The sequence below is a fragment of the Brienomyrus brachyistius genome, chromosome 3 (genome assembly GCF_023856365.1).
Source record: "Brienomyrus brachyistius isolate T26 chromosome 3, BBRACH_0.4, whole genome shotgun sequence".
In the NCBI taxonomy this organism is placed as follows: domain Eukaryota; kingdom Metazoa; phylum Chordata; class Actinopteri; order Osteoglossiformes; family Mormyridae; genus Brienomyrus; species Brienomyrus brachyistius.
This window is the reverse complement of record NC_064535.1, coordinates 36,205,885-36,350,063: the sequence shown is the minus strand read 5'-3', so window position 1 is coordinate 36,350,063 and position 144,179 is coordinate 36,205,885. Positions and strand designations below refer to the sequence as shown.

General features: G+C 47.2%; 1 protein-coding gene and 1 long non-coding RNA gene across 12 annotated transcripts; one reads left to right on the top strand and one right to left on the bottom strand.

Moving 5' to 3' along the window:
* Positions 1-39,067: 39,067 nt before the first annotated feature.
* LOC125739387 (uncharacterized) lies at positions 39,068-50,639 on the top strand. The gene is made up of 3 exons (XR_007397128.1): positions 39,068-39,185; positions 39,311-39,438; positions 50,081-50,639. It is a non-coding gene; the product is annotated as an uncharacterized LOC125739387 (long non-coding RNA).
* A 26,241-nt stretch (positions 50,640-76,880) lies between these two features.
* On the bottom strand, positions 76,881-142,871 carry LOC125739164 (chemokine-like protein TAFA-5). 11 transcript variants are annotated; one of them, XR_007397081.1, is made up of 5 exons: positions 142,375-142,871; positions 102,661-102,810; positions 84,922-85,397; positions 84,638-84,686; positions 76,881-78,409 (listed from the first exon to the last, which is right to left on the bottom strand). XR_007397081.1 is itself a non-coding variant. In XM_049008989.1 (5 exons), exons 1-4 carry the CDS (start codon positions 142,484-142,486, stop codon positions 84,666-84,668), a joined length of 411 nt encoding a protein of 136 aa, XP_048864946.1. In that variant the 5' UTR covers positions 142,487-142,870; the 3' UTR covers positions 76,881-78,409; positions 84,638-84,665. The 11 variants fall into 11 exon arrangements, 6 of the variants coding, with proteins under 6 accessions (XP_048864946.1, XP_048864943.1, XP_048864944.1 ...); XM_049008989.1 differs by having other exon boundaries at positions 85,270-85,397; positions 142,375-142,870; XR_007397077.1 differs by having other exon boundaries at positions 79,676-85,397.
* Positions 142,872-144,179: the final 1,308 nt, after the last annotated feature.

Sequence of the window (144,179 nt, the reverse complement as noted above, 5' to 3'; positions counted from 1 at the left end):
CCAAGGTATAAAGCAAAAACCAAAACAAAACCGCAAACTCACAGGAACTAGAAACTGATAAACGAAACACTAGGGGACTAAATAAACAGGATTTGAACATGCGACTGAGGGGATTACAGGTAGCCATATGCTCAGCTCACTGAGCTAATGACTGACAACAGGGAGGACAGGATGGCTAGCGACACCTGCTGGCCAAATGGGGAGAAGACAGGAAAGACTCGGACAGTGGGTGCATTCCCTGTAACGTGCCTTACAGTGCCATGATCCTGTATTGGGTATGAGGTTATGGGGAAAGCGCGACGGACGCGGAGGGCCTGGATATATGACTGCTTTGGAGTCTTGGGGGGGGGAATGGGCCCAGTTATAGGAGGTGCTGGGGTAGTGGATGGGTAATGCTCCACGGATACCGAACCACATACCATGGGGTGACAAGCCTGTTCGCATCACCACCGCGGATTGGGCCCTGGTGCTGCCACGATCTGCTGTTAAGTACCCGACACACGAAAAACACACACTGGCCACAGTTTATAAATGCCTGCACGTCAGCAGCTTGGATTTTCTCTGAAACAAATATTCGAATAGCGTGGTCTTCTATGTATCTCCACTTGTGTTTAATAAGCTGCTCCCTCATTGATTTCATTGTGTAATTGTGTGCTAGAACTTCAAATTGTACTAAATCAAACAGAAGAAGGTGAAAGGTTCTCTATTTCGTAACGATATAGAGATTTGTGTGGTAAGGACCGAAAAACACAGTAGTTTAAGGGGGGAAACGATGGTAAAGTGTATTTGTAATACGCATTAATCATGTTTATGTATATTGTGGTTTTTCGCCGAAAGATCTCGAAGTTCTTTTGATAGGCAATTATATAAAGCCCTCCTGTCGATATCTGAACACATTAGTGTGCCCAGGTATCACCATGGCGACCGTCCCTGGCGCGCGCTCGCGGCGCGTGCGGCAGCCGGCTCCATCAGATTGTCTTACTCGTGTTATTTATGATTTCTCGTGAAGACAGTTAATTTAATGAGCAACTAATGGGAAATATAATTAGTCAGATGAAGAAGATTATTTCTGCATAATTAGCCGTATCTGTCTTCTTCGATTAAAATGATGTAAATTGGGAGTTTATCGTCCGGTTGTTGACGAGAGCGGACTTCTGGGTCCAAACCGTAATGAGATTTTGATCAGTTTACCGGGTCCGGATGAATCTGCGAAAACCTCAGCTGAGAACCGTCTTGTCCCCCAGCTGGGGTTTTGGTTCCAGCCCGACCGGAAACACCTCGCAGGAACTTGTGATTAAATGTCTTACGAATTTTTATTTTTTAATATGTTTCGTAATTTAGAACTGCGATAGCAGATTAGTTTATCATATTACGAACTGAAGATCGCTCATAATACAAAACAATAAAAGCCACGATTGACAGAAAACCTTACTTACACATTCAAGAAACAAATCAAGCTAATCATAGAACGGAAAACTGGGATTTCAGTGCTGAAACCTTAAAAAGTAGAATCCCTTCCATTCACCACCTCCCAAAATAGCTGCACTAAAAAACCCCGCTCCGCTTTAATAATGAAGGAAGAGATGAAAACCGCAAAACTTGTGCACACATTTTGCTTCTGTCCCTGGTTAATTATACCCTTAAATATCTTCAAAGACAATCTGCAGCCAAACGAGTCCACGCCTGGACCAACCTGTGAGGTGCTGATTACTTACACATGGTTAGTGTAGCGTCCTATAACTCATCAAGGGAGGGCGTTCCCCCGCCCCCCGCCCCGCTGTTCATCCATGACGAGATTTTTATAGCAGATTTTTAAAAATCTGTAATTGCGTAATTACTCGCTTTCAGGTTCGTAATTGCTGTCCGTGTGAAAGTGAATAAAGTTGAGAGGATAATGACTGTAGTACAAAGTGACTGGTTAACAATGAACTCGTTCTTTCCTTCTTATTCCGCATCCTTTGGGATGTGGAGCCATCTTCATCCATCGGGTCAGCTGCACATTCCTCCAGACTGTGTCCTTCTAAAATGCCAGTAGAAGCTTCTGACCGCTTTGGAAACTCAGGCAGGGGTGCTGTAAAAGTGGGCGGAGGGGTTTAGAACCATTCCACGGGCCCCTAAGAAAATTGGAACTTAATATGATTGGTCTGTGTCGTGGGTCCAATATGATATGCTGTCATGGGGCCCAAAATCTCAAGGTGTGACTCTGACTCAGGGATAGCAGTTGTGTGCCACCATTCAAACCGCACATTTTCCTGGGGCCTCTAAGGTTTGAGCCCCCCTGCTGGCCACAAACAGTCACTGCACTAAATATTAAATAAACACCCTCCATATTTAGGAGATGCTGAAGCAGCGTGTTCTGCGAACCAGCTAGCAGTAATCTACTAACTCTACTTGCTGGGTTTTCCTTTAGCTTTTGGAACATCTGGGAGGGGGTGATTTTTTGAGTGAGACACCAGAAATAACTAACCCCCCCCCCCCGTTCATGGATGCTGATTGGAAGCCTTATTCTGCAGCCCACAGCTGTGATGTTTCCCCATCAGCCCTAGAAAAGTCCCCATTATTGTCCAAACAGAAATGTAGACAGTGTGACTACCCTGGTTACCCTGGTTAATCCCAAACCTCCAGTAGCTTTGCCATGGCGCTTTACCACGAATAAGGAACAATCGCATTGCTGTCAGGGGAGTGGCTGCTCTGGGCCGAACTCCACAAAGGCCCAGAACATTCCAGACCTTTCTGGTGTGCGTTCGGACTCCGCCCCTCGTGAGGCCCCTGCATTCTCATTGGTGCCAGAGTGGGCATTTTTGCCAGTGCTGGTCGTTGTTTTTGGCTCACTGGGTTTCATGTGGTATAATCTTATTGGGGTTGTGCCAGTGTACAAAATTCACGGTTTGGTACAACCAAAGTTTTGCGTTCATGGTTCGGTGCAATTTTGGTGCAGTAGGGAAAACGGATTTATTGTTTATGATAAAAATTCCAAACATAATTAGAAGCAGCTGTAAACCACAGGCAATGTGCCTGTTGAGGCATGTGGATAACCTTAGAGATGTTTATTTGCACATCCATCCATCCATCCATCTATCCATCCATCCATCCTCTGAATGCTGTCAAACTACCAATAATAACTGACCAGCATTAGTCATACTTAGCTCACCACAGTCAAACTTACCATATTTCCATCTACTTTTGATTTGAGGTTCTGCCCATGTCAAAAAATGTATTCATCAGGTTTCATTGTGCGTTGCGTGCTGAGACTGGTGTAGATGAACGGTTTGTGACTGATATGTGTACAGTTTCGGCTCTGATCTTATACTTTTAGACGCCATACAGCACAGAGGGGCAGTGAGGTTCTTCTTCCTTCTCTTGGAATCTGGACACCATCTCGTCCCTCTTAAAATCCTCTATATTCAGTGTTTTGACAAAGTGAGTTTGTCAGTATTTATCCATACATTCATCCATCCATCTTCCCGCCGTTTATCTTGCTTACGGTTGTGGGCGGATCTGCAGGCTGCCCCAGGCTGGGGTACACCCTGGATGGCATGGTCTGTGTTACTGCCAGGGGCAATTAAATACTGTATGTAATTATGTGAGTGTCTGCATATGGAAATGGGGGTGTTATGACTGCCCCCCCGGGCTGTCTGATTATCCCTGCATGGATGGTGGTCTTTTGCTGCCCTTTGCATGTTTGTGGCTGGCGGGGGTACTGGTGTGTGTGTCTGTGCATGTGTGTGGGTGCGTGTGTGTGTGTGCACGGTTATGTATATAATTCATTGCGGGGACCATTTTTTTTTCAGCCCCGAACAGGGAAACTCAAATTTTATAAAAATCTGTGACTGCAATCAAGAAACTGAAAATGCTCAAAATCTGGTATTTTGTTTGGTCACTTATGGTTAAGGTTAGGGCTGGGTAGGGGGTAAGGTTGTCATTGCTGGGACCCTTAGAAATGAATAGTCCCCATAAAGGTATGAGTACAAACGTGTGTGTGTGTATGTGTGTGTGTGAGAGAGAGCGAGCGAGCGAGCGAGCGACACAGGACTGGTGGATTACCCGAGTCCTTGAGATGCTTGAGGACAAAGCAGTCAATACACACTGATTAATGGTAATGACATGCAAACCGGGCAGCTAATCTTAAAGCTCTTTTATCTCGAGAACAATTGACTTAAAATAGGGGGACAAAAGCAGAATCCTCTAGCAAACAGAAAGCCAGCTTTTTAAATTTTAATAAATGTGCATTGTGACGAGTCAACGTAGAGCGTCATTAAGCATTAATGCGGAATCACGGACGAAGCGGAGAGTGGACGCCCGTCGGCGGGGAGGCTCTCGTTTACTTACAGCGAGACGTTTGTGGAAACATTTGCATGAGTTAAAATGCGAAATGGAGATGCAGGGGGGTCTGGAGTGGGTTAGCAGTGTCTCCACTAGCCTGACATCACTACATGCTCCCTTTATGCTCTGAGTGTTGCACTTTCTGCCGTTTCTAATAGTCTTGTTGGGTTCACACTTTGTTTGGAAGCTGTTGTGTAGCTCTTGCGCCAGGCCTTCATTGGACGCTCAGCCTAGGTGCATTCAAGACTAGTCGGCTCTTTGACAGCAGGTATCCTTATAATGTGCTGCTTGTGCGTCGCTTGTATGTCTGCTAAATTAAAGTAAATGTGAATGGTCTGAAGCGGTCTGAGTGGCAGGCACTGCCACCGGCTAAGCTGAAAAGCCTGGGGAGGAAGCTAGAACAGGTGGGGTTCCTGACTTCCAGTTACATAAATGTAACCCGAGTGTTAGCGTGACGAATGGATGAATGGATGAATGAAGTGTTAGTGAACTGGTGTTTGGCCTCGAACACCCACAGACAATCTGTTCCCCACACGCGTACATTGCTCTTCTCTCACTTTCAGTGTCATCATTAACTGCTGTTATGTTCTGCTCTAGGTTACTACACAACTGGGAAGGTCACTTAGAAATATGAGCTTGTACATATTTTCTCTGGCAGTAGAGAACAGTACTTGGTAGTTTAATGGCATCCCTGATTGGGCAGCTTTAAGACGGGCTGTACCACACGCACATGTGTGTGCTGTTTTGGTCTCAAACTCGAAAAGCCTTTTGGTTGAATCTCATACTCTATAATCACATTGGTTTGAACAACATGTCACTTGTTGACCTAAGACCCAGCATCAACCCCTTGGTGGGGCCAGTGCTTATTCCAAAAGGGGACCCCCACCCCACACACACATTTTTCAAAATAACAATAGTGAAATTGTTCACCTCCGTGTAACCAGTGAACCTTGAGCCCCCTGCAGGTTGAGCGTGTAATGCAGACGCCCTTCATTGCCGAGGTCAGTGCTCCAATCTCGTGTACCTCTCATACCGTGTGCTTTAATGGCACTTCTGCTGTTAATACCCTTTCAGAGAGACACGGATTTGCACCTGGTCAGCACCCCTCCCCCTTGCCTCCCCACTTTGAGGTTAATTGTTTAATTAATTTAGGAATACAAAAGACATCTCGTTGACTTATTGAATCCTGAGCAGCGTACAAGTGCGATCGATGGGCCCGGAGGGTATTTGTGCAGCGATCGCTGGGGGGGATTTGACTGACTCCTTGTCGTGGCTGGATCAATGACAGCATTGCTGAACCAAGATAAGGCAGGTGGGGGGGGGGGCATGTTTTTCATGGATGTCTCATCTGAAGACGCCTTTGTTTTCACTGTGAAAGAACCCCCCCCCCGACACACATACCCCGGGCAGGAAGGGACAGTGCTGGGTGTCACGCACTCGCATCTCGACATGCCAGTGGGGTCGAGTGGCGGCGCTCTGAACCCTCGACAGGATTGCTTATCACAAGGCTGTCTAACCCACCGTTTTTCAGACCTGTATCAGATACCAGCAATGACAGACACTCTCTCATCATTTATGTGTGTTTTGGGAAGCAAAATTATCATTAATTGCAATGTCATGTATCAGAAAAAAAACTGCATGGATTCTGAAGAGCAATCATCTATAACCCTGAACATATCCCGGACCCTGCACCTCTCCCGGATCATGAACCTCACCCGGACCCTGCACCTCTCCCGGATCATGAACCTCTCCCGGACCCTGCACCTCTCCCGGATCATGAACCTCTCCCGGACCCTGCACCTCTCCCGGATCATGAACCTCACCCGGACCCTGCACCTCTCCCGGATCATGAACCTCTCCCGGACCCTGCACCTCTCCCGGATCATGAACCTCTCATGGACCCTGAACCTCTCACGGACCCTGCACCTCTCACGGACCCTGAACCTCTCACGGACCCTGCACCTCTCACGGACCCTGAACCTCTCCCGGATCATGCACCTCTCACGGACCCTGCACCTCTCACGGACCCTGCACCTTTCCCGGATCTTGAACCTCTCACGGACCCTGCACCTCTCACGGACCCTGCACCTCTCACGGACCCTGAATCTCTCACGGACCCTGAACCTGTCACGGACCCTGAACCTCTCACGGACTCTGCACCTCTCACGGACCCTGAACCTCTCACAGACCCTGAACCTCTCACGGACCCTGAACCTCTCCCGGATCCTGAACCTCTCACGGACCCTGAACCTCTCACGGACCCTGCACATGCACCCTTTCTGCCTCGGCTCCAGCCCTGGCTCCTCCCTCACTTGCCAGTTGACTCCATGCCATACGACGTCCCGGGGGTAGTGTTTCTGCTGCTCAATGCCATCGCATCATCAATGGCATGGAGCCCACCGCCACACCCCCAGGACCCTCGTGACCTGGACACACGCAGCCGGCGGGAGAATCCTCGGCTCAAATTAGGCGAACGTGGAACTGTCAGTGGAGGCGGCTCTACAGTAGGAGCTGAAAGGTCAGCAAGTGTGCAGTGCTGCTGTCCACTCGGCACGGGTGCGAGCGCAAAAGATTAATTATGTCCCGGAGAAAAGGCGATGCGGGCTGACGAGTCCTCGCACGGGGAGCAGTCCATCTGGCTGACCTCGCCCGGGGTGGGGGGGTGGGTGGGCTGCAGTCACCTGACCTTGATCCAAATGCAGCCCGTTTAGCTGAGAAGTCCGCCGAGACCGTACAAGAACACGGCGTTATTACAATGAAGCATCTGTGCAAAGAGAGAGCTGCATAACAAGGACATCGCGCTGCCGGTTCGCTCCATGAAAAGCCAGTTTATTATTTATTCCTCGATGGTGTGCTGACCCGCGCGGATCCAAATTACTCTGCAAAAACTCCACTCCGCGGAAGGGCAGAGAACGCTCCAGTTTGGTTAATGATATTCCCAGGATAAAGCCTGTCTAACAATAAAACCACAGAGTTCTCAAAAAACTGGGAAACACTAAATAACAATAATAATATTTATGAATACCATTTTCAAATATTGCAAAATGCAGTAATAAATTATATACTTTAGAAATTGTATATAATAAAGAAGTTATGTATTTCCTGATGGTTTTCCCTAACTGAGGATGTCATGAAGACAGGAATAAATGATTTCGGGTGTATTCACACCTTCTGCTGCACTGGGGGTGCAGCTCTGGTGTGTCTGTACCCCAAGAGGCCTGCTCTCTCTCCGGAGAGCCGTTTCATGCCTTTCCAAATGTCATGCCACAATGTGACGTCCACTGCGGGCCCGGGGGGGTTGGCCGCGGCCTGCCTTCCCCCAGCCCCCGGCGGCTGCCCAGCACAGATGGGGCACGCTCTCTTATTTATGCTCGGTGAAAACTTTGATCCTCCTCCAAGCGGCCCCCAGCCCCTTTGACGAGCCTTTATTCCTTTCTATCTCCCCCTCATTCTCTCCCCCTTTTCCTTGTCTGATTCTTCCTCATCTTTTATTTATTCCATCCATCCATCCTCTAGCTCCTCGCCCTGGTCAGCATCGCTGGATCCCATCCCAGGGGCTGAATCCTATCCCAGGTCACACAGAGCAGTAGGTTAGGGTACAACCTGGACGAGTCCATTGCAGTGAACACACAACCTATTGCTACCTGCAATTCAGATACAGTGATTCACCAAACTGCACATCTCTGGAATGCAGCAGGAAGTCAAAGTACTGGGATAAACCCACATGGCAGGGAGAACATGCAAACTCCACACCCAGAAGGGGGATTCGAACCTGTAACCTGGGAGCTGTGCAGGGACAGTGCCACCCACTGAGCCCCCCTGTCTATCTCTATGTCTGCCTGTCTCCTTATTTATTGGTTGATCATTTTGTTTTCATACATGCCTCATCCTGAGTGTGCATGCAGCAGGCATCGCTCGTAAGCAGAATGTGATTTATACAAAGCACCAATGGGCATAGTCACTGCAGAATTCCATCTCTCCGGAAAGCTGGAAGCACTCGAAATTGTAACATAGGTAACAACAATTATGAGCTGAAGAAGATTCCTAAAATCTGGGATCAGAGACATGGCCCCACCCGCCGTCCCCCTCCCCGGGGGTAGAAGTGGAGGTTTGACTGACAGCTTCCATTACTCGATCTGTGGGGGGATTGGGACGGGCGTAGAGGATGAAGCGCTGAGTTGTTTGTGACTCATCAATCTTACTTGTGCTCTTAAGGTCTGCCTGTGATTGAGATAGCCGGCGCTTCCCTGACACACAGCACCTGGCCCCGCCGCATAATCCCTCATCTTCCCCAGCTTGACATAGACAAAATTAATTGCTCGCCCACTGACACATCGGTACTTTTTTTATTGTCTCATTCCAGGAACTCCGTACGCTCCTGATGATACCGGTTCATAACCTCATTCCAAAGAGTGTCAGAAGAGGTTGTGCACTGTGCCTTTAAATTAACCCTATCTGCACAGGTGTGAAACCAGCGATCAGATGGAGTCATTCTCAAACTCCCCAGAAATCTTTGAGTGGTTTTTGAGAATAAATCTGGAGGTTGTCGTGTGGCTCAATGCATTAGGCTTCTGTGCTTATGACCGGAAGGTTGCCAGTTCAAAGCCCACACCAGGCACTGATTTCACCATTGGGCCCTTAACCCCCCAATTGCTCTAGGGACTATCTGACACTTGTCTAAAAAATCTACGTTGTTTTGCTTAAAAGTATCTGCTCAATCAGCAATCACAGTTGTGTAGGTTCACATCAAGGGGGGAGGGGGCAATGCACAAGGCAGAATTTGATGTTTGCACTTGGGGGCAAAAAAAAGACACGTCTTACTCGCCTTATGTGTTAACCTGCGTATCTGATGCACACGTAACCTATTACTTTGTCTGCCTATAGGGTATCAACAAACCGCTTATGCAAAGGTGCGAAGTGCCAGAGTTAGAATACAATTATATCCTCAACACTATGAACTCACTGAGCACTAATGGTAAGCAACTGCATTCGAACAACTAACCAAAACAAACAACTGCTAAATCCGTGCATAATCCCCTCTGTTAGGTAGCCAGGTAGAAAACTTACAGTAAAAGGCAATGCAGTGTTGCTGATCACTGCAATGCTTGTCTTGGCAACTAATTCCAATGTCAACTCAGGTGACTAGGGAGAGCTCAGCCACCGCCACCCCCCCCCCCCCCCCCCGCAAGCTGCAGTATCTTTCTCGAAGTCACATAACTTTTAAACACTGGCCGAACTGTTATCTCACAGAAGAGCGCCTCACGATGGAAATTTCGGTGATGACTCTCCTATAAGTTTGGCCGCCTGGTATTCGGGCAGAGGGCGTCCAGATGAAGTTACCAGTGTTGCTCCTGTCCTTCTGGCAGCAGGAAAATGTGTCCTTAACGCGTGATGGAATCGGGGGAGCAGGCGAAGCGGCCCGGCGGCGTCATCGCGTGTGGCGTTGCATGGGACGGATCGTTCCTGTCACCAGCATCCCCTTGTGACGGATCGGCCGGGGGTGGGGACCTCGTCCATTCCGGTCATGTCGCCGAGAGCGCAAAAATGAAACCATGACATTTTTATCCTGACTGCTGAGTTTGAAGCCTCTTGTATCTGCAGAGAGAGCGATGAGCCGGCCTTCATCCATTTGCTAAAGGGTACGGCCGTCTTAATTCCTCCGTACACACGGAACAGCGCTTAAACGGCTTTTGATCTCATTATGCGTAATATAATAAGGGTAATCAGAGTGACATATTCCTGCGGTTCGAGCGGCACTAAGGTAGGAAGAGCACAATGGCCCTCGCCCCATTTAACAGAAGCTCCTTCGTTAAGCATGTTTATCATTCACGTTGACCTGGGTTAAATGTCTCGTGGATTATATTTAAAGCCAAAGGCCTTGGCAGGTAATTAACAACAATTCATTAGGGCTGACATGGCCCTATAGGGGGAGAGGGAGCAGGGAGGCAGAGATTTCACGGAGATTAGCCAGTAATTAATCGGTCGCACGTGGCGCCTCTTGGCTCTGCTGGCTAACGGCCCCGTCTAAGCGCTGCGGCTGCTGGTTACGCTGCTTTCAGGCGTATCACCGGCGTGACCATGGCTGGTTTTTATGTTTTCGTGCTGTTTTCCCACAATATCACTTAGAAGGCTATGCGGGCCCTTCGTCTCGGAAGCTGTCAAAGCTTTTGCTCGATTTCCTTCTACGTCGCCTGGATACGAAGCGCTGATGGCGATTTTGAATTTATCGTACTGTTTCTTTGTGTAGTTTTCTCTCTCCCTCATGCCGATTAGAGAGCAGAAACCAGACAGGAATTGCTGCCTGTTGCTTCTCTACCCCTCTACTCCCCTGTGTGTGTTTGCTGAGTGGAAATCAGCCGGCCTGCCTTGCTTCTCTACTGCTCTGCACCTGCAATTCCTACTTGAGGTACGTGTTCTCTCGCTCGTAATGGAGGCCTGTCCGTTGAGAATGCCCAAGCAGATGCCAGCCCTGCCCTCTCTGTCGGAACGTCACCCTGCCTCAGTTGGTGATTTTGATAAAGTGCATTGCTGTAAATGTAACCCGCGATCTCTGGCGAACTCGTCAACATGCCCTCCCTGCTGCTGTGTTTGCTGATGGCCTCATACCACAGCAGGATCGCTTAATCTGATGGCCCCGAGTCTAAACACATCTAACCACTGATTCTCTGTCTTGTCTGAAGCTGTAATGCCCTATTTATATCGATCATTCAGCCTTTGAGAGAGAGGTACCATGCTTGAATGTCGTTTGAAGGAAGAGCTCTCCTAACGGTGGAAATGACTCTGGGACAAGATGGACTGATGGGCAGGTCTACGTGGGCTGTAAGGAGGCAGTGTGTGGCTCAGGGCACAGTGCTAGACCTGTGATTGGATAGCTGCTGGTTCAAATCTTTAATTGCCATTGGGCCCCTCATCAAAGCCATCTAAGAAAAGTATGGCGTTTTGGATAGAAGTGTCTGCTAGATAAATAAAATGTAAAACGATTTGGTTCTGCTTTCTGTTCAAATATGAGCACAAAGCAAACTAAGAAAATACAGCAACTGGTTCATGAAGCATCATTTTGATTCAGCACAAGTGAACATCTCACCAGGGCTCTGGTGAGAAAACATGCCTACATTTGAATGCATTGCTGCCATCTCTCCTGGACTGGTCCCTTCTCGCAGAATAGTGACCCCTTCTCAGTCAGTGTGGGACACAAGCTTGCTCTATGACTAACGGTATGCAGTGCAGACACATGAACATGCGGAACACAGAACTTTCTCCATTTTGGCAGAAACTAAACATTGTGTGTGTCGCAGTTAAATCAGCGACCGAAACCTCTTTTGGTCCTCGTCGTTTTACATGTAAAGCCGAGGGTGTTGGTGACTTCAGGCATGTTTAATTGTATGATGTATGAGTGCCGGAATTACAGCCTTAGTTTCAGTTCTGAGCTGCGTTCACCGAGCCGCAGATGGTGCTCTGGAATGCGGTGGCTGGCAAATGCTTCTGTTACAGCAAAGATGGCAGGAGCTTCCGTAGGAAGAGTGTGATCATAATTGATTACTCAGTTGAGGAAGAAAGCGAACTGCCCCCCCTCCCGCCAATGCCCCAGCTGTATGAAATTAAATGAAAAATTGTTGAGTGAGTCACACAGATTATCAGTAAAGGTCAGCCTGTTGCTGAAGGTCTGTATATATCTGACAGGCCTTTTAGACGCCGAATAAAGTGAGAAAATGAGGGCGAGGGAATTTATTCTTTAATTTTTTTCCATTGTCATTTGCCGTGACACTGAGTCGACGCTACTGGTCCTTTCTGAGGCTAACGTCTTCATTACGGTCTGGGGGGTAAATGGAAAGTGACAGGTCAATGCAGGGATGTTAAATGTGAGCTAGGAGGCCCATGGATCAGCTTGGCCGAAGGTGTCGCTCAGCCCCGTCTGAAGTAACGTCTTTGGACCTGTAATGCCTGCGTCACTGGGGAAAAGCTGGGGCGGGGGGGGGGGGGGGGTGGTTGGGCAGGATGGCACCACATGAAATACTGCCAAACAAAATACTAGTAGATGAAATACCACCAAACAAAAGATCGGACGTGTGACCTCAGACTGTGTTTGTATGAGGTTTGGGGGACCAGTCTTCCAGACTGTGTGGGACATCTTGAATAAAAGTTTTGAAGCACATGTGCCACTCAAAGGCACTGTGGTCTGTCAGTGTTCCGGACCTCACAACCACGGCAAACGCTTTGGAATGCTGCTCTCTGGCCGCGGCGTTAATCCTTTTTGCTTGGAGGTTGGTTAGCACATGAGCATGTAATGGAAAGCAAAACACAGCGTCAGCACTTACACCGTAAATTAGAGCAGCTGCGCTCCTGTTACCTTCCCTGGGAAAATCAGGCTGTTAATAATTGATCGTAATCCTTAGGACGGGGACAATCGTGTGATATTTAAATCTCTGTCTTTATTCATTCAAATAGAGGTCAGTCTACCCAGCTGCGTCCCACCTCTGATTACATGGCGCCTCAGACCTTGTCGTAATTTAAGTGGGACGAATCGTAAATTGAGGGGGAGGGCACTTTGCTGTGGAACGGGCGTTGAACCGGACATGAAAAGCGTACAATCTCATGCCTGAATATTTGTCCATAAAGGGAAAAGCTAACAGATGCATTCAATCATTATACTACTTGACTTTTATGGGATTTTTCTTGTTAAAGTCAGAGGGTGACATTCCATCTGAGATGCTGTCCTAGTGACCATCTTCCCTGTGTGGTTAGTTTTTTTAAGTGACATACTATATAGGAAAATTCGAATAGTAAGTGTGGATACTGGTGGGTCTGATACGGAATCGTTTGACTCCGTGTGTGAACACGGATTTGCCCATTTTAAGGACATAATGAGCACCGTGTATTCATGTAGGATATTCTAAATATCAGACACATTCAACTTTCAGTCTATCCCTAGAAATAAAATATATGAAAACTTAATAGAAATATAGTTTTAAAAGCACACAGCGATGACCTCACAGGCGGCCCGCTACTCTGTAATGTATCCAGGGGTCATGTGACTTAGCATCGACGGCTGGATGCATAAACGTGGGAGCTGCCCACCTGGGGGACAGGGGGGGGTCAGGCCTGTCCAAACCTTGACAGTCCTTTTGAGCAAAAACTATACATACAGTAGATGATGGTGACCCCCCCCCCCCCCCCCCGACCCATAACAGCCTGTCTGAAGACCAGTCGTGTCAGACCTAATTAACGTGGGCTATGCTAATTTGATTCTGTACCACCTGACAGATATTCAATTTTAATTCTGCACTGTGTGCAGCGTAACATTTTTCCTCCTATGTAAACACAGGAGCTAATCAATTCTCATATAGCATGTGCCGTGGGTGCAGGAATGCACCCTCCTCTCAGGGCCTCTTCATAAATGGGACGAAATGCTGTTGACAGTTGAAGCATCGGCTGCAGAAACAGCAATGGAGAGGTCAGGACACAGACATCCCGTGCGAGTACTCAGTCTTCACGTGTCGTTAGAGATACTATTGTTAATTAAAAAGTACCCGAACAAGCGAAGCAGTCTTTATATAGTCACACATGCCTGCTTGTATCAAGCGTTATGATGCTCTCGGCCGCCCAGTTTAATTGAAGTGTTACTGTTAAAAACGTCCTTGTTTGGGTCCTCGTTTACACTGGCTGCCAGGCAGTGTATATTTGTGACTTCAGTACAGCTCCTTGGCAAAGCCCCCAGGGGACAGGATTCCGGGGACAGTCCACCGTGCTGCCCTTCCAGTAAGTTCGACCCCCCCCCCAGTTCACCTTTCACCTTTGTGTCATTCTGTGGTACCAAGGTTCCACGTTGTACTTAAATGAAATGCATTGGTATTTTTTAAATAATATACTAAAATTCCGTGGTTCAGAGCTGGTATATCTGCTTTTAGTGTCCCACACAAGGCCAATGTCAAATAACTGCCCTGACGCAGATGCAGGCTTGTATGCACGCATATAGACCTGCTCAAATTAACATGACACGGTTTTTAATGAGGAGGGAGATCAAAGCTGCCTTTCCAGAAGGTTCCGTGATGCCTTCTCCGTGCGTTCAGTCTCCTGTGCACAGTAAACAGTCCCATCCTCCCATCAAATAGGAAAATTAACAATGCAGATGAAAAATGAGGTCACCCCCCCCACCAGCAGACACGGTGCCGCGATTCCCCATTTAAAGCGTAGAAGCAGGACCCCAGATTCCGCTTACGATTAATCAGCCGTTCAGAAGATTTTTATGACGCTGTAGCGGACGCTATGTTGGGCTGACCTGAGACACCCATGCTAGAGAAGTGTGTGCGCCATCGTGCGCTTAGATAAACCCGCAGCAAAGTCGCATGACAGTCGCTTCTAATCAGTGCCCCCACGGCCGAGTTCCAATTCAGAACTCAGCGTGTGGCTGAGTCACCCCTGCAGCCAAGGTGCATAAAAACGATTACGTCGCGGTGATCAATCTCCGTCAGTTGACGAGTTATAATTAAGCTGACACCTAGTACTGGGTTTAGACAAACCCGACAACGCATCTGTCAACGCGAGAGTTCAGTGGAGAGGGACCCTGGGCTGTTTCGCTTCGTAATGCGGATGCATGTAAGGCTCTTCTGTAATTTAGCTAATTACAACCCCTGCCCTTGGAATGCGGCCAGAAGACTACAGACTGAAAGGCTTCCCACGGCTGTGTGGTGACGGACGGAAAGGATAGATGATTCGCAGTTTGAGAAATGTTGTCGTAGCTAGTAGCTCGTCTCCAGTGCCGTGTTGAGTGCGGATAGAGGCCTAAGCAGCTTCTCGTCGTGCTTTTATCGCCTTGATCCTTGGTCCCTCCCTTCCAGATGTTCCTGCAGCAGCCCGTACCAAACCTCACTGTCTGCCCCAGAGATCTGCGGCTCCCCTGAACGATGGAGCTGAAGAAATACTTTTAAAAATCTGCTTTCCATGTACAGGAGCCCCTAAATCCCACTGATCAGTCTGCATGTGCTGATAGGCTATGCACTAATAGCTACGACGCAGAAGCATATGGCTACGTCATAGCCGAACGTATTTTCTTCTCGCAAACCTATATTCCCTCCTTTAAAAAAAAAAATTTTTTTTTAAATCACACACCCCGAGGACACAGGTGAATTTGTTATGTTTGATATCGTCAGCTGAGATTTTTCGGAGCCCAGCGAACTGAGAGAAAACGACGTTTAATTACTAGCGAGCAGTCACGCAGTTCCGCTAATTACACTCCCCCGAGTTCAGTCATCATACCTAATTAATGTCTGCGTTGGTGAAAGCTCGCCGCTGTACTGCGGCGCCCCCTGTTCCACCCTTCAGGAATATTGACAGCGTTCACATATTTACTCCCAAAGAATTGTTTATTTCTTTCTTTTCTCTGCCCTGAAAACCCACTACCATGTAGCTCACAGCAGGGGACACGAGGTCAGGTGATCAGATTAATCTCTCTCACGTTCCCTTTTCCAGTGACACAAAAGAGCGATTTCTGCCTTCATATGTTTGGAGGTTGTCGTTTGGTCATTGTTGGTAGCAATTATGTTTGTCTGTTATGATCTTGTAAGGTACGGACGAACAGACACAGGGAAAGTTTTAGCTCTGTATGACGCTTTAGGGATTACTGCAGAGCATTGAATTCTTCTGTATTTAAAAGGTCACCTTCTGGATTGGGTCGCCGTTTAACATATCAAGATCTTTAGAATAAAATAAAATGAGTCCAGGCAACACAATGTATAGTATATAAATAAAGTTTACAAACAGACAGCGGAAAAAATAATGATAAAAGTTAAAAATAAACAAAAAGGGAAACGATCGGAGTCTGAAAGCAGAATTACATTATTGCAGCGCGTTCATAAGATTTATTGCTTTAGGAATGAATGATTCTTTATACACCGCTTTATTTATGAGAACTGTTCTTTCACCTTCTTCAGAACTTTGTTCATGTTTATCAAGCAACAGGAACGGTCACCCAACCCGGAGCTGGGCAGGAGGCCCAAACAAAGTTAGTTTGCCAGAAAGCTCAGGTATGAATACCAAGGCTGCTTCAAAGGTGGGCCTGCTGATGTGAGCGTTTTTTCAGGGAAGGGGGGGATCGATCGGCGTTCCGCTGGGATTCTACGTCGCCCCGCAATAGACTGGACTATTTGTTGATTGAATGTCCTCGTCGGGCCTGGTCTGCTTAAAGGTCACCTGTCGTTAGATGGGACACCGTCCTTTAAATACTAAAAGGCTTTCATTGCGTGTCACACCAACAACGATGTGTTGGTCAGTCAGACACAGCACTGAGTGAATTCAGTCCTGCGATCATCACAGGTATGAATGTAGAATAAAGTAATACAATAAAATAAAAATACTTGGCATGATTTGACGCTGTCACATGGAAGGGGGCAGGTTTGGGCTCATCATTGGTGGGAACCAAATCAGCCAGATTTCAGGCTTGGGGAGCATAGATAGATCACTGATGCACAAGCTGACTTATAGATGTTTCTTTGCGGGCTGAGGTTTCCACATGAGCCGGCTACAAAGGTGACGGTGAAGTGAGACTTAAACCGTAAAGGTAAAATGGTCCGGAAGCTGTTTGTCAGACAGCTTGTGTTCAGAGAGGGCTACCAGAACGTATGAATCGAGTACTTGCTTCATGTACGTGACCCATTTCAGCTCCAGCTGGCTAGCTGCGAAAACAAGGACCTGTATGGACCAGGAGATCCTGAAGGAACTGGAAATCCCCAACAATCCACCCTTCCCTGGTACTTTGCCCACTCACACTGTACAGCGTTACTCTCTGCAAAATGCTGCTTAAAACAAAGGTGAAACTCATCTCATTTCTGTTTTTTTTTTTTTTATTTAATGCCGGCTACAGTCTTGGTGTCATTTGCTTGTTATGTCTTTGTGAAGTATATGATTTAATGCAGTGGCAGTAGAGGATCGGAGGGGTAAATTACATTATGATCTGTACGTTTGGGGCTCCATGCCTTCTGTCGGCCTGTCAATCTGTTTGCCCTGCCATGGCACCGCGCTATGAGCAGCCAATAGCGTGCCCCACTAGTGAGCAGCCAATAGCGTGCCCTATGAGTGGAGGACATGGCTTCTTTCGCTACCTCAGCACCCATCGATCATCTTGAGGAGTCGGAGATGGATGGGGTGTCACCCATCTGTCAGGACCTGCCCTACCCACCCCCGGCGATGTGAGGAGGTCGACTCGATTTAGCGGCGTGCTCGTAATTACCGCCAGGACGGAATCGGCCTCATCAGGCCGCTGTTCCCTAATGAGCCGTCCGCCATGAAGAGGGTCTATGCAAATGATGGGGAAGGAGTGAGTTGAGATTTAATGCGGCCCTCGATCTAATTAACGCTAATTAAGCTGCCCCGTTTGAACAGCGATCCATGAGTGAAGTGAAGGCGCGTCCTCACTCAGTCAAGTCAGGTGACACTAGCGGGCATCTCCCATCTGGACTGAGGCTCTCTGCTTTTCCATAATTTGATAACGATAACTTCGGGTATGCAAATCCACGTTGAGGTGAATTAAATTGTCTACATGTGGTAATGAGTCGAAGCGGGATGAGAGGGGCGCCATGGAATTGCGACGTTGGCCACCAAGCGATCTTTTATGCTGTAATTATAGCTCTAGATTATGGGTTTGCGTGCTTTGCGTGGTGGGATCCCGTCCGATGAGGATATCATGCATCAAGCGACTCGCGGGTGCTGGTCCACGCACGGTGGCTCATTAAACAGCAGTAAACCACCGGCGTGGGAGGGAAGTTACAAAAAACCTCTCAGATACAAAGGGAGTGGATCAAGGAAGGGAGAAAACAAGGGCAGTTCAGTAAATGGTCGGAGAGAAACCGATGAAGATTGACACAGGAGGGGGGTCTGGAAAGTTCATACACCCTCGGATGGCACGGAGAGATCCGTTAGCAGAAGACCACCAACCACCTTTGCACACTCACAGAAGTCCTCTGCCTCTATGCTGAGGTACACAAATCATGCAAGATTTGCACTCGTAAAATTTTTATGAAAGCTGTAAAAAATTATGCTCAAGTGAAACAGCGATGGCGTAAACTGCAGCTCGAGGACAGCGTTAGCATGGGGGTCACGTTCCCTGCTTTGTCTCCTTCATTTGATCTCTCATCCTTTCTTTCCGCTCTTTCGCTCCTCTTCTCTTCCTTGTGCCGAGTTCATTTCCCACCCGCGTCGTATCGGCAGAGTTTCCTCAGACTCTGTCAGGTTGATCGGAAACGTCCACGACGTTCCTTAGATGCTCGATGTCGGCGTGGGCTGGATGGCCGCGGTCTGAGCCCCAGATGTCGAGGTTCTCGGGATTCTTCTTCACGGGCCTCCAAATAAGGGATTTTTATTTTAACAATGACAGTGATGGAAAAAAAACTCCCATTGTTGGCGAGGGGGGAGAGATTACATGACTGAATTACAATATAACCCAATTGGAAATTTAAGATGAGACACAAACCTTCTGGAAATGAGATCTCTGAAAGTCATGGACATCGTGAGAATTCAGTCCCAGCTCGTAATGGTCTTCAATCGGAACATCTAAATGAACCATTTACTTTCATGGCTTTTAATCTTTAATACTTATCACACTTTCTGGCACAAATGAAATGTGATCTGTCTGGTTATACCTGTGCCGGAGAAAGTAACATTTTCTATTACCTCAGCTGGGCACAGGCAATCTTAATAACTTCTTGGTTAATTTCGGTTTAAATTGGCCGAATGGCAAGGCATTACAATAGATGCCTTCAAAGCCGAGTTTCCTGCTCTGGGTTTTATTTCAGACTGGCACCACTTAGCTCTGTCAGGCCCCCTTGCCTCGTGCAGGATAAAGGTCAAGTAATCAGGCATCTGGAAGGACAGCTCATTTGTCATCGCCTGATAAATGCTTCAGTGGCTAATCTTGTGCGCGGGATGATACCGCCACCCAGAGAAAAGGTTAAAAGATTCAAAATGCTGGATGTAACCACAACAGGGGCATAATGATCCCACAGAGCAGAAAATTACATTTTTATTCAATTGTTTGGAAGGATATTTGTGGTTTTTCGGGGGGTCTAATTGCCGATGCTTTTTGCCGCTCACCTTGCTAAATGACACTGTGCCAGGGCCCCGAAATCAACCCGTACGAGAAACCACGACGTGCTGCGACACGCCCCCCCTCAGCACGACACCTTCCCCCTGGGCGCGACACGGCCCCCCTCGGCGCGGTGGCTCCAACAGGCCTCTGTAAATCTTCCCGGTCCCAAACAGGACTCTGGAACGTCCTGGAAGGTCGTTGGGTGACTGTCGCACCTGGAGCTGCAGGTGTGCGATCCAGTGAAGGCCTCACACTCTGGGGGGTGCGCCCCCCCCCCGAGACAGCGGTATCCCTTTGGGCTTCCTGACCCCCCAAAACACATCCTGGCCAGTTCTTTCCATGCTTCTGCCGTTTTCTTCCTCATCCAACTCATCAGCATTAATTAATCAGCCTCGTCATAAATGGTAACGTAACACTATTTCCAGGTGGCGCAGTGGCTCAGACCCATTGGGTTGGGGGCTGGAGTCCCCCCTCTGCATGTTTTCTCCATGTTGCGTGGGGTTTCTCTCGGCTCTCCGGTTCCCTCCGTGGGCTTTCAGGCTTACTAGGTGTTCTAGGTTGCGCAAATGATTGTGTGCGCGTGTGTGTGTGTGTGTGTGTGTGTGTGCCCTGTGATGGACTGGCATCTTGTCTAGGGCATACCCCAACCTCATGCCCTGGGATAGGATACAGCCCCCCCCCCCCCCCCCCTACTGAGCAGGGCACTGAGACTGAGCTGGAGAAACAGTTCAAAAGTACATAGGTGATGTTACATGTTATGCATTTATTCTTTTGTTTGACTGCATTCCTTCTTCTTTATGGTCCTGACGGTGTGATATGCCATCTCTTTTTTGTAATAAAAACAATAATGTTAATTTCCCATCTGAAGAGTCCCTGATTAAAATTTCATCCAATCAGCTGCTTGGCTCAGCAGTCTCTGCCTCCCAGGCTGCCCACACGCGGAGCAGAGCCGGGCTGCCACTTCCGGGGTCATGACCCCGATCATCGCGACGCAGCAGGTACTCGTGCTGCAGGCTCTGCATGAACGCGTTTCCGGAAGCTCTGCCATCCATATATCCGGAGCGGAGAAGCTGTTTTAGACTGGCTATTAAAAGAGAAGGTGAGTGTTGAGGGTACAGAACAAGTAGTCAGACATCATCGGAGGGGGTTTGAGGGCACGGTAAAGCCCCCCCCCCCCAGGACCTGCATCGCGTCCTGCATAAGCACTAACCTCGATTGTCTGTTCCTATTGTGTCGCGCTGCCTCACAGCCCAGGCTCCTGTCATTCACCCCCCTCCCCACTGTCGTTTCATTTCACACCCCCTCCAGTCGCCCCCTGCGGGCTGCTGACGGCGAGCGGGATTGACAGGGGCGCGGTGGGGACGCTGACGTCCGTGGCGGCATACCGCGTTCCTGGCTTGCGTCCCGACCGCTGCGCTGCCGATAAACCCGCTGCGTCCGGCCGTTTAAGAAAAAGCTCTGCCTCCTTTCATTAGGGGCCTGGGAGCCGGGTTTTGCTCGGCATTTGGTGTCAGGAGATGGATGGGGATGGGGGGGTCTCGAGGGACAAGGAGCCGTCGAAAGTGCAAATGAGTGCTGTGTCACGTACGGGTGGACGGGGCCCGAGGAAGAGGGGAGGAACCCAACAGTAATAAACTGAAACTCCTTCAGAATTGTGTGTTATACGTGGAAAGTACATTTAATATAAGCTGCGTGTCCAGTACAAGCCAGGAAGGAGGTCTCGCCGTGTTTGTCATGGTGCCAAGTCAGAATTTGGCTTATTATTCCTTGTATAGCCGTGGACTCGGTTGTTGGACTTCACTTCCTACTTATAATGGCTCCAGAGCTGCTTCCCAGCAAAGCCGATACTCGCCCCGCGCTAATTAAACCTCTCTTTAAGCATGCTGGTCAGGTAGAGGGGGTCCAGCCGTCTCAGTCCGCTGAAGATGAACAGTAATCGGGTCACGCCGATCGCAGGGCACATCCCGGGCGGGCACCTCTGCTCCTCAGCGCCGAAGATTCCAGAGGTGAGGAACAGACGGAGGTCTCTGATTTAAGGAGAGAAGGGCTGTGAGAGGCGGGAATGGGCCCAATCAGACCCCAAGATGGGTTACGTTTGGGTTATGTTCTGTCATTTGGAAAATAACAGCGTGTGCGATATACAGAAGACGGCCCTTCTCTTCAGCTCATTGGCGTGTCTGTGCCCCCCCTAAACTTCAGCCATGCTCAGTAGTCTTATGTGGGGGGGGGGGGGGCTGTCCTCCCACACGCTCACACACACACCTAAAGCGCTTTCAGAAGAATGGGGAGATACTGGAGCTCAGCAAAGTGTGAAATGAGTGCAGTGATTGGAGCAGGCGGGATGTTCTAGTACATTCCAAAGGCTGTCATCAGCTAATAAGGATGGCCAGGTACCGGTGAGACTTCTGTTCTCACACTGATCTCGCTATAGGTTTTATATATTAATGTCATTGTGTTTTTACATTGTAGAATTTTTTTTTGTGGAATACCCTGGTAAGATCAAAACAATATGAAATACAATACAATTTCAAATGGTGGGGGTTAGGTGTTTGTCATCAGAAGGTCCTTGGTTCCAATCCCGTTGGATCGTTGAAATTAATAACCCCCAGCCACCCCAGTGTACCTCTTCACGTACGAATGGCACATAAATCATCATTTTATTTTTTCAAATCATTACGTTATTAGATCATAGACTTTTGTATTGTTTTTGTATACCATGGGGAGAGAAAACCACTATGAGATGCAGAGGACGGATGACTATAATGTGCCTCACGCATCAGCAGTTTCATCTGGAGAGGGAGCTGTTCAGAGCTGCCGGCGCGGGGCTGGGGTTCCTCTGTCCGCCGCTGCTCGCTCTCTGCTGCGGCTCCTTATTTGTATCTGTCGTCTAAAAGCACCGTCCTGCTCTAAAAGTCCGTCGGTCGTTAGCGATTTCCCTCGTCAGTGACGGTCAGCTCATTAGGCGAAGGGGTGTCGACTTAGCAAGCCAATTTCACTTTGTCTCGGACGGCGTGGTGGTGCAGCTCGGCTGCCACTCCACATCGACAGCACTGCACCGAGTCACCGCCTTTTGCTGATATGAAAACCATCTTGTCCTGGGACCACTGCCTTTTCACAAATTTAAACGGGTATAATAAGCCTGTACATTAAACATTTGACATTAAATCAAAAGCTGTGAGCGAATCGGAATGGCGTTCTTCCTGAAGGGCATGACCACGTTACTCGGCGACGCTTCCTGCAGAGCGTAGATTAAATCCATGGAAGACGGGAGGTCTTTGATGTGTGAAGTAAATAAAGCTGACTTTAAAAGCACTACCCCAAGGCCTAATTGGTAGTACCTCAGCACTGATATTTTTTCATTTTCGGATTTTTAAATTCTATAATTCATCGTGGAAGTAATCTGTCATGAAATGGACCCCCATCCTCCCGCCGAAATTTCAAACGCAAAGCTCTAATGATTTCAATTATGAGCATATTTCTCTGCCACGCTTGGCATGCTTGTGTCAAGAAACAGTTTGATATCCTGAAGGTTTGCACCCAGAAAGCGCCATTAGACACCTGGAAATTTACTGTGAGGTGGGGGGCAGAAGAGATGGAGTAAAACAAGGTGAACTCACTGACAGCAGTGGTACATCCAATAGGGGCAGAGCAGGGTGGCTCCGCTCCCCTGAGTGCTCCCCCCCTGCTTATAGTGATCACGGTTTAGTGATCAACCGCTTACGTGAATCAAAAAGCTTGGGACAGGATCATTCCTGTCCAAATACTGTTTAAAAAATGTTCTTATAGTCTTATAGTCCATTTACAGCGTTCATTTGTGATCTTTTTATACATGACATCGTATGGAAAAAATTTAAACTATGCTTTAATCTATGATTTTTTTTTTTTGCTTTACTTTACTTAACTTTACTTTGATCGTCCTACTTTTCCTTGCAGTAACTTGTCTGCTTCTGGCTATAACTACCTGAGGCTGAAGCTGCGTACACAGAAAATATTACGGGAAAAAGAGAGTAATTTTCTCTCAATTACAGACTCAAAGATTATGATAAACCTGCAAAAACGAGCCACCAAGAGCTATATTTTAGCTATAAAAGCTATATTTTATGTACAATGTTCTGGTCTCTGTGGTGGCGAATGAAAACAATGAGAGATATAAAGAAATAATCAGTTATAATCATCTGCTTATAGTGATCAGTTTCACCCAGACAGACCTGATCAAAATAAGTGGATTCCACTGTATATACACAGTGCATATGCGTGTGTGTGTGTGTGTATGTATATATATATATGTATATAAATATAGAAATCATTGTAGCCCGATTTAGAAAACACATTCATATTTCATCTTAAGATGCTCCTTCAGAGCCTCAGTCACTGATTGAGAGAGAACATTTTTACTGAAATGTGACATCTATATGTATTTTTTTTTTGCAGCTGTTGGCTTTTTCCAAAGGGTCCGGCTCTCTTACATTAGCGAACCAAAGCCAGGTGAACGCTGTGATTAGCGAGCAGCTAGCCAGGGAATGCAGCCCTTGTGATTTCCCCCGCTCTGATTCACTGCGTCCCTTTGTTCCATACTGAGAATGGGAAATTTTCGCTTCTGAGATATTCTTATGTGGTGTTCACTGTTTGCTCTCAGTAAAATCGCAGACTCCCCTTTTGAATTCATAGTGTTTAAAAAAAACTGCTCCAGAAAACATTTTCAAAGACAAGACTCCAGTGTCTCCAACCGAGCCGAAGGGGGCCAAGAATAGTGTGTGAGAAACAGTCTGAACAGAAAATTTACACTTAAAAAATCAAATTTAAAAGGGTAACATGAAAGCCGTACCCCCCACTGCCCCAAAGCGGGGAGTGTCCTTATCGCTGTCCGCTCCGGCTGAAACTAAACCATCGCTGAAGGTTCCGGTTGTCAAAAAAAGTTCATGCGTTCAGAAAGCGGCTTTCAACTAAATGAGCAAGCCAAGCGATGCTGCCATCCATTTATCGCTACTTAATTAGCGAGCTTTCTAAACGAATGTTTATCGTTTTGTGGGCCCGACGTTGGCTTCATGAGGGGTGAAACAGCCCAGCTTCTAACCTGGCATAAAACGGATGATAAATCTGAAGCAGCCCCTGTGCATTATTCACATCATGCTGAATTAGTTTAGACTCATTTGATTCCCTTTTTTAATTATTCGTTGTTGTCTTGTTTAGGGGGGTTTGGCACGTAGAGGCTTGTGGTCATGCTTGCATGAAAAGGGTACTTTGTGTTTAGAGACAGTGATTAAAGGCCAGCGTGGGCCTTGTGTCCTTGTGTCCTTGTGCTCTACAGCGCAGTCTTTTAAGTTTCAAGTTAAAGCCGCCTTTCTGCAATTCCCCGATACAGGCCTGCATGTTTATAAGGGCCTTCGAAGCGCGTGACGGTGTTTTTACGCCTCTTCTTCTCGATCGTGCTGCGGATGGGAAATGCGTGAGGCGTACGTACGTCCTGCCGTCTTACGTCTCCGCCGTTTTACCGGAGTGATTTGTCTGAAGGTCCCTTATCGTGAACCTTAGTCACCTGCCCAGGACTTTGGACGCCACGATGAGGCAGATGGTGGTTCGGCTAAGACTAAGGCTAGCCACTCCGCCCCCAGACCCCCACATTGTCAGCAGCCAAAAGCACATTCCGGTGGTTGTTAATGGGATGCGAATGGGCGAGGAGGCATGGCGACCAGCACGGTTGCCTCTACCAGATGAGTCTATGCCGAGGTTGGCGGCCATCACAGCAAGGGATGCTGCCACATCTTATGTAGCCCAAATGGCACCGTTGCCAGGGGAAGGGACGACCCCCCAGGGTTTTTCTTCAGTTGACGCTTGTTCTTCATCATTTACAGTGAGGCGCATTCATCTCCCTCCCTCTCCACTCAATATATACATTTTTCCCGACTACGGCAAATGACAGCAACGATAGGTTCAACAGCAAGTCAGATCGACCTTAGCTGGAGACCCATAATTCTCAGTGTTGGCCTGAAGGAGGACAGTTAATCTCCGCTCGGCTCCAGCTGGGGTCCCGTTTCAGCATCTCTCCAAGATGCTGTGGGGGGGGGGGGGGGGGGGTTCATTGGGATGCCACCCTTCACTGAATCTAGATAGTCCAGCCGAGTATCTTCTCAAGATGGAGCCGTCTGGTTTAACACTTCAGCAAACAGTCAGTGTGAAGTGTCATCGTGGGTGAAGGCCACTAAAGGTGCAGAGGAGATCGCTTGTGTTATTTTTACAGGTATTAATTCCAGTCACCGCGTCCACCAACACCATGGATCATCTCTGCTCGAGAATTCTTTAGCCAGTTCTTCCAATTTCCTACATAAATGGGCTTCATGATGTACACTAGGGGGCAGTAGAGACTAAAAGCAGTGGAAAGCACAGTCGTATTTCCAAAAATATTATATGACCATATTTAAAAAAATACTATTATTGTTTTGCTGGCAGTCCCAAAAAAGCACTGATTCAATTATGTAATTATTGTGAGACATAATTTTTGTTTGAATTTAGAAATTTGTGCGAATGTGTCAGATCCTCTTCTGCGGAAAAAACTCAGCCTCTGGATGTTTATGCAAGAAAATCTTATATAACAGATAGTAAACAAAGAAAATATTACACTTCTAGACAGACCCCAAGAGGCACCAAAGAACCATTTGTAATATTTTTTAAATAAGGAAATCTGAAAAATAAAATGTAAATGTATCGTCCCTGAAGGTCGTCTTATATTATTATATTTTGATCAGTTATGCGTTTTGACGGCTGTTTTTGTCTACCTTCTGTTTTTACATTCCCAGTATGATTTTTCTGTGCCTCCGAAGCTGTCCTTCCCGTCCCAGTGCACTCTGGATATTGGTAAACCTCTAGGTTATCCCAGAAAGCAGAAAACTGAATTGCGGCAAAACCGTCTGTGTGGAGAAGTCCACAGCAGGCTAATTCAGAGCAAGAGAGCCGCTCCACATCTGAAGCAGCAGGACGGTTCCTGGGCTCACAGCGGTCCTCGGATTCTTACGGTTAGGCTGCATCAACGGGCTCTTTTCATGTTTACGGCATGTGTGTATACGCACACTGAGGAACCCGAAGCCATTGCGAGGGCCGATTCAGCCCTGGAATCACATTCCTGCCTCTCACCTCCCTGCTCTCCTTAAGTCAAAGAGAGCTCCGTCTGTTCCTCACCTCTTACTCTTCATCTTCAGTGGACTGAGATGGCTGGACCCCTCTACCTGACCAGCCTGCTCAGTCAGCTGGATTCGGCTCTGGTACCACCATGTAAAGTTGTATAAATCTAGGGGTGGATCTCTCTGCTGAGTTTAGTTCCTTCTCTTCATCTTTCATGTGTAGCAAAGACTACTGGACTACTGACCAGAGAACATCAACTGTGGTTTGGCACAATGTTTGGCTGTGCAGTACTGACCTTAGAACATCAGCTCTGATTGTACTCATTTGTTAATAATGTTTAATTTCATCACCAGTATAATCATCTGATGTAAATGTAACATGGCACCAAGGAGCCTGATATAAGGAGTGAGGAAATATCTGTCTTTGATGTGTAATCCGAACGTTCTTACATTTAACAATGTTGTGTAGCATGTGAGATGTATGACACTAAATCCCACCGTCTTCATTAACTTGTGCCGGTCAGTCTGTTAGTGACCATAGTTGCCATTCTAGTTGTGATGAATTTCTGTGCTTTAACCCCCCCCCCCCCCCCGCCCATAAACTCACTAACACACACACACAGACACACAGAAACATGCACCCCATGCAGCTCTCTGCAAAAGCTAATCTTAAGAATATAGAGAAGCAAAGCGTGGGCTGGGCGAAATCAGGCCGCATGGTGTGATCTCTTTCAGGTTCATCACCTGCTGTGTTCTTTAGAGCAAAACAACCCCCCCCCCCCCCCAATCTGACGGCACATCCTATCATGACGTGTTTTGATAGTGAAAGAATCATGTTTCTGATTCCACTGTATGTAAATAATGCCTTTCTTGGCAGAATCACACACTGCCTTTTCATTAATTGTGAAAATTGAAACATAATGGCGAGACAGTAAATATATTAGTCGGTGTTTCGCGGCTGTTCCGGTGGTTATGGAAGTACGAAACGCACCAAATTAAAATAGGCATCGGTTATTAATTGGATGATATAGCCATGAACAGCGGCTATAAAAAGCCGCAGTCTGAGCGAATATTTATGGAGCCCATTAAAGAAACAGGAGAAGGGCTATTTACCGCTAATGAGCATAAACACTATGGAAATAAAGGCTACACTGTGTTATTCTCCATGCCTGAGAGTGACAGGCCTATTAAAGGGCTTATGCGAGATGCGAGATGATCTTTGATGGGTGGGGTGTCCACAACCTTCACTAATGTCTTGGGTAATGACTTCCTTTTTGGCTGAGCCAAAAACCTAACTCCATGTCGATTGGTCCATCCAAGGGCATATAAATTTTGTGCTTTTTTTTTTAAATTATTGTTTTTTTAAACCATCATTCTTGCTCACAGAGACGCTTAATTTGTGCTCCAAGGGGGGGGGTGACAGGGGATCTGGATTGTGATCTCAGTACATTTTCTTAATGGGACATAATTGCACATATCGGGTCTTGCTATAGAAAGATTTTCATGCTTTTTAGTACTGAAGCTTTCAGCTAATCTAGTCCCGAAGAATTACAGGTGGAACCGTAATGCCCCCAGAAGATAGCTAGTGGTTACGTGTGTGTGGAGCAAAATTACAGGGAAGACCAAATTGGTGTTTACACCAAGCCTCAACTGACAGGAATGTACTGTACTCAAGCTCTTCATATACAAGCTTCCTGTGCTAACAATCAATCTTACTAAATTGTTGAATTTAGTAATTTGTTACTGATAATTAAAATGGAAATTTCAGTAGCAAGCGAAGTTGCACACTGTTTAATATCTCCAGTGGCACACACAGGTTAGAAATGGATGGCAGGTATGCAGCAGAAGACCTGGGGTGTGTCAGTACCAAGACGACAGAGCTCATACTCAGAGTCTTGGCAAGAGCGGTCTGGCTACCTTGCCTCCTAAGAATGAACGTGGGACACGATAAATCATGCGATTGGTCTCGTTCAGCAAGGATGCATCCGATATATTCTTCATATTTAGGGAGGGGCAGGAGCAACAACCAGGGATATTTACCGTCCTCTTTACTCCTGTTCTTACTATTGGAACTGCTCTTTGGCAATGGGAGGTGATGTAAAATAGATGAGGTAAGACACAAGTACGGCCAAGTACACATATTGAGAAACATCTCCTAGACTATAAGAGATTTTGTTAGAGGCTTTATAGCGGTGTTCTACCCCGAAAGTTCCACTAGATGTCCATATCTACATGCCCGTGGGTGTCACAAATGTAGATTATGACCCCCCCCCCCCCATTTTAATTACAACAGTAAATTGGAAAAACAAAATTACTCTGAGAAAATCAGTCGCTTTGATTTTTATTCTTCCATCTTTCAAATGATATTTGAGACCCAATTATCACTTTGGGGAATTTAGAGAAAGTTAGAGAAAAACTTTGGAAGTGCCTTAATCCCTGGAAGTCAAAAACAAACGAGAGTCATTAATCAATACATCCTCTCATAAGTTAGTGGAATGTTATGGCACCATTTGCATGTCACTTGGTAGCCACTGATATATTCTTGCCAGCATTCCTGAGCGTTTGTTAAAATGTGAGTGACTTGAGTGAAGCGGTAATCTGTTACAAACCTGAGCAACTGTGGGTGAGCTACAACAACAAAAAAAGGACTTTAATAAAACATCAGGCCCAGCGGAACAATTTCTTAAACTGCCAGAAGAGAACCGTGTTAAATCTCACGATGTTATTTTACTAGAGCGTAACAGTTTGAAAACAGTGAAATCTGGCAGTGCACATTGGCAAGGAGAACACCAGCCATCCAATAAAATAACACAACCCTAAAACAAATCTGTGCAAGTGGTCTGTCTGCTGGGAAATTTAAAAAAAATCCAAATAACAGGTTCCATAATGTCAGTGGCAGAAATTGGTACCAAAATACTGTGCTCTCCTCTGAAGTTCTGTACGTGTGTGTGCAACTGCAGGCTTTCCTACCACTGAACACAGCTGTGCACAGCAACTCAAGGACACCTGGTCTCTGCAGTAACACAGAGATTCCCGGTCTGTGCATTTGCACTGAGATATCTGGTCTCTGCAGGAACACAAAGATTCCTGGTCTCTACAGTAACCCAGTGGTACTGGGTCTGTACAGTTATACACAGATATACCATTGATCCAGAGTAACACAGAGATAGTGGGTCGCTATAGTAACCCAGACATGTCTGTTCCTTACTGTAACCTAGAGATATGGGGCCTTATAATTTCCCAGACACATCCGGCATGAAAAGTGTACAGAATGTAAGACTGGCTCTGCAAGGGGTGTGGTGGAGGTGTGGAGATAAGCGACAGACCCCCCCCCCCTCGCTGGATCCACGATACGCACCCCCCACACGCCTGTCTGGCCCGCCATGTCCTTATCGCTCGCAAGGACAATAACTTTCCCCCCGCAGTGATTAATCCTCACCAGCTGACTCTAATCACTGCTTAATTAATAGGAGAATTGGCGGCATCCAAAAACGCCGCCGTCATTAACCTGAGCCCTATTGGGTTTTATTATTTTTAAATTATTATTATTTCTCTGTGATGCACGCACACGCCACACAGTGACTCGTAAAATCACATGGCGCTCATTCAGACACAGTTATGATTTCGGAAATATCACTTAAAATGATCATTCCTGCTGACGGTAGCAGTACAGGTCCGAATGTGTCACCATGTGTGTTTAACTGGGACCTGCTTTATCTTCCGGATAAGTTAAGGTACTAAGCAAGGGCCTTTGAAAAATGCTGGCCACAGCCGGATTTGGCTGCTGCGGCCCTCTCTCTATCTCCAAGCCCTGCCCCTTCCTACCTGCCTGGCTCTTCTTCTCATGCACTTTTTATGCCCGATTAGCTTTGGGGTATCTTAGAGTTACACAAACTTTCAGTGTGAGGAACGTGAACAGTGCGACGAAGCAGAAGGTGTGAAAAATCGCTGTTTTGTCTCGAGTCGACAGCAAAGAAAGCATGCTAGCATTATCGTCGGTGTAAATCCCACCGCAGGCAAACTCGACACAAGAGGAGCCAGCAGTTATGCATCATATCGTAATATTTTGAAGACGGTTTAAGAAAGTCGAAACTTGATTTAAAAATATGCGGCGTGTTGGTGGGCATGACTATTTTAATAGGGGTTGGATATCCTTTGTTTATATATAATGTTATTTTTTATATATACATATTTTTATATATGTACACACACACATACACATTTATATGTCTGGGTGGTGCATACACATTAAAACATTTTAAACGCCTTTTCTGCTTACTCACAAGAAAAAAAATGCAAGGTGCAATGATTTCTCAGTTTTTATATCCTGCTCTGTCATGCAGTGAGACCACTGGAGTGGACACTTGATTTGTACTCATGAATAATCATGTCTTTTCAAGCTGCATTCATCACAGGAGCTGGGCATCGGGAGATTATTCGCCCCGATCAGCTGCTTCTTTTGAAATCAATCTCGTTGTGTCTCTGGCTACGTCGAAATCAGTCCCGCGCCTTTAAACAAAGTGCCAATAGCCGGCGCAGGCTTTGAGAGGCAGAACGTGTTTGTCGTGGGCGAGTCTGATCTGCGGGCTGAATGCCCAGTGGGGGTTTTGGCTCCAGTGGAAAGGGACAGCAGGCAGCTGGTGCCGGTGAAGGACAGCGGCGAGCTTATGGAGGGTCTTAGGCTTCGGGTCAGCCCTGATGGCAAGGGTTGTTTCGCGTTCTCGGCCCACGCTTCGTTGGTGCACAAGGACGCACACATCGTCACCAGCGTCGTGAAAACGTTCATTCTCTCGTCTCCCATCCAGTGGTCTTGGGGGCGATCGCTTCTTAGTGCCTAGGTTTACGTAGCTGTTTGTCAGATGGCCCTCGGGTTGAAAGCTACTATGCAACACGTGTGTTGAGGCCTCCTCACAAAGAAAAAAATATCCCCTATTTAGCGGGTATATTGTTTCCGGGGCACTACTCAACAAAATCACTTAGGGACCTCTCCTCCAGTGTAATGATTGTTTGTGGCCAACAGGGGGCAGCATACAAATGGATTATTTTAGCGGCGGTAAACACCACCGCTGCTATTCGGTCACGTAGGCGAGGGTTGTATGAATTTTAAGCGTCAGTCTCTGCACCTGCACTTCAGGAGTGTATCTATATGTCCAAGTTCATTTTCCAGTTTCCATTAAGGCTCTGAAATAAACTAGTTTGATATTTATTCCTAGATCATTGTAGTTAACTGTTCTTGATGCACACAGATACATACAATTACTATTCGAATTCCCTGGGTGCATAGTATGACTGTATTCATTTGTACGATTATGTTGAAGTGAGATTTTCAGACCAAAGAGTCTATAGCTGTTAAATTCCCTGTCCTTCCATTTTGTATACCCACTTGTCCTATGCAGGGTCACGAGGGTCCGGAGCCCATCCCGAAGGGCGCAGGCACAAGGCAGGCAACGACCCAGGATGGGGCGCCAGCCCATCACAGGCACATGCACACACCATTAACAATTAAATTCTAAAAGTAGAATTCATTCATGACATTTTTGTAAATAAGGCCTTCTTCGCTCTTCTGGTTTATGGTATATATTTTAATGTCACATTGAATCCTTTTGCTGGGTGATGAAACAAATGAATGGAAGTTTAAAATTTAAATCCACCCAAACTTCGTCGGTTTATGGTCGTGCGACTTGATCCCATAGATGGCGACCATCAGCCAAGGTGGCTTCTGAATTTGGCAGTGACTTGGTCTGGTTGGAGTCAATTAAAACAATCTCCTAACACCGTTGGAAGGAAACAGCAGAGGAGACGGAAAAGCTGAGTGCTTGATTTATATGGTATTAGGAAGCGGTAACAGAAACTCCATAACTTACACGGTTTGAACTAAATCCGTCTTCGTGTTCATTGGCTGCTGGTGGTTGATTTTGACGACTGATGCCTTTAATTGAAGATTGATAATGGAAGCAATACCGGATGGTGGGGGGGGAATATGAATTTAATAATGAATAATTACCAAATGTTATCCAATTATTTAAAACTTTTTTACTTTATTCTCTCCTTGCTTTTTTAAAAAAAAATCTGACAAATAGTTTTGTCAATTTTATGATAAATTATCATGAAAGTTCAATCACACTCGGACGCGTGACGTCGGTCTGGAATATTGAGCGCAAAATGAAAAAGCGTTTTGTGTTTTAACGGCGTCTCCATTTGAAAAGTGTTAACCTTCATTTGGGGGTCACCAAAACATCATCGGGGCAGTAGCTCTCGTCGTGCGTCGGGGCGTGATGAATGAGCTGTCAGACGAGCGAGCAGATGTTAGCGACGTGACCTCGCTGGCGACGTAGCACTAGCGGCGCTAAACGACAGGCCCCACCGCCGGCTGGAAATTGGGTGTCATCGTCCGTAAACTTTAGCATTTAGCGTTCTCCTGTTTGGCAGGTTGGCTTATGCATTTACAGCCTTATTTATTTTCTTATTGTTTACGTGTCTGAGCAGCCTGAGAGTTTATTTCTGAAATGTAATCTCTAATTAGGATCAGTCACTAATTTCACACTGACTTTTGAATTGTATATGATAATATTGCTTTATGTAACTTTCAATTTAAGGTAGCTGAGGAGACTCTGAACAGGAGTGATTGAGTCTGTGCTTTTCCCACAGCATAGCAGACCTCAGCTGTTATAAATTATCCCCTTTCTCAGCTGGTAACCGTGGTTTGACAGTACAGCACCTTCCTCTTGGCAGCGGGGCTGAACCTTGTCTGTCCTTAACTTTAAAAAACTCAAGAAACAGTCACTCTGTCCCTCGATTGCTGTTAGCTCTAATTTAGGGTCTGTTTTTCATCCATCCATTCAACTTCTAAGTGCTTATCCTGGTCAGCGTGATGCAGGAGCCTCTTCCAGGCATCAGGGGGCGCAGTGCTAGGTACACCCTGGATAGGAAGCCAGTCACTGTTCTTCACGCCACGTATTTATTCTTGTAACACTGGAAAGAATCCCAGCTATGCTGCCTTACCGTCAAACTATTTGCATCTGTGCCGAAATTATCTTGCCGGTGAGAGCTGACATCTTGGCATCCCATAACAAGCCATCAAACGCTATGTAAATAAATCCCCTAGATCGGTCGCATTTGTCTGGTTGATGGGTTATGATTTACAATGCGTTGAAATGGGCCTTTTTGAAGTAGGGAATGAGCCTTCGGTCATTATCATTGCAAGGCGTTGAGGTGATATGAAGCCGAAGAGGCTCAGATGGGCAGGATGCAAGGGACAAGAATGCACTCTTAGCAGAACATCATACCATTGTCATGATGTCATCAAAGACGTTAGACTTTCACTCAGACACATTAGTCACACTCGACACACACTTACCAATTAGTAACTTAAACGATGAGGCGAATGTCATGATGCATTCTAGTTTGTAGATTTTGGAGCGCTTGCTACGTCTTTGATCTCTGAATGAGTCCGCGGAGGAGTTACAGCCTTCTGAGAATAGCGTGAGAGAAGATGTTCATGAATGTCATCGAGGGTTGGCTTGACGTACTGTGCGGTCCGAGCATGTCATCAAAATGAGCCAAATTGGTGCACAAGCAAGAACACCCCGCCTTCCGGTAATTGTAAATCTGTTTTTCAGATTGCCGTAACGGGGCTTGGATCACTTTTTTCCCCTCCTCATATTTGCCCACTCTGGAGGGGCTAATTACTCACATCATAGGACTCCACCCCCAAGAGCATCGACTGTAGCGGCAGAGAGCGCTGCGCGGATCTGTGAGAGCTGTCAGGCGCTCGCTTAATTTCCCTCTACAGGAGGTGGGCTTGGTCAGGAAGCGTGCCACTGTTTGCGGATGGTGCGGTTCACTTGGTTCTCGTCATGGCCCTGCAGCCGTCAGCGTAGCACGGCGGTGTGATGAGGGGGAGGGCGACTCAAAGTGCCCAAAAAGCCGCCAGATGTCTGACTGGGGGAAGGCGGCAAATCCTGGGTCATCTCTGGTTCTCCTCACCCTGGACCACTAAGGTGGCACATAAGTGGGGCTCCCTGAATTTGAGCAGAACTCCACTGTAGAGAAATCAGGACTTTACAGCAACTGAACAGCAGAGACGTACTAGGTTTATGTAGCTGTAAGCAAAGACTAATTTCTTCATCGTGTTAAAACTATGATCGTTACGCAGAGCTAATTTATTTCATTTGATTGAGTTACTTGTATATTATTTATAGTTACTAACTTGTACTAAATTAAGTGAGATTTTAATTTGTCCCGTTTCCTCAGTCGATCTCAGGAAAATGCAGGAGTGGAGAAACCTTCTGTCTTGGTCCTCAGTGGAGCAGAACATCCGGCAAGGTCTGGGGTTTCGGCGACAGCAGGGATGCTTGACAGAGCATCCTATTAACCACAGATTAGCGGTCACTGACCTTTCTGCAGCTCCACGCCGGCCCGCCGCTCCACTGTCACTCAGAAAGCGCACGGGCCGTGAAGAGCGTGTCGTTCCTGTATGCCGGTCATTAGGAGCTCATGCTCGGTTACGGCTGGGGGGACAGCCGAGCCGCTGAGGAGGACGTCACAGCCGAGTGCGCAGTGTCGCCCGAGCAGAAAACTGGGGTGGTCAAGACTCCTCTATGTAGCTGTCATCTCACAAGCGAGTAGGTTTGCTCAAAACCGCCTTCTGTGATGCAGTTTTAATGGAAGCCCACCGAGATACATCTGTTAACGGCAGTTTTTGCCGATTTCTCATTTTTTGCCCTGTTAGTTCATGATTTAACGATGACAATAAGTCTCTTTTTAATGTCTGGTGGATGAAGTCGGAGGTAGAGACAGCTGGGGGTGCCTGGGGAGTGAACATCTACACCACCAGAGTCCTTCTCCTGAGAGGGGTGAGATCACACTCCCTGGTTCCCAGCTTTGTTTCCTGATCGTCACTAATGTGTTGACAACCAGAATATGAATTGAGCGTCTCTGACTGACACGGGATGCTGTACCTCCATCCTTCAACGTCGCTCAGGCCTATCGCAGCTCCGCACTAATTATCCGGTAATCGGAACGACACTGAAGCCAGACTTTGAACTAGACGTGTCTGGAAGAAACATGAACACATTCCATGCGTCACTTAACGTTCCTTTGATTTGGGGAGTTGAACTGTATTATTCTCTCCTATCAAGGCCAGAGATTGATCAGCTGTCAGTGAGCCGTTTCGGCCTTGACAGAGTGATGGCACTTTCCCGGGGCTTGTCATTAAGACGTACCTGCGGTTGGAGGCCTTCTATTTGGGTCACAGACCTTCAAACCGCAACGTCTTCTGGCTCTCGTTTATTGAACAGATTGCGTGGGGATTTTGACAGAGCGCCTATTTGGCAGTACAGATTAGGCAATTAACCTTGATGTCACTGTAATTATTAAGACACTTCAGTGAAAATGAATAAATTTCCCTAAAGGTGGTGGAGACAAGATCACCCCTAATCCACATTGTCCACCGCAGAAGCCGATAGCTCGAATCGGAGAGGGCGGGACAAGGATTCATACTAGACTAGGGATATGTCAGTGTTTACTAGGGACCCTGGTTTCATTGTCAATTTCATACCTTTTGTCAAAGTTGTGCCTTTTGAAACACACAGCACAGCCCTGTAGTCATTTTATAATCAGGGATGGCTGATAAAGCATTACAAATTTACAGGGGACGAAACCTTAGTATTATCACGGTGTGACCAGTCTGCTGGACGTGAAGGTAGTAATGTACCCTCCAAGAAAATGGTACATGTAGTGTGAGGTAAACAGCACGTGTCCTGGGCCACTGAGATTTGCTGAGGAGTCACTGGTTCTTCTTACCTCACCCTCCTCAGATCATCTTCCGACGACATGCAGCCTTGGAGCTACCTGGCCGCTCCTGTTGATCCGGGAAGCCGACCATCCAGACCGAATGCGACACTCCCAGCTTCCCGAGCCCCGCATTCCATCACTCGCTTTTTTGTGAGCTTCACAACAACGTTCACACATAATTCTGAAGTCTTGGATGAAAACATGCAAGGACAGGAGTGGATTAACCAGCTAATCAACGCTAAAGTTCACCGAGTTTATGGGGCAGAGTGAGTGGGGGCATTAAAACTTACCAAGGTGGGGGGGGTTAGGTGTTGCCAACCAATGAATATGTCTTAATAAGCTATACATTTACCTGCCTTGCGTGTAACCCCTCCCACCTGGGCCATCTCCTGCACCGCCCCCGGTCAGAGACACCAGGACCAATGAGTACGGTCCTCATCAGGCCTCCTCTGCTTAATTCAAGTAAACATACTCATTTAGCGACGGAGACTAAGAGTGTTTGTGTCGGCCATCGCGCGATAACGGGGACGGCTGTTTTTCCCGCGTGTTCATTATCAGACCGCTGCTGGGGAGGAGGGAAGCTTGTCTCGTAATTGCACATAGTTTCAATTAGTATGCAAATTTCAAACGGTGACTGTTTTCCACAAAGTATTTCTCTTGTGGCATCACCATTAAGCCAAGCCTTTTTATTATGAATTTAAGAGACATAGACGCACGATATGATGTAGTGGTGCAAGAGTGTTAATTAAATTTAGTGTCCCCCCATTGGGGCTGATTAAATCCTTTTAGGTGTTCACGCTTGTGCTGGTCTTCAGTGCAACTCAACTGTTATAATGCCCTCTGTTCCTCTTACCCCCCCCCCCCCAAACGTCTCAGACTGTGAGGGTACAGACTGTTATGTTGGTCCTTCTTTGGGCCCGCCGTTCACGCCTGTTAATAACCATCTCCGTGTGGCCTTGCTTTGCTACCCGGGATTTAAATGTAAATAATTCCAGACGGCTCCCTTAGCCTGGATATCAATTTAGCCCGACAGGCCGCAAATGAAATTACAATAAGCTGAAATATCATTATATCGACTTCATTAAAATATTTTCGAGGGTGCAGTGCAGGGCCTGTAAATGAAAGCTAGCTGCATGGTATTGACACTGATTAAGGGGAATGTGCTGCGGTGGTATTAGGGTGAGCGGCTGTGGCGACAGACTCTGGGTCCGGACTGTCTGCCTTGGCGGAGGAGGTGGGGGGGTGGGGTAGGAGGACAGATGGGGAGCGGCAGACCTACTGGCGTCGTCGCAAAGTGTCTTTGCAGATTTACTCATGGTTTGCGTGTCGGCCTCTTTCCCAGGAAGAGCCCATCTGCCAGGGCTCTCCGTCGCTCCCGTTTATCTCCCACGCTCCCTTATTCGTTGCATGTAGCAGGTAGATGCTCTCGGAGCGAATGGAAAGGGCGAGGAGAGGAACGTGTTCCGTGGCGAGAGACGCGTTGAGTCTACTGGTCAGTCGCTTGGTAGATGTCCTCATCCGGAGTGGTTCACCATTTTTACATTAACCCATTGTGTAAGTAGCTACTAAATGGCCATGTCTAACCCCTTGTTAAATTAACGTGACGCTGCATCTTGCGGTCATTAGGAGCCTTCGGATCGTGTGACTATCCCAATACTTCTGGTGAAAATCCCAGCATCGCCTTTCTTGTGTGACATCATTCACACACATCATTCACAATTCATCTCGAATTGTGACACTTTGATACCATCATTCAGTTACGGATCAGATGTGACAAAACCAAGCGGCTTCTCCATTAGTAACCGGCACTGGAATTTTTACAAACCAGGTTCAGACACCACCAAGCTGTAATTAGTGCTGAGAAAATACGGTCGCCAACCAAATTGGAATAACTGAAAAACCGTATTACAAACATGAGCTTTTCGTGAGTGTATGGAGGGGCAGATTAACTTATCTGGGGGCCCTAGGCTAACATCCCACCCCGAGTACATGTGCGTCAAGAGGGAGAGGGGGGTGGTAGACAGGGCGGGGTAGTGCTGTAAACAGGGTCCTGGGAGACCATCTTAGACCGCAAGGGTGGGAGTCTTGGGCCAAACCATCATGCCAGACGGGTGGGAGGGGAGGAGGAGCGACGCTGGATGGGGATCAGACTAATGCAGTGTATAGGGGGCGCTCTGCAGTGATTCATCATTCATTATAATCTTCCAGTGGAGCAGGCCGGCGGGTGGCTCTGATTTTCTATGCATGATTTGTAGTGGCACTCGTCGTGAGATAATAAAGGCCTCGTTAACAGCGGGAGTTTGTTCATTAAACACAATGGGCACTTCTGAAGCTTGCGAGAGGGAAAAAGAAATACAGGAGCTGATGATAGGAAGATGTGGCCACCTTTAATCCTCTCCATCGCCGTCCCGGCGGGGCAGCTCACTGCCTGACCCGCACACCTTTATTCCACTAATTGCTCCCTAAATTGGCTCATCCATAAAGAGCCCACGTCCGTCCCAGTGAGACCCCGGCTAGGGGTCACCTGACCATTACCACCTAACAGTCTGATATGCTAGCGGTGTGTGTAGCGCCCCCTGCTGGTCACTCGCATGCGGCTCAAAGACGAGCGGCGCCATCGAAACGCCTGGCACGCAAAGCCCCTAGTTCAGCCTGGTTTGGTAAAATGCAGTTTGGAAACCCATGAACTGGACTTTAGTCTGAGGTCAATATTTTTGTCGAAACGTGTTTCCACACCGAAAGTGTCAATTTGGCAGGAAAGCAACCTGCGGTGGACAGAGAGGAGCTTCTGACAGCGTCTGCCGTCATGACCAGCAGCTGTCTGGAGACGGGCAAAGGGACACATCTCCGCTTCGCTTGTGTGCTCTTTTTGTCTGGTGACTTATCATTTGTTTATTCATTTATTTTGATCTCTTTATATTTACCGTTCATATAGCTCCCTGTCTGTCTTTGTTTTGCCTGGCAGGAAATAATCTGATAACCTTGCGTTCTGTTTTAACAGGCATTAATTAGCATGACTAATAAGGGCCGGATAAACAGAGGCGGCCGGAGGCTGTGGCATTGCTGGAATTCAAATAAAAGTTCCCAAGATGCTGTGTGAGATTGGACCTGCCCACGCTTACCTTTCCAGTGAGTTTCACTTTAATATTTACATTCGTTATGATCTTTATTTTCCAAAACACTCGATTAAACTTCTTGTTAGCAGAGCAAGACGCCTGTAGACTTGTAAACAGTCCTGCTGAGTACATCTGAAGGAATGTCGCCGGTCTCTGAACTAAGGGGCTGCTTAGTGCCCGGCAGACACTCAGACCCACCTCCCCACCCGTGTGTGTGTGTGCAACGAAATGGGGACCCAGTTCAAATTTTGCTTAGGGCCCTGGAAGGGGTTGGGAAAACTCAGGCTTGGCAGAAGAAAGTATTTTTTGGGTGTTAGAGCGTTCAAATGTCGAGGAATGCCTGTCGGGGAATCACAGGTGTTATGAGCTCCACTTGTGTCTACCCCAGCCAATCTCGAAGGAACCCCCCCCCACACACACACACACACACACCTGCCCCTCCCTCATATACATCCTGCTGCTTACAGGTCAACGTGGTGCATCCTTCTAAGTGCAATCTGAGCGTCTCTTCCTCCTGTATTAATCGCCAATTACTCGCTAAAGACGGAGAAGTGCATGTTGTTAGATGTAGCTGCTCTGATACCCGCTAATTATGGGCTGTCCTGTCGTCCTGGGTGATACAACAGCACTCGTAATGACAGTGTTCTACCAAATGCAATTACTTAGACTAATAACTGCCCTCCTGTGATATGACTTACGATAAACCTTATTTTACAAACGGTGCTCTCAGGCAAGTAAGAGTACCAAAGGGAGCCGCATCCCCACCGGGAAACTTCATGTTTTTATATTACATTATGTTTAATAACCCTGCTTTATAGTAGTTTTTATAATTATTGCGGGGAAAAGCGCGTCAGTTTTATTTTGTTTTTTTTTTCTATGTCAGATGGATTTGGCTGTAAAGTCTGACGCTGCATTGTTTTACTGACAGGTATTTTTGAAATTATTCTCTTAGCAAAGGCTGAAACAAACGGACGGGAAATGATTAAATGTTCAGAGGGTCAACCGTTTAGTTCAGCTGAACATGTGACCAACATTTTATGCCACCAAATGAGAGCGTGCAATTCTGCATTTCCAAAAAGAAAAAAAAAAAGTCAAAATAAATGATTTCCTTTTTATTTGATTAACTGAAATAGCCTTTTGGACCGTCGGCATGAAAAGGAATAAATGAATATAATTATTAGAACAAAGGCTGCGACTGCAAATGCTTATTTTTTTTCAGAAATAGCTTGATTAAAAAGAAAGAGGAATGATAGATGATTCTGCCTGCCACATTATTCAGATGGGTAACGGTGGGGGTGGGGGGCGGTAAAGCCAAATTTCTCCGCTTTATTTTTCAGCATGAATGCGTCGCTGAAACTCAGACAGATTGGCTGATTTATTTGCTGGGCCGTGAACCAGATGGGACTGCATCACGCATAACGTGCGACCCCCCCCCCCCCCACCCAGCCTGAGGTCCGTCGCGGGTCCTTTTGGGGGGCTGCCGCCGCCCTACCCCCTCTATCAAATACGCTTGTAGCAGGCAGCATGCTTATCCGTAATGTTTACATTTAACGTATTAATTATCAAAGGCGAGCTGCGCGGGCTGGAAGCTAATGTAACGTTACACCTCATGCTGACGGCCTGTTCCACTGCAATGGTCCCCCCCCCCCCCCAACTGCATCTGACAAACTAGCACTGAAAACCACATTGAACTTTTTTTTTATAAACTTTTTCACAAATGTGAAAGGGACTTCCTTTCCTACGACCAGGTCACTAAGCGAGAAGCCACCCCTTACTGATATTTCAAGTATACTGTATGGCTATTATTTATGAATGTTTATACACTAGAGCACCTCCTACTGTAATAAACAGTGTGTATGTATGTGACGGGTGAAAATCTATGAGTGAGACTGTAATAAACCAAACACAGCCATGTTTAAGGGGATCTCTTATCTAGCAGGAGTTGCAACAAGCTGGCCGATAAGTGCTAACATTAATCAACAGAATCACAGATCAATGATACACTAACGTCCTTTAGCACATTACCGAACTAAAACTGCGCATAGAAAATAAATGTCACTTGTACATATCGACTAAGATATGAAAGAAGTAAAAAAAAAAAACCCGTTGCTTTCGAAGACGTAAGGAAAGTATGAAACACTGTGCTGCCGTTTGCACAACCGAAGTTCTCGTACAATGTACAATACTGACTGGCCGGAGAGGCGGGGTTGGTAAATGGGTGAGGGGTGTCTGTATATCGACTCGATCTCAAATGAAAACGGGCCTGAGAAAGGGGGTGGATAGTGGGGTACAAAAAGCCACGCTCATGGGGGTCAATGCCATTATGGGGGTGGTTGTGTGTAACAGGGAGGTTGTTGGTTCGAATCCCATCTTCGGTAGAATAGTCACATGTCGGCTGAGCCCTTGAGCAAAGTCCTTAATCTGCCCCCCAAATGCTTCAAGAGTGGCAGAGTGGCTGACCCTGTGCTCGGGCGTTGGGGGGGCACGGCTACCATGGCAGATTCAGGGGGCACTGTATAGGGGCCCCAGAATCTATCGAGGGGTCCCCCACGCTCAGCAAAATCTACCGAGGCAAATTCCATCTGCCATGGGCCTCGTATGTCTTTAGGCTGAAAGTGCTAACCCAAGCGGGGGGGGGGGGGGGGGGGGGGGGGGGAGGCATTTCATCAGGGCCCCAGAATTTCTAGCTACGCCCCTGGTGACAAGACCCCTCCGCCGATGATACAGCCCCATGTCCGGGCTGCTCCCAGTGTAACGCACCTGCTGAATTCACCCACTACCTCTTCCCCGCCTGTCTGGCTGATTGGTGGGTGGGGGCAACACATGGGGGACTGTTTCGGGCTGTTACATGTCTGCTTTGGGGGTGGCTTAGCTGTGAAGCTCGCCGCCCTACTTCACTGGCGTTATCCGTAGGACAGTTACCAGCTGTTGTGGATCAGCAGGCTACGTGAAGAATATCTGGTTGTGGACTCATGAAGCCGGAAATTAACAGGGTGACCATGCCACCAGCGCCGTAGCCCATGAGTATGAGGCGGTGGAGTGTGTGCGTGGGGCTGTGAGCTGCATATGGTCCCGCACACAGCGCCCACCATAACAGATTGCAGCTTCTTTTCACACGCCGACGTTCGCTCGCCGATTAAAAGCCGCCGTTTCCTTGTTTCGGTCCCCGCGCCGTAAACACAAGCTGAGGGACTGAGGAAAAATCATCCCCACCCCACCCAAAAAGGCAAATCTATGACGACAGCGGCCGCCAAAATGATTTGCCACCCAGAACTCTCTCCCCTCCCCGTGGAAAGACTTTACAAAGTGGTAATCCGGACCGCGTGATTATTTTTAGCCATTTGCATTGTTTGTCATCTCTTAATGAAAATGGCGCCTCACGCACGGAGATGAAAAGATTACCCAGTGAATGTCGAACATTTCCATATCTCCGACACGTCCGTGTTAATTAAAAAGCGGATAATGCGCGGAATTCCTGATTTTTCTTAGAGTACGACAAGCTTAAGAGGACTCAGTCTCGATGTGCTGACTCATAATTTAATGACCACTCATATTATTGCCTTTTAAAATTAATGTTCAAAATCCATTTAATCTTTCTTAACATGGCGCAGTAACAGGACGTTAATTGATATTAGCGTGATCTTCTTCTAGAATTCAATTGTCCAAAGAATGTGTGCCGCCTATTGGGACGCTTAAGGCGGGCAGTGGGTTAGGGTTCTGTACCTATGATCGGTAGGTCGCTGATTCAAATTCCCAGGGTTGGCAAAGTGACTGCCCCATTGCCTGAGTCCCAGAGCAAGGCCCTTAACCCCCCACTGCCAAAATGACTCCTGGCTCAGTTGTTTGTCACTTTGGATAAAGGCCTCTACTGAACAAATAAAATGTGTCGTAGGTTGAAGGCCACCTGCTGGTCGACCTGGGAATTGCATCCACTGAGTGGCCACAAGCAGGTCAAAACGGAGTTAGTTCACCCTGGATTCATGATGAACCACAGCTAACCCTTTTCAAGGGAGAGGGGAGGACTTTAGATGTTGATCTGCTAGCCGCTAATTATATTCCACCTTGTAATTCAGCATAATGGAAGTTGTAATAAGAGCTCTTCCAAATATCATCACATAGAGATGACAGGCCTGCTGTAAAATGGTCTTTCAGGCCATGTGCTTATATACTGGAGTCTGTTATTGATTGGTACCTAGAGTTTAAAAAACCCTACACTATTATTTTTATGGCTCCACTGCCTATGGAACACACTGCAGCGCTGTGGGGGTGTGCTTATATCTCTGGCTGATTTTATTTGTATCCTTCTGGACCTGCTGCCAAATCCTGCCCCCCTGTTCCTGGGCTGCTGGCTTCTATTCCACACCTGAGACGCCTGGATTCGGCCACATCTCCTCCTTCTCTTCGTCCTCCTCGTCTTCCTCGACAGCTGCCGCGAGTCCGTCACGCCGAGCCCACGCTGTGACACGCTCCTCGCTGGCCCGCCTGCCAGCCCCCTACCATCCTGTTCCTTCCCAGGGAGCTTGATTAAAAAGGCCGGGGGGGGGGGGGGGGGGGGCACATTTCTTCTGTGCTTCATCTCCGCTTGACTCTGCAGACCTTTTCATGCTGTGTGAGCACAGGAAGGTTCTTTAACTGATATTGAGTAACCCGCTTTCATGGAAGTGGACTCGCATGGTAAAAGGACCTGGAGTTTGTGGCTTGTGAGGTGCTTCTCTGGCGTGAAGTGTGCTGGGGGGCATCATTTAAATGTAAATTGCCGGGTCTACATCAAGATGAAGTGTTTCACGTTTACCTAAAAAGATTCTCTTATAATGGCTGCAGATCCGGATTCCTGATACATGGACAATGATCCATCCCGATTTCATTCCGGAATAGACTCCCGGATAAGAGAACATTCAGTCCTTCTGAAGGAGTGAGTATGCTCTAACCTGCTGGATAACGAAAGTGCGATTGCTTAAGGAGCTCGTTATCGCATCAGCACCGTTCCTCTGCATCCACCGATCGCCGTTGGATGGTAACCAGGGCGACGATGTATTTCCTTCTGTGGTCTGTTACGCCTCAAGTGTGGGAGGAGCTTGTGGGCCGGTGCCGTACCTCGGGCAGTAATTAGCGTCACGGCCTGGGTGGGCGACACGTGCCAGTTGCCCCCCGGTCGACCGGCGAGTCGTGATGGACGCCGCAGGGCCCAGCATCTGCTACTCTGCTTGCTATCACTGAGACGTCCTGCAGGGGGCAGATACGCATCCTGTCCTCCCGTTAAGCTAACGAGGTCGCCAGCTGAGATGAGGCAACAGTTAAAATAACTGTTTGCGAGGTTAAAAAAGAAAACGGATTCAGCATTGTCCCTGGTCAGTACAGGTGTATGGAACACGAGAGAAACGGAGCAGGATCCCAAAAAAATGACCTTCGCAATCCAGGGCTTAAGGCTCAAAATGAAACCAAGCTGAAAATGTTAGAATTCCCAAGGTTTCTGACGTTTCGGACAAGCGCTGTGCTTGCAGACTCGGCCATCAAAAGCCTCTCTGCGGCTGTACATGGTCAATTCCCTCCAGCAACACATCCTTCCAACTTAAAAAAACATCAAGCGTAGGTATTCTGGTCCAAGCGAGAGCCCTGAATCGGGGACAGTAACATCTCTTGGTTAGGTGTCATGGACTGACACTGAGAATGACATGCGGACACATTTTAACCTGTGAAATTAATCCTCAGAGAGGCACACGGAAATGAATGTGATGAATGTGATGTTCCTCAGGTGGCCCCATGGTTATGGACTCTGTTGTGGTGCCTCCTTTGTGTGTTAAGGTGTGTGTGTGAACTGAGTAATGGATCTCCTCCCCGTTCGTCACGTGCCCAGTGCATCCTGGGATACTCCCCTTATCCCTGCACTTCTGAAAATGGACGGATAATCCTGAGAGAAGAACTACTAAGGAGATTCTCCATTCGCTCTCATAAAACATGGGAAAATTGAAAAATTGGGGGTTATAGACAAATATTTCTGGAATAAGTGTATAACTTGTTCTAAAGTTCAAACTAAATAATTACATTGAGAAAGGATGCGGACCAGATGTCCTCTGATGTTCCTCAGCTTCTGTAGAGGTTACATGTGTTCAGCTTGGTATCACCTTTTCTTACCACAAAGTACAATGAGCACACAGTGCCCTGCCTGTCATGAAAATGAAAAAGATCTTGACCTTTATCTAAATTGGTATAATTATATATTTAACGATCTGCTTTGTCAGTCTTTCCTTTTTGGTGCGGCAGTGAATGGAGGTTAATGAGCTGCACTTCCCGCTTTTCTCACGAGATTAATCTTCGGTCTTCGCCGGCGGTTGTGACAGGCTTCAGCGTCTCGCTAAAGGTCCCGCCAGTCCGTGTCACTAATGATGCACGGCTGACGCTGAACCCCTCCACCGCTGTGGAGGATGGAGGAGACTGAGGAAAAGACAAGCCAACCATGGGGGTATCGATCTTCAGGGTCGCTCTGCTGGATCGGTACACCAGTGCTGTTTGCAGACAGGAACTATTCCTCAAGTTCACTTCTATCCTTTACTTGGTCTAGGTCAGTTTTCTCATCACACAGCATCCATCCATCCATCTTCCATATCTGCATGGACCTTTCTGGGAAGCTTAGACAGGGGTCATCTTTGAGGGGGTGCACACATATGCAATAACATACCAAGGGCAATTTAAAGGTGCCAATTCATGCATTGTCGAGCTGCCAAATAACAGGAGGAAACTCATGGGGAGAAGATGCAAGCCCCCCCACACACACACACACACCTTCAGACCTGTAGGTGTGACCCTCTGCAGCTAGTCTCAGCCCCTCCCTTCACAAAACACACAATTACAGTAGTTTGAGGGCTCAAGGTTTTCTTGTGCTTAAGTCCTGACGAGTGGGTTAGTTTAATATTTTTGTCTCTCATTTTATTGATTTGTAGTCTGGACTTTCACTCGTGTGTTTTAAGGACCTTTTTACGAAGAACAAAAGTCAAACGTAAGGCGGAATGGAAATATGATTTCCGACCATTGCAGCATATTAATATCATGCAATAATTGAACTGGATTGCTTGTTGTGTTCATTTTCGCTTATCTCGGAGAAGGACCCCTTTTAAATAATTCCGGGACCTCCGTTGGCGCTGGTTCCGTCGTTACCGATCCCGTATGGAGATTTTTATTAACGGCTTGATGAATGTTTCTGTAACCCTCAGCCGAAGGTCGGAGATTAACTGTCGTTCATCAGGCTCCCGGCGAATCCCGAAAGGCGCTGCGAGAATGCGCTTCCAGGCAACAAAATGCATATAACTAATGTGGGTCTTTGTAAGCCTGATCATTTATAAAACCACATGCAAAAATGGTGCCGTAACCCATATGCCTAAACATCGCAGTTTGTCAAACGAGGGCTGATTTTCATCCGCGGGGATAAACTCTTCTATTTGACAGCAGTTCATAGTTGAGTAGAGTAATCGTGTAAAATTTTAACTGAAGCTACTGGTCCCTTTCGCACCGTGGTAATACGGTAAATGACTCCCCAGTCGAATTCCCCCCCCACACACTTGCGAGAAGGTATCTTTGCGCTGACAATCACTTAATGTCATCCCTTCTGTACCATTTACTAATATTTAATTCATAGTCAAGACTGAAAGGGGTGTCATGGCAGATTGTACCTCAGAATTCACAGACTGAAGAGTTTATGCTTTGAAAGCGGATTCAGGCTTTTGTCAGCTGGTTTTAAATTAATCTGAATGTTAAATGGCTGAGCCCTTATCAGTGTACTAAGCAGAGGCTTGTGGGGGCCTAGTCTGAGCAACAGCGAGAGGATCCTGATGCAACATGCGGGAAACACACCATGCTGCAGCCTCCCAATGCCCCCCATGCACAGTGTTTAGTGATTTTTTTCTTTCAATGCCGGTGTGTGTGTGTGTGTGTGTGTGGCGGGTAACAATCTAAAACCTACAGAACCTGCTTTGCGTGACGCATTTTCTAACTCTCACACAATAGCCTGGAAGGGCCTATTTATTTATCAAATGTTTTAATCCAAAGTGATGTACATTTTTGACATTGCAGGGTCATACAGTCCCCAGGGGTGAAGGGTGACATCATTCTGCTGACTTAGGGATTCAAACTGGTAACCATCCGATCACGAGCATGGTGCTCTAACTCGCTGAGTCATATAATCTAATCAGGCCTCTTCAGAAAGGCCCCAAATCTTTCATAACCACACTGATGATTCTTGCTTTCCTTTCCAGTTTGCTTATTTTCTTTTAATTTCCCCCATGTTTTTGTGAGGGGGGGTGGTAGGCAGTCTGAATTACCTGCTGTAACTGCAGTGATAGTAATAATATCAGAGAGATTCGGTTTTGCCGACGCACCTGGGGTGAGAGGGAATTGAATTCCCCATATTAACGTTTGGCGGCATCTCCTCTAAAACACTGATAAAGAGGCCCGGGGGCCGGTTTTAATAATCTGTGCCCCGAGCATTGTGATATTTAGACAAAACAAAGCTGTTCCTGATCTGATTGGGTGAGCCGGTTCTGTCAGGGTCCGTCTCCCCTCCACTGCACTCTGTCGGTTGCTTTTTGTCAGCTGGGTTTTGTCTCCTTAAGCAGACACCCTTCTCATTCCCCCATCATAGATCCCCCCCCCTTATTAATTTTATATCATTGCTAAAGGGATAAACTCAAACTCAGCCTCCCTGCCCGCCCCCCCTCCCATTTTTGAGGGGCTCATACCCTGAGTCAGAGCCAAGCACAAAGGGATGCTCAGTATGTTTATATTTTAGCTGTCAGTATCCCCCCCCCCCACCGCTGTCCCTAAACTCCCCCCTCTCGATGGAGGCATAGCTTAGGGACATTGGGGGGAATAATTAGCGGTCCAACCACAAAGTGCAGTTTGTAAGACCAGAGGCAGACCCCCCCTGTGCACTTGAATACGTCACAGATGCAGAGCTGAGCCTTATCTGTGAACGGGACGAGGGTGAGGTGTGTCGCTGAGGGCAGCGGGCAGTTTTGAGATGGGACAGCGTCAGGCTGGCTGACAACGGCACGCCAGAACATCCCCGGCCCCCCCCAGCACAGCCAGAGTGCCCCATAAGAACAGAGACGGAAACACGGGCCTCTTTAAAAGTCAGTAGAATAAAATTGCTCGTTCGGGTCTTTTCAGAGATTCATCCCTTGCGGAGAAACAAGAAGCTGAATGTGAAAAAGAGTCTGAAACAAAGATCAAGGGAGCAGCAGTTAAAAAAAGAATGTGATGAATCAAGTACACAGTTGGCTACGGCGCGTTACCCGCATTCGCCTGTAGGGGGTCCCGCCACCAGCTTCACCACTCGTTTCTCCAACCAAACTGTTTCCGTGCCAACCAGCCGGCTGTCCTTCACTCTCAGATGGAAAGAACCTAACCTCACCACTCGTAAAGCTGAACGTTAACATTGGATTAGTGTCAGTTGCAGTGTTTTGTTCGGTCTGGTCTGTCTTGTTGTCGTGGAGACGCACACGGACGGCACGATGTGGAAGCCGGGCGAGAGAAACGGTGGCCGGCCACGCAGGCGTGTGAAAAGTCACGATGCGAATGTCACCCTGCTAGCGACTTGCTTGGTGTAGCGCTAGAAAGTACTTGGGGACATTGTGATACCGGCAGCCAAAAAGATGACGAAACTCCCCACTGTCAAGAGGGTGGAGAATGCGGGGGAGCTGATGGGGGTGTTGAGTAAGGGCTCGTAACCCCCATGCACCTGTCGGTCACAGGGCCTGCTGATTGGCCCACAGCTTGTGTGTCTGATTAGACCAATCAGAGCATCTCCAGCACCCACCTCCCCTGTCAGCAGAGTGACAGTGTAGATCAGAAAGCGGGAATCCCTCCAGCCGCACCGGCTGAGGATCAGCGTCTGCCGAAGGCGTCCCCGGGCTCTTATTAGAGCGGCCCCCACCTGTCTGTGGCCCTCATAACAGGGGGGGGGGGCGCTCCTGTCTGTGCAGTCTGTGAACTCCAGGCTTCACCGGGGGTGGTACATTCAGCGCGTCTCATCTGTGCCCCCTCTCTGTGTTGGTAGCTAAAAAGGGGTTTACGTAATACATCAGGCATTGGCTGGGGTGGGGGGGGGGGGGTGGAGACAGATCTTAAGAACAGCAGAAAATGAGATGACTCGTCTGCGACTTTCACGTCCTCATTTGGGGGGGGGGCAGGGGGGGGCTACCTCTTCTCGTGACATTTAACTGGACGGTTTTGATAAATGTCACACGGCGTACACGAGCCTGCCGATTGGATGTTTCATCAGCCGCATAATAACCTTTATAAATATCCTCCCACAAATTCAAATCACATGTTTTTTTTTGTTTTTTTTTATCCAAACAAACACACAGGAAAACACATGAGCGCCCCTCAGGATGGGCTTCCACCCCCCCGGAGTATGCCATGTCGTAACCCGTGCCTTGCGGTCCTCCTGACCGGCGAGCTCACAGAAATACGATGCCCCCACCCCTTAAGAGAATCCTGGTCCTGATCTGCCCGCATTTGCCACCAGCAGCTACATTTCAAGTGTGAGGAGTGTGACGCCCCCTAGTGGATGTGGAGTGCCAGCCTTAAGGAGGCACCGACGCCCCCCTGCGGAACCATGTGCATCACGGACGGTTAGCAGATGTCTTATCCTGCCCCCACAGGCGTACGGTGCCACACGGTCAGCGATGGCCGCCTGCCTGATGCCTCCACGCCAGGATTTACAGTGCGACGCCTTCTAATCGCGACCCAGACGCTTGTGGAGGATCAGAGTCCCATCCGAGGGCCCTTGGGCATTTTCGCCGTGATGATCGATCTCTGGACACTTAGCCTGTCAGCCGGGCGTCGGCGTGATGCATCACGAAGCCGTTAGCAGCGCCGTGCTGGAGTGGATTATGCTGAAGGAAGCTCCAGATCTCTCCAGTCAGCAGAAAGAGGGTGATGGCGACACCTTCCATGTGCCAAGAGCCAGCGTCTCTCATACAGGGTGAAATCGCTATCGACACGCCGCCAAGGCCGAGTCCCGAGATTTGCATCGCAAGAACGTTTGTGCAAAAAACGCCAGTCCCATCCAAGTCCACTTTAAACCCAGGACTACATTTTTACACTTTTAATAAGTAAATATATATATTACTAGTTCTACATTCTTGGTAAAGTATGTCAGGCTACTGCTGACTCTTCGAAGGTATGAAATTCTCACATGGTGGAGGATTTGAGAGAGAACGCCACAACCACAGAAATTATGAAAGCGGGGGCGGGCAGGCGGGCGGGGGGGGGAGGTAAAAGAGGGAAACCAGCGTCAATGTTACATTAAAATAGACAAAAGCAAAGCAGCACCGATTATTGATGAGATGTTAATCATGTTGAGTGTTGATGAGGACTGAAAGCTGCCTGTAGGTTATTTTATTGATTATTGATTATCTGTTACAGATCACACCAGCTGGGTCGTTGCAATTGCAAAGCCGGAGTACAAAAGTAGATTCATGCCTGCCCCCAGTGTTTGCCTGGGTTTCTGTGATTCAGCCGGATCGGTGTGTCCAAATTGCCTGCTGTGTCTCCCATGATAAACTAGTCCGCCGAAAGAGCAAAGGTTCACCGGGGTAATTGTGCCACTGATTGTTAATTGACCATTAATCAGGACAAAAAGCAGTCTGTCAGTGAAACCTGGTTCAGCCGGGAAATTTCAGTCCCAATTCAATGATGCAAGAGATTTATATTTTATTTCACAAATTGGAATCAGTGTTTGATCTTCTCTTTTGTATGTAATCAATTGTATGAATTTCTCTCGACTCTTTTAATGGAGTTAAGTAAACGTGGCACTGCTGAGATTAGAGTATGTGTGGGTGCACCTCCACCTGCGGGGGCCCGGTGACCGAGCGGCCGCTCCATGCGGAATCCATCCGGCTTCCTCGCCGCCTAATTGCCTCTCCTGAGAAATTTGTGGGGGACAGAATGAGCCCGCAGGCTCCGGACTTCACTGGGATGGTCGCTGCTCCGCTTCCCTCCCCTCGGCTGACGATACCATGCAGCCTTTCCTTTCTGCTGGCTAATCGCCTCCTCCGTCTATTTTCTGGAGTTCCTGAGAGAGGAATGGCTCAGCCAGGTCTCCAGAGGGGGGCTTTGATTCGTGCACTTTGTCCATTGTCTTGTATTTGCACCAACAAAAGCTAAAACAAAGACTTTAGTTCACTATTTTATCTGCACATATCATGCCCGATAACACATACAGCCATCTTCTGTGTCAGCCGTTGTAGGAACCCTTGAGTAAGGAGGTACTGGGGCGAAGGACACCAGGATTATTCATGTCTCAGCAGATCTTGTGCTACTTTAACAAGACTCAGGACATGAAACCATTGCGTGTTTCTGCAGTAGAGGACACGCGTGACTTTAACATGCTCTCCCGGTCGTGTTGTACCATGCAGCTCTTTCAGCTGCAGTGAGTGGGGCACGTGGCATTGCAAAGGATGCTGGGATATTTCGGGGGAGCTAGAGGCCCTGTTTCTCTGGGGGTGTCTCAGAGTGACATCGCTGGCCCTCACACATTCCTGTGAATGGTGTGTCTCTGTTGTATGCTAATCAGTAGCTTAGCATGTACACACGGGACTGAGTACCCCCACTGGATCACAGGTGAGTCTGCTGGCATCAAGCGAGGTTTCAGCTGAGAGCACTGCAGCCCTCTGTCCCCAGAGACGCCCCCCCTCACTGGGACCCATGATAGATGCACACTCTGAGCAATGTGTCTGTCTCAGGGGTTGCTGCGACCTGTCAGGGGTTAAACTGTGCTCAATAATCCCCTCCTCCACCATCCACACGTCTTCGTGAAGGATCACATGGGCTGCAAAGTGCAGGCTATTTTCTTTCAGCAGAGGGTTGCTAAGAGATTATTCCAAAGCACATAGGTTAGTGCCTGAAATCTGGTGCTTTCCCCACATGACGTGTAACGTGATCAGCCACCAGTCAAATGACAGGGCAATATAGCAACCTGCTCAGAATTGAATGCACTTCTAAGATACCAAGTTCTTCAAACATCGCCATCCCTCTCATAGTGGTTTGAAGGAGGATGGATGAGGCTGAATATAATCACACATTTAACTTCACTTTTTGAAATTTCTATGCGATGCTGATGTTCTGAGTCATCACCAGCACCTAGACTGCCATAAACAGAGACACAGAGATGTACAAACACAGACACACAGCCCCCAGGGGTGATTAACGGTAAATGCTGCTTGGACTGCCGCTGGATTTCAGTGAAGTGACATGTGGTCCAGTTCCATAGCCTCCACAGTCTTTCCTTTTTTACCCTTTAGTCAGTGTCACCCTTCCAGCTCTTTCTGAATGAATCTTGTCACTCATCTACCTGAACTCACAGTATAAAGCAAAAAAGACATGGCTGGCCTTTTCCTGCCCCCAGGCTTCCTCTCCTTTTGTTTCCTGTTCCCTGATTTGCTGGCTTCCTGCCCCCAGGCTTCCTCTCCTTTTGTTTCCTGTTCCCTGATTTGCTGGCTTCCTGCCCCCAGGCTTCCTCTCCTTTTGTTTCCTGTTCCCTGATTTGCTGGCTTCCTGCCCCCAGGCTTCCTCTCCTTTTGTTTCCTGTTCCCTGATTTGCTGGCTTCCTGCCCCCAGGCTTCCTCTCCTTTTGTTTCCTGTTCCCTGATTTGCTGGCTTCCTGCCCCCAGGCTTCCTCTCCTTTTGTTTCCTGTTCCCTGATTTGCTGGCTTCCTGCCCCCAGGCTTCCTCTCCTTTTGTTTCCTGTTCCCTGATTTGCTGGCTTCCTGCCCCCAGGCTTCCTCTCCTTTTGTTTCCTGTTCCCTGATTTGCTGGCTTCCTGCCCCCAGGCTTCCTCGCTCCTACTTCTGTCCCACAGCTTCCTCTTCCGTCCCCTCCTGACCATTCAGTGGTTTCCCGCTCCTTGCCTTCATCCGCCCTGCTGTCTGTTGGTTCTTTTACAGCCGTTTTCTTGCTCCCTGGTTCCCCATTCCCTGCTTTCCTCTCCACATCCTGCCCCCCCCCCCCTACTTTCGGTCCGCTGATTTTCAGGGAGAGTACAAGGCAGAGTCCCTCCGAGGTCAGGAAAATTAATGAAATCAGAGAATTCACACTCCCACATGTGACACTGATGCAGATGTATGAAAAACACTCACAGTCTCTCTGCTATAAATAGATACACTGCTCTTTGTCTGAAGGCGGTTCTCTCCTAGCCGTCGGGCTTGTGGTGCAAACAGACTGCCTGCACAGAGGTCACCCTGCTTTCTGTTTGAAAGGCACAAAGACTGGGGTCTTAATGAAACGTAAAAGCGAGTCGCTCATGCAAGAGGCCTCTAATTGGACCTGGGCTGCTGCAGGGGAAGAAAACCGGCGCAAAAAGGTGGACATGGGAGTTTCCAGAATGTCCACATGGACGTTCAACAGGATCTTCCCTACAATGATGCCAAGTGTAATAAAAAGTCTCCAGCATTTGTATCTTTTGCATCTTCAAATGTAGTTTGGTGAGGTGCTGCCCTGTAACCCGTCAAAGGGCTGAAAGACGAACCTTTGGCACAGTTTGCCTCGAATCCCTGAAATACAACATCTCCCACCCGGTTCACTTTTCGGAGTGTCAGATCCGATGTCGACATGTCTCTCGCGTTCGGCTTTGGTGCATTCACAGATCCCAGCACGATTACCATATATCTACGGCCTCGGACGACTGTGATTCTCTGGCTCACTGCAAAGAGACACAGGAAGGCATTTATTACGTTGATGGATGGAGGAAAGCGGACAGGAGCTGGAAACAGTCAACAACACAAGAACACCTGTGCTTCAGCATTCTGACAGAGCACAGCAGTGTTAATGAATGGACTGCCACATTGTCAGCTACTGGCATTCTGGGAAACTGAGTATTTTACATAGTTATTGAGATAGCATTTAATGAGTAGTAGCCTTAGTTAAAAAATAATTTCTTTTGCATGTACAGACTATTCCCAGCTTACAACCTATACAGCTTGAGGCCACTCACACATATGACCAAAATTAAATTAAAAAGAATTTGGTAAATGTACGTAAAAATAAACCGTGGGCAACCATACGCCCGACAGAGCTGTCCTAGCTAGTGCACACAGTGCCCAGTATGATAGTTCCTGGAGGAAAGTGCAGCATATGGCACAAGTGGTACATCGTAATAAAAATGATTAACCCTCTAGGGTCTAGGGGTAGGGAACACATTAACTGACTGGGGCAGGGTCACATTTCATTCGATATCAAACATAATTCATGGCAAATAAATGATTTCATATATTTAATTTGGCATTACACTCACATTATTTTAATGTAACTTGTCAGATTTATGTGAAGTTTGTAATTTGACATCAAAGTATAGACATTGCAAAATGCAGTCTGGAACACTTGCAGAAACATTATAAAAAGTACACAGTAAGCAATGCTGGCAGTTTGTTTTGATCCCAGATGATATCTGATCACCAAAGTCTTGGCTGCATGAAGATGACTAAATGTAAATGCAGTGTAGTTGCAACACCCAAAAAGAAAAACCCAACTCATGTCACTATTTCTGACCTGCTTTCATTGAATATGTAGCAACTTTCATGTGTATGCATGAGCCATTCACACCTGGCCACATACCCCCCCCCCCCTTTTATGGTGCTGATGGGGATGTATCTGGATCGCGTTTCACTGCTGCGCTGTTCATCAAATTACCATGCGAATGCAATTTGAGTATGTAGTAATGCAGCTATTTAGAATGCAAATAGAGATCTTCAGGTGAGGCAGGGACGGATTACGGACCGGGCCAGCGGGGCCGCTGCCCAGGGGCCCTTGGGGTGCAGGGGGCCTGTGGGGCCCCTAGCCCAAAACAATTTGCAACGCTTATCAACAATGTATTTTCGTTTGTCTATTTTAGAGGGCCTACATTCTTTGATCCTCTGCCTACAAGGGCCCCTGACCCTATAGGGAGGGCTTATGGCTGCCAAGGGCCCTTGAATTGCGGTGGTTGTGGTGGTGGTGCTGGTAGTGGTGGGGGGCCCTCGCGAACGTTTTGCCCAGGGGCCCACAAAACCAATAATCCGTCCCTGAGGTGAGGGCGGTACTACACGCCCCCCATGCAGGTAAAACAAAGAAAGGTGACATGGTTTACTTTTTTTGCCGATTTAGCCTTATTTTAAAAATGTTAATTCCGATAATGGATATTTTGAAAAGACGACAGATTACGGATTTAGTCAGTGTTTTTTCCATGTTTCCACAATAAGATTTCAGCGAGTTATGAATTGAAATACATGAGGAAGATAGGTGGCATTGCCAACGATTCTGTCTACTCCAGAGGTTTAAAGAGAAACTGCAGAATCATATAAATATCTAAAAAGTCTAGAGTGTCTAACATGTTTGCTGGGTTCTACCAGTGGCAGGTTATACACAGCACCAGGCAAAAAGGTGAGGAGGGTTTATGGAGAAAAATATGTATTTAGACACTCCTCATCCATCCCAGAACACCATGAAGACCAACCACGCCGACAAGAAGAAAACGTAAAGAATCTGAGTGTGGGCTTGTGATGTCATTTTAACAAATGACATGTGTGTAGAACCCAGTCATAAGTCAGGGACTTTGTGTTGAGAGTTGGTGAGATCTCTTATGTTACTATGGTAACCTAAAGAAAACCCTGATAATGAGGTTCAACTGGCCCTGATTAGATTAAAAATCTAATAAGGGCAGAGGAGGAATGTCAGGAGTAGTCAGGAGTAATGACTCTGTTCACTGTGTGTGTGGAGCTGTCCTTGTGCTCGTTTTATTTTGGTTTCAGATGCTTGGTCATTCTTTTTCAATTTGCAGGTCTTGATGGAAATACTGGTATTTATCAGTCAGAACTAAAATGATCCAGGTCTCAAAATTGTTAAGTTAATGCTTAAATATATGTAGTGCTGTCTGATGCTGTGTGTATTGTGTATGTACCTGGGATGTTTTAGTCGGTATGATTAAGAGGCAGAGCAGCGATTCCAGTCAAGTCTATCGTTATCGGGCCGTGGGAATACCATGTGATGCCGTATGGTCTCCGGATTTTCATACAGGCTGCTGCTCATCTTGTCGTCCTCTGAGGGCTGGCTTTGTTTAATTTTTTTCAAAGAGAAGTGACACATTTATTTACTAAACGTCCATCTGCTCTACGGAGCCATGGCAAAAAAAAATCCTGCAAAAATGGCCATCACATGCGAGTTTGTTTTCTGGGGGCTCTCTAACAGGTTGAAAAGCCGCACGCCATTTTTCTTTTACGGCTATTTTTGAAGCTATTCGTTAAATCACCCGCCAGGGTGTGAGACAGGTCATTTTAAAGCAGAGAAGTGCCCTGGCCCTGTGCTCTGAGGCAAAACCTTCGTGACCCAAACCCGCACTTGCTGTGCAGTGATCTCTGCAGGTTGGCATGAAGTGGAGGCTTTGGGTTTGAAATCGCATCTGTTGATCCAAGGCAGAGCAGAGCACCTTTAGTCAAGGCCGATTCACCACCTTTGCTTATGCTGTAAATGTCATGTGGTACGGTCATGTGACGCCACAGTCAAACCAGACGTAAAGGAGGGACGTACTCCTGGATTCCTCAGGGACTGACATCGCCCGTTACCCTTTTCTGCGCATTGGTGTCTGTATGAAACATATACGTTTTTGCAGAAACACCTTCGCAAGGGCTCTCTCGTCCACCACATCTCCCCCTCACTGGGCCCAGTATGTGGGCAGCCAACTGCTTTGTTTGGGGAAAATCGCAGCCATCGACTTCCCAGTTTCCAATCTGTCCACATCGGTTTGAAGTCGCCGCTCCGGAGACTGTCTGAGCAGGAAACAGGGTGTACAGGCGCCATATGGGATTTAATCGATGGAAAACACGCCGCAGCGGGCCGAAAGATAATATATGTCTGGAAAGACCCCAAGCCCTGAGCACATGTTAGCATGTGTTATGGTACAGGTGTAATCGTGTGACGTGACGACGCATCTCCCTCGGGAGAGCGGCTGGCTTGCCTATTATTTATTAATTTCACACTGGTAATTCAGTAGGCGTGCGTATGCGCTCCGACACCGTTCAGCAGCGTGTCTTGCATATTTTTGTTTTCATGCAATACTTTGGGGAGTAGGTGCTGCAATGGATAAATGATTCGGACCACGTCCCAGAACGTGAGGTCTTGTAGTCCATCTGCACAGATGAACAGTTCTGATCTGTGCCGCTGCAGATGAAAACACTGCGTTTGAAATGAAATTGTAAATGAAAATACACTCTGACGGCCAGCATGTTGAGACTGTGTGCGGTTGCTTGGCCCCATAGTGCCTCCTCCCCTGTCACTTGCCGATTCAAAACATATCATTGGCTAATAAGGTTGGTCCCTCTGTGTGAAATATAGCCCTTCTGTGTGAAGTAAGGTCCCCCACCTTAAAAGAATCCCAGAATCGCCCCTGCATGTAGACGTATAGATAGGCTATGTACGCCATTACAAGTGAGGGCAGTGATAGATGAGATATTCATGGAGAAGTCTCTGCCTGTAATCCTCACCTTGCTGGGAATTATGGTGCCCGGTGTGGTGGGAATGCAGCGACCGTTATGGAGGGGGGGCTTCTGGCTGAATCCCCCTCCCCCGAAACACACTAACTTACAGCTCATAAAGAATATGATAACATGTGGATAACCCCCCCCCATCTATTGTTAGCGTTCCTGCTGCAGCGCATCCCTGACTGCCAGGCATCTAATCTGCAGGGGAGGAGCAGCAATGATCCTCTATGTCGATCCAGCAGCAGTTGGGGGGGGGGCGGGGGGGGGGCGGTACCATTTCATAGCATCGGCTTGGGGGGAAGGGGCGCTGTTATAGCAGTGGCCTACTCTATACTGTTCGATGAAGCAGAGTTTGGCACTGCAAGGATGGTGGAACTCGGGCAAAGAATGATGGGTAATACACAGTGGAGCATGATGGGTAACAGACAGCAGAGAATGATGGGTAATTAATACACAGCAGAGAATGATGGGTAGTAAATGGAGGTCTGTGATGAGAAAACTTTAAACCTCGCTACGGATGAATAAATCCAGAAATCTGGACTGACGTGTGTCCCACACAAAAATGGGGAGAAGTAGTCTTTTTAATTCCTCGGGAGAAAGATCAGACCTCGCATTTAAATTCATAAAGTGTCTTTGTTCTCCGAATTATCCATCCTGCTATTGCTGTTGGACCAATAAACATCATAAAAAAGTGATTTAAAATGATATATCAAGGAGTCACATGAGAAGTAATTGAGATTCTAGATATATGATGAATGGAAGACAGGAGAATTAAAGCCCAAGATCTTTGCTAATCTCATCTGCGGTGGAGATAAAGTGAGAGTCCTCTCATCTCCGGCGATCTTTTATCTAGGTGTAATGGGGCTGAATTTCTCTTTACATGTTTCCCCATCTGTTCCTCAGGAAAAAATAAAGCTACAAACACAGAAGTCAGGCAAGATGCTATATTAGGCTTTCGGCTGAATTTACGAGTGTAAGCGCTGTTGGTTGTGAGTGAGGTGTTGGGAGGTGTCTTGGTGGCAGTGCTGTGGTCTCACGTTTTCAGCTTTGGGGCTGTGAACCCATCCCCGCCTCTAAATTCAGGAGTTTGCATTTATTGCATGTTTTTTTGTGGGTTTTCTCCAGGAACTCTGTGTGTGACAACAGCTCCGTTCTCCCCAGTTCTGTGTTTGATTGTGGGGGTCTGTAGTCTGTGCCCAGAAGTCTGGGCAGTAGGGTAACTCCTGGATTTTAAGGCAGGGGGCACAAGACGGGTCAAAACTTATGTGGAAGTGCCAATCTTACCATTAGCCAATGATATGTTTTGAATTGATGAGTGACGAGGAGGGAGCACTTCAGTGACCAATCAGCTTTGGCCCTGCCCCTCCTAGACAGGGCACCAGTTCTCTCTCAAATTCATTTTGTTTCTTTTGTCTGGCACTTTTCTCCAACGCGCCTTTCAGTAGGGAAGGGTTTCCATATGCTCCCTGGGATTCGAACCCACACCCTCCATGTTGTTAGCATAGCTCCAGGACATCAAGTCACATGGATGTATAAGGGACAGCTGAACCCCGTCCACACAGCCGTGTTCCCACAGCGGGCTCGGGGGCACCTGAGGTATGAGATTCCAGTGCTGACTAGGGGCCCCTGAACCCGCTCCTCTGCCACTGGAGGGAAATGAAAGTCTGGATCTGGGAGAAGCTCTAACAAAGGGAGTTTTAATCAGCCCTGCCTCCCTGACCCCCCCTGCAGACAGCCTGTCCTTTTAATGACATTCCTTGATCAATTTTTTTTAATCACGGTGTGCGGCTGCTGGAGGAACCGCTCATTAATTGATTGGAAAAATATTTGAATATAGGGAAACGGGAAAAACTGTCGAGGGAAGGTTTGTCTCTCCCTCCCCCAACTCACAAGGGCTGCAGGGACGACATGCTGATAGGGGTAATTTGTCTTGTGAAGGGGCCCGGTGAGAGTCCCCCGCCCGGGACGCCGCTCTGTGCCACCGACTGTGCTAGCGACAGATTCAGGCACTGCAGACGTGGATCCACGCAAATTCAGCGTGCCTTTGAAAAGAGGGTTTTCCTGGTGAATAATCCTGGAGCTTCCAGCAGAACAGCGACTGTGAAAGCCTGGAGAGTTAGCCAAGGCAAGGACTTCTGGACACTGGTACACTGATAATCTTCATCAAGCGCAAACGAGCTACTCAAATCATGCCTAGCACCTCCTAAATATAGAGAGGAGTAATCACACATCTTACGATCACTGTAAAAGTTGTTGATCAGGTCGGGGTAGGTTGGGATCATAACTGGCAGCGTTACTAGTGATTCTCCTGTAGTATCAAACAAACAATCTGGTTTATGAGCCATCGAGCCTCATCCCCACGTCCTGCGGTCACTTGAGTTTGAGGGCGTCGGTCTCCTGTCTCGCCCCAGGGCTCGGATTTTGAAGGTAGCTGCAGGTCGACACTCCCTTGAATGCTCGGATTCCGGGTGCCTGTGGTCTATGCTGTTCCCCAGAACCAAACATCATCAGTCTCTTTCACTTCCCTGCTATCAGGAATATTAATACACTGTGCCATTTAAATCAGTGAAATAAGGAAAATTTGTAGAGCTCATTTTTTCCCAGTTGTCTCAAAGTACTTTACAGTAGATTTCTCTTAGAGGGAAATAATGAAAAAAAAACAATGCAGGATATATGAAACAATTTTCAGTTTATCTGGACCCCATTCAAAGTGAGCAATCAGTTTTTAAATCGATAACCATACGAAGCGCAAGTATAATTTCCAAAAACACGTAATGGGGGTCATGTGATCGGGTATCCTGTCTGGGTCCTGGGCTGACTGAGACTGCATCTCTCTGTCTGGGTGCAGTTGCTGGTCTGTGAGCTCAGGGCCAGATGGACCTGAGCAGGAGGTGGCAGCGAAGAAGGGGGAGGATTGTTTTGTTGATAAATAGCGTGATTACAAAATGCGGGACGCGGGGACCATGCGGGGCAGGACTACAGAAGCTACGGAGAAATGACGTCATCTGCATCTTTTGAATTATTCACACGCAAACACACACATTCGGTGTATGCAAGCCGTATAAAACAGCTGATTTTAGTCCATGACTGATTCTGATGGATCTTTTCTGATGGGTTATTTTACAGACACTGAAAACAGGCTAGCGTGCAGATGCTATTAAAGGCATGCATGTGTTGTTTGGTAACCTTTATATTCAATGAGACTTTTCCAGTAAATGTTTATTAAGCGCACAGTCTGCAGGCCTCAAGTTCCACGTAAGTGACTCACCCCCAACCCGTCAGTGTGGCACTCTCTTTACTTTGCCGTATCTTATTCATCGTTTTCGCGTTAATCTGCATCTGGAAAGTTGCAAAAACCACCCCCCACGGTGACAGCTGGGTCTAACCCCCCGGGGTTTCTCATTAATTTAGACAGTTAAAACTACAAAAAGAAACAAAAAAGCATTTCCATAACGACATTGTGGTTTTAATGGAGTTGCCATGCACGTGGTGAATTAGCTCTCTGCAAATGACTCGCTCAGAAACACTGTACACTTTTTTTTATCCTGTTCAGTCGGTGTCTGTCCTACAGATTCTGGATAGTTCTGTTTATCTCCGTAATTAATGCTGTGAGATGGACTCTGCCTGCGCGTCCTGCTCCCACCCAGCCCTCTTTGTGTGGTTTGCTGATTAAGTGCTAATCCTAGAAGAAAAGACTCATTTAGCTTGATTTCCTTCATTCATTACTGCAGGATTGTTATATTGTGTTACATGGCCAATGAGACTGCAGTGCTTTCCGCACATTTTTACTGAATTCTTTTGCGAAAGATGTTCTACTAGAATTGAAGAATTTATGGAAGAAATAATGAGATCTTTGTGGCCTCTTATGTGAAGCTGAAATCTTCTGGTTTATTGTCTCACTTATTTTTTTCCCCACAATGTGTTCAAATTCAGGGCAAACGGCGGTGATTCAAGCGTGCTGAACAGTACGGGTCACTTCTGTGTGGGGGTCTGCTGCCGTCTCAGTCCAGCCGTGTTTGCCAAGTCCCCCGCCCTCACACGTCTAAATGCTCTGTCTCTCAACACAGTTCGCACTCAGGGTGAAGAGGGACATTTATCTCGGCAGCGACGATGATATGTAAAGTGCATTCTGTTTCGGGCAGCCGCGGGGCTTTGCAAATATGTGGCATGGACTCCTTAAGGAGCCAGCCTGTAGAAATCGATAGTGACGGATTTATCAAGCTTTCATGTCTGACATGCGTGGCAACAAGATTTATTGAGACCTGGCCGTCTCGTAAAAAAGGAGCCGTCCTCTCGCCCATCCCAATGTAGAAGCAGCTTCGTTGGTGTCGCCCATTACAGGCTCACGCCCTCTTTCCCGTCAGCACCGAAATGATAATGAAGAGTAAAAAAAATTAAACATTTCTGCCAAGGAGAAAAATAAAGTGGTTCCTGGGATGGCGAGGTTAGGGATGCAGAGTGACAGGCTGCTGAGAGAGACATCAGCGGTAAAACACAGGAAAACATATGCGAGCCAGGGCCCCTCTTCACAGATTTGTACTTATTCCAAAGGTTCCTTATTGACTACAGGGTGTGTGGATAAAGAAATCTGTTCTGTGATCGGAAGGTTGCTGGTTCAAATCCCCTTGTCAGCAGAGTATTTTCTTTAATGAGTGTTACTTTGGATGAAAAAGTGTCTGATAAGTAAATGTGATGATCAAAGATACCCAGTCTTGGGTAAATTAAATACATTTTTGGCAATCAATTATGAAAATCATGAGGATCCTAATAGATATCTTTTTCAAAATCACATTAATTCCCTAAGCACCGATTGTCCAAAGAGAGGAACGTTCGGGGACAGAACAGGTGCGTAGATTTGCTTTCAACACTGGTAGGGACCAAATCAGCCCAGAAACCCCCCACCCCCAGAAACACACATGGTACTGCCACAATATTGACAGGGATTTGTCCCAACTCCCCAGACCCAAATGTACACCCTTAAGTGAGAGAGCAGAGCCAGGGTCCAACACCTCTGCAGCAGTTAAGGGCCTTAATCCAGAGTCAGACACTGACACATTTACTGTATGGGGCACGGGATTCAAACCCACAACACGACCTAACCCTCTGGGTTATGCACCATTCCTTTCACAAAGATTATAATTCTGCTCCAGATATGAAAATAATGGAATCTTGATTTTTAAACCACAGAGGTCTTGTCTTATTTCATTACTTTGCACACTGTACACGGTGTGCTCCATCCAGTTTTTTTATTTTTAATTTTGCATGCTATATCAGTTCAGTTTAGCTTCACCAGGATGAATAAATCCTCGCCGTCACACCAGGCCGATTCATTAGCCCCAGCATTTCTTTAACGCCAGGCCCTGTGCTGGAGTGCTAATAACAGAAAGCACATGCCGGGTCCTGTTAGCACTGATCATCACGGTCACCGCGCCCCCCCGCTGCGCCCTGATCGTGTTGTCAGTACACATGTTCATCTGCGGATTAAGCTGCTGAACCATTTGGCGTTCTTTGCAGTTTTTTGTTTTCAGAAGTCACTCTGCACTAAGACCCCTAAGAAGAGCGATTAGGGTAAAAGTTTTCCTCATTGCTGGTTATTTAAATCGGAATCAGCTAGTGCATTATTTCTGGTTTTCCTTGTTAGTTTGCGTTGACGTCATGCAAAATAGTAATTAAAGTTTTTAATCTTTAAAGGTGTGCACGTGCAAGTGAATGGAATGCAAGTGAGGATGGGTTGGTGGTGCCCTGTCCGGGGTTGGTACCCTGTCCTGGGTTGGTACCCTGTCCTGGGTTGGTGCCTGCCTTGTGCCTGTACCCACCAAAATGGGCTCTGAACCCCCTGCAGCCCTAAAGTAAGATTAGCGGGAACAGAAGATGGATGGATGAATAAATGAATTTCTAAAGGTGCTATTTTTGTTTGTCGTGCTGATGTTTGTCGAGCGTCAACATACGTTTGATTTGTTTGAAAGTATCAAAGTGACAAAATATGTATGTACATGATGAGGGGAAACTTTCGGTTTGTCTTGGCCATCACAGGGACCAGAGCAGGAGAATTCTTGTGTGCTGATCTCCTGGGGAAGCCTTCTCAGATGTTCCACTCTGTGGGTCAATCAGCCTGACCACATGATGTTTATAGTCTTAGAGAAAAATCACAGAAGGTGCATTGATTTTTTTTTTTTTTTGTGGCTTGCGGGATGTTGATGTTGCTTTTGTCTTGTATGGCCTGCAAGCTCAGATCAGCTGGAGAACCTGATCAGAACCTAAGCGCTAGTCTAAAGCCATTCCCAGAAATTTGTGGGATGACTCTCTTCAATAGGCAGCACTAATTTCGGGGAAGCTGAGTATTTATTTCCATCGTCCACGAAATGGTCATGGATGCAGGCTGGCCTGATCCATGCTCGATAGCGCTCTTGTAAGACGCCACCACTCCTGTAGAATGCCGTAAATGGAGTTGGTTATTTTGGTTTGCATTGATATTTCTGTGTGTGTGTGTGTGTAGGGGGAGTGGGCTGTAATTTGTTATATTCAAGTCCCTACATCGGTAGTATACTTCTATGGGTTATATCTGCTTATTTGTTTGATTGTTTGCGTGTGGGGATGTGGGATGTAGTATGTGAGCTGGCCACTTTCTGGGAACATGTCCAAATAAAGTTTAAATAAATAAATCTCAGCAAAGGGCCTTCGTACTGACACACACTGAGCACTAAAGGATGTTTTCATCTCTCTAGTGATGGCTTTGTTTTGAAGCCTTTTTTTGTGTGTGATGAAACATTAAAAATGTATATGTCTGTCTCTTGTTCTGGTGAAAGACATGTACGCACATAATTGAATAATTTTGGATTTTCCAAAGTGCTTTTTACTGCTGGTGACTTGGTCAGATCAATGTATTTCAGCATGAGACCGCTGCATGGATTAGTGAGGGTTTATATAAACAGACCAAGCACGGCTGAAGGTCGAGCAGACGGCTGGGGAGATTTCAGGAGATCGTGCTGGTGGGTTTCAGAGATGCCTGAAGGTGAGAGGCGCAGGGCGCCCATGTCTCTGACCATCCCCACGTTTGGCGCTGAGGACGCCTGACCTTGAGCAGGCGGAGAGTTTGGCTAACCAGGCCAGAGATGAGCAGAGGTCCTTACGTTGTTCCAGAAACTCAACGGTGTTTGGGGGTCACTCTACAGCCACGTTGACTTCTGGGGAGTCTAGGGGCTGCATTCACAGCTGGAGGTGGGCGGCAATGTTAAGGAGCTCCCTGTGGACGGCATGACCGGGGAAGGAGAGGGCCAGGGGGTTGTTGGTGCTCCGGAGTTCCCCGGGCGACGGGGAAGATCAGAGCGAGATGATTAATGACTGCATGACAAGTCCCGTGACCTACCTGAAGGACACGTTACGATTACACACACAGCAGCTAAATAACAGCACAGAGCTTGAAGGGACCACCTGATGCTTCTACATGTGGGTCTGCAGCACGTCCTTAACTGATAAAACAGCTTTGGGGGCACTGACCACAGGTAGTCCCGCCCACTTTTTTAAAATAAACACCATCAGTGTCGGCACATTCTCAACAGACCTGCGAAACTTCAGGCCAGAACATTACACACATGCCAAGGCAGAAATATCATTCCCTCTTCATTAGATTTCACCTCCAAGATTAGATTCGAAATGCCTTTAGACTTAATGCCTTACCCTCACCTTTCACATCTGCTGAGATCTCCTTTGTGTTTAAACATGTATGATTGTAAAAGGATTTTACAGTATAAGGCAGAAATTGCTCAGATTTAACATACTTAGGGGAATTAAACAGTGAGCAGTATTAGCTGTGTAAAGTTTATAGGAGCATTTGGATTATAATACATTAGACTTTCCGCTTAATTTTCATGGTAAAACGCTGAATAACTAGGAATGCCATTATACCATTAAGCTGGACCAAAACATGGAGGGAAAGAGTGGGGAAAAATCACATTTTTGGTCACGGTTGAAAGCAGGCGGCATTGTGGAGCAGTGGGTGGTCTTCTGCCTCCAGGGCTGCCAGTTCATTCTGGGAGTTCCACTTCCTGCCTGTGTCTGCATGGGTTGCCCTCCCACTGTCCTGCAGCAGAATACGCCGTATAGATGAATCCGTGCTGCGGGATTGCCCTCGGTGTGCGACCACATGTCGACACCCTGCCGTGGACTGTGTGGACCAACGTAGACCTCCTCTTTGCTCCCTAAGGAGGTCAGTTCCAGATTCACCATGAGCAGCACTGGATTTAGGACAGCAACGCAATAGGCAGAGAACCACATGCATTGTACGGCAAACTGGCAAAGAGAAGCGCATACTGGAGAAGCGTGATGTTTGAGAAACACAATAATTACTCTCGTCTTTCAGTATTTACAAACAGGGAAGGCAGTAATCACGCACCACGCTGCAGTTTCTGTGGATTAACCAGACTCTCTCTAGGTCACTGGGTAAGGGGAGGAGGCAGTGCAGCAAATTAACATTCCACCATGAGCATGAAAAGCTCTCGTTGATGGGATGTCTCCTTCCGTTGTGCTCTCCATCATAAACAGGCTTGGGAGTGAGAGTTACTGGTGTTCTACAGGGGCACGTTTGTTGTTTCAGGGGCCACACTCAAGAAATCTCTTTGCTCCCCCATCCACCCCGTTTAGTGACAATTTGTGGCCTACAGGGGGCTCTCAAACCTCAGGGGGTCCTAGCAAATGTGTGGTTTGAGTGGTTTTGTAGAAGCCTACCAGCAGTACATCTTTCGTCGATGACCCTTAGGGGATCTCCAAACCCGGAATCATCGGAATGGACCATCTCAGTGGCTGTCGAACACATCATTATTGGCATGGGGGCGTCGGCATCTTGGTGACAACTGCATGCCGGCAGATTGATGGACGTGCCCACCAGAGTTACTCCCGGCGCCAGGACGGGGGCAGTACGCGCTGTGGGAGGTGCTGTGCGGAATATGGAGGGTGGTCGTCTCTGCTTTGGGGTCGTCTCACCCCCCCTTTGCTGACTGCTGTTAGCGCTGAGACGTCTGAAGTCAGGCTTGCGCCCAGTGGCTTTCCGGGCGGAGCGGACCACAGCGAGATGATCAAGTGAACAGGAAATCAAAGCTCGTTATTGGGCGTCAGAATCTCCAGGCGAAGGAAAAAACAGAGACAAACAAAGGAGAGACAAAGAAAAGTGAATAAAATGAGTGCAGAGAAGCGGAAATCTGACACCAGCCCAGGCGGGGTGCAGAGTTTGACTCTGGTGGGGGGTTCAGTCACTTTGTTTTCTTTTACCTCTAGTTTTTTTTATTGTTTGTGGTAAAGTTCATTTTATTTTACTAAAGTTTAATTTATCTGAGCAGGCCTAAATCTTTTGTTGGCAAATGTTTGCCCTGTTTACCTTAAATTTTGGTTATAATGTACATTTTTATTCATATAGCTGCTGCTTTTATCTTTCTAAAAATATCTGTTATTTTATGTAGACTGTTTAATCAGTTCTTTTATTCATTTATTTTGGAAAAGGTCGTGCTTTTGTGAGAGAGAGCAGGGTCAGTTTCTGGATCGGTTCGGGGTTAAGGGCCTTGCTCAGGAACCCAGTGGTGACGTCACTCCCCCAACCCCGGGATTTGAGTTGACGACTTTCTGATTTCAGGCACGGCTGACAACAGGCACACATGGGAGGTACCATGTGCTTGTGCGATTAGCAGTTAGCGTTAAGACCTGGCTGCAAAACCAGGAACTTGGTCGCCATAGTCTGTGGCTGCATTATTACCTGCTAACATCTAGAGGGCGCTAAACTTCATTGCACACAACCTTTATTTCAAACTGCTGGATAGATTCTTCTTACATTCATAACAGCAGAAATAACTCGTGCTGTACGGGGTCGCACTGACCCGGAACCTGTCCCCGGAAGGGAAGCGGGCGAGGCAGGGGGCACCCTGGACACACAGACACAGCAGTGCCAGACAGCCCTTCCTGAGTAATTCCTCTGAAAACCACATGCAAGGCCATCCAGGGACGAGGCTGCTGCAGGTCATGGGGTCCAATGCCAGCAGGGGAAGCCACATGGCACCGTTGATTATGCCAGCTCAGTAATTACCCCGTTGTCTAAAAGGATTATGGGTATAAGGCTCACCGTGTTCACCCACCACTGCATAACACTGTCTGACGGCTAATTGCTCCATGTTTCTTGGGCGCCGTAACACCGAGGTCCCTGATTCCGATCTGCGTAACTTCTCCAGGTGTCTCCTGACCGTTAACAACTTCCGCGCCGTGACAGAGGCTAAATTTAATGCAAATATTGTTCGTCTACATGACTAATTAGCTGAAGTGGACACTCGGGTGCTTGACGAGCGGCATGAGCGGTAATTAAAACTTATATGCCAGGCGGCCTGTTGGGCGGAGGATACAGGACACCACCCGTGGCATGGGGATGAAAGTCAGACTGCCGTGGCACGGGGAAGCAGCCCGAAAGCTTCTGCCCTTGAAGCATCCTTTTAGAGAGCGCACTCTCTGCATTTCACAGGAGTACAAGGCACAACCTTGACAAGCGAATTTTTTTTAGGTTCTGGGTAAAATTACCTCACAGGAAGTCAATCATACCAGCAGGAAATGAAGGGCCAATTGTACTCCTATCTTCATTCCAGACTAGAGACAATTAAATGACTGCCTCTGCTTTCAGCGGAGAAAGCAGTCCTTTCACTTCATGATTAACCTCTCCCTACTCTTGTACCCAAATAGCATTCCTCTTCCATCTTCTTGTTCTTGTGACGTGGAACTATTTGGCATCTTGCTGGAATGTCTTCAGACATTCAATACTTTCACTTGAGGCTCTTCCATAATTCACTAAGACTTTGGATACCAAAGATTTGAACTTAGACTCCGAGGTTTGACCTTGGGGCCCTAGAGATTTGACTTTGAATACCAGGGATTGTTCGTTAACTGCTTTAGGGCAAGCATTCTAGAGAAAGGTGATATGCAAAAATAAAGTTCTTCATTGTTTGTTTCATGTGGAATTAAAATTGTTTTTCAGCCACTACTGTTCAGATACATTTGATTGACAGGCAATTACCATTTTGAGCTTTTATCCAAATTGCATATAATTGTACCAGTTATACAACATACAGTGGATATATTATTGCAGGGTAGGTACATCCAGTGAGCAGGTATCAGTTCAGAGATAAAGCTACAACAACCAGGCTGAAATGATTAAAGTCCACCATTCAGCCCACAGCTGAAATTTCCGTAACATATGAAAAAAAGATCGCTCACAAAACACACACACACGCGTGTGTATAATGCTATGTAGACACACATGTACATAAATATGTGTGTGTGTGTGTGTGTGTGTGAATAATGCTATGCAGACATTCATAAATTACTGTAGCCACAAAAAGCAGCCCTGAAGCATAGTATTTCTTGTCCCTTGTGGACTGTAATAAGGACAATTTTCATCATTTTTCCCCCTTACATTTTAAAAACTGCGGCATAATGATGAAAACGAGTGAAAACGGGAGCGAGCGCAGCAGACGAACGAGGTCAATCTCCCATTGCTCTCATTATGAAAACGCTACACTTAGAGCCTCATTGCTGACACACATTAAAGGCGCCCCCCCCCCCGCATTTAAAGTGCACAATGAGCCGCTTGACTTCAAACGGGCTACTCGGATGGCCGCTAAGGCGCGCGCGTGCCGTGCTCCTTTCCGCAGGCGTCGCGTGGCGCCGCCACCAGCTGTGACAGTTGAATCCTTTCGCCCCCCCCCAAAAGTTTTGCTTTTCACGATCAGGTTCGTGCCGGAATGACGTGACTCGGCGGGGGTTTGTAAACAAATTTTCCAACTAACACAGGCGTGCATGAAGGAAGCAGCCAGCGCGCAGCCAGTATGGAGGGAATAGTTTTTTTGTCCTCGGGGGTTAAGGGGGGAGGGGAGTATTTAATAAACGCAGGATGCTTAAATTGGCCTCGACTGCAAATTCGACGGAATGCTGCTCTCCGGGATCTATCTGCTCCCAGGATGATTGTCATGCCCCTATCGTCCTGGACCTTCCGTGTGCAACGCCCCCCTCTATCACACTAAGTACGTAGCCGGGAAGCAGGCACGGGAGTCGGAGAAGTCTGGTGAACACGGGATTTATTCAGGACCAACGCACTTCGGCGTGCGAACTGACATCTATGACGCTAAAGAGTGGACTATGGAAACACACCCTGCTTAAATACGCCACAGTAATCACAGGACTCGAAACAGCTGGGAACACGGGAACGAGGTAGACAGGGGGGCGTGGCACACAGAAGGATCAGAGTCCTTGCTGCCAGTCATACTCATTTATATGTTATCATCTGGGGAAATCCACCTTAGGATCCATCACATCTGAAACGATACTCAGTGTTTGTACATATATGATGCATATGTGAGGTTGGACATATTAACTCATTATTTAATGAAACAGCAGTTATCATGTTACAAAGATTGTTTTTTTGCTGCTTTTCCATGTGAAAATCACAATTCCCCATGTTCACTATCAATGGGCTCGGCAGGTAAAGGCAGGATTTAAAACATCAGAGAGTCCCTTTCAGGACAACCTTTGGTCATTAGAAAAATCGTTACTGTCTTCGATCTGATCTTATGTTATGGTTGAAGGACACTCTGTATTGTTATTCAGTCTCTTGTCTTTATAATGCTATTTAGGTTTTATATAGCTACATGTCGTCTATGCCATATATTAAAATAAGATCATTCAAAAAAATCGATAATTATGGAGATCAGCCCTTGGCATGTGGGGTGGGGGTGACATCAGGTGACAAGTTCATTCATTCTCCACACCTGTGACTCATTACTAGTCATGGAGCATCTGCCTTCGGTTTCTCCTCTCAGCCACAGCAAACTCATGAGGAAGAGCTTTTTTTCCCTAGGATGTTTGGATCATTAATGATCACAGTGTTAAGGACTGACATGTACACCATGCTGCACACCAACATGTTCAGGGTGTTTAGGACTTGCATACCAACATGATACCAACGTTTCGGACCTACACAATAACTTGTTCATGGTGTTTGTGACCTGCACATCTCGTGTTCACAGCGTTTAGGATCTGCACACCGATGTGTTCACAATCTTTCAGACCTGCACACCAATGTGTTCACTCTGTTTAGGACCTGCACACTTACATATTCACAGTATTTCAGACCTCTACACTGATGTGTTCACAGTGTTTAGGACCTGCACACCAATGTGTTCACTCTGTTTAGGACTTGCACACTTACATATTCACAGTATTTCAGATCTCTACACTGATGTGTTCACAGTGTTTAGGACCTGCACACCGACATGTTCACTGTGTTTCGGACCTGTGTACCGACGTGTTCACAGTGTTTCGGACCTTTGTACCGACGTGTTCATTGTGTTTCGGACCTGTGTACCGACGTGTTCATTGTGTTTCGGACTTTTGTACCGACGTGTTCACTGTGTTTCGGACCTGTGTACCGACGTGTTCATTGTGTTTCGGACCTTTGTACCGACGTGTTTACAGTGTTTCGGACCTTTGTACCGACGTGTTCACTGTGTTTCGGACCTGTATAACGACGTGTTTACAGTGTTTCGGACCTGTGTACCGTCGTGTTCGCAGTGTTTCGGACCTGTGTACCAATGTGTTCGCAGTGTTTCGGACCTGTGTACCGACGTGTTCGCAGTGTTTCGGACTTGTGTACCGAAGCGTTGACAGTGTTCAGGGCCTGCACACCGACGTTCTCAACAGCCTACGAAAATGGGTTTACTCACCTTCCACAGGTATTCATTGCAGAGTCTCAAAGCACTTATGTAAGTCGCTCTGGCTAAGGGCGTCTGCCAAATCCTGTAAATGTAAATGTATGCCTACATATGTAAATTCTTATTTATTCTCAGACTCTCTGCACTACCACCTGTCACGTTACTACCAGTTGCACACTATGGATATTTATAATTATTGTTTTATGTTTACTGGTTAATGTCTGGTCTCCTCATACTTTATGTGCCCTGTTTCACTGGGCTGGAGCTGGGCAGCCAGGCATTTCACTGCACGTTGTACTGAAGTATAACTGTCTGCGACAAATAAAACTTTGACTTTGTGCCGTCCCTGAAATGGCTCTCTGCTGTTCTGTCCATCCCTCATCTCTACCCAAATAGAGCGTCTCTTCCATCTCCCCTGTCCCTGTGTCACATGGTTCGGCATGCCATCCAGCTGGGTGTGACCCTACAGCCTCCAGACTGAGTTTGTGCCATTCTCTCATAATACTTTCAGTTCACTCTTTGCACAGAACTAACAGAAAAAAACCCAAAGTGTTCTGTGTCATAAAACCTAAGTCTTTGTGACCTGAAGGTGGGTGACTCTTTTGGGCCCTTGAGCAAGGCTCCTAAGCCCCCAAAATGCATCACTCTCACCTGAGGATGTGTGTATATCTTAAAAAGGAGAGCTTAATGGAATATGAGAAAACAAGAGAATTCCAATCTGTACATGCACTTGCAGAAATGGCAAATAAAGTTTTGTTTGATTTCATATAAGTTTTGTGGTAAGTAGTGGGATATATTTGTATTTAAAGTCCTTACAAGAGTGACCCCGATGCCATGCTACAAGACAACTCAAACTATCAGTCCACTCTATCAGTCCGGACACGTCACTTCATGAAAACCAAGCAGCGCCCCGCACCCCCAAGGAACTGTGAATACGCCCAACCTCCCAGTGTCATGTTGATACATTAATGAACAGGTACGATCGCAAACATTTAAAACATTATCCACCCAACTGAGAAGCAGACCTGGTATCCCGTGGCAGCCAATTGAGGTCCAGTAGATAGCGATGCACCCAAACGCCGCTCCCTACTGACGTGTGTGTGGGTTGTTTGGGTTTGGTGCGGGGGATGGATTTGCCTAGATCATGGACAGAGATTATAGATTCTGATTAAACCGCTGGGTCAGTTCTGCTGCGGGGCCCCTAAAATAGTTTCTCGAAAAAATGTGAGCGTGCTCGTGGGGAGTTCAATCAGGCCTGTCGTCGCCTCCTCCGGCGCTGACAAGCTGTCCATCACCCGTCCCGCGCTGTCCTCGTCGTCTCCGCCGAAATCCTCTCATCCCTGGAGCTGTAGGTTTCCTTGCGGCCCAAGGTTTCATTATGGAAACTCACACCACTCGAGCCAAATGAACGATAATGGGCATGTCTGATTGAGATGCTCTGTAAAAGAAATTAGGACTAGAGTGCGGGATATGCTCACCATCATACGTATGCAGCATCATGCCTCTGTTCTCCTTCTTGTTCCTTTTTGATAAATTTATTGCTCAGATTCATCTGAGACCCAGCAATTTAGTTTGACATTGTAGGGACACGACAATGAGGCTCAGTAATTGTTGTGCAATTAAGGGCCTTCTAATTGTTACCGATTTGAATTGCAAATTCCATTAGAACTCTTTAAATGGCCTTTTGCAGCCAGGAGTCTCTGATGATTGACAGGTGACAGCGTAATTGGAAACCCAGCCGGCTGCAGGTTTCTGATTGATTCACGGTAATGACATGCAAATAGAGATAAATATTTACTAACACCATGTCAGATGTTCATTATAGGACTGTAGTGATAATATTGGAACAATAAGAAACATACATAAATTCAGTTTTAAGTACATTTAAAAATGCATTAACTAGGTATTTATTTTGGGGGGAAAAATTAAGTAACCATATTGTTTGCATCCACTTATGATTCATATTCTACTGGAAATTAAGAAAATAAAATGGGAGATGCTACACAGTGTTTTATATATCGTGGTTATTTTTAAAATGTTCGTTTATAAAGCATATTTAAATTGGGAATTGAATTGGGAAACTGTGTGCTTTCTGGTACCTGTTTATTTTTTTAATAGAGTCATACTGAACCTGATATTAATTAACCCTTGTGAAGAGTTTACGGTGCACTGCGCTGTCTGCACTTAGATGCAAAGAGGTGTTTGTAACAGAGGCCTTGGAAATTCATCTACAGCTGGATCTTCGCTGTGCTCACTGTCCCTCGGCGAGGCTACCTGCCGAGAATGCGGCATGTGACCCCCCCTGCCTGCTGGGGGCTGTTTGGAGGTGCATGCAGCCTCCTGTCCACATGGACTGTCCCCGTCCCTAATAGAATCTGACAGGATGTAAATGAGTATTTAAAAGGACTGGCGAAGATGGTCATTTTCTCCACATTTACTGGTCAGATGAACTGGAGATTAGCAGCTGTGTAGATTCTCCAGGCTGGGTTGGGGGCTGGATGTGTTTTGTGCCTCTCTGTGTGTGTATCTATGTGCGATACTGCAGTTGTGTTGTGTAGAAAGGGCAGCTTGTGATTTCAGTCACCACCGTTTCGCCAAAATGTTTCCCATCAGACAAGAATAAAACTCATTAAATAAAACCACATGGCCCTTTAGATAATAGCGGCCTTTGTGTGGACCGGAGTTTTATACAGGAGCTTGCTGTGTAAAAGAATAGACATCTAAGAAAATCTCTAATTCACTGCAGGATGTGAATTGAAAGTGAGTTTTGATTATACTAAGAGAGCTAGATTTCTTGAGGTGATGTGGCTTTTTTACGTAGAAACATGCTCAGATCCTAATAAAATTGGCCCTGACATGTAGTCCTGCTGCAGAAAAACAGAACTAAGCCTGATCTTCCCTCTTTGCAAGCGTGGCTTGCGGTGCTGGGTTTGATTGGCAGGACTGTCATAATGACACCCAGTCCTGACAGCTGCTATAATGCTGTAAAGAAGTTTTCAGTTTCCTTTTGTTATTAGTCTGTTGTTCTAATCATTCTCATTTACCATTTATTTAACTTTTAATGGGTCATTATACAGCATGCAGCATATTTTGGGATTAAATACTTCATGATATTCGCTATTGAACTGATATCCCTATTGAACTATCACTATTGAACTGATATTCCCAAAAACAATGGATGTGAAGTTTATCATATCAAATTTAAGAAAACTGTTAATTAGTTACAAGCTTCCAGTATTATCCTCCTGTCAGCTTTAACTCCACTCTTCTGTCACTTATTTTCATTGGTACTACATGTAATTACACAGAGCATTATTATATTATTTCTTATGTATTATATTATATTTATTAAGACATTCATGTTATTACAATGTAACAGTAAAAGGATATTTCTGTTTACTAATGATTTATGTATTGAGTGAAAAAGGGAGCCTATAAAGGTTGTGGGGTTAGGTTTAGGGTTAGAGTTAGGTTTAGGGTTAGGGCTAGGCTAAGAGTTAAGGTTAGGTTTAGGATTAGCTTTAGGGTGGCACTTAGGAAGAAAACGGCTACCCCCCAACAAAATAGAAAGGTGGTGGCCCCTGTTGAGGACGAGGTACACGGGCCATTGTGTCTGCTTACAGGTTTTCAGATTTAGTCAGCCTTTATTTTAATGTTGAGAATTAGCACTAGGATAATGGTTTTGATTAGGTTTAGGTTTGAGGATGGGATTACAGTTAATTTTGTAAATGATCGGTTTACCATCAGGACGGGAGCTTGGATTTGGGTTGACACTCAGGTCAGGATGGTGATGTGAGGTAGCATCGTACATGTGTTAACATTCATATTTTTAATTGTTTGGGTGATGTTTTTGTACAAGGTGACAAAAGTGGCTATAATGCTGAAGCTCCTGTTAACTATGATACTCAGTCCCCCCCCCACTGTGACATGAACCCTTCTGCTGATAACGATTAAATGTCACAGCTTCTTAGCCACTACCTCACCCACTGACCTGCTTTCTGCTCACACGCGGACGATCACATTACGGCATATGAATTCCTGCAGCGGCATCCTTCTCCCCCCTGAGATTCGCGCACTGGGGTCCTGTTGTTTTGAAGGGTTACTACTGTCACCTGGGGATTATTGGATTTCAGTTCTAAGGAAGCAAAAAGTGCCGCCCGTGCCATTTCCGCCCGCAAGTGTGCAGCCGGGCCCCTTTACTGCGGCGAACAAAGTCGCTCAGCTGTCAGTCAGGGTTATACAGTAAGTATATTCAGTGTTAAATCAATTAGCCCACAAAGCAGTTACTTAAAGACGCTGGCGTGTTTATCGTATAATGAAATTATGAAAATATGTTTCCAAACACATATGAAAAAAACAAATACGATAAACAGCTTAATGGACGTACGATGTCACCAGTAAAAAATAAACAGCCCAAAACAAAGGCGGTCCCATGGCACGTATGACCTGTGGTTTGGTCTGTGGTGGGGAATCTGAACTGGAAAAGCATCATATCTTCATGTTGCCGTTTCCTGCTTCCAACATGCTGTTGGGAGGCCTGAGGAGCCACATTGAACATTTGGGAGAAATTCCCCCTATTCTCGTCGTCAGGCGAAAACATCGACTAGATGTCCCCGATAGTGAAAATGAATTTCCCTCATACACAGCAGGGAATTCAACCTCTGAAGGTTGACCTCCTAAACCACCAAGATCTCTAGAAAACTAGTATCATTAACGTTGTAGCACTGCGACTAAAAGTAATCCTCGGTCCAAAGCGGTAACTAGGCAACGCTAACGTGCTCCTGCTAATGATGGATTTTAATGACTGCTATTCCCTCGTGACTCTTATGCTGCGATGTGATTTTAGAGATTTTTTGAACCCAAACAAAGAGCTGCGAGGTTTCCTTCGGGCTTCGTAATTAATCGGACCCTCCCTCCAGCAGGAATGAAGCTGGGTCTGCGTAGCTCTCAGCTCGGAGGGGTCATTTTCCTCAATGACCCTTACATTTTATATCCATCACTGTGGCCCCCGTGAGAGTCCCTCCCCCTACACCGAGGGGCTTATCGGCGTCAGACACAGGTTCGAGCGCCTACACTGAGATGGAGTGAGACAGCATGTTAACTGGGCGCACGGTGTAAAAGACCAGTGCCCCCCCCCCCCCCACCAAGAGAAAAAAAAAATCTAATCACCTACACAAATTCCAAAAGGTCACAAATTAATCCGACGCCATTTCTGCAGACAGGTTTGTAATAAGAGCTTAACTTTTTATTACAGATAAAATGCTTATATCTATATGTCAATAGCCTTCATGTATAAAAGTACTGGAATATTAGATATTTGCATATCAGTCTCTGTATAGACTACCATATTTATATATTTATTTTGCAATTTAGCCTGCCAACCTTGCATGGCAAAAATAAAATAAAATAAAATAAAACAGCAGCTAAAAATAAACACTCCTTTGAGACGGCTATGCTTCGGAACGTTTCACCTCAAATTAAAAAGCAGATACAGCACAAAAATTAACCAAAAAAAAAAACAATAACCTTCAAGTCGCACACAGGTCGAATATTTTAATGAGGAACCCCCAATACCGGCCTAGCGACTCTCTGAAATATGCGCTCTGTGCATTTCCTTTATTTGATGAGAAACTTCTGTGTGACTGCGTCCCTCCCGTCAGCCGCCGCTACTCTGAGGCCGGTGCTGTGCAAGAAAAACAGAGTCGAGCTAATTTAACGCAAAGTCAAAAAGCTTGGCACTTCACACCGATATATAATACAACAGCAAACATCCGACAGGACAGCTCTATGAGACACACAGGCTAGTCACTGCAGGCCTTTAGCCTCGCTGCGTTTGTCCCGTTTAACGTCTGCTATGCGGGCTGGTCGCACTTTAAAAAGCGTCAACGGACGTTGAAAAATATACTTCAAAAAAGCTGAAGTGACGTAAAAGCGGAGAAGCAGAGCAGTGTGTCCGTGGGTCGGGCGGCTCCCGGAAGCCCCATCACCGGTGGCATGACGGCGCCTTCTCTGTTAAATAAGGGTCTCTACAAATGTACCACATATAAAACTGTTAAATATATAAGTTTAGGCCTTTTTTGTTTAAAATACATTTAATGATATTTTTCCAAAACCGGAATCACCATTTCCTTGTCTGCCCGTAAATCATTTGCTGTCTGCATGCTTATTGCAAATTGTCCAAATACAGCGTTTGAAAAAAATGTAATGTTGATTATTATATATATTACGCTGGAATATATATAATATCTGCACAGAGTACAGTGGTGCCTTGGAGCGCAGGAGTGATGACATCACCACCTTGGCCCCTCCCTGCTCAGTGTGAGCCTCCCTGACGATGAATTCCTGTCCCCGTGTTTGTCCGTCCTGTCCTCCCAGAAAAGTACGGTCCTCTTTGGTCTATTGAATGGAAAAAATGCTTCAGGTACCAAACATCGGCGCTGGCAGAGGCCCAGTGGGTGAAGCTGGGACAGTCGGTCCGTTTCTCCACAGTAACCGGGTTGGGTCAGAGTTACGGGGGCAGAATGCTGCCACGCGGGGTCAGAGTCCTGCCCGTTCCCGGGCTTCGGAGAAGCATGGAGAACCACCCTCTGTGGTCCAAATCGCGATGCACGGAGATGGATGGGCGGACGAGTCAAGCCGATGATAGATGACAGATGATTCGACGGTGGCGACCACGGAGTGCGGGAAGCAGCGAATCGCGATCCACATCCCCTGCTGGGAGGCCCTGTTGCTACACTAGTCAGGAGACCTGGCAACCAATAAGAAGACAATAGCTGTTAGAGGACAACCATTAAGAAGACAGCACTTGTTAGCAGGACAGCATGCAAATTACATCAGGCGACGTGGTACCATGCAAGCAATGCATTATATTGTGGTTTTAACATTCAACAATAAAGGTAACTGATAATCTCCACATGACTTACAGTGTGCATATAAGAACCACTGATTTCAATTTGAATAGCATTTTAAACAAGATAATGTGATAAAAACCTTGCAAACACATAATGGTTAAGCTATACAATTTAAGCTCCACACTTTACAAATCTGTCAGTCTGCAAAAACAATTATTCTGACTGAACAAGACTTCAGGCAAAACGATCAACCTTCTCATGTGTATTTAATTACTCTAACAGTCTCAGACTCATTGTATCTGTAGAAAAGAAACCTACACTGACGTTGCGAAGTACTGAACTCACGTGACCACTTCAAAACTCTTAGATATGATGGTAGAAACTATACTGCCCTCTAGTGACTCAGCGGTAATAATTTGAATTAGCAAGAAAAAAATGACATGTTCCCAGACGCCTCACTCCCCGTCTTCAGGGAATTAAAATGTAAATCTGTGGAGGGGCACGGGGAAACTCTTATCTCATCTCCCTTGATCTCAAATGCAGCACAAGTCTTGGTGGTAAACCTTATCTGATATGAGAATGAATAGTGATTTATCTAATCAGGCTTCCACAATTACAGTCGTGATTTGACGCCTCATTAACATCCTCGTTAATTTGGAAGCGCTGTTTTAGACTAAGAAGCAGCTTTCTGTTAATTTACTATCTAGCTCTGCCTCTGACCGTTCAGCCTACATTATATAATGAAAGGCAGACAAAATAACGCAAATACATTTAAATGTTACTGTTGCTCGAGCTGTATCCCCACGTTCTAGGATACTGATATCGTTCACATTTGCCATACACCTCTCTAACCCTCAGGAAATCCCAGGATGTACTGGGTTCTGCTCAGCCAATCAGGCTAGACGAGAAGGCCGTTTCCGAAAGCGTCCAAGGCAACCTTGGTTCAGCTAATGGGCATTACCAGTGCTGGCCAGGCAGGGGGGGGGGGGTCCTTGCGGACCCCTTCCAGCTGGGAAACTGATACGAGCAGCCACACCAGCAGCAGCAAAGACCTAGAGGAGCTACTCCGGGTGCTGGGCTTGGGCTGCCAGGTTCAGGAGGTGAACTGCACGTGCCGAACAGGCGCTAATGAGCTGGACAATGAATCTGCTGCTGTTTATTACCTTCGTGCCTTTCCGGAAAATCTCATGGGCTGAGTCTGCCTGTCCACCTAAGGGGAACCTGCAGGGTCTGTGTAACAGCCATGTAAATGCGCGGTATTCAAATACGGGCACTCTCAGCCGCCTCCGAATGAGAAAGCCACTCACGCGTCTCAAAGCTAGGGGGTGTCGCACCGGGAGCAGACCTTAATCAACGTGCTGAGGCCCAGATAAGAGATGTGGTCCACGGTGGGCTCATCAGCCGGGTGAGGGCTGATCAATAAGTCCACTGAATAATACAAATATCTTATTAACTTACTGAAACGGAACACAGCTGAAAAATGACTCCTGGATCCGATCCTTTAATTACATCCTAACAAAGTCATCAAGTCGGACTCCCTGTAAATGCAGCTAAGCTGATTAACAGCGGTGTAACTGCCTAGAATGAACAAAAAGCTCAGCCAGCATGAAAGCATGTGACCACACATTAATGAAGGTGGTTCGAAGATGACATGAATGAAGTAAAGGTACGTAGGGCACCCAACTGGCGTGAAGACAGCCTGACAGGCCATGAGAAGACGGTCAAAGACGCCATGAATGAATGTCAGGGTTCGGTCCAGCACCCAGCCCTGCATGAATGTGCTACGGGGTCAGAGTTGATGATTATTAAATCAGCGCGAGATCCGGCATACCGAGACCCTCTGTGGCTTGTATCTGTTTGCCAGGGGCTTCCACACGGCCCCCAGCGAACAGTAGCAGTACCAGAAATGGCTGAGAATACGCATACATGAATGCCCAGACACACACACAAACACGCACACGCACCATATGTCCATACAGAAAAATGGGCAGTCACCAACTGTGATACACACCCACAGATGCCGTATCGATCTCAGACGCCACCTTCGCCCGAGTTCACTGGCCATCTGAAATGGATTGCTCTTACAAATAAGCCGCTTGCTTACCCGGGCTCTCTATAACAGAATAATCAATTACGTTCATTAGGACATTAAGTATGTGAGCCTAAAGGCTGATTAAAATGCTGTTTTCTTATTTCGAGGAAAATAGGCCCTTACAAGAAATTCAATTCATTACAGCACAGAGGCTGTGGCGGTTAGCACCCGCCAGCCCCGAGCTTAACTGGTCAGGCGAGTCCATCGCCAAGGAGAAACGCTGAACGGAGAAGAAAAAACGGGGGCGTTCAAACGGGAATTAATTCCGGACTGTCCCCTCAGGTGAGCGACAGCTCTTAGAAGCGTGTTCAATGAAACATAGCCTCTATTTAAGCCTAAAACTAATTATTCTCGCTGGGTTGCAATTGCATGTTGAGCAGAAGTAGTAACTGTGTGTTAATTAAAAAAAATAAATCTGAGGCCACTGCTTTAGCTTTTTTTAGCAGGGATCAGAACATTAGGTCCAAAATGCCGTCCAATTAAACCACAGGGTGCGCAGAAGCCATCCCAAGGTGACTTGGCGGTTCAGACAGCTGTCGCTTTTATTGTCCTCCCGCGTGACATCCTTGAAGCTTCCAGAGACGGCGCGCGGTGGGGGCAGAGTGCTTTCAAAGCGGCGTAATGTGGCAGCGGGCTTGCGGCAGTAACAATCAGACGTACGTACCTCGGTCACTGGTGGGAGAACAGCGAGATACGTAATTACGCGGGAACAGGAGCTCGCCATTTAAGCGGCTAGAGGAGGAGAGCCATGAAGCATGATGATTCCCAAGCTGTACGGCATGTGAGCGGCAGCGGGAAGCGGCCTGAGTCGCCCCAGCCACCATTCCGGGGGAAGCTAAACGCGGCTTGGGAAGCGATCCAGTCAGTTCACCTGTGGGACCAATGCAGGGAAATGAAGAGAGCCAGGCCGAGGAATACGGCGGCTGGGCGGCGGAGTCTCCAGCTGGGAGAGGCTTATTCTCCACACCATGCTGGCTATAATGCGTCTAGCCCGGATCTATCACAAAGTGGGCCCAAAACACATCTCAAAAGCACTGCACACGCATCCATTACGGGTGCCGGGCATCAGTAGCGACTCTCGTCATCTTGAGCATTCGCGTGCCGTCGTCCCTCCCCTCGCCGCCGGCACCGTGAGCCTGCTTTACAGCACACGGCCGCTTTGTGGTCCTCGTCCAGGTTTGACAGGTGGCGGATTGCAAAGCAGTGCCAGCAAAGCAGGTCGACTGGCAAAGCTCTGAGCGACTGAACTGCGCTCCTGTGACGGGCTGCCGGGAGGCGTGTCACCACGTCGGCCCGCCAGGCCTGCCGATCAGCCGCTCCCTTTGGAAACTTTGGAGGAGCAGGAAGAGAGGTGGTAGGCAGGGGGAGGAGGGGGGAGTGAAAGGGAAGTGTGGGGAGTGAGGGGCTGGGCGGGGCAGGAGTGGGGAGAGACCAGGTGAAGTGAGGGGCCAGACAGGGAAGGAGCAGAGAGTGAGGGGCTGAGGGGGGTGGGAGCGAGGGTCTGGGCAGGGGAGGAGTGGAGAGTGAGGAGCTGGGTGGGGCAGGAGTGAGGGGCCAGGCAGGGGAGGAGAGGAGAGTGAGGGGCCAAGTGGGGTGGGCAAGGGAGGAGTTGGGGGACAAAGGGTCGGGCATTGCCAGGTGGGGGAGGTATGGGGAACAAGAGGCTGGATGGGGGAGGAGCAGAAAATCAAGGGCTGCGTGGGGTAGGAGTGGAAAGCTAGGGGCAATGCGGGGGAGGAGGAGGTAGTGAAAGGGATGAGCAGGGAGCAAGGGGCCAGATGGAGGAGGATAGGCAAGCAAGGACCTGTGGACAGGGAACAAGGGAGAAGAGGGGGAGGAGTGGTGAGTGATTTGCAGAGCAGGGGAGGAATGAGGAGCGAGAAGCTGGACAGGGGAGAAGTGCGGAGTGAAAGGGAGGTGTGGGGAATGAGGGGATAGGTGGAGGAGGAGCAGGAAGTGATGGGCTGGGGGAGGAGGAATAGCAAGTGAGGGGCTGGGTAGCGAAGGGGCAGAGTGGGTAGCAAGGGGTTGGACAGGGTAGGAATGGGGTCTTACCCCATGAAGGAGCCTCTGCCTGATGGAGGAGCCTTTGCCAAAAGCTATGTGGTCAGTGTCTCTGGACGCACAGAGCAGTTATGTGTCAGGCTACCCATCTGCTCTGAGAGCAGGGGCATTGTCTCACAGATGATGGTTTGGAAGCCGCAGCACACACCCTGGTATAAGATCGATGCCGTCTGGGCGCTGCGTGACTGTTCCCCCTAGAAGGCTGGGTCAGAAAATTAAAAAATACGATGCCCTTTGTCACTCAGGTCTCCACATGCCCCACACCTAGCACATGGCATCCAAAGATGCCCCTCTCAAGGCAAGAACTGAAAAAAATACAAAAACTCAGCAGCCCGGCCGGAGATTGGGTACAGAACCTATGTGAGACTTGGTTCCTCACATGCCACTCATCCATCTCGCAGGCTAGATTAATGAACTTCATTTTTCACCATGTGAAATAACCTGGCATCTCAACAGAAGCCAGAGGTCTCTAAACTGCATGGACGGGATCTGCACTCTACGTCTTATGCAGTGAGGAGGGGAACGTCCCCCGTGAAATCACAGGTAATTTAATTCCTGCTGTAACCTGACAAGAATTCACCGACGATGCTTCAGATTTTCATGCTCCGGAGGCACGAGTTGAGGAGGAGGGCGTCATTCGTTGGCTGATGACTGAAACGCAGGCATTGAATTAATGATTATTTACACTTAACGAAACTCAATCAATGACGTCCGGTTACACGAGAGTGGAAGCTAAGGAGCAATGTGTGACGAATCTCGTAAAATGATGCGTTTTATTCGCCGATGGCAATGGGCTTTTCTGGGTGTGGATGCCATGAGAGCGATTAGGGGTAAGGGGGGAACAATGGGTCACTTCGCCCCCCCGCAGGTCTACACCCTACCATGCCAATTTAACAACAAATTGCAAGCACCGGGGCCTGACAAACCTGTCCCAGCACAGTCACCTTCCTCCCTCATCCCAGCACAGTTATTTTTCTCCCTTTTCTCCCAACAGTCACCTTTCTCCCTCCTCTCTTTCTCCCAGCACAGTCCGCTTCCTCCTTCCTCCCAACAGTTGCCTTTCTCGCAGTCTTTCTCCTCATTATAGCAGTCTCCTTTCTCCCTCCTTTTCTCTCAACAGTCACCGTTCTCCCTCCTCTCTTTCTCCCAGCACAGTCGCTTTTTTCCCTCGTACTTTTCTCCTACGAGTCACTATCTCACCCAGCAGTCACCTTTCTCCTCCCTTTCTCCTAGCAAGTTGCCTTTCTCCCTCCTCTTTCTCCTAGCAGTTACCTTTCTGCTAGCACAGCTGTCTTTCTCCCTCAATACTTTCTCCCAGCAGTTGCCTCTTTCTCCTCCCTTTCTCCTAGCAAGTCGCCTTTCTTTCTCCTCACTTTCAACCAGCAGTCACTTCGTCCCACCACCCTGTCTCCTACCAGTCGCTTTCTTTCCGCCATTTCTCCTACCAGTTGCCTTTCTCCCTCCTCACTTTCTCCCAGCACAGCTGCCTTCCTCTCTCCTCCATTTCTCCTACCAGTCGCCTTTCTCCCTCCTCACTTTCTCCCAGCACAGCTGCCTTCCTCTCTCCTCCATTTCTCCTACCAGTCGCCTTTCTCCCTCCTCACTTTCTCCCAGCACAGCTGCCTTCCTCTCTCCTCCATTTCTCCTACCACAGTCGCCATCCTCCCTCCTCACTTTCTCCCAGCACAGCTGCCTTCCTCTCTCCTCCATTTCTCCTACCACAGTCGCCATCCTCCCTCCTCACTTTCTCCTAGCACAGCTGCCTTCCTCTCTCCTCCATTTCTCCTACCACAGTCACCATCCTCCCTCCTCACATTCTCTCGGCACAGCTGCCTTCCTCTCTTCTCCATTTCTCCTACCATAGTTGCCTTTCTCCCTCCTCACTTTCTCCCGGCACAGCTGCCTTCCTCTCTCCTCCATTTCTCCTACCACAGTCGCCATTCTCCCTCCTCACTCCCAGCACAGTCACCTTTTTCCCTCGTCCCCTCCAGAAGACTTCAAGATTCAGTAACAGCTTCCTGTAGAGGTAATACAAATGTTAAATACAAACTGAAACCTCGCACTGTTATGCCAATCACCACTGTCCCTATAACATCAGTACCTTGCTATACTAATGCATGATATTGCTTGTATATTGTATGTATGTTATTGTTTTCATTATTGTTATTTGCTATCTATTGTTTTTCATTGTTATATGCTGTTTAAGTTTACAATGAGGCACGCAAGAAAGTATTTCATCCTACTACAAATTACAATAAAGCTTTTGAATCCTTGAATCCTTTGAATCTTGTTTGAGTCAGGGCTGCTCTCTGCTGCGCCAGAGCATAGTTGGACTCATTCCAGCCTGGAGAGGGAGAGCGATCCAAATTGGCAGTGGTATGAGGCCGTCCTGGAGACCGCCGAGGTTCCTGCAGAGACGGCGACCTCATAGCCACTGCGGAGCTGTGGACAACCACTCTGAGATCCGGCTGAAAATGGATCTGGCTGCTGATGCTGCAGAGGAAATGAGAGACTTCCGGGTGGCCAAGAGGGCCATAAAACTGAGGGAGACGAGGGACTCAGGCACGACGCGGGGAGCAAGAACCAGGGACCAGGACTTACCGTGGTGGTCTTAACTCTGCCCCCGGGTTGAGTACAGGTCCAGCCTGACTTGTTCACCAGCAGGTTACAGCCTTCGTTATCCAGGCAGGGCAGCATCTCGCACCACTGCTTGGCCCGGACGATGCGAGCTGCAGGTGATGAGATAGGGAACGTAACAGTTGAGGTGGGACAGGCAGTCCATCTGCAGCTTATGACCTAGGAGGCATCTTCAGATCCCGAGCTCCTGCCTTTCTGAATCTCCGTATTGCCATCCCAGATCTAACGCTTAGTTATTCCCACGGCCTCTCACTTAATACCTTACCTTTGAAGTGGAATCAGATGGAATATTAGATAAATGGGAGAAAGGCTTTAATTTCAATGCAGCCATGAAGCTTCTATGGCATGGGGAGAGGGGGTGTCTGGGGGTGTCTGCGTGGTCGGGAGGAGCTCTGGCTGTGGCATGACGTTTCGGAGCATCATGCTAAGGTGCTGGTGGATGGCCAACGCCCCCCCCCCCATCACTACCCCCTAGCTTCTGGATGGGAGTAAAGAGACTGAGCAGGACATCTGCTCCATGCTGGCGCTGGTGCAAAGCATGCACACACACACACACACAGTACATGCACACACACACACAGTACATGCACACACACACACAGTACATGCACACACACACACACACACAGTACATGCACACAAATACCACAAACACACAGCATACATGCACACAAACAGCACACACACACTCACACACAAACACACGGCATACATGCACACACACACGGCATAAACAAACACACACAAACTCACCAAGACACACACACTCATACAAACACACACAGACACAATTGCTCACACACAAACACTAACACGTTCTCACCCTCAGGATCACACACACAAACACACGCACACACACACACACTTAATACACAACATACATGCACATACACTCACACATCCTCACATGCACTCCATCTCACTGAACTGGTTAGAGATGAACTACAACTGGGATATAAGAGGAACGGAAATATTAACCATGATTTCAAAGTCCAATAAGAGTCTCTTAGACCAGGGTGGGGCTATGCTTTAACATTAACATCCTCAACACTCAAATACCTATTTATAAAAATCTAGGGCATTCATTCAGTTGAGTTTGGTTGCACATCAGGAGAGTTTGGGGGGGGGGAGCCTTTTATTACACGGCTTTTTTAATCTTTTATTTTTTTTGAGGGAGTAAGCTGTTGCCAAGGGCGGGGCAAATGTTGCTGGGGGTGGGGCTAGTATTCACTAGGGCGGAGCTAGCTGTTGCCAGGAGCAGGGTGTTTATACACATGCATAGGATGCCGTTGCTTCTATTCAACTACTGTGACATCGCTGGCCTGAATGGCACGCTGAGGAGGAAGTCACCCACACCCAGAACTGCACGTGGGGCTTCTGCGGGACACGGATGCCTTGGGATCACTAGAGACTCCAAACACCACACAATCGCACACCCACAACAAACATGCATGTCAAGAAAATGCCGTCTACTCTGCGACAAAATGAGATGTTGTTATACCCCCATATTCTGTGTTTTGCCCCCTAATTTACTTTAAAAATAAAACATTCGTGAGGCATCTGAAACCGTGCCAAAGGACACAGTATCACATTAGACAGCCTCTGGTACATTCCATGGAGGAACAGCTGAGAATTAGCACAATGGAGATTAAAGCACAACAGAGAGCGTTTTTGGAGGGAATTAAGTCTGTTTCTACTGCTATCAGACACCATTTCAATGTTAATTAAACTGACAACATGAAATAAAGCCCTCTTATGGAGACTCAATGCCGTGCAGGACGGAGATCGTTGTGCATTTTAAAAAGGCTCTTTAAAATATATTTAAATCAAAATATGTCACTGAGACTAACGAATAACTAAAAAGAAATGGTATAATAATAACTTATCATTCCTAATTATCCTTGGGCCCAAAGGCAGTTTAATTGCTTGAAACGAAACGTGCGTAACTTCACAGCGCGTCCTTGATCTGCGCGCAGAGTCATTTCCCAAACATCTCCCGGGATGCTGCACACTACTAGACATGGTCCTTAACATGGGTCTTGAGGGCGTGTTGAGTTAATTCCTCCTTAGCATTAGGAGGCCTAATATCCAACCAGTAGCGCAGTGCATAACTTAGTTAGCGTACAGCCGTTTCAGAAAATAAATTCACCCCAGCGTGCATCTCATGTCACGGTTCAGAAATGTCTGTATTAGGAGAAATTTAAGCCAATATAGAAATGCCACCAGGGAAGAAAAACAGGTGACGTGGAACAAACCGATAGGGATTGTTGCACAAGCATGTGTGTATATACACGTTTCACAGCTGAATATAGCTGGCTTGCAAACACACCCCCTTATCTGCTTTTATCTGCCGACTGACATATACTCCAGCGTCAGGCAGTCTAAAAATTGTGCGAAGCCATATTTCTTCCCTAATTTGATCCTGCAGGTTGCTCCTCTCACATTTAATGGCATGAAGCCGATTGGTATTCACGCTCGGAACGGTACCCCTTTGAAAACCGCCGCGATCGCCCTAAATGATTATTAATGCGTGTCCTTGACTCGTAATACCGTGGACCTCTTCCGACGGACAGCACGTCTCCACAAATGATCCTTTTATAAAGTCTTAACATCTCCTCACCTTCACAGGTTTTTTTTTCTTATTATTGAGCTCAGTCAGTTCTGCCTGTAAAATCACATATTGTGTAATTATGCAAATAACCGTCCATTTGTCTCTTGCTCTGCCAGATTAGATACGTGCGTGTATCTCAATATATTTCGACCAGTCGGGAGATGCAAGCATCAACATCGTGGCCGGCGTGAAGCTCGGTCTGGCAAATCAGACGCACTCCTACTTATTTTAGATATTGATTGAAACGGACGGCGGCGCAAACATTCCAGAGTAGCCCACACCCCCGCCGTTACAACCCTCTGCTAATTGGAAGCTCGTTGTACATCAGAAAGATTTAAAACCATGAATAACACTCTCATCACGACCTTAATGTTGATTTCCGTTATTTCCCGGGGAACAGCAGCGGCAAAGGCTTGACAGGCTGAGTTATTGCCATCCTGATGTCCACTGGGATGGGGTCTCCCTGGTCTGATGAGTCTGAGGGATAAATCATTCCCGCTCGGCAGACAGCTTCATTTCCCCAGCATGAAGCCGCCGTTTTAACATCGCTTGGCACGGAAGACTTTTCAGGCTAGAAAGAGGAGTTTTGGATCCCCTGAAATTTAATTGGCAGGTTTTTGACAAACGGTGTCAAAGAAGATGTTGTCTCCGTCGCCAATCCCTACTTGATGTCTATGGCCCTGATGGTTATAGGACATCAACCAGGCAATGTTTCTATCTTTTCTTATTTTAACTTTGTTTGCTTGTTCATGGTATTTATCTCCGTTAAACTGCACAGGGTCAGCGCTAGAGTATGAACCAACGTGGCTTAATTTAACTGCGCATAAAAGCGTATTAACAGATGAAAAGCTTGAAAATTCTGCTATTGTTCGACAAAACACTTTCATCAGATTGGCTTGTAGTCTCCTGATTATTTTTAAATGCCACTTTTCCGGCTCCTGTGTGTTTGTTTTTTGAGACAGTTAAGCTGGGCTCCTTTTCTTTCCCCCAAGGAACAAGATGCACAAAGATCCTAAACACTGCGAACATGAAATTCCAGACCTGCATCATATATCTTTTACGTCTGTTAGACTCAGGTGCCGATGTGTTTTGTTTATTTTTACTGCATCGATGCACTTCTGGTTGCTGTTGATAAACTTTTTGCTTATTTCTGTTTTCAAACTATTGAACTATTAAAAAGCAAACTCTGGATTTTAAAAATACTTTTTAAAACACTGTATTAGGCATGATTAACTCGTCAGCCTCCTAGAGACGGCTCGGCGTGCTCCCCAGTGAGCTACACTTCCCCTAGTCGTCATTTGTACTTAACCGCGCATCTCCAGTCAAACAAATGAGCATAAGCATAACAGCTGCCACCTGAGCAGACAGTAGGAGGCCCTCCAGAAGCTGTCAGCAGAGCCAGCTGGCTGTGCTGTCCACTTCTGTCTGTACTACAGAGCCAGCTGGCCCTCTGAAACGTTTGGAGGCATCTCTGACAGGTAAAGGCTAAAAAAAGGTTCACTGTCAGCTCACAGACTGTCCCCTTCCCCCGCTGGAAGAACCCAAAGGTTTATTTTGATTGATTTTCCAAAGCCCAAGTAAGTCAGAGCAGGATCTATAAAGAGAAGGCTGAATCATTTCCTGCCTTAATTGGCCTCCAATGTCTTGAGCCTAATTGTGGTTTGATATGAAAACAGAGGACAATAAAAGGAATTAAACGTTATATGGCAGCTTAATGAGGTAATGTGTCCTTGCAGGCGTCAGTGTGATTGTGCAAAAGCCTGTTGGTTATTAATCCAATTTACCATAAAGAAGGACTAAGGATTGTGTTTAGGGCCCAGAAATCGGATTAATTCATACATCTGGCTCACGACGTACGTGGAAGGAGCCTGCAGCGTTAGCCCTCGAGGCTAATGACGTCAGCGCTGCATGAGGGCCGTGAACACACTGCAGATATCACCGGCGACCATGTTCAGACGGTACGAAATGACATGGAAGCTAACATTTCACGAGTTCTGCAGGATCATAATAAAAGCCGCCTGATTTTAATGTACCTCTAGGAAGGTAACTGCGTGCGGGTCACTCTGCAGGTGTAAGTGAGGAACATCACCGTCACACCCACAGTGGGACTCTGAAATACTACATCACAGCCATGTCAGCAGCTGGGAGGCCCAGGTAACACCGACAGCTTAGTGGCCTAGGGAGCAGACTCTGCTGCACGCGACTGGGCTTGAAAACCGCTGACTATTATGGGCTGAGGGCTCCTTAGCAACCGCCTTCCAAATGCCTACTTCATCACAGGCACATGACAATACTCACAATCAAGTTCTAGATGCATCTAGTTCAGAACCATAAATTAAAGATAAAATACTATTATGCACTGTTCAAAATTCAAAATAATCTCAACCTGAAATGTCCCTGTTGCCTCTACACTTCTTTTTGATTTTGAAGATTTAACAGTCACTAATGTGTAAAACCATGAGTCACGTTAATCCCCTGACTACAGTGAGGCATAAGCCCAACTAAACAGCAAAAATTTATATTCAGCCTGTTTCTTCAGCAGGGTTGTCTGTTCTGCGCACGTATACACAAGCCCTACACATAAATACAGAATATTCCAGGTATTTCCATGAGACGCTTAGAAACAGCACGTCTGATTGTCTGGGAACAAACTCTGAGACGCTGAGTCACACTATTAGGCTTACGTGTTGGCAATTAGCTTTGCTGCTTTTCAAAACCCCATTTATGATCTTGTAAAGACTAAAGAGTGCAGTAGAAACAGACAGCAACCCAACTAATTACACACTTGTGAACTGATGATGGTACGCAGCCTGAAAGCTTCTTCCTGAAGTACTGAACATAGAATTCAGATTACCCAACGCTTCACTGAACACTCAAAACATGGGTTTTTTTTTTCTTTAATTTCGACAAGCAGCTCTTTCAGTATAACATATGTTGTCAAAAGGCCTGAACAATCATTTTACTGTATTATTCTATTAATAGTTGGCTACATTACATCTAAATACAACAATTCCTCCTTTTTAGATTTAAATAGCTAAATTATACAATGTCATTATCACAATGGAACGGTTTATGCTGGTGACAAATACCGTACGTTATGATTTTGACTGGGGGGGCAGTCGCAAAGCCTCGGGTGTTTTTTATGTGCCTGAATCTGAATCCCCCCTCCCCCCGCCCCTTGGGTTAAAAAGCAGCTGAGAAAAATATGAGCTTTTTAAAGATGAAGGATCCACAAAGACATATTTATCCCCCTTTTAAGAGTATCACAGCCATATTGATTAACATTGACTCTCTTCCCCAGTAATAAGTCAAAGCCATTTCCCTGTGGACCATTTCGCCATACGACAGACCTAGAGAGAAAAGTGTCTGAAGGAGAATCCTGAATGACCTCTGACCTCCGCCAGGGGCGCACCATTCTTCAGGCTGACATGTCGCGCAAATGCAGGCTCTCCACACTGCTGGAGCCCCCCTGTGCCCTGAGCTCCTCCACATTCAATAAGCTCTATATTCTGAACGGGTGGCAGTCGGGAGCGTCTCTTCACCTCTATCTTCCATGAACTCCATCAATCTTTATCCATCTCTGTGTTTTCAGCCATACCTTCCATAGTCTCAGTCATATCTTTGCTCATGAAAAAACACTGATTTATTGGATACGTTGTACTAATACGATTAATAATGATTATAACTGAGGTGACGTGAGACTAGTGAACATTAAATCGCTCAGGATGTGTTCATGACCACCCAATTTCGATTTATTCTATTCCAAGGTCAGAATGTACCATCCTCCGTTCTGTTTCTCTTTATGTTAACCCAGTCCTGATAAAAGCCTTTGCCTCGGGGTCTGGGATGCAGGAACCACACGGACGTCATCACACAGGCTTCTCCTTCTGGGGAAATCTCCCCGACGTTACTTGTCTTCCTGTTCTCTGTCTGGAGCAAGGCAAACAATTTTACCCCGGCATTTGACGAAAGCGGACTGTCCCCACAGTAACAGGCGTGACAGGATACACCCGGAGACGATCCGGCTCCGCACTCACGGAGACACCGGCAGTCCATGCTTCCCATCGTTCTGCTAATGAGGCTCCTTCGCTGCCGGTCTAAATGCCTGTCAAGCAGCAGTGGAGCAGGTCAGACCAGGGAGAGGAGCTCTTCCTTTGGCGTCAGGCATCCTCAAATCAATACATCAAAGTGTCACGCACAGCCTGAACTTGGCATCGATGGGGAGTCCTGCAATGGGCGTTCATCACTAGCTGTTACGCCGTGTACGATAACAATGCTAACGTTTCCCTTTTTACACTGGATGCTGTATTTTTTTGTGGCATTTTCCACGTTGTGCGGAGCGAGCAAACCAAATCGAACAAAGAGACATGTGCTAACCATGACTGGGAAAACTCTTTCGTTGAATTTTAAGCATAAACTGTCATGCTTGATTACTAAAATTGAAATAAAACGTTCTGCCATTTTATTCTGAGAGTTGGGGAACCTTGGTCAAGCATGGCAGAGAATTGTTGGTGATGCAGTTAGTGGCCTGTCACAACACTAGCAGTATCGGTGTGTGGGCAATTAGACGACAATCACGGCACTGCTGATAGTCGTGTTTGCGTGCAGCAAATGCTCACTGGAAAGCTGCTTTTAGTGGCCTTCAGATGTGGTTACTGGGCAGTCATAGTGATGCTATTAGCAACATCCTGGCACAGTTAGTCGGACAGTCATATTACATTACTGCCACTAGGGGCATTCAGACACTGCTAATGAACATAATGCTGTCATTAACGTTGTTCAGATGCAGTTAGCCGCAAGTCGTTGCATGGCCATTAGCAGCTTTAAGACACAGTAAACAGTCATTAGAGGCATTCAGACAGTTAGCGAACACAGCGCTGTCATTAACGGTGTTCAGATGCAGTTAGTGCCCAGTCGTGCCGTAATTAAAGGTGTTCAGACAGTTAACGAACACAGCGTTGTCATTAACGGTGTTCAGATGCAGTTAGTGCCCAGTCGTGCCGTCATTAAAGGTGTTCAGACACAGTTAACGAACATAGTACTGTCATTAATGGTGTTCATATGCAGCTGGCTGCCATTTATAATGAATGTAAATAAAATTTGGAGCATTCAGACACAGTTATTTGACACAGTGTTGTCATCAGCAGTGTCAGTGGTAGCATCATTAAGGGCATTCAGACACAGTTAAACACAGTGCTGACATTAGTGGTGTTCAAACGCAATTAGCAGCCAAGAGTGGCATGGCCATTAGCAGATTTCAGACACAGTTAATGGATATAGTGTTGTGATTAGAAGTGTTTAAATGAGGCTGCATATTAGTGGCATTCCGGCACAGTTGGTGGGCAGTCATTGTACTGCCTTTAGCTGACTCAGAGGGAGTTAGGAGGCAGCCTTAGCCATATTGCTAATGGCATTGACACAGTTAGTGGGGGGCAATAATGCTCTTTATAGCTACGCTCCGGCGCAATATGTAGGCAGTCACCACTGTACGTGCCGTTATCAGCACCCAGACTTTAGCAAGCACTCCTGGCTGACGGAAGGCCCAGGCCTGTGCCTTGTCTGTGCTATACTGCTAAACTGCTAAACGAGCTGCATTCGGGTTCTGATTTCGCGAGGTCTCAATTAAATGTGAGTGACGCGTCAGGCCCAGCTGCATGCCGGCGCCGTTGCGGAGCCCGAGAGGAGGCACCGGTCTCCCGGGCCCCAGTGGTCTTGACCTAGTTAAGGCTGGCAGGCTCTGACGGATGGCCGGCACCCAGACCAGCTGACAGGCTTTATTGAGACAATAAATGAGCGGCCCAAGAAGCGGTGGAGGGCATTATTTATATATTTATAGTAATACTCCGCTAAGCTTCCCGCATGCCGGTGCTGACGGTGCCGGGCTTTTGGGTTCAGGAAGGCGCTGCTGCAGGTGAATGCAATCGTTCTTCAGAAACGCCGAGTTTAAGAACACTGCCGTCTGCCGGATCATCCTTCCAGAAGCTGGCAGAGGGTTTGACGTCGGGCGCTTTCTGCCTGTCTGCCTTTTGAGTACGCCATCATGTGCGATCGATATGCCGTTCTTTTTTGCGTTTTAAAGCCACGCGCTAGTTGTCGAAGTTTAAACGGTCAGTTTGAATGGTGCCATGTTTCCTCTCCTGCTTTGAAAACGAAATATTTGCAAAAAGCCAGTTTCTTAACTGTTGACCTCGACTGACAACTTTTAACACAGAGGAGCCCGATCAAGCTCAGTTCTTTTAGCCAGGTGTCTTCAAGTCAATTTTGAGTGCCGGCAACCATATAAATAGCACCTCGAGACGTCCGTATCAAGCACAAAAACGCCAACAGAACCTCAGAAGTAGGGGGAGGGGCTCATGGCACACCTCATCACACACCTTTCAGCACGCCGACTGATTCTGACAGTCAGCCGTGGGCGGTCCTAGAGCTCCCAGGGCCAGCCGCTAACGGGCTAACAGAAGGTCGGCGCACGCGGGCAGCTGTGGCGCTGAGCCTGATATTTTAAAGAATCAATACTGCCGTTTACAGAAATGTCCCCCCAGGGGCTGGCCGGCGCTAAACAGAGACTGCGCCATCATGGACCCGAGTCGATAGGGCTGACGCCGTGAATTTGGCATCAGTCGTGTTTCAGGACATTTCGGGTGACATTTTAACAAGGGCTAAATATCAGCGGGGGGGTGGGGTGGGGAGGGGGGAGATTAGCTGTGATCCATCTGCAACACGGAAAGACACCAAATATTAACTGGAGCTTAAGAAGCTTACAGTAGCTCCCACTGAGTGAAATGGCTCAGTCTGAGTGTGACTTGCATTTCAGATGAACGGTACAGGTGACGAGGAGTGGCTTACAAACAGATGTGGCCCTGCCCCCCCCCCATGTGGTTCCATCAAAAACCTTCCCTCCAGCGGTCCATCATGGACGACCGCAGATCTAGTCCTCCAGCTGGTGAACAGCGGATCGATACTCCATTTATCACCGGTGGATATGGCGGCAGGTTTGAGGCCCATTGAATCTGCAGAGCTTCTATCATGGCCAAAAAGACGGAATAACTCTCCCTCTTGTTCCCCCAGCTGAGCTTCCGAGTGTGTTTCACACCTGATCACATGTTTAAATGGACAGCGGTCTTTCTTGGCGGTCGCACCTCCACTACATGCATCAGCATCATCCAGGGAGAAACTCAAAGACATCTTGTAATCAGAACAGCGTCTTGTAGACGATACTGGTATTAAACATCTCCCTGCACTCAGAAAGGCGTCTCGTAGACGACACTGGCTTTAATCATCTCCCTGCAGTCAGAACGGCGTCTCGTAGACGACACTGGTATTAAACATCTCCCTGCAATCATAACGGCGTCTCGTAGACGACACTGGCATGAAACATCTCCCTGCACTCAGAAAGGCGTCTCGTAGACGACACTGGTATTAAACATCTCCCTGCACCCAGAAAGGTGTCTCATAGACGATACTGGTATTAAACATCTCCCTGCAATCAGAAAAGCATCTCGTAGATGACACTGGCATTAAACATCTACCTGCACTTAGAAACGCGTCTTGTAGATGACACTGGTACTAAACATCTCCCTGCACTCAGAAAGGCGTCTCGTAGACGACACTGGCTTTAATCATCTCCCTGCAGTCAGAACGGCGTCTCGTAGACGACACTGGTATTAAACATCTCCCTGCACCCAGAAAGGTGTCTCATAGACGATACTGGTATTAAACATCTCCCTGCAATCAGAAAAGCATCTCGTAGATGACACTGGCATTAAACATCTACCTGCACTTAGAAACGCGTCTTGTAGATGACACTGGTACTAAACATCTCCCTGCACTCAGAAAGGTGTCTCGTAGACGACACTGGCAAGAAACATCTCCCTGCACTCAGAAAGGCGTCTCGTAGACGACACTGGTATTAAACATCTCCCTGCACTCAGAAAGGTGTCTCATAGACGATACTGGTATTAAACATCTCCCTGCAATCAGAAAGGAGTCTCGTAGACGATACTGGTATTAAACATTTCCCTGCAATCATAACGACGTCTCGTAGACGACACTGGTATTAAACATCTCCCTGCAATCAGAAAAGCATCTCGTAGATGACACTGGCATTAAACATCTACCTGCACTTAGAAACGCGTCTTGTAGATGACACTGGTACTAAACATCTCCCTGCACTCAGAAAGGCGTCTCGTAGACGACACTGGCATTAAACATCTCCCTGCAGTCAGAACGGCGTCTCGTAGACGACACTGGTATTAAACATCTCCCTGCAATCATAACGGCGTCTCGTAGACGACACTGGCAAGAAACATCTCCCTGCACTCAGAAAGGCGTCTCGTAGACGACACTGGTATTAAACATCTCCCTGCACTCAGAAAGGTGTCTCATAGACGATACTGGCATTAAACATCTACCTGCACTTAGAAACGCGTCTTGTAGATGACACTGGTTCTAAACATCTCCCTGCAGTCAGAAAGGCGTCACATAGACGACACTGGTATTAAACATCTCCCTGCACTCAGAAAGGCGTCTCGTAGACGACACTGGTATTAAACATCTCCCTGCAATCAGAACGGCATCTCGTAGACGACACTGGCTTTAATCATCTCCCTGCAATCAGAACGGCATCTCGTAGATGACACTGGCTTTAATCATCTCCCTGCAATCAGAAAGGCGTCTCATAGACGACACTGGCAAGAAACATCTCCCTAGACTCAGAAAGGTGTCTCGTAGACGACACTGGCATTAATCATCTACCTGCAGTCAGAAAGGCGTCTCATAGACGACACTGGTATTAAACATCTCCCTGCAATCAGAACGGCGTCTCGTAGACGACACTGGCTTTAATCATCTCCCTGCAATCAGAAAGGCGTCTCATAGACGACACTGGCATTAAACATCTCCCTGCACTCAGAAAAGCATCTCGTAGATGACACTGGCATTAAACATCTCCCTGCACTTAGAAAGGCATCTCGTAGATGACACTGTTATTAAACATCTCCCTGAACTCAGAAAGGAGTCTCATAGACGACACTGGTTTTAACATCTCTGAAATACTACATATACTGTACATGGCAAAAAATGTCCCCGCAAAACAACAAAATCATCAGTGACACAAAAGGTCTGTTTCAGGGAAGCTGTGTAGCACCATCTTACATTTAAACTGGTAAATATCTGCTTAATTCATACAAATAAACCAGTTTAACATTCTGTAATGTGGGAGACCAGCCACAGGACGCCATGAGCGAAAGCTTTAGGTTCACAGTTCATGCTACACTCACCAGTGCGTCACGACCCGTCAAGCCAGAGTCTGTGCTGCGTCTGTGGCTATAAAAAGACGCACCCAACCTTGGTAACCTACACGGCGTAGAGTAAAAATGCCTCAGTGTGTGGAAAAGGGTTTCATCATACAGGCCGGCCGTGTTGTGAAATGCTCCTTCAGGCTAAACCCTCCATCCTCTTTATTTAGCCTTCATGTGTGACGTAATCGTGGCTCTCGGCGGTGTGCAGTACTGAGCCTGTGGAGAGTCATTCAGCTTCACACACGCACATACACGCATACGCAGACAAACACACACAGAAACACAGAGACACACATACACACATGCATGCACACAAACAGATACACACACAGTCTGTTGGTCATGGCACTTGGCCTAAGGTGTCTGTGTGTTGTTTATAGCGCTTTTCTGGGCTCAGGTGCCTGTCTGTCGGTCTTGGCGCTTTGCTGGGCTCAGGTGCCTGTCTGTCGGTCATGCTGTTGGCGCCGCAGTTAAGGCTCTGACAGACTCCTGAAGAGGGGGTGCTGCTGTACATACACACTTAAGCTGTAGGTACCCAACTTGTACCTAGAAACACAGGCGTGACAAAGCAGGCGAAGGAGCACCCTCACGTCTGCTAAACAGCGCGAGGAGAGGATAGGGAGCTAAACTGCCTCTCTCAGCCTTACTGCCCCTCCGGCATGGACAAGCTGCTCATTAATATTATTTTAGCTCTGTGCAAATGTGCCATTAATATTAATGACAGGTGTAATGACAGTGACAGGCCTCCCGCCTCCCTCATGTAGCTGGAATATTCTCGCTGTCGATTTGATGGGGAGTCACTGTGCCAGAATTTTCTGCAGCCCCCTCTCCTGCAAGTGAGGATTATAGTGGCCAGAGCTGATGAAGTCTGATCGGCAGGCCTGACTGGACAGGGAACAGGTTGAGGTCCTGGGACCCCCCCCTGCCGCCACTGCCGTAGTCATCATCTGGCCAATGGCAGCAGAGGCGCTAAAGAGGCGTTCACATGACTCGTGGCCGATCTGCACCATTAGGCCACCAGCGGGGGGGCCACTGTCACCCCCCAAAGCCGCTCTTGTCCACCGCTCAAGACGTCCTACTGCGAGAGAGGAGGGAGAGGAGGGTGGGCAGTCTCATTAGCGACGGGTGGGTAGGGGGCACTGTATGCCTCAGCGACGCAGAGCCCAAGAGCCAAAAGAGCAGTGACTGGGCCGGATCTCTCCGGAATGATGGCAGGGACGCGCACCGAATGACAATAACGTGCAAAGATACGATATGTAACACGGCAACTCATGATGGGCTCCACTGTACAGGCGGCGCTTGTCATATTTTAATTAGGGCTATTAAAACCATGACATGGTCTTTTTTCATGCTTGCACAGTTGAATCACAGTTTCAGGGATCACATGACTCAGCCCTCCATTCTGCTGTGAGGGGTACGCACACATCCGCTGCCTTCCTATACGAGAAAGACATCACGTATGTCTGATAACACGCTATTGGTGCCCATGATGAGACCGCGGCCAGTGTTTGGTGGGATGTCGCCTGCATGCATTTCTGCCCCTTCTGGGTGTCACTGTGTTTGACGTTTGGCTAAATAACCTGCCGTCTCACCGATGTCACACTCAGCTAAGCACAGCGACACACGCTGTCTGGAAAATGTCTGGATCCATTAAAGGAAAAAAAACCCTTCTCTCTGCAAGGATATAGCAGGGCTCCAAAAACATGATCCGTTTCACAGCCGGGATATGAGAGCAACGAAAACAGGATCCATTTCCTAGCAAGGATATCCCCCATATCCATCCAAAACTGGGACCCATTATCAGCACGGAAATGTAAGCATTACGAAACTGGGACCCGTTTCCAGTATGGGTGGGGGAGCATTCCAAAAATAGGATCCATTTCCTAGAACAGATATGGGAGTATTCAAAATTGGGATCCATTTCCAGTATGGATCTGGGAGCATTCCAAAAACAGGATCCATTTCCCATTTTATGTTTCAGAGCATCCCAAAAATAGGACCTACTTCCCAGCATGGCCCCCACCATCACTTTGAGTTGCTATGATATGTTACAGGGAAGTATGATGGCTTCACGCACCATTACGGCCATGCTAGACCTTGTGGCCACCCTCCTCAGTGAACCTACTAATAAACAAGCAAACTGCTCAGCATTTCCTGGAAGCGCCTCAGCTCCCTGCGTTTCAGACTCTTCACAATATTTTTAAACATGCAAATGTTAAAAGGCAGTGCAGCTGAAAACACTCCATGTGCAGACTCTTTCATTTACTGTGGAGTTATGCTCTGCTGTGGCCTCACCTGTTACCAGGATAATTTAATCAGAGAAGCGAGCTTTCAGCAGGACTTTAAATAGAGCTCTGTTTGTGAAGCAAGGAGATGCAGTTTGTTTATAAAAATTAAATAGGGTCCATCCATCCATCCATTTTCCAAACCGCTTATCCTACTGGGTCGCGGGGGGTCCGGAGCCTATCCCGGAAGCAATGGACATGAGGCAGGGAACAACCCAGGATGGGGGGCCAGCCCATCGCAGGACACACTCACACACCATTCACACACACATGCACTCCTACGGCCAATTTAGCAAGTCCAATTAGCCTCAGCATGTTTTTGGACTGTGGGGGGAAACTGGAGTACCCGGAGGAAACCCCACGATGACATGGGGAGAACATGCAAACTCCACACACATGTGACCCAGGCGGAGACTCGAACCCGAGTCCCAGAAGTGTGAGGCAACAGTGCTAACCACTGCACCACCATGCCACCCTAAATAGGATCATTTACCATTTTGTTTCAAAAATAAAACTAATATGTAGGAAGCCCAGAACTCTCAGTCTCCATGTCCCCGACACCCTGTCCTCACATACCTGGCACCCTGTCCTCACATACCTGGCACCCTGTCCTCACATACCTGGCACCCTGTCTCCACATACCTGGCACCCTGTCCTCACATACCTGGCACCCTGTCCCCACATGCCTGGCACCCTGTCCTCACATACCTGGCACCCTGTCCCCACATACCTGGTACCCTGTCCTCACATGCCTGGCACCCTGTCCTCACATACCTGGCACCCTGTCCTCACATACCTGGCACCCTGTCCCCACATACCTGGTACCCTGTCCTCACATGCCTGGCACCCTGTCCTCACATGCCTGGCACCCTGTCCTCACATGCCTGGTACCCTGTCCTCACATACCTGGCACCCTGTCCCCACATACCTGGCACCCTGTCCCCACATACCTGGTACTCTGTCCTCACATACCTGGCACCCTGTCCTCACATGCCTGGCACCCTGTCCTCACATACCTGGCACCCTGTCCCCACATGCCTGGTACCCTGTCCCCACATACCTGGCACCCTGTCCCCACATGCCTGGCACCCTGTCCTCACATACCTGGCACCCTGTCCCCACATGCCTGGTACCCTGTCCCCACATACCTGGCACCCTGTCCCCACATGCCTGGTACCCTGTCCCCACATACCTGGCACCCTGTCCCCACATGCCTGGTACCCTGTCCCCACATACCTGGCACCCTGTCCTCACATACCTGGCACCCTGTCCCCACATACCTGGTACCCTGTCCCCACATACCTGGCACTCTGTCCTCACATACCTGGCACCCTGTCCTCACATACCTGGCACCCTGTCCCCACATGCCTGGTACCCTGTCCCCACATACCTGGCACCCTGTCCCCACATGCCTGGCACCCTGTCCTCACATACCTGGCACCCTGTCCCCACATACCTGGTACCCTGTCCCCACATACCTGGCACTCTGTCCTCACATACCTGGCACCCTGTCCTCACATGCCTGGTACCCTGTCCCCACATCCATGACACCCAGTCCCCAACACCCTGTCTCCACCTCCCCAAAACCCTGTCCCCACATACGTGACACCCTGTCCCCATGTCCCCAACATCCTACTTCCATGTCCCTGAATCCCTGTCCCCAATATCCTGTCTCCATGTCCCTGACTCTCAGTTCCTATGTCCCCTACATCTTGTTCCCACGTATCCGATACCCTGTCCCCATGTCCCCAACATCTGGTCCCCATGTCGCCAAGTCCCTGACACCCTGTCCCCATGTCTCTGACCTCACATCCCCGACACCCTGTCCCCACATCCTTGACACCTTCTCCCCACATCCCCGACACCTTCTCCCAACATCATCATATCCGTGACACCCAAGCCCTTCTGTCTGAACGAAATTGTTAATGCTTGTGCTCATTATCCGTTATCTGTCTTGAAGCATGAAACGTTTTGCCGTGCTGCAGGGTCAGCGTGGGAGTATGGATTTTCCGCTGGCTGACCGTGGAGGACGTGCTAGATGCTGATGGGGTACTGGCAAACCGTGCTCTGGGCCCCATATCCTGACACGATCTGATCGACATCATTACCACTCCGCTCCTCGGCGATCAGAAACGTTTGACGTGCTGATGGTCACGTTATATGGAAGGGCTCGGGCATCGTTCACCACGGTATAAGTGGAGCACCAGCATGTACGCTCTGCTCCTAATGGCAGCCATTGAAACCCTGGATAAAGACATCAAAATGAATCGACCAAATGGACGTTACACGATCGATGGGGAACGCGGAGCTACGCTAACATGTGTGGGACACTGGGGGTCCTCAGCATACAACAGCAGCCCGAATTCTCCCTTAAAGGGAAATGAATCTCTCATGGCTGCAGTTGATCGGGGACATTATAAAGGCATAACAGTAAATAAGGAGATGCGCAGGGAGCCGTTCCTGGGCATTGATGGTGGGGGGGGGGGGGGGGGGGGGGGGGGGCGGTGAGGGAGGTAAAGGTAAGCAGTTGTTTTTTTCTCTCCTGCCTCACTGAGAGAGAAAGATAAATATGTAGATTACGTAAAAATACATAACTATCTGCTCACTTACATATACCCTCATATACACACACCAGTCGACACTGAGGGGTAAGAAGCCCCCCTCCCTGACATGAGGCTTTTGGTTGACACATCTGTAGACAGACAGCCAATCTGTATTCCTGGCTGCTCGCTTAATAATGTGAATAGTTAATGGATTTGATGGGGATGGGATTAGCCCCGTTACCGCACGCAACCTCCTGGCAGGCGGCCGCAGATGGTGGGCGGGGGGGCTTGTGTGGGGGTAATATTACCCAGAGCTGCGAGGCCAGGGGATTAGAAATGACTGAAATCTCATTTGTAAATTTTTCCCCTTGGCAGGACTAAGCCATGCCCCGCACCCCCACTCGCCCCCATGCACTCCGCATTTATCTCCACCTCAGACGTGGCCGCTGCCGTCCATTGCGAGCCAAACCCAGGTCGTGCTGGATACTCTGGGCCAACAAAAAGAACCCAATAACAACAGTGAGAGCGTCAGTGTGAACCATGTTCAGGAACCACGGCAATGAGCGGAGGGGCGGAGACTGCGGACGCCTCAGCTCTCAGGACTGGGGCTTGGCTCTTACCTTCCACGCACGCTGGCCGGGCTCTCGTGGTGCCGGCAATCTGTCCCTTCCGGCATGCGCACCTCGCTGTCTGCCGTGCGATGGTCCTCCGTGGTTGGCTGCTGTCCCGGTCCAGAGTGACGATCTCGCACGTCCCTGCTGCCAGCTGACCTGAGGGCACACAGACGGCGGTGGGACGTGACATCACAGGAGGGGGGGGAGGCAGGCAGGGGGCAGGCACGCAGCATGCTGAAAGAGGCCCCCTCCATGGGAGAAAACCAGGATCGATAAGAATGGAGAGCTTCTAGGAGTTTTAATCCTCTTCCTGTGACACCATGGCTCTCGGCATTAAGACGGCCAGTGGGAACAGACAGGACCACTCGCCAGGACGGGCTCCGCTGCAGCATTGGCGTCCTGCTAGTGCATCTAATTAACAAACGGCTGACCGTTTACACAGAGTCGGCACTCTTTGGGATATGAAGGGACGCCAAGGAGAGCGGGGAACACAGTTCAAGGAACAGCACACAATGCTCAGGTTACGTTTCAGGGACGTCACACATAGCCTGCACCCTGCATGGACAGGCCCCAGCATCCCAGCCCCCTCCCTGTAAAACAGAGAGGAGCTGAGCAATCCCACAATGCAATGCTCCATATATAACTGCACCATATATTACTGTTTACCCAGAATCTCCTGAATTCTGAGTGGATCCAAAAAGGTGCATCGATTTCATGTTGGAGTCTATGAGAAAGAGCCATGATCGCACACTGGACCACTCCACTGCATCACCTATTCAGTGAGTGGTGAAACTGCAGTCACGAGTAGCTGTGGCTTTCAAAACAAAAATGGACAAATATTCCATAAAAAGTATCCCAGGTCTCCGGCATGGATCCTGTAGGACAAGATGTTACGCCATTGGGGGCCACATGCAACTACGAGAAAAAAATTCCTGGGGTTCACCCAACCCTCTATCCCTGGCGCTCTTACCCATCTCTGTAGCTCCCATACCTCCACCACCCCCTCCCCCTTTTTTTCAGAAAATGACCTCTGTATCAAATTAAGTGCAAAAATTCCAAGCAAGTATCTAACGTAGCTTCAGGCTGGACTAGAAGCTGCCTTGAGGAGCAGGAGCCCGTGAGGCCACTGAGCATACAGCAAGATGAAGAGAGAGAAGGAGGAACAGAGGGAGGGAGAAAGAAAGTGAGGGAGAGAGAGAGAAGGATGCAAAAAGAAACATGCAAATGGCCAATCATTCAAGGCAGCACTTCTTTAAAGGAAAAGTATGGGGCCCAACTCTGGGCTTCCGAAGGCACACAATAATCGTGTGACGCCTCCCCCAAGGGAGCCAACACAACGTAACGGCCATGACATGCGGCAACGATGACTCAGGCCTTATAACAACATGGCTTTAATGAAAGGGGCGTCAGACACAAACAAATGGCGGAAGTTTTGGTGTCCAGGGGCAGCTTCTTCATTCTCGCCGCTGGCGCACTGCAGAATCCGCCTCCAGCACGGCAGAGCTGGCAGGCATCAGAGACACACCGAACCGAACGCCGCGCCTCAACACTGGAAATGGACTGAGGACCGTCAAGTTAAACTCATCCTTGCATCTCGCATTAAGCAAAATTAAAGGGGTCGTCGATATTAGCATCCTTCCATGAGACACGGATTGGGTTAAAACCAGAACCCGTTTTTGTGAGATGGACCAGCATGTCTTACAGCAACTTGTGTTAGCACCCCTGTGATGGAGACCATTCGCTCAACCACTCAGCTCACCAGAGCCTCACCTTCTCCTTCCCTATTTGGGTGATACCGGCATGACTGGAACATTCTTTCAGAAGATCTGGAATTATCCGCAGATGAGCATTTCTACACGTTTCTAGTGGACAGGTCATCTTCTCCTGAGTCAGAGCCATTTAAAACCAGGGAAATGCATTTAAAACCATGCTAACTTCCAGTCCACGTCCGGCCATGGGGCGCTGGCTGTTCCTTTTGAGGTGCGTACAGAAAGGTAGGAGTGATGAACATGCCGCAGATTATCTTAGCAACGCAAAGGATAGTGACGTAGATGGCTGCAGCTGCGGGAAGACCAGGTGCCTCGGCACGCTGTGCATTTCCCGGGATCTCATGTGCCTTACGGAAGCTTTACCCACATGAGTCACATGACCCCAAGTAATAAAAGAGTTATTGTTCTACATTACAGAAAATCCTTATTTAAAGCTTCCCTCCAATAAACAGAGACAAGCAGCAGGAATGAGAGGACGGGGGAGGACATTATTTGGGGTAGCAAGCCCAGAGGGAGGGATAAACAGGCTTTGGGTTTAGGAAATGAGTCGGGCCGGTTTAGTCTGAGGCTTACTGGAGATGTGGCATGGACCAGGAGACTAGAACTGGGAGAAAGGCCAGAGGCGGACAGGGTTGCCGAGGAGCCGTTTGCACGTCACTGTCACTAACTGGCAGGAACATCTGGCCAGCCGCGCCCCACCCAGAGGTTCATTAACGGGGAGTGCTCAACGCACATGTTCATGGTCATCAGCCTACAAAGACATTTCAGTCAAGCTGGTGCTAGTCCAGACTGTCCTCTCGTGTTCGGTGGATCGGCACGCTTGTGGGTACACACTGCACCCCCACCCCAGACATTCACTGCCAGAGGGGAAATGGCCATCACTGGCTTACTGCCTCAGAGCCGTGGGAGGGACCCCCCGCCGAAATCGGGAACGTGATCGGAACCACCCCCCTCCCCCACCCAGAGTCACTGAGTCATCACTCAGCTTGATAATGCAAAAACACGTCTGTCTGCTCACTGTCACAACAAATCCCGAGCATACAGACCTGCCAGCCTATGGAGGAGAAAACAATACGGAGATACATGTCCCCCTCGTACCTGCACACCGAGCAAGGGGGCACCAGTACCGCCTGGCCTGTGGGTAAAATGTTCCCCATATCGCCTCCATCGATGGGGACTTGTCCGCTCTTGGTGGATGCTCCCACGTGCTACCAGGCCTTCAGGTAAAACTTTACCAACATCGCCTCCTTCAGTGGGGAATCTCCTGCTGGTGGCGGATGCTCTCACATGCTTCCTGGCCTGTGGGAAAAACATCCCCGATGTTGCCTCCTTCGGTGGGGAATCTCTTGCTGTTGGCGTAACCTCTCACTTTCCACCTGGCCCACGGCTAAAGCCTTCTCCATGTTGCCTCCTTCGGTGGGGAATCGCCTGCTGTTGGTGGACGCTCTCACGTGCTTCCTGGCCTGTGGGAAAAACATCCCCGATGTTGCCTCCTTCGGTGGGGAATCTTCTGGTGTTGACGGACGCTCTCACTTGCCACTTGGCCCACGGCTAAAACCTCCCGATGTCGCCTCCTTTGGTAGGGACTTGCCCGCTATTGGCAGACCCTATCACATGCTTCCAGGCCTGTGGGTAAAGCGTCCCGATGTTGCCTACTTTGGTAGGAACTCACCCACTATTGGTGGACACTCCCATGCACCGTGGGTCCTCTGTACGCTGACTGCTTGAAACCACCGTGGCCTGAGAGGGTATTCGTCGGAGCTGCAATTCCGGAGCTTGCTTCCCCCGGCTTTCATCAGCAGCAGTATAACTAACATCTACAGAGCTGATTTAACCCCCCTTTTCTCTGAACGTTTAACATTATTGCAGTATTCAATCTAGAGCAGTGTAATCACGACGTGTTATGGAATTACACCGATATATCGGCTCATCATATCGTGAATGAAATGTGGATGCTCCAGGCTGGTTGCCGCCTCCACCAGACCCTCTCCCGGGGAGACAATTTCAACCGTGTCTCCAAGAGAGCGCTGTTTTGGGTGACGGGGCTACGCCCTGTTTATCATGCACCCACAATTCCCAGAATGCACCACTCTGCCCATAGGCCGGACATGGGCTTTGAAAGCCAGCTGCCTTCTCCTGACGGAGGGTAGTTAACCTCCACCCTTGCCTACTCATGTGTGAGGATGGTCACTGCTAGATGCTCACCCAGGGGGGTTTGTGGGGGGGCGGGGGGGGGGGGAGTCCATGAGGCCATTCATGGGGGTGTCATCAGCATGCAGGCAGCACGCCCACCCAGATCACAGTGACTGAATGCAGTGCCCCCCCCCCCCCCGCCCTGCCTTCATCTCAGCTCCGCAATAGAGAGCCCCGCACCTCCCCTTCCGTAAAACTGCCCCACCTCCAAAACTTTTCGCTCTAAGCTTAATTCTGGACCCATCCGGGAGGCAGACAGTGGGGTGGCGTGGGGGGGCAGGACACTGAGAGGAGGAAACAAAACATGTCACACTTAATGGCTGGTTACAATTTTAACATCGAGCCATGTGACTCTTCCTCCCCATCAGCGCGTTCCCAACATGAAGGGCTCTCCATTTCAGTCATGTCACACAAGACAGGAAAAAACACAGAGCTGTGCATCGGCTTCTTTATCAGAGCGCACCGAGCGCAGCAAGTCTAAAATAAACCCTTAATGCTTCCCCGAAAGAGACACACAAAGCAGTGGCCAGTAACAAGGATTCTAACCACATTTTACAGACGCAGATTTAACGAAATGACGGGCAGCGTATCAGACACGAACAAACAGACGGGTGGCGAGGTTTGGGATCCGTCCTCCCTGCTGACGTGGCTCAGAGCCTGGCTCCAGTGAAGAGAATTCCATAATCGCTTTATTTATATTTTCTTTCATCTGGTAATCTTGAGGTGGGAGACATGGACGGATTTTCAAAAGACAAGCCTTTACGAACGTCGCCTGCATGGGGAATGTGGTCACTACTCAGGAGCTTGATCTAAAAACAATATAAACTGGTGAATCTTGAATGGAGCAGAGACAACAAACGTGAGGGCCTTTACAAGTCACTTCTGGGGAGCCCTCGAGGTGAGCCTCCGGAAGGCCACTCACCATGAATGCAGGTGGACATGGTGGATGCGGTCAAGAGAACTTTATATGGGACTGAGGATGGGTATTTATTCTAAAGGGGGATTAGAGATGTATTGGTGGCCCCTTGTCATCATTATCACATTTCAGAAGACACAAGATCTCAGAAGGATTAATAAGTGGTTTGTCATAAGCATACTGAAATGGTAAGCTTGTCTGTTGAAGCAGGTCATTCATGTGATGCTCTGTCCCCTAGCTGTATCCCAGTTGGCCCCACAAATACCGTAACATGCTACAAACCTCCACAGCCATCTTCACAACCCATCTGCTGACAGAGGCCTTTCACCCTGAAGCAGCAGCCTGCTTAGCATGGTTTCCCTGCAGTTAAATAAATTCATCTGACAGGCTGAAGGACATGGACATGCCCTCCAGGGTGTACCCCTGCAGTGTGCCCTGAGCAGGCCCTCCCTCCCCACGACCCTGTACCAGAAAAGCCATTTGAAAACAGACAGCAGGATGGACGGATCAAGAATAAGTGAAAGCCTGCTTTACAGATCCCAGACTAAGCTGTATTGAGGTCTATAAACACCAGTCCTTTTACAGATCCCAGACCGAGCTGCGTTGAGGTCTATAAACACCAGTCCTGTTATGGATCCCAGACGGAGCCAAACTAAGGTCTATAAAGACCAGCCCTGTTATGGATCCCAGACCAACCCCCACTGAGGTCTATAAACACCAGCCATTGTTATGGGTCTGAGACCGACCCCCTTTGAGGTCTATAAAGACCAGCCCTGTTACGATCCCAGATGACTCCTGCTGAGGTGTATAAGCACCAGTCCTGTTACAGATCCCAAACCAAGCACCTTTGAGGTCTTGAAATGTAGTCCTGTTACGGATCCCGGGCCAACTCCCTTTGAGGTTTATAAACACTAGTCCTGTTACGGATCCCAGACTGACCCCTGTTGTAGTCTATAAACACCAGGCCTGTTACATATCCCAGATCAACCCCCATTGAGGTCTATAAACACCCGCCCTGTTACAGATCCCAGACTGAGCTCCGCTGCCGTCTATATGCACCAGTCCTATTACGGATCCCAGACTGACCCCCTTTGAGGTCTATAAACACTCCTTCATAGGCTGCTTGATGTTCAAGGTGGAGCTCTAATGGCTCCGCCCACCAACACCTTTGTTTACACTTTGCTGCAATTTGCACAAACCTCTGGCTGCAGCAGCACTAATACATGCTTTTTCTACACACGCCATTCTGCCAGCCCCAGCCCCCCCATCTTGTCTCCACCTCCTCCTTGTCCTCTCTCACTCTCCCTCTCTCATTCTTTCATCAAATTCCTCCAGTGCTGCAGAAATCACACAAGCCTGGTCTGGACATTCAACAGTAGAAGATCCTGTCTGACCATTTTCTAGATAAATGAGTCATTACTGAAATATCTTTGGTAATTACTGGCTCTCTGAGCCAGTATCCCTGTGGCCTGCAGGGGGTGACACATGTGGTTCGACTACAACCTCCACCCCTGCTTGCCTATCTTCATTCAACAGCCCGGCAGGTATCCGCTTCGCCATGGCAACGGTCTCTGTGATGCTTGCACGCCCACCGTGGCTGCTGTCCCCCTCTGATTACACCATTCTCAGGTAGTGGACTCAGCGTTGTCAAAAAAACTGCCCTGTGTCTAATGCAAACCTACACGTCCCCAGCAATTCCATTTGTCATATGACCACATCATACATACTGTTGTCTGTACAGATTCTACTTGGCAAAATAAACCAAACACAAATTCTAATTTCAGTCTAGATGCCCCACAACCCTGTCCAGGACAAGCGGTTAGATGACAGATGAATAGGATAGATAGATGGATGGATGGATGGATGGTTTCAGATGTGTGTTTAATGTCATCGAGACAAGTAAATTTGTTCTTGAAATTTTGCTGCCTGAGGTGTCAAGAGAGGCTGTCCTGCAAGGAGCCGTTTCTGCTCACAGCACGTTCCTGTCACTGTGCCGCATCGCTGGAGCCCCTGAAGGGCATGCACACACACACACACATACACACACACACACACACACACATACACACAGACACACACACACACATACACACACACACACAGACGCGGGATTCAGGCCTACAGTCCTAGAGGTGCAAAACAACAAAGCATGAGCTTTTTAATCAATATTTCAAAAATGCACAAACACTTTTATTCCCCTGCAAGTACCTCATTCTTTCCGGTGCTGTAAGATGAAGGTAACATGCATTTGGTGAAGTACAGTAGCTCAATGTAGCCCCTCTGTGTGGCGAACACAGGGCTTTTAAAAGCTCAAAGTCACTCACTTTTTTGCAAGTTTTTACATTTATTTAGCAGTCGATTTTATCCAAAGCAACACATTACAGAAATCAGGGTCAGACCTTGTTCAGTGACCCACCTCACTGCAACCTTCTGATCACAGGTACAGCATCCTAACCTGCCGAGCCTGCTGAGCTTCGTCATCTCCACCCTCAGTCACCCCACCTCCACAAACACTCCTTCCACCTCCTCCTCAGTCACCCCACCTCCACAAACACACTCCTTCCACCTCCTCCTCAGTCACCCCACCTCCACAAACAGACTCCTTCTACCTCCTCCTCAGTCACCCCACCTCCACAAACACACTCCTTCCACCTCCTCCTCAGTTAAACCCGCCTCCACAAACACACTCCTTCCACCTCCTCCTCAGTTACCCCGCCTCCACAAACACACTCCTTCCACCTCCTCCTCAGTTACCCCGCCTCCACACACACTCCTCCGACCTCCTCCTGTCACCCCACCTCCACACACCCGTCCCACCTCCTCCTCAGTCACCCTGTCTCCTCACACACACTCCTCCCACCTCCTCCTCACTCACCCCACCTCCACAACATACCCCCACCTCCCCGGCTCTACCATCCCTCCCCAGTTAACTTTCATCCTCCTCCTACAGTGAACAGACTAAATGAAACATTTACAAGCATTATTTCTTATTGTGAATCTGATCTGAGTTCAGTGCATTAGCAGGACGGTTTTTTTCAGCAGGCTTGTGTCAGCTCCCCGGCAGTTATTAATCACACGCAAGTGGAGTGCTGTGCAGGTTTATTGAGTTAACAGTCACTGCTGCTAGTGAGGACCCTAAAAGAAGCTTCAGGTCATCCAGAACGTCCCGATCTCAGCTTCCTATTGGACGTTGGCTTGCAGGAGGGCCACGCCCCCTCCCGACCAACAACACGTGTCTGCGCCACTCTGATTATGTGATACCATACTATGCAGTCAGGCCGCATGACGCCTTCAGCAATTATCATTCTTAAAGAGAAAAAAAGATCTGAGTCTCCATGGCAACTCCTCCAACGTTGCCATCTGAAGCAGCCCCGTGGACAGTAACTGTACCCCACAGCTCTCAGCCGGTGTTAAAGCCAGTCCGTCCGTCCAGCTGGGCAGCCTTACAGCCACCGCTCTTTCTGAGCCAACGGCAAGACCCGCCGGGCAACTGGATCTGGGCGACTGCGCTCCCTGTTAACCACTATTGACAGTGACAGGCGTTACCTAGGGGTCTGCTGTTAATAATAATCATTTCATGAGCTGGCCGCTCCAAGCCAAAATGCAGCCCTTCATGTCTCCCTATCGATGCCTGAAGTCACATGGGGCAGAGGGCCATGCACGAGGTCGAGGGATAAAGGTCACCCGAGTCCTGCAATTTATTTTAGAACGTCATTGGAGGCGCACTCACTGAAATGGGGGTTAATTTACATGATCAGCAGGTGAGCAGGGAGGTCTTGATAATCATGCCGGTTTACAGTAACTGTGGTTTTAAGATTAAATAAGGAATTCATGGACATCCTGAATGGCCAAGTTTGATATGTCCCTCAGACAGCAAGGGATTGGCTTGTGCTCCATTTCTTTAGCCAATCACAGTCTTCATTGTATGACATCACCACATTTGTCCATTTTTCTCTCATCTTCAAACTCAAGGCTTCCAGCCATCCAGTTACCTGGCCTCGGGGGGTTCTGTGGCTCGGCAGGCCAAGCCTTTGCACTGGTGATCAGAGGGTTGCCAGTTCAAGCCTCACTATTGTTATGATTATCACCTTATAAATAAAGACGCGCCCTTACATTGCTCCCCACAGCCTTTGCACTTGTGATCAGAAGGTTGCCAGTTCAAGCCTCACTATTGTTATGATTATCACCTAATAAATAAAGACGCGCCCTTACATTGCTCCCCAAAGCCTTTGCACTTGTGATCAGAAGGTTGCCAGTTCAAGCCTCACTATTGTTATGATTATCACCTTATAAATAAAGACGCGCCCTTACATTGCTCCCCACAGCCTTTGCAGGTAAGCTTGTTCCTATGTATCTGTGACATGACCTTTAACAGAAGGCCTACACAATACAACAGGTACTTTAGACATCTGTGCACTTTGTCGCTTAACAGAAAACACTGGTTTTAATCAATGTGATGACATCATACGATGAAGACTGTGATTGGTTAAAGAAGTCAAACGCAAGCGCCTCCCTCGTTGACCCAGGGACATGTCGAACTCGGCAAAATCGGGACGCGCAGGAATTCACAGAGGATGGAGGAGCGCATGTTTATGCCATGACCTCGTCGATCTGTCAGGAGACACGCTGCTGCAGCGCTTTTCAGAGACTGACAGATGCGGGGGTGCGTCTTCCCCGCACCAGGTCGGAGGTCATCCCTCACTAATCCTGACAAGTAGAACGGAGGAGTGAATGCTGCAATTAGCGGCACATGTTTGCAAACATTACATAACATAAAACATGATCTTTTCTCTGATATTGACCCCCAGACTGAAGTAAAAACATACACAGATTAATTGACGTAGTTGACATCAATATTTTAAATTGATGCATCATTTTTCTTATTATTTCAATGAAATTACCATTATGATTCTAAAATGTTTCAGTTATAATTCACTATAACTGTTCACTATAACAAATGTTTCTGTTCTGCCTGTTACCTTAGAATCTCCATTGAATAACTGTTTGAGAAAATGTTTAGGCTAAAATCTGGGCTTATTCTACATGGATTGATGGTGCTAGTATGTGTTTGTGTGCATAGGGCTTGTTGGGACCAATGTTATTATCGTAAACTAAAACTGAAACGGAAATGAACGCTAAATAAAAGAAAACAAAAATGAAAACTATATTTACAAAAATAATAATTCAAATTATGGAATCTGCAAAATGTACTGCCACGCTACCAACATCTTTTTACCTTGTTTAATCACAGTACTCCCTCTTTTAAAAGATGTTGTGGATGCTGATTTGTCCCTTCCATCACGACTTAAGTGTTTATCGCTTGTGTCGCATGTGGGTGAATATAATGTCCGTATAATGCTGAAAAGCTGGCGTCCAATATCACATAAAATACAGTTTAATGTTGTCGAAATAAAATTAACTTGAATTAAACGGTATATTTGATTTTCTTGAGGAAAATTAATCGTTTACATTAATCGACCAATCGGTAAAATACTCTATAGATCAATCCATAGCAAAATAGTCGTTAGCGGCAGCCCTAATACACATGCACCCAGGAAAGAGAAAGACAACAAGTAAAACACACTGTGTTAGTCACGGAACAACCAACACACAGGAGGTTTAACTGGCAAAGGACTGACATGCATTTAAAAACCTATCAGAGCACTCCAAACACAGAAAAATCTAAGAAAGTTACACGCGCTCACTCCCTGGTATCCAAAACACAGAATTTTTTCTGTGATTGGATCATTTTATTCTCCAATGTGTTTAGCTGCGGAAATTCAAACAGCACAGAAATTAGATAAAACTGGGCCATGGATTATTAACCCACAAAATCTCATACTCATGCAAAACAGGACAGGTAAAAAACAACAAAAAGACTGCCCCTTGGGTTGAAACAGTTTTCAAAACACCAGAATAGTAATTCAAAACCGAGATCTGCTCTCCACCTTATAGCTAATCTGAAACAGGGACCCATTTTCTACCCTATAGTTAATCCAAAACAGAGACCTGCTCTCCACCCTATAGTACCTATATTCACCTTGTGGTGAATGCCCTTGAGTGCCTTGCATGGCAGCCTTCGCCACCAGTGTATGAATGTGTGTACGATTGGGTGAATGTGAGGCATGAATTGTAAAGCGCTTTGAGTACTCGGAGTAGAAAGGTGCTATATAAAAAGTCCATTTACCGTAGCTAAACCAGAATAGAGACCCATTCTCCATCCTATAGCAAATCCAAAACAGATACCTGTTCTCCGTCCTATATCTAATCCAAAATAAAGACCCACTCTCCACCCTATAGCTAATCCAAAATAGAGACCCACTCTCCACCCTATAGCTAATCCAAAATAGAGACACACTCTCCATCCTATAGCTAATCCAAAACAGATACCTGTTCTCCGTCCTATAGCTAATCCAAAATAGAGACTCACTCTCCACCCTATAGCTAATCCAAAATAGAGACCCACTCTCTGGCTTATAGCTAATGCAAAATAGAGACGTGTTCTCCACCCTATAGCTGCCCTGAAACAGACCATCTCTCCACCCTATTGCTAATCCAAAACAGAGACCTGTTCCCCACCCTATAGCTAATCCAAAACACAGGCTTGTCCTCCATCCTTATGCTCTTGATAATTAGAATATGCACGTTTTCATTTTGAAACATGGTTTTTCTCCACCCATTCCCTGGCTTTCCATCTCATGGGCCACTCAGCCGGGCGACCAACTCCAGTGGCAAGCCAAATCTGCTCATCACCGCGTGTAATGAAATTATAACACCATCGGGGGTGTGGGTTGGGGGTGATATTGCTCTCCACCTTCCCGGGGAGTGATGCGCGCTTCCCGGTCGCGTTCGGCCGTGATTAAATCATGGCCGGCATGCAATTTATTCAAAGATCGGGGAGTTAGAGAATGTGACAACTGCAGTTATGAGATGTTCATTAAATGTCATTTCTTTTAATTCGGTCTAAATTGAAAATAAGAACAACAATGTAAGAGTCCAAGACAAGGGGTCGCTGGGAATGACAATCGTCTTGTTTAACTTTGGGTCTCGGCAAAGAAATAATCATCTATTTGAAATTACTTTTGACGCAGGTTGGGGGCCGAAATGACAGCCTGGCGCCCCCCGGTGATGATCGTTATTATCTCCGCTGCCCAGCTCTGTGGCAACGTGCTGTATCCTGTAATGCACAGGAAGCCCCGATAAGATAAGTTTAAATAATCGGGATTTTTATGGAAATCAGCCCCTCTTCTCTGATAGCCCAGGATGGTTAACAGATGTTCCGCAGGACAGCACTTGACTCAGTGATACTGGATAAGTCTGATCTTAATGCACATGGATGAAACCGCAAATATGAAAGCTCATATGGAGACAGGGAGCCTGAATGCCCTTGAGTGTGTCTTGCAAATGCATCTGAGCATTATGGTCCTTTTGTAAATGGTTCCTAGTTAATGACCATAATGCAAGGAAATTGGTTATTAGTTCACATTTCCTCCTTTTTTAAACTGTCATGGCTGACATCTTGACATGAAAGCCGGAGCATCTCGCCGCTGAGGGACATGTCAGACAGGGATAGCTCTCAAATGCGGCACCCCCACCCCCACATACACACACACACACACACACACACACTATCAGACATACACCCCTCCATTTCTCAAGGGACTCCCTACTGACTCGCATTTTAATGTAATTAATGACTCCCTTTCCCATGAAAACAATTCTGCCTTCCGAGTTTTCTATTAAAAGAAGGTAAACCTTTGTGAAGACATTTTCTCAAAATCCATCCTTGTTTGAGGGCAGAGGGCTTCCTCGCTGTCCCACCCCTGGTCTGAAGATGACCCACCCTACACACATCCCACTGTGACCTGGAACGAGACCGCACCCAATAACCGAGAGCTCCTCTGCTAAGCTAACATAACTCTTTCCATACACACTTGACATGGCTCTTCTATGAACCTTGAACAAGAAGCTCAACACCAGCTCACATGTGGGAGATGAACCGTCCTAAAGACAGGGTACATATGCGAGACCGCTCGCCTCAATGCAAACCTTCACAAGGTTAAAATATCACACCACAACATCGCAGCACCTTGTCAACCTATCAGCAGACACAGTTTAATCATTTTCGACAATGTCCAAACTCATAAATCTTATGGCCAGGAAGCGATGCGGATCGTTTTACCGTACTCACTCTGTCCTTGACGCAAGGCAGTAACCTCGGCTATGGCAGTTCGACACCAAAGGAATGCATGGTGCGCAGGTGTTTATGCATGGCCGAGCTGGGGGGGGGGGGGGGGGGGATGCTAATGTTTAAAGCTTCTTTAGCCCCAAGTGCAGCTCCACGATAAAACTGCCAGCACTGTGGGTCAGTAATGCACTTCAGTGGTGACGCATAATTACTACAGGCGTCATGGTCCACGCTCATCGGCTGAAATCACGCCATTAGCACGCTGCCGACGTTAACACCCTCCATTACAGTGCCTCTTTGTGATTATTACGAATGGTGCTGATCATGAGGGAAGAGTTGTACCCCTCCTCCAGCTCTGAAGACTGCTTTTTGCCTTTGGGCCAGATTTTTATCTAAGGCCTCCATGGATTCCATAGATCCCCCCCCTCTAAAATCAAACAAATCAGAGTGTTTTGTAAATGGTGATCTCAAAGCACACTTCACTCATCATGTCACTGACTTACTCGGGGTGCTGTAACACTGGAGAGATGGATTTTAGGGTATCTATGGGGATGTTATTAACTGGTTAAAATAAGTGACTGATGCGCCCCTCAAACCTCAGGTGGCTGTGACTCACCGAAGGAATAATATCATCAAAGAAGCTATTTACAGGTAAGATAAAAATATAAGAGAATCTCAGTCCGTGGCCGTCAAGAACTGCATTTGGCCAGTCACGCATTCCTTCGTGGTTATGAATAAAAGCAAATCAAACCCGATGAAAAAATACGTCGATTATACATAGGGACTTAACTGAATCTTAACTGAAAATCTGTATAACCTACCGATCTATTAAAAAACGACACCACAAATACACAAAGCTGATTCACTGGCAAGTAAAACACCACTTAAGCATGATTTCACCAGCGCGAACAGCGCAGCCGAAGCAAACAGTGGCGACGCTTCATCCTCCGATCCATGAAAACGGGGCGAGACGAGGGGGTTCCATGCCCCCAAACCCGGCACGTACAGACGTGTGCAGAGGCGATGAGTGAGAAAAATCAAATCAAAAGCTACAATCTAGAGAAAGGAGAGGGCGATCACGTATATGCATCTATAGGTTCATACGCGTTATTTATATGTGATCTGGTTCATTGACAGTGCGAGTAGCACTGGTGACATTTAAAGCAACACTTATCATCATGTTGCGAGATATATAAAATGATTCTGGTGAAGTTGGGTCTCTCTCTCTCTTTCTCTCTCTCCCGGAACCCTTTTTCCTTTTTCCGCCCCACAAGGTGGGTTCCGGGTATTGAGGGCTCTTGCTTTGGCCACAGGTTGACCCGGAGCCGCAGACAAAGCAGTGAGTGTGCAGGCGGGGGTCTCTTTCAATGAGGCCCCTCACTGGTCCGGGAACAAGCGGCGATTGTTCATCTCCGCAAGCCGGCTCGACTGCATCGAGCAGCGGCGGCATTACAGAGACATGCGTGCGGGAAAAAACCAAACCGGGTGTCAGAAAAAGCATCGCATTTTAAACTTATTTAAGTTCGAAAATAAAAACGCATCGAGGTTAAACGAAACCCATATATTTGTAATCACGTGGAAAAAAATACTTTCACTATTGTAGTTACAAAATAACCATACACACTAATCTGAGACAGATCGCAGCTCATTCAGTTTTTGTTGATATGGTTTTGTAAGATTACATAATCTTGGTTTTTGTTGTATTACATCGGGAAATTTTACTGAAAACGACACCATACAGCACTGCTCTTATAACGTTACTTTATGCCACAGTTATTGAATTTACCCTATTTATAGCGCGACTGTGCAATACACAGATTATTAAAGAAATTACCCGGATTAATACTTGTAAGTGATCATATTAAATTCAAAAATATATCAATAAAATTAAATTATCTTTAGAAGCTTTGAAATTCATTATCCATGTTAATTATTTTTACTGGGAGATCTATACGGGTCTGTTAAGTGCGCGTGTGTGAAGTCCGCTTCAATTTACCCAGCGCCAGGAATATACCTCAGAAACGCGGATAAAAAGAGGAAAATAATTACAGTTTGACCCTGACACTGGCCCGCAGCAAGACTCTAGTGCCATCTATTGAAAACCCACACAATATATCAGCACTTTCTGCCGCAAATTTATCGCTTTTTAAACTTCAAAACGTAACATTATATCAGCTGCGATTTAGTCCGGCTGCCGCGGGCGAAACGCAAATGACTGAAACGTTTGCTGTACCCGGGCGATTAAGTGTAACCTGTTGAGATTAATACATCGCCTTCGAGGCAGTGCTCCAGCCACTGGGGTAGGCATTACACAGTTTTCACATTCCGTAAGTATTTCGTTGACATTTCAGTCTAAAAAAGTGGTCTGGGAATAATGGTTGGGGCAGGCGTGTGTTCATTATACACTGCGCAAAAGACGCATGCAATGGCGATGCAACGGGGCGACATATAAATGCAACGTTAATGCCGTGCATTTGTTTAACGCCACGGATGCGCCCGAAATGCCCGCATATAAACGAAGGGGAAGGGTAAAAGATACACAATTTACCTTCCTTCATGAAGTGCGAGTGGAAGAGGAAAATAATGAAGCAACATATCGCCGCTCCAGCGAAAGCCCATGCAACTCGGAGCAGCTGCATGGTGGCGAGAAAGTCAGGCAAAGCCCGGGGAAGGAGCCGGAGATCTTCAGCGAAGCAGTGAGGTATCCATCCCGTCCGGCGTCTTCACCAAGGAAAAGTGCGCACGGAGAGCCCGATACTCCGCAGCAAAGCGGCGCCCTCTGTAAACCACCGGGAAGCGACCAGGACGCGGACAATCCATGGACCAGAAACGGGCGCAAGATCCCGCCTTAAAAAGTGGGGAAGGTTTCCGATGTGCCACCGGCTCCAGAGCCCAGTTTTCCGGGAAACTTAGCGGTCTGGGTGGAAGCAGGGCGATGTCAGCTTCACCTTCAGTTTGCGCAGATCCTCATTCCCTGGGAGCACATACCCAGCACTGTCCGGCAATGTCACGCCGATCTCTAGTGCGCCCCTCAAACGTGTATTTTAATTTAATTGTCCTGCATTTTGTCCATTAAGAGGAAAAAACCGTGATCAATACAGCACGTATTGCCTTTTTTCTTTCTGCATATCCCCCACGCTGTAGTCTCAGCGATCGCTCTCTCGCATCGAAATTTCTTCGGTAAGACGCGTCCTTTAGTATTTTTTTTTTCAAGTGAGAATTTAAAGCCATCAAAAAATACCCGGGAAAGTGAGGTTTAAACCCTACAGAGCTGCATCACGACCGTGCCGCCGCGGGAATAGCCTGCAGGCTGTCGGGATCCGGGACTAACAGCAACTTGTAGTGTTGGGTCAGATGGGACCGGCAACATCCAGCATCTCCGCAGACCTGCCCGTTTTCCCCAAAAGCCGCAGACGGGGACGCGCGGTGACGTCATCGCCCCCCTAGCTGCACCCCGGGGGTGGGGGTGGGGGGCGGTGGTAAATGGTTTCATAAAATCGGTGGGCGACGTTTCCCGGTTTCCTCTTTCGTAAATCAATTATACTCCGCACATTACCCTATTACACTATAACTGTATTTAAAACGATGAATCTCACATAGTCTAAGCAGCCGCAATAATACATTATATTATCATTAAGGACTTATTTTTTACAGAACTTTCTAACGTTAGTTTGTACAGAAAACAAGAACAGTTCTCTTCTTGTGAATTTCATATATATTTTTACTACTCTTCCATATAAACTGTCTACATTGCACTATACATTACATAAATATCCAGACTGCTTTTAAATCTTTTTTAGCAAACACTTTGTCCCATCGACAGGTTACATTAAGGAATGGGAAAATCAATAAATTTATCGATATGATGCAGATAAATCAAATAAACAAAGTAAGATGCATTTAGGTTAAATTCAGAACCCTAACAGTATTCATTATTCAGGCTGGCTTTTATCAAACGAGAAATTATACCGTAAGGACTTGGCAGCCCGTATAATCAACGACCTGTCATTATGCCGCTTTCAATTTAACATTTTGCCAGAGTCCTTTATCAGTCAAAGGTTACCTGCGTTTTGCGGCATTTTTAACATTACAATAACCATTTTCCAGAAATATAAAATCAATATAAATCGAAACGAGTTTACTTTTTATTTCTCCGCACTGATCGGCTCGGTAAACATTAAATTTGGATTGCTGACCTGCGGCTTGGACTGACTGTCTTGATATCTGGACAGCTTTCTGAAAATAAATGCAAGCGGTGTTGGGCAATGGGCGAGGAAGGACCCTCAGAGGCTGCAACTGGGTCAGTATTTTTACAAGGCGCTCTGCCGGGCCTCCACTCATGTCCCAGCAATGGACCGCAATGTTCTCCTAAATTTATAGCGCGAACCTGGATCTCAGGAACATGTTTATCGAACCTCAGCACTTGCAAAGAGCCGCAGAACGATGGCAAATGCTGCTGTCTGTCACCAAAGCCGCCCATATATAGCACATTATGTGAGTGAGATGGCTTTTCTCTCTCCCCTCTAAACTCCTTCATCCCTTTGTTGTTCACATAATAGTGGCCTCCTTGCCTAAGGAGGATTTACAATCCTCACCAGGGTCTGGGTCTAGCTCCAGATCATCTGTCTCTGAGAGGTGAGCTCACAGCACAAACACCATCAAATGAAATTGACCCCTCCGCCCCCCCCCCCAAGAGGTGTAAAGTAACGAAGCACAAATACGTAGGCAGTGCAGGCCCTACTTAAGTTGGTTTTTACGGACTTGTACTTAAGTAATTTTAGTTGTTGCAACTTTTACTTTCACTTCGTTATATTTCTGAACTGAATAAATACTTTTTATTCCAGTACCTTCTGTACGACTATTGTAATTCTCCCTATTAAAAAAATATAGGTGTAGCTCACTACTGCCTGCAACGCACCTGATCAGGGCTGCATGATTTTGCTTAAAACAGGTCTATGAATCACTCTGGAGCTAGATTGCGATATTCTCTCAAGATTTCGAAGCAATATTTCATTCTTTCTTTCTATTATTATTATTATTATCCCGCGTTACATATTGCCTTTATGATTAAGGGATAAACAATATGTAGAGGTGCACGACATATTGGTCAACATACAGAAACTGCCGGTGTTCTGACGAGTTGAGTTACCTATAGAGAAATGTTATCAAGCCTTTCTGCGCATGTGCAGTTCCAACGTCTCGGAATTAGAGTTAGGTTTTAGGGTTTTTTTGTGGTTAGGGTTAGGGCTATCGATTAGCACTACGGTAGCTTAACTCGACAAAGTAGCTCAACTCAACACAACACCGGCCGATATTTTAACTTTCAAAGTTAGCAGCACTAGAGCTACTATTCATGGTGATAGTATTTGGACGATCAGTCGTTTTCCGGACCCCCCGCCACCCTGAGTAGGACCAGCAGTTACGGGAAATGTATGTATGGATGGATGGATCATTTTCCGTCGGCTCATTCACCACTTACAAGAGCTGTGGAAGAAGGCTACTGACCTGCGAAATTTTTGTAACTCATTATTAAATCTGGCCCGTATAGATCGATCTTTATTTTTCCCTAGAATAAAATTCATTCTGCTAATCAGCGCCAGCAAGCACGTCAAGTTTCACCGGTTTTTTTGAATAAAACAACTATATATACGTGCGAGTCAGTTCTTATTGTGCGGCACTGTAGCTTATAGTGTCAATCTTTAGTCATTTTAAAGAATAGTTTGTTTTTTTGTAAGATCAGTACATTTTAATGCATAGTACTTGTTACTTAAGTCTTTTTTCCTTTTACTTGAGCAGTATTTTGGTATGGAATCTACTTTTACTTACGTTCTGCCATTATCCAGTGGACAGAGACTTGGGGGGGGGGGCATTTCTGAAAGGGTTTTGCCTGTAAACGGCGGTTACATCTCGAGCAGCTTAATCGGGTTTGACTTCACGTGAGTTATTGTTTCTATGGTAACAGCGGGTAGGGACATATGACGTCCAGCTGTACTGAGGAACGCGGGTGGTTTTGGGTCCACATCTGGCCAGGTGTGTTTCCCGCCTGAACACTGTAATGACTGCCGAAGAGAGACGCGAATTCAGCTTCACGGTCAGAAGACTGCCACTTGCCTTATTATAGCTTGAAATGAAGAAAAACCTCGATTTAAAGCATCAATTTGATATTTACTGTAAAATGCATAACACAAACGCCAGTGTCACTGGGGCATTTCAATGAAAGTAAACTTAGCCGAGGAATGCCATATGCCATTTACCAAAATGGATTTAAACATAATTAAAACTGTGGCCTATGAAAACACATTTATTTGTACACCAAGGTGGCAGTGTGTGACAGGTAATGAATTTAGCTTTTACAGCTACCCCTCCGTATTTACAAAAGATTAGTTTGTTTCACTGTGTGAGATGACAACAAGCACAGAAAATGCAGTTGTTATTTTAAAAATGTTGTTCAAAGTTAGGCTTCGGTACATTTTCACTACAACAACGCGAGGTGTCCTTTCACGAGGATTCACGGGACAGAAAATGTGTGTTTGTGAAACATGGCAATGCATATAAAGATAATCCCAGATATCAATACCTGAGGGACTGTCAGAAAGGCACAGTAACATATACCGAACAGCCATTATATTAAAACCACTGAGAGGCAAAGTGAATAACATTATTTCGTTACTATGGCACCTGCTAAAGGTGCCATTTTATATTAGGCAGGTGAACAGTCAGTTCTTGAAGTTGATGTGTTGGATCTGAGCGACTTTGACAAGGTCTACATTGTAATGGCTAGATATCTGGGTCAGAGCATCTCCAAAAAAGAAGGTCTTGTGGGGTGTTCCCAGTATTCAGTGGTCAATACCTAAGTATCTGCCAAAAGTGGTCCAAAGAAGGCCAACCGGTGAACCAGTCATAGGGTCATGCCCAAGGCTCAGTGATGCACGTAGCCTGTCTGGTATGATCCTACAGGGGAGCTACTGTAGCATAAATTGCTGAAAAAGTTAATGCTGGCTATGATAGAAAGGTGTCAGAACACACAGCGTATCACAGCGTGCCTTGTATCTCACTTGGTAGCTGCAGACCAGTCAGAGTGTCCTTGCTGACCCCTGTCCACTGCCGAACGCGCCTACCGTCAGCACGCGAGCATCAGAACTGGACCATGGAGCAGTGGAAGAAGGTGGTCTGGTCCAATGAGTCACATTCTCTTTACAGCATGTGGCTGGCCGGTGTGTGTGTCGTTACCTGGGGAAGAGATGGCAGCAGGATGCACTATAAGAAGATGTCAAGCCTGCGGAGGCAGTGTGATTCTCTGGGCCATGATCTGCTGGGAAACCTGGCGTTTATGTGGGTGTTACTTTGACATGTACCATCTACCTAAACATCGTTGTAGACCAAGTAGATCCCTTCATGGCAACGGTATTCCCCAATGGCAGTGACCTCTTTCCGCATGATAATGCATCCTGCCACACTGCAGAAATTGTTCAGGGATGGTTTGAGGAGCATGAAAACAAGTTCAAGGTGTTGACTTGGCCTCCAAATTCCCCAGATCTCAATCAGACCGAACATCTGTGGGATGTGCTGGGCAAACAAGTCTGATCCGTGGAGGCCCCACCTCACAACTTACAGGACTTAAAGTATCTGCTGCTAACGTCTTGGTGCAGGACACCTTCAGAGGTCTCATGGAGTCCATTCCATCCTTGGCAGCAAGAGGAGGACCTACACAACATTAAGCTGATGATTTTAATGTTATGGCTGATCGGTGTATGTTAACAATGGCAACCATCCAAACAGCCTGGTCGTCTCATTGCTTCAAACCCCTCTTCGCTACAAAGAACATAGATTCAAATAAAAAGCAAAGCAGAGAAGCCAGACCGGACCAAAAATCTTGAAGCTGTCATGTGCTTTACAGTAACATGCCGATTCAGTTGTCAGAATGACAGTAGAAAAGGAACTTAAAACACAGCTGATTAAACTCAGTATTTAAGCCAATGAGATATTTGTCAATTTCACGATCCCTCCACTCGCCTGCTCGCTGGCTTTAGCTAGTCCTTGGGTAATTATACCATTTAAGTCCAAGAAAAGATATTTCTCTGTGTAGAATATGCTTTGATGTAGACAGACAGATTTGTTGCGCGTGGCTGAGAGTTCCCCCGTTTAATCATCACCCAGAGTTGCGTTACTACTTGCATTTAAATACTGCACACAGTAAACATTTTTCCAACTTTCTAATGACCAGCTGGTACTTCATTCCCATGTAATATGCCAAAGGGCTGGATATATTTCCCTTAAATTAGAATGGGAATACTTTTAATTAAAATGTGATGTAATTCCAGTTAGGAAGCTTGTATTTTGTAAGTGTTTCTGTTTCATTCTCCCATTTTGTGCTGAAACACTCCTGAGGACAGAAACAGAGGTAATTATTTCTAAATTTACTCCTGGACGAAACAAACCTTTATGAAATCTAGTTCTCATTTCTTGTTGGAAGTAATGATTAGTCTATGTTAGTTTTATTTTTCTGGCAGAGGTCCTGTGTTTACTTTTACAATAAATATTTGGGGATGTTTTTAAAGCGAGTTCATGTTTTTGGTCATTAGATGCAGAGTGTTTCTTGCGGGGGAGCCATGGTGGTGCAGTGCTTAGCACTGTTATCTCACACCTCTGGGATCAGCATTTGAGTGTCTTTCGTGGGTCCGTGTGTGTGGAGTTTGCATTTTCTCCCCGCATCATCATGGGGTTTCCTCTGGGTACTCTGGTGTCCTCTCACAATCCAAAAAGGTGCCTGAGGGTTATTGGAGTTACTAAATTGCCTGCAGGTGTACTTGTGTGAGTGAATGGTGTGTGAGTATGCCCTGCAACGGATTGGCACCCCATCCTGGGTTGTTCCCTGCCTTGCACCTGTAGCCTTCAGTGTCCCGCCCCCCATTACCCTCAATGGATATTCCAGACATCCCTTATCAGTTAAGGACATGGATTAACAGGCTACATTTTTATAGATCATTCTTCATTCTCTCTGGACTCAAACGGAAATGGTTGTCAACACAACCCTGTATCAAATAATTCAGAATGGAAGGATGGATGGATGGATGGATAGATGATGTGATTTCCAGTTTTGTCCAGTCCCTGGGTCATTTGAGCACCAGATGCAGTTCTAGAGGACAGCAGCGGTGTTTACAACCACTCAAGCCAAGCATTTGTATGGGGCCCCTGAGGAATGGGGCCCCCTGCTGGCCAGAAATAGTCAGTGCATTAAATACTAAATAAATGCATATGATTAGACCACACACACTCAGGACAAAGAACGAAAACAAACCTCATACACGCTCTTAACGAGGATAATGGAGGACAGTCAAAATGGCAACGTGAAGTATATGCAAATCACAGAAGACAGGGACGACAGGAATCACACGCTTGAGGAGCGGGCTGCCTGAAATCCTGAGATACGAGACTTTTCCGAGTATCCTCGACCTGGCGAACTCACAGGGGAATAGCAAGGGAAAAGTTTGGGAGGAACGGAACGCCATTCCGCGGTTTAAGAAAAGCCCGAGACGCGAAAGGAAATCTCAAAACACCCGGTTCATGCAATGCTAAATTATGCATGAGAGCATGCAGAAGAAGGTCTCAAAAGATTGAAAAATAAATTGAACAGCTAAGATTGCAGGGATGAAAATGAGGGCTTTATAGACTACAGGCACCGTCCTCTATGACTGAGGCCCCAGTCCCAAAAAAAAGTGATTTACAAGCATAATGTACTGTTAGGTTACAAACACCTGAGAACAAAACTAAGCCTCTTTAATCAAGACCTTCCAACTAATAATATATTAATCAGGAATATAATTAACTTAAGCAAGCTTTTTAATGGCCGTTTATCACACATCGTCACGGGAATTCAGGCGCGTTGAGTGTCTTAATGTTTGATCTTCCACACTTTGTTTCCGGAGCTACCCTCCTTTAATTCCCGAAACTCCTCGACGATCCCGCAGGTAACAGCCGTGTTCAGGCCGCATGTTCTCCGGCTGGTGCCATCTGTGACCCCGATGACCCCAGCTCTGATTGGCAGCTCCCCCTACACCCCCCACCGTGTGTCATTTTCTCTATAAACGTGTAGCCTTCATGTCCATCTGTCTGGCTTGATAAGGGTTGTCGTACCGGGGCTGCACCAGACCCCAAAGAATCACCCGGGATGCATCAGATAAGGGGTGAATCCTCAGTCCCAACCAGTAGTAATCCTGGTATCAAATATCTTCACCCAAATTATCTCCTTTCTTTTAACCCCTTTCTATATCCAAATATTGCCATAATTACCAACAAGAGTATTTATAAACATAACTCAATTTTTTTTGACTAAATTGAAAAAAAGCATCTGCACAAGGGTGCAGGGGAAGCAGCTTAGATTTGGTTGGGATGGAGATGTTCTTGTCTCCATAGGAACATATGAAATTGCCGTGGATACAGAATCCGGCCATTTCCTTGGTGAAAAGCAGTCGGTACAGAGCTGGGATATTGGACATGGGAAAATGGAAAACGTCTCTCGGGATGAGGCACGAGGAAGCCGGTGACGGAAATCACGGTATGGTCAGCTGGAAACAGCTGGTTATCTGCTGCTAGCTCGCCACTCTCTCTGGCCGTGATGTCGGGGAGGCCTCCATTCTCAGGGAGATAATGATCCCGCCGCTGGCTTTCTGCCACGGGGCAAGCCGGAACAACAGCAAAATATTCCATGCTTGTGAATTCAGCAGGTAAATGTATGCAGACTCCTCTTGTTACACACGGTATTTATGAGTCAGAAGGCAGAGGTATAATCAGTCATTCTCAAAATATCATTGGCTGTACAAGAATGGGATGAGGAGAAGCTTCCAGGTGTGGGTAAACCGTGGACTCCATCAAAAGGTGGGCGACACACACCCGGCAGATCTCTGACTGGTCGCCTCACTGAAAGGCCCCGACAGCCAGCTCATGCTCGATCAGCCCTTGAAGAAAAGAGGGCTGCATCTCTGCCCCCGAAGTCACTGACATTTCCAGGCCTGGCGACCTTCTTCTGGCTCAGACTAGCCCAAGGTCTTGGAAAGAATATTCCGCGGCACCATCGCTCCAGACCGCATTTGTGGGTTTCTCGGGCCAGATGGCCAGCCCTGATATATCGCACATATCCAAAAAAAACAAAAATCAGGACCTCCCAGTGACTCGCGCCATCACTCTGCCTGTCGGGGGCACTTTCAAACCCGCGGGGACACGATGAGCAGGCGTGTGTCCCGCAGAGTTCTGCACATTTACATATGAAACCCGCGCTGCCCCCCCCACCCGCCTGCGAGCATGCCAGCCCGCTTTTGTTTACGTGTTTGTTTATTCCCGTGTGGTAATGTATGAAACGTAAACAAACCGCGCTGATGTGTAAATTGCCTTTTTAAGAGAACATTTCCATGCAGATTTTTTCCCGCGGTCGGCGGCTTGGCTGGCGTGCAGGAGAGGCAGCAGAGCGCGAAGGCAGTCCCATCTGTGCAGGGAACACATTAGCCTGGCAGTCGATTCAGACCAGATAAAAGGACCCCCCCCCCCCCACCCATTCCCATGAGGACATAAAAAATCAGGAGTAGATGTAAGGTACACATTGTAGCTCCCCTTCCGCCGCCCCCCCCACTGGTGGTGTCATGACTCTGGGGGGGAAGCTGAAGTGTTGAGAGCACTTTTAGGATATTTATTTAGATGTTTTGCACCCCCACCCATCCAGGAAAGCCCCACACAGCCATTAAAAAGCCCTTGTCTTATTTTTCATTGTGTGGCTCCTGCTCTCGTTTTCTTATCCTGGTAATTGTTACTATTAGTGCTCATAAAACAGAAAAAAGTACAATGCCAGTATGAAAATGACTCCAGTAATAAATAAAATGATTTAAAAAAAACATGCAGGCGTATGCCCTTTAAACAGACAATGTCACCTAAATCAATTATTTGAAGTACAATCTTGTCTTATTGTACAAAGCAGGGCTCACTGCCCTTAGGGTCTGCTTTAAGCCCCCCCCCCCCCACAAAGAAATGTACCGTGATGTCAGCAAATCCTTATTCGTGTGCTTATCCCACCCACTCGCTGCTCCCTTGGTCCCACCACCGTACTGCTTTGTGTTTACAAACGAATATAACAGGATGCCGGTGGACTGGAGCGTCAGCCCCCCCCCCCCCCCAGAGAGCATGACTCCAATGAAGTAATATTTCCTTTCCATTCTGAAAAGAAATATGAAAATAAAAGTGACTGAGCCGTTGATCTTACACATTCGTGACTGCGGTGCCTCATGCTGGGGTGGGGGGGTCGGGGTTTTATTTAGTGTCGGGTTTGAGAATGTAAGAGGACGCACCTTCGCCCAGCAGTAAATAACAACAGCGGTATGTGCTGGGGCCGGTGATGGCGTCTTCTGATGGCATCGCCATCCCCAAGACGATGGAGGACCGAAACAGGCTGAAGGGATTGTGGGTGGAGCCAAAGAAGCAGACTGAGGGGTTTGTGGGCGGAGCCAAACGAAGCGGGCTGAAGGGATCCTGGGCGGAGCCAAACAGCACGGGCTGAAGGGATCGTGGGTGGAGCTAAACGAAGCAGACTGAGGGGTTCGTGGGCGGAGCCAAACGAAGCAGGCTGAAGGGATCCTGGGCGGAGCCAAACAACGCGGGCTGAAGGGATTGTGGGTATGTGCACCCGTACAGAAAGGGGCAGCCAGGCTGTGGGAGGGGGGAAGGCCCCTGAATTGGCAGGAAGGCCGACGGGACAACATGGAGTACGTGAGGCACACATCATGCCAGAGCAGACATGATATTTGCCATCGACAGCACGCGCGCCCTGCCGCACAGCATGCTGGGAGATGCAGCCTGCTCTTTATCGATGCCGTGCCAGGTGCATCCTGGGACCTTCAAGCTGTCCTTTATCAACACAGGGCCAGGTGCCTCACAGACCAGTAGATCAGATGTGTCGTGGGGAGAGGATTGGGGGCTCCCTTAAGTCCCGTGTGACAAAAAAAAAACAAGCAAGCACATCAAAAGGATGCAGACCCCCTTTGGCAGACTCAGAATGCTAATGGGGTGGCATCAGAGCAGCACGGCAGCTCTAAGAACCAAAACAATGGGCGCGGCGGAATTCAGCCGCCTCTGAAATGCTGAAGACGGAGGGCCGCAGCCCCGGACCGAGACTGATGGACTGAGACGGACCGATCGGAAATGCAGCAGAAACAAAACGGCTGGAAATCCATTCGGGCCACTCTGTGCTTAGCTGCGTTTTCCTGCTTAAATATTTCAGGCAGGAGGACCAACCAAGGGACGAGCCCTCCAGCTAGCAATGCTGTCAATTTCACAGGGAAGTCCCAATCTCCCCCCGCCCCCCCCGCGTAGGCGGGGATACAGCCACAGCGGCTGCCAAGAACCAGACAGAGCTCCGATTCCCAGCCAGTAATTCACCCTTAGTGTTCCGGCAATTTACATTTATTCTTTCCAATTATTTCCCTTCTCCTGTGTGAGAGAGGAGCCGCTACGGCAAGCAGACAGCTTAAATATAACACACAGGCAGGGAGGGGGCCCCCCAGGGGCCAAAAGGCAGCACGACCCCCAAAGTGCCAAGGAGCTTCTTGGTTTAATTTCTTGAGAAGATAGCGTGGTGCGGTGGCACCATCTGCGCTCCTGCTGTGTCTCCTCGCATTCTCCACCACTTAGTGACCTTCTAAAACATGGAAGATCAAGTGGGCAGGACAAAAGCACACCGGAAAAAAGCATTAAGATAAACGCTCGCTGGTACAGGGAACATTAGCCAGTCTTATGCTGCCGATTGGGCCCTATTACGCCGTAAAGCCACAGAAGAAAGTGCCGTTTGGTAGTAATGGGGAAGGCAGAGCTTTCAAAGCAGTGGTTGGTGCGATTTACCTACTGCTGCCAGTCACTGCCCTATTGGCTAAATAAAGTAGCCAGTGAAAAGCATGTTCAACCTGTTGGCTGCAGTGGATAAAGTTCCCTGTCAGCTTCTCACTACCACCTGGATGCGCTAGCAAATTCCCACCCTGTCACCCGTCACGCAGAGAATCAGCAAACGTCACAGTCAACAGGCAGCAAAAGAGAGGCAGCTGGATGCAACCCAGCTTTCAAGTAAAGACAGACTTCAGAACAAATGACACAAACACTCTCTGCAACCCTTTTTTACCAGGCCAGCTCAGCCGTGACCCTATTTCAAGTATAGGTTTAAATTAACGCTATGATCAAGCACGCGATGCAATTTATGCCAATCGATGCATATCGCACAAATCTGATTGGACGTACCAGTGAATTCTAAAATAAGCATCTTTGGCTTGGCTTCTTGGATTGGTTGAGTGTTCAGTAGTTTTACACTAATCATTTGCAGACAAAATTCCTATTTATAGAGGTTAATTGTAGGGATGGGGCAGGGAAATCTGATCGTAGATCAGCGTAGGAGCTTACTGGTTCTAAAAAAAACGTATATTTCCAACTCTGCCTCGCATCCCTTTCAGAACTTGCCGTGACCCAAAGCCGGATCGTGACCCATGGGTTGAGAGTCGCTACTGTAAAGGAGTTGACATTTGTGTCGCAAACCCCAACATTCTGTACATGCATGGCTGACTGAAAGCTATAGGAAGGATATATGAACGGACTGAATAACAGGATAATTCAAGGATAATTTAAGGGAAGAGAATGGAATATGTAAAAAGCAACCTGAAAGAACTGGTAGGGGACACAATCGGTAGTTCAAATATATATGTATTTGTTTTTTTTTTGGCTGTACTAGAGGTCAGTGAAGGATACAATTATCCTGATTTCAGTTAAATGCACCTCTGGTTCTATGCAAGGCAGACAAGGACACTGCAAGGGACGACGCCGTAAACCAGCTGTCACTGGCACTGCAGTAGTGGGTCTGGGAGAAGTAAATTCTCTTTGTAATGAAAGTCTCACCTGTGTGAGTCTGCCTGCTGCTGGTCCTTCACGAGAAGGGGATGCGAGCTAAAAGCTCTGAGGTGGAAAAGGAATGGGTGGGAGACAAAATCCATCTATCCAACCATCCATCCATCCATCCATTCCCAGTCCACACATATATAGAAAAGGCAGTCCAGAGTTACCAGTTTGCTTGACTGCATGCCACTGGAGACAGGAAAAGGTAAATGCCGGTGAGGCCCCCGCCTTGGGAGCCCTCCCTGACTCGTCTAACGGGGCGGGAGCTCAGGCGTGGTGGTTATGTAGCACTTTCAAGAGTGCTCGTTAAATCAGCTCATCATGCAGATCCGCAGGCGGGCTGAAGTCATGATTTACACACGCTGCAGAAGGCCTTCGCCATCTTCACAGCTGCCTCTGTTTCGTCATACGAGGATCCTGAAGTCCACTAACATCTGCAGACGTGGGGCCCCAACCCTTTCAGGGGCTCCGCCTCCCAGCCACGCCCCCTTCCAGAGCTCCGCCTCCTGGCACCACCCCCTTTGGGGGCTCCGCCTCCCAGCCCTGCCCCCTTCGGGGGCTCCGCCTCTCAGCCCTGCCCCCTTCAGGGGCTCCGCCTCCCAGCCCCGCATCCCCAGCTCATTGTGGCTCTGTCCTTCATCTCCAGATATACCTCTGATCACAGCCTGGCTTTCTGAGATGGTCTCACTTCATTCAGGATTCACAAGGTCAAGGTAAAATCTGCAGAGCTCGACACAGAAGGACTGAAATGAAATGATTCTTAAAAAGTCAATCACCTTAGGATGGACTGTACTCTAAAACGTGATTAGGTGCCTGATTAGTTATTGGACAAGCAAGTAATGGACTTTAATATATGTCTAAAAATACAGAAGACACTTAAATACCCCACACAGGACACTGTGTACTGTAGAAGATGAAATGAAGGAATGAATTACTGTTCAGGCACCTGTACTATTGGCCTATTATTACTCACCTAATCTACCCAGTCTAATAATAACCCAATAACTCTGCTAGCAGCATCACAAACATTACCAGGACTATCCAATGATCTGCCACGTGCAGTGAAACACGACGGGAATTCATTAACCCCCAAAAATGGAACATAAAACTGCACTTCCCGCAATTTAACGTCACTTGAGATACACTTCGTGAATCCATCAGGGCTTCGGTAAATATGGATATTTTATAAGTAAGGCCACCCAGAAAAACGCCAATAACCATTTTTAGGGAACCCGTGAGTTTGAATACCGTCAAATCTCCGGCAGTCATCGGTGCTTAATTGAAAATCGCCGCATTAAAACAACTGCGAAACAACATTTCGGATAAAACCATCAGTGAGGCAACTAAATAAACTCAATTTAAGGAGAAGCTTTTAAAAATGGAGAGAGCAGAAATGATGCTCAGTCTGTAGCTTTAAAAAAAAACCGGCTGGCACCCTGATTTGGTAAGTGGACTGTGCAAGGCTGTCAGTGATGTATAACTGAGACCTTGCATTTAATTAAGGTCTCCGCCACTTTTCTGCAAGTAGGCATAATAATTTCAACACCTCAATATCATCTGCTTAATGTGCTATTTTACCATACAGTTAAAGCCGAGCGATAAATCTCCCGTATCGTGCGTGAGACGGACGCGAACTGAGCAGCGGGGGCGTCGCATTAGCGACCCGGGGGGCGGCGCCCGAAGGACTGCCGCCGCGCTCCGCCTTACGCCGCTCTTCTCTGCCTAATGACCTCCCCGACTGCCAGCGATGTTCATCACCGCCAGTCCGGCAGGGCGCTGATGTATTATGAGAAAATAAACATAAATTCCGTATATTGTACCTATATATGCTGAAAGAGACGAAGCGAGACTGAAATCAATACTTAATAATATTCAATACTTTTCAGTAATAATAATGATCCAGTATACATAGCATATATAATAATGTGGGCAGCAGGTCAAAGGGTAAGCCTCTGTACCAATGATCGGAAGGTCATGGGTTCGAGCCCCAGCCTTGGCAGAATAGTCATATCTATTGGCCCTTAAACCCCAGCTTATGCCCTTTAGGCATGGTGGGACATAGGGTCGCAGCCCAGAGAGTGCAGTACGGTGGCCTGGGTGCAGGAGCACGTCAGCTGTGAGTGAAAGCGGCTCCGTCCCAGCTTCGGCACAACAAGATGTCAAGGCGCTCAAGAAGGCTCCGAGAATTAAATCTCATCAATATTAATGTGGTGAAAAGGGATCAAAATATATCATTTCTGTGTGTGCGATACATGAAGGGGACAGCATGCATAATACATCGGTTCTGATACTGAACAGTGGATCTGAGGGGGGAAGAAAGGAAAATTACAAAATACTGTTTCTGCTCGCTGAAGGATTCATACATAAATGCTCTTAAAAAAGGAAAACTTACAATACCTGCCAGGGCAAGCCGTAATTCGTGGTTTAATTAGATTATTCTCCAGAATATTGCATTCATTTTGCTGGCTAAATAATAAAACAGGCATTAAAACGGTTGAGGCAGTGGTGCTTTAATACACATTTCATGGTCTCTTATGATTCACAGTGTATTGTCAGTGCCATGGTAAAACAGTTCATCACAGCACCTGTGAGTAAGGCCAGATTAAATGCAGGAGAAGCTACCAGCCAAATTTAACCAAACCCTTCTCCCCATGCTTAAATTAACCAGCCGTAGTTCTGCCTGAATTAATCTCTTTGGGCTCTGTGAGTTATTAGGATGACAGAAAGTGAGGTTTTGCTTCACTGCCTGCCTACAGGGTCCCGGGGTGCAGTGGAATCGAAGCCCGCAGACAGCAGGAAAGGCTAAATGCTAAAGGCACAGAGGCTAAAGGTACCAGGTCCTGGGATACTGTAGAAATTATAAATATTTTCTAGAAGTCACATGGATACAACACATCCTCTGAACCACGAAAACGTCTTATCAGGTCCTGCTGAAGGAATGAAATGTTTCATGACAGGTCTCCTGCTTCATAGTCATCGATTACGCTTCACTGACAAATCCAAAGCAAATTAAAGCAGGAACTCCGTTCCTGCAGCAGGGTGGTTTACTAGAGCAAATCCCCACTCAACCCTGCTCAAGGGTACAACAGAAAGAACCCAGGGGACGTGAACCCACGACTTCCAGGTCACCATCTGCTGCCAAAAATACTTTCCTAAAATAGCCAGGGAGGCAGGGCCACGCTGCATTTTTCATACCACATACCAGTGACAACAGCTTCACCAAGAGAATCAAACGTGTATTTGTAGCAGGCGAAATGTTTAAAGTGCCATATATTCGTTTAGTGGAAATGCACTTCCTAACTCTTCTGCCAACCTTCAAAGAAAGAAAATGCTTTTAATAGCTCCTCTTGCAACAGGGTATGTTGAATTATATGAAGAAATGTTCGGCTCAGAGTGCTTTTGCAGATTAGATGTATAATCTTTCAGAAGGTTTGGCCATTTGATGTGAACCCGGCAACTACTTTTCTATAATAAAATAACGTTGCAGTACATGCAGTGCGAAGTAGTTAATCTTTGGTACTGTAATACATTTAACTCCAATTCAAGGTATATAAGCATTAATTCTGAAAAGTACTGGTACAAACATAAGTATTGAGTAAAATAATAGTGATCGATTCAAACAGGCACGCGAGAATTTCCTATTTCAGAGACTAGGCAGAAAGTAGGTCTTGTGTTATGGACTTCAGGCATAGGTACAACATTCAGGCACCCTGGCGGTGAGGGGGGCTTTTACCCAACTTCTTATTTGAAATGTAACACCTGATTGGTGTCTTTAACGCAGCTGCCAGCCCGTTTGGGTATATCAGCCATAAACGATGGCAGCAGTGAAGAGACAGGGTAGTGTGGCCGGTGGCTGGAGTCCCTTCTAGAGCTCCATTGCTTGTCTCCCAAGTTAGAAGACAGGGACTTAGAATTAGCAAGCTACAGCTGGGAATGACACAAGCAGCTAAAGTACTGAATGTAAAAGCGAAAACAACTCAGAGACAGAACTGAAATAAATGACCATGGAAAAGATGCATGTGTGCACGGTTCAAACATTCATAACAACACCACAAGGTGTCCAGGCAGCCATCTTTAAGCCGTGAAACAATAAACAAAACACTGGAGTAGATGGACAAAAATATATCAGGAACACAGACACCAGTGCCAACATTTAGATGTCAGTGTCCCAACTACAAAAGGCATACAGGCACGGACATAAATACACAGAACTAATTAACATAACTAGAAACAGCTGGACACATGGGGATTCCACTGGAGGTAACGAGGGGGGCGTGGCACACAGGAGGATCGACACTAGCAGGGCATGACGTCAAACATAACTGGACAACATCATGACGTAAGATTAAACAATATTCAACTCAGACAGTAACGCGAATGACAGTTAATTAGTAAAAAAGTTTCCTGTCGGGATAAATCCAGCACTTATAGATAGAAATTAAGATCCTGAAAATGTGAGAATGATTAACAGGGTGACAAAACAATGATATGACTGTCCTGTCAGAGTGTAAAATATCCGGGTTTATATACATAGTGTGTTATAGAGGTTAGTGTATAGTGACTGTCAGTGTGTTTGGCGTTACGAACCGTCATGATCCATGGTCATAAACCATAATGACAACGCAATGCATCCGGTAACAAAACGCTAATTGATGGCAGGTGGGCTGTGATGGAGCTCATTAAAAATAATAGCACGACGGGACCATGCTGAAATACATCGTCATTAAAACTTTCAAAAAATCTGAGTGGCTTTAATTAATCTCCCATTTTGTTGATTTTGATCAGATATTACACGAATTAACGATGTTGCAAAGCAAGCATACAGCCTGCACTGTCACAACTGCGGAAAGTCGGGCTTTTATTTATGTAAGTATGTATGTATGTATGCTTTATGGATGGAGCTTTGTAATGATGGGAGAAAGAGCGCTTGTCGCGATTAAAGTGAGACATCAATCAGCAGCTGGTTTGACCCAATGGGACCCGATCAGCAGTTCGGGTGGTCGGCCACCGGAGGCGCGGCATGTCGGCGTAACCTAATGAGAAATACGTATAAATGTTATACATGTGTTCGACTCGCGTTGGAAATGGGTTTCCGATTATTACCTTTTTAGTACGTCACGTGAGCATTCATAGTTTAGGCAATCTTAAAATTAACAGATATATGAGCTTTAAAACATATGGCAAATGAACCGCGTTTGCGTCAACAACATACATATATACACGGATACATGTATAGGCCTAGTATCCAGCTAGGGTTTGGTAACAAGGGTCCTCAGAGAAATGAAGGGGGATTGTAAAGTTGGGCTTGTAAGCTGGAAGCAGAAGTAAATCAAAACTGTGCTCACGCCGTCCTTGAATGGAAGCAGGACTTCCAGGGTTCAAAGACAAACCAAACACCATACACACCGCCTACACCAGGAGTGGCCAGAAGGGGCGCTTCTGCTGACAGATGGGGGCACCAGACCCCCACGACTGCCAATCTACGGCTCAGACTTAGAGGGGAAATCACGCTGTCGCTTTTAATTTAATATTTGTTTCTTGTTCTAAGATCATCCTGTTGATCCCTATGCACCTTATTCATTGTTTTAAAATAGCCGATTCCCTCGCCTGGAGATTGGCAGATCGAGCAAATCCATCCATCTGTTTTTTTTTTTTTTTTTGTCTCTTTGTTCCAATGTTTTTTTAAAGCTTCACCTTCATTCCAGACCCGCTTTCTCACTGCGGAGCAGAATGGCTTCAAATTTATGTGTCCCTCAAGGAATTCAGCGCTCCATCGCCATGTTCCTTCCAAGCAATTGCTTTTTCGACCATATTACAAAGTCTGTTTATAGACCCCCTCAAACAGGTTTTTACTATCTCCGTTTTTCAAAAGACGCCTCCACAGGTGTGTCGTTTTCTAACCATATGGGAACATTTCTTTTTTTTTTGGATAAAATGTCCCCACAAGGATAGTAAACCTTGAAAAATACATCTTGAGGCATGTAACCATGAGGTAAAATATCTCTTATAGGTTCCTCTGTTGGTTTTTGTTATTTCTTTAAATTAATGCCCAAAAACTATACCATTAATTCTCAGCTGCGTTTGACTTCTGTTTGTTTAAAAATTTTAATTGCGTTAATATGACCTTTTAATTGCGTTAATATGAGAGGCAACAGGGAGCCCTACAGAAGCATGTCAACTCCATCATCAGGATTCACACACAGCCCGTGCCTTTCTTTGGCCGTTTGAGACCACGCTGAATTATATAACTGCCTTAATGAATTCTAAGAAGCATGGTCTTTGAATCCGGCTGCCTTGGAGCTAAAGATGCTGTTTGCAGACCACGCTGAATTATATGACTGCCTTAATGAATTCTAAGAAGCATGGTCTTTGAATCCGGCTGCCTTGGAGCTAAAGATGCTGTTTGCAGACCACGCTGAATTATATGACTGCCTTAATGAATTCTAAGAAGCATGGTCTTTGAATCTGGCTGCCTTGGAGCTAAAGATGCTGTTTGCAGACCACGCTGAATTATATGACTGCCTTAATGAATTCTAAGAAGCATGGTCTTTGAATCCGGCTGCCTTGGAGCTAAAGATGCTGTTTGCAGACCACGCTGAATTATATGACTGCCTTAATGAATTCTAAGAAGCATGGTCTTTGAATCCGGCTGCCTTGGAGCTAAAGATGCTGTTTGCAGACCACGCTGAATTATATGACTGCTTTAATGAATTCTAAGAAGCATGGTCTTTGAATCCGGCTGCCTTGGAGCTAAAGATGCTGTTTGCATTCATGTGTTTCACACTTTCTCTCTCCTGGGTACTATTCAGCAAGGCCAGGAGATGAAGACAGAGGTTGAAGAGCCCTGCATGTTTAGGAAATGAGTGATGCTTGTGGTAAAGTTAAGGCGATTAATTGTCATTGCTGACAAACCACAGCACACGACAACAAAACGAGTCATCTACATATAATCCATATGTGACAGAGCAGTAGTCAGTTATTATTTAGTGCATGGGGAAGCAGAGCATGGGGGATGGCTTCCTCAGGGATTCAAACCAACAACCTTTCATTTACAAGCACGCTTCCCTAACCATGAGACCACCACCACTTCTATAAAGAGGCTTGCTTACATCACTTTGATAAAGTCAGGACCAGCGTTGAAAGGCAGGACTGCAGAACCCAGCTTGGGTCACAGGGCCAACCCCCAGAGAGAAACAGGAATAGGCTGCTGAACCCCCCACCAGGGCCAGTATAGAAGCATAGAAGCTTCTATATACTTCTATAGAAACATATACTTCTACAGAAGTATAGAAGCACCCCCCCCGTCCTCGGTAGCCAGTCTGTAAAGGAGAGGCTTGGCATGACGGAGTTTTACTGTGGTATATATTACCAGGGACGAGGAGGAAGCAGGCCAGTTAAAAACAACGGTAGGCCACCATGTTGTAACAGCCGCTATTACAGGAAATGCAAGCTAATCCCAATAAAATATGCATTACTGCCTAGTGTGTCGCATATCAAGTTAATTATGAGGAGATATTAGTAAAGTGTATGTATTCTCCGTGGGGATTTACAGCTTATGTACATGTAAGCACAACGGGCGTCATTCACAGACCCACCTGTGAAGTCTCATTACCGTATCCACATCATCATTCACGCAGGACCTGGTCCCTAAACTGCGAGTGCAGGGGTGGGCCAGTCTGCTGGCCTCGGTCCCACATGGGACCATTTTTCACCCAGAGGTACCTCCCTGTCGCCAGTCCCTTTTATTCAACCACTTCAGTCTTTCGGTCTTCATCACATTAACTTACCATCTCACATTAGCGGTCCTGTATCTCTCAAGATTTATATCCATTTTTTTTTACAAAATCCATCCATCCATCCATCCATCTCAGCCTAACCCAGAGCAGAGGTGCAGTAGGGGCTTAGGCACCCTAGCCAAATTCAGGGGGCCCAGCACTTTATAGGGGCCCTTAAGTATGTAAAGTTATATAATGCATGGGGGGGGCAGTTAAGGTGATGTTACCAGGGAGCCCAGAGCTTCTAGCTAATGCCCCCCGCCCAAGGGCGTAGAGTTGGGTATGACTTTAGACACATGTACTTACGAATATTGTGGGACCATCGTGTTTGTTTGTCTGTTTGTTTATTTTTTGGAGCGGGTGGTGCTTGGACTGATTTGGTAACCTACCAGTGTTTAAACCAAATCTACGCAATGGTCTCTACCCAGGACATGGGACATGAGGCATGGGATAAGATCCCAGTTAGGGAATGTTTATAGAAACTGAAAACCAGATTATTTTAAAGTCGATGCTTTGAAAAAAAAAAAAAACAGACAACGTCAAGGATTTTCGTTAAATAATTATCTGACAGTGTATATCACCATCCAAGCCATTATATTAAATATCAAGATTACTCCAGTAAAAATATAATGGAAAAAAAGAGAATCACGTATGGAGTCTGTGGGGATCAAAACGTCAATGTCAGGTTTAGAATATAAGACGGAGGGGAATCTTTGTAATGACAGCCCTTCATAATTGCTAATGTGACAGCGCTTTAATGACTCGCAACTGCAGGGCTGGCGCTTAGAATGACCGAAGGGCCAGGCGCCGCTCACGCGCTCCGTGCCACGTGACTGGTCTCAAAGCCGCGCCTCACCGCGCGCGACCGAGAGACACGTGACCGCGTATATCAAAGTCAGCGGGCGTCGCTCCATAAAATAAATCGAATCAATCACGGCGTATTAATGAGCTGAGGCAAAAAACTAATCAGTTTATACTAACAGAAAATAATTCATTAATTTTTATTAATTACCCTCCCTTAGTCATTAAGTGTTGCCGGTATTTAAAGGTCATTGAATTTTCTCAAAATGCTGCCACATCCTTCAACGTGGAACCCCTATAAGTTTGTGATTAAAAGCAAATGAAGTAATTTACATGAAACCGGTCGTTTACTCGCGAAGTGTAATTTACATGCATGTCCATCAGTTATAATATCCACGAATCCCTACCCTTTGTTGTAACGTGTTTGAACCCAGGTTCAGTCCTGAAGTAGTGTTTGTATGTGTCCCCAGTGATTTATCCATCTTGTCTTTCCCGAATGCCAGTACTGGGGGCTAATATCACCGCAAGGTCCCACAGCCACATATGAGCAGTTTTCTTATCAGATTATTGTCCCATGTTCTGGAAAATATGTTATCGATTCAGTAGCGGCAGACGTGCTTATGAGGGAAAATGGGGCCCTCTATGGAGAGCCCGGTGACATGGGGAGGCCCCACCCACGCATTTTAGGAGTGGGAGGGGGCTTTGTTATATGGAAGAGCCACACGGGGGCTGTCGGAGAGGGAATCACGGTCGGGACTCAAGAGAATTGGGGGGGGGGGGTATTTACATGTCTACAGGAGTAGGGGGAAATCAGGGATTTGCAGCTGCTGTGATGTCATCTGACGCTTGACTAAAGGACCGATCCAAGTTCAGGGCAGGGGATAGTTTTGTTGAGTGAGGACACTTCCACTGAAGCACAGCGTATGAATAAACTATATAAACGCACACACACACTAGTGGCCTCTCTGTGTGCTCTGTGGTTTCATCATGCTTTCCCAGCAGCCAGTGTGAATAATAACAGGAATATTCCAACTACAGTTCCAGCTGCACCCAGATGGGGGAGCCAGCACACAGAAAAATTACCTCGGGCATTGAGACGCCTGTCTACCTTTATGATCCATTATACATCTGAGATAATGGGCACCTATCAGCGAATCCCTCTACAGGACATAATCAGGTCATCTATTAACTCTCCCTGACACCATTCTCAGAGAGAGGTTTTAAAGCACCAAAATCTCCCCCTTCCCTGCCACAAAGCTGCGAGTTGGACATTCCCCGGCCCGGAGAGCTGACGAGACACACTGTCAAATACACCAGGGCCTTGGGAAGGGGTCACATGTGCCGTCTGTCCGTGTCTGTGTGTGTGTGCAGACTCCAAGACAGAAGGTAACATTATCTGCGTTGAGTTGCTCTCTCTATTGCTCCTTCCTTTTCGACAAAATCACCTAAATAAAAACAATTTTTCCTTAAAAAATATTTTAAAAATTCAAGGTATAAGCTAAAGCATTGGAACCAGAAAATGAATAAAATGTGTCATGGGTCCTGTTTGGACAAAATAAAAATGCTATTATTATTGCAGAGCAGAAAAAACAGTAGATTCATGGACAGCATCCTGTAGCTGTGAGTCACGCTGTTGCTGACTATAACAGGCACTGGTCTGACATCACGGGTAACGCAAATACAGCAACGCTATCCTGACAAGTAAAAACATATTAAGAACTAAAATAGGACACAGGCAGGACGTGCTTAGCATTGTTGGCTCATGCCCCTGGGACTGCGATCTGAGTGTCCACCATCACTCCATATCTGTGCAGTTTGCATGTTCTCCCCATGTCGTCGTGGGGTTTCCTCCAGGTACTCCGGTTTCCCCCCACAATCCAAAAGCACGCTGAGCCTAATTGGAGTTACCCAATAGCCCGTAGGTGTGACTGTGTGACTGAATGGTGTGTGAATGTGCTCTGTAATGGGTTGGCGCCCCATGCTGGGTTGTTCCCTGCCTTGTGCCCGTAGCCTCATGGATGGACCCCCTATGACCCCGAATAGGACAAGCATTTATGGAAAATGGATGGATGGATGGAAATAGGATGCATTAAAGCTTCCAGATTTCTTCTAGACAGGGGAGTAAGAGGAAGAGGCCAATATCAGAGCTTACAAAAGCCATCTTAGATAGAGGGGAATGTAGTTCCTTCCCATCGCTGACCAGATACAGGAGCTGAGCTCATTGATTAGTCACAAACAAGGGATCGATCATCACACAGCCGCAGTAAGACTCTGCATGGGTAGGGGGCAGCGTGGCATCCGCTCTCATGAGTACGCCACGGTCCAGGCCTATCCACAGGCTCTGTCACATGACAGAAGACATGTCCACACAGCCCTAGACGCCCCCGTCCTGTGAGGGCTGTGTGCAGTCACCCTGCATGTCGGAGAGGACAGTGTCCATGCGGTGTTCCTAACTTGATTCTTCACACTGCATCGTTCATCTCTTGTGCCATCTGATATTTTGGTCTTTACGTATCACCCCAGACCGCCATAGGCAGTTCAAACACACAAGTTGCACCAAGCCAACGCGCTCCGATCCGTCAAAGAACACAATGGAATGAAGTAACCAGATCATACTCCAACCCATAAATTCATACTCAGAAATCATACTCTGAAATCATACTCAGAGATGCATCCCAAATATAGCCTAAAAAGATATAGGCTACTACCAAAGCGTTTGATTTATCTTGTCAAAAATTGACAGGGGGTGGGGGCACCAAGATGATAAGGTTATAAATATGTTGATGGTTATGTACTATATGTATTCAGGCAGGCTATGTGGTTGGGGGGGGTTGAATTGCACATATTCTATGCAGGACATGGGGAGGATACTGGTTGCTCTATCCAAACTCCACAAACTGTATCCTATTTAACATTTCACATGTTAGGTATCAGCAGTCTCCTACACATACACGTTTCCACTGTGCAGAGCACTTTCTCACGCAGCCTACTTTGAGTTCGCGATGACATTAAACGAAACACAAGGCGAAGTGATGGAGATGTCGCACAAGCGTCCTTCACGTTCGGACCTGCTCCTCCGGCACCGGGGAAGGTCATTGAACCGGGAAAAAGCGCATTTCACAGCACAGGAAATCCGCAAGGGAGCGGGTGGATAGCGGTACTTACTGCAGTGAATCAAGAGGAGGCTCGCCAGTAGCAGCACAGCCCAGAAAGTTGGGGACGTCCTCGGCCAGCAAGCGCCATCCTTCCTCTTAGTGAAACTGGGAGACGGAGCCATCGGGAGCAGCTTCCCCCCCTCCTTCCCCCAAAACCAGAAGGAGCTGTGTCAGCTTCAGCAGCCGGTTCTCCGTCGGATGGAGCCACCTGTAATCCCTGCAGAAGCCATCCTGAAAATGCGCGACATGTCGCGCTACGCTCCGCGGCGCAGATCCGCACCGATGCGCATCAGGAGCCGCCGATGCGGGGCGCTTCCCCCGCTTATCCTACCAGTCAGTATGAAATTCGCACTATCGTTCAGTTAAATGCGCGGAAATGGGTCCGGAAAGGAGAGAGAAGCGATTCTCACTCCCGCAAACAGAGGAAGGTCTTCGGAAGCAGCACTGAGCCGCGCAGAGCTCGACCCAGATCACAGACACACCTGGACCGGGAGGAGAACCGATGCCTGACGGTGACAAGACATCGGAGGGGGTGGAGGTGGGGTGGGGAAAGGAATGGGGGGGGGGGAGGGGGGCAAAGCTCTTCTCGCTTGTAAAAAAATAAATAAAATGAAATCCGACCGCAGATGGTTTGTAGTATCACACTACGACTTATATATATAAAAAAACTGTCAACAAATGGCATGGATTCACCGACTCTGAGTTATGAACAAACTTAAAATGCCTCGCAAAGACAGAAACGCCGGGGTGATCACACTGATCTAGAGAGAGACTGCCACGACAGACCGGCTTTTAGGGGTAAAGGCTGAAAAGGAATGGGAGGCGGTGGTGCCAGAGCCTTATTACAAACTTAACTCCTTGTTTCCTTGTAATTATGACGGCCAGATATGCAAGATAAAGCGATCACTGCGCCATCTGTGAGGGGTTTTGCCCAGGTCGCAAAGGCGTATGCGCATGTGTGTCAGCTCGGGTTACGTGGTCACAGGCCGACCAAGCAGCATCCGTATGCACAAAATGCACTTAGGTTTGCGTCCCGATTCGGCTTCTTTAGTTTCAAACCATAGTTTCACTTCTGTTTTTAAGGTAATGCTTTCGGTGTATCTGTTTTTGGTGAAGTAGCCTATCTGGATTCAGTTTCCTTTTCCTCTTTGGCTCGGACAACCTAGTCCTTCCTCAGATTTAAAATAACTACGCAAGCTTGATATCTCTTTTTTTTTTGAGGAATAACAACTAGTGTCCGTTTTGATTAATCTGCAAATCATTTTAATAGAGAAAATATCAATTCTGGATACATATTTAATCATTTTAGAAACCTGACCTTGAAACCAGCCGGTGTGACCTAAAAGGATAAATGCATTTAAATGTACTTGAAACATACTGGCTTTGTCAGAAGCGACAGGAAGGCTGCCTATGCAGTGGCCTGGGGCCCGGAGCTGGGAGAGGGTCCCCGAGGGAGGCCGATTACATAGTACATTGTAACAAATCAACTTCATTTGTGTATTCTGTTTTTCACCAAAGTGAAAAACAAAGGTCTTGTGTTTATTAAATTCTCTTTGTTAATATTGTAAACACTTCACAGTAAAATAAAGAAAACAAGTCTTATCATGCCAGGGGAGGGGGAGTTGGGGGCCACCATCAAGTTTTTTGCCTAGGGACACCAGAGTCCTTAGAATCGCCCCTGGGCTTTATTACTGCTGGGATGGAATTCACTTGAAACATTCAGGTGTTCCTGCACCCCCAGACAAATGGGCGGGGGTGCAGGTCATGGTGCACAGCCACACTGGGCTCCCGCAGCACAAGCCCCTGAGAGGTTTC

What these genes read in the sequence shown, in the direction of transcription:
- LOC125739164 (XM_049008984.1), bottom strand. Translation starts at nt 118,359, where the DNA reads ATGCAGCTGCTCCGAGTTGCATGGGCTTTCGCTGGAGCGGCGATATGT. An exon ending in CTCGCACTTCATGAAGGAAG is followed by an intron (nt 102,811 to 118,268) that starts GTAAATTGTGTA and finishes GTGTGCCCTCAG; the next exon opens with GTCAGCTGGCAGCAGGGACG. An exon ending in CCGGCCAGCGTGCGTGGAAG is followed by an intron (nt 85,398 to 102,660) that starts GTAAGAGCCAAG and finishes CATCACCTGCAG; the next exon opens with CTCGCATCGTCCGGGCCAAG.